At 43.1% G+C, this 144,179-nt stretch overlaps 1 protein-coding gene across 1 annotated transcript; it reads right to left on the bottom strand.

The window, feature by feature from the left end:
• Window positions 1-68,058: 68,058 nt before the first annotated feature.
• On the bottom strand, window positions 68,059-111,323 carry LOC124789212 (ice-structuring glycoprotein-like). The gene is made up of 4 exons (XM_047256506.1): window positions 111,251-111,323; window positions 105,415-106,234; window positions 75,908-76,098; window positions 68,059-68,997 (listed from the first exon to the last, which is right to left on the bottom strand). The coding sequence occupies exons 1-4, from the start codon at window positions 111,260-111,262 to the stop codon at window positions 68,134-68,136; spliced, it is 1,887 nt and encodes a 628-aa protein (XP_047112462.1). The 5' UTR covers window positions 111,263-111,323; the 3' UTR covers window positions 68,059-68,133.
• Between the last annotated feature and the right edge of the window lie 32,856 nt (window positions 111,324-144,179).

The raw sequence follows: 144,179 nt of genomic DNA on the forward strand, positions 1-144,179 counted from the left end.
TGAGAAGCTGTTTCTGACTTAAGCAACGTGTTCCTAATTTCCCATTCTGTACTTTGAGCACTGTTAGAGGATACAGTATTGAACAACATGAAAGTATAATCATTTGAAATTGCTTCCTTGGGAATATTATTCTGTGGTCTAATTGTAAAGACTTTCTTGCCTTCCACACGCTCAGTGAAACTTTTCCGAAATTTGTGATGTTTAATTTTCCGAAATTTGTTTGCCTAAAGTGTATTTGTCGAATACAGGTAGTGAGAGCGTAGAGTGCTTAGTGTCATGCCTTGTGTGACAGATGTCAATGAGAGAGACAAAAACGAGAAGGAAAAAGCAAATGCCGATGCAGAGACTGCTGTTTCCGAAATGTGTTTTGTCTGAAGTGTATTTGTCGAATATAGGCAATTAGAGCGCAGAGCGCTTAGTGTTATGTCTTGTATGACTGATGTCAATGAGAGAGAGAAAAAAGAGAAGGAAGAAGCAAATGTCGACCCAGAGACTGCTGCTCTTGATTACCAACAAGACAGTCGTCGAGTTCAAGTTCCCATATGATTGCCATGAACAAATGTCCTTACCCCATGAAACACTGCGAAGTTTGGAATTTAACCCAGGACTTCGGCGTTACGCGTGAGGATCAAGAAGTGTGCATCTGCCTCTATATCTACGTGATTGCTCTCCTATTCACAATTAAGTGCCTGGCAGAGGGTTCAATGAACCACCTACAAGCTCTCTCTCTACTGTCCAACTCTCGAAGGGCGCGCGGAAAAAACGAGCACTTAAATGTTTTTGTGCGAGTCCTGATTACTCTTATTTTATAGTCATGATAATTCCTTCCTATGTAGGTGGGTGTCAACAGAATGTTTTCGCAATCGGAGGAGAAAACTGTTTATTGAAATTTCATGAGAAGATCCCGTCGCAACGGAAACCCCTTTGTTTTAGTGATTGCCACTCCAATTCACGTATCATGTCTGTGGCACTATCTCCCCTATTTCGCGATAATACAAAATGAGCCGCCCTCCTTTTAACTTTTTCAATGTCATCCGTCAGTCCCACCTGATATGGATCCCACACCGTACAGCAATACTCCAGAATAGGGTGGACAAGTGTAGCGTAAGTAGTCTCTTTAGTAGATCTGTGGCACCTTCTAAGTGTTCTGCCAATAAATCTCATCTTTTGTTTGCTCTACCTACAACATTATCTTTGTGATCGCACCAGCTTAGGTTATTTGTAATTTTACGCTACCACCTCTAGTTCCTTGCCCATCGTGTGCTGTATATACAAAAGGCCCGCTCCATGCCAGACAGAAACGTATCATATACGATGGCGCGGACGCGCGTGCTACATTAGAAAGTACAACTACTCGGTAACTCGATTCAGTCGAGTCGACTGACGAAAGAAACGAACGAATAGCATGAGGGCTGACTGGCGGGGGCGGCGCGGGTGGCAATGGCCACCACATGTATCCCCCACTGTACTGAAGTAACATCATTCATTAGCGGAACATATAAATGCAGCCTCAGTTAGTTTTATCAAAGTCAACAAAATGGTGTGAAGATTTCAGATGACAAATGTTTCCAAGAATATATGTGTCTGAAGATCTTTTTAGAAAGTAAGCGCGGCGCGAAAGAATGGAAATCTAAACACTCCGTGGATGAAGGTTGGATTTACTGTCTTAAGAGAACCGAAAGTCCTGGACGCAAACGCCACTGCTAAAATTACGAGAATATTTGTTTTCTATTTACGCGCACAACGCCATTGTGGAAAGAGTATTTCTGCTGGTGTCGACCCAGAGGACTGATGAAAGAAATCGACTGCTGCCAGGGAGTGCGGAATCAATCTTACAGTCCCAGTTTAACTGCAAGCTGACTTGCATGGAATTGTATAAGTACGTAAAATGGAAAAGACGTTCAGGAAAAGATGGAATCTTTCGAAAAATATGGAGTACCAACTACTTCCACCGTAACAAGTTTCGTGTAATTGGGTTCTAAATAAAAATTAATTATGTTAAATAAATTTTTATTTCATTTCTACTCCCCTATCTCAGAGTGTCCTGACAGCGTTCAAGCTAGATAAGGCAACCTTGTGCGTAGCTCAAAGATAGCAACAAACGCAGAATTGTTTTCTTCTGTGTTGGGAAACAGTTTTACTGCCTTTGATATTTTATTATCGCTTCTGTGTGGTTTTTCTCCTCAGCTACAGTTGTGATGGCTCATTTGGTACGTTAAATAATGTAGGTACAGCACTCCATACAAGTTTCGTACGTTCCACGCTCACTCGTTTGTCTGGAAGTGTACCGAGCAAAACTGAACGTTGGTTTGGTAGATGTACACCATGTTTCAGAAAATTTGAGATCTTCTGCTGTTTACTTGCTATTTTTTGAATGAAAACGACATTCTTCAGAAGAATTGAAAGTAAACTGTCCTGTAATGTACCGTTTCATACGTCGCATGGTCCTTATTAAACTGAAGAAAGACAAATGTAGCGTAATTTTTTAGTTGTTGCCTGTATGAACTGCACAACATACGCTCCCTTATGCAAAAGCACTTACCCGATATCTTATTCAAAAGTGTCGCATACTGTCCGCTTGGAGCGTTGCTGTCGGGGGGCAGCAAGGCTGCGACTGTTTGTTGGCTATGGTAATAACGGAAAATCGAAGTTTTATCTTTGGTTGTACATAGATTACATCGTTGTTGCACCTTTGATTGTCAAATGTTTCTTCAAATACAAAACACGAGACCCGATAACTATGTTCTTATTCACTAGAACAAGAACATGACATGTACAAAATCTGTGCTGAAAATAGGGAGGATGCGAAATTCTGATTCAAGCTGGCATATTTAGGATGGAGATTGGATCGGAGACTGGTTGAACACGTCTAATGCACAACGTATCAGAAGATTATGGAACTGAAACGGTCGGTCGATCCACTCGTTAGACGACGTATCAGGAAATAGCTAAGGTGAGTATCTTCACCATTTAATTACTGCTTTGATTCTTGTAGACGTTTGTAGAGTAGTAGGTGTTTCAGAATTCTCCAGACGTGCAATATATGCGTAGCGTACGTATGCGTCTTGTATTAAGAAATAGCAAAGAGTATCTACCGTTTACGTCATCCGAGATACTATTTATTTTATTTGCACCTCGACCTCCATGCCGTGCAAGCACTAATACATGTGATAAGTGGATATAATTTCTGTAACCATCGTTCTTCATTATCAAAGTCAGGATGTCAGATGTACAAACCGCTGATTTGCACCATACGCACATTAATTGTGGAGACAGGAAACACGCAGGCGCAACAGGATGCTTTATAGCTCGAAATGTGGCTTTCATCCAGCAGTGTATATCAAATAACTGATGATAATAATGATGACACGTCATTGTGCTGAAAGCCTACCAGTATGATCTATCCTGTGTGGAAAGTTCGTGGCAGATTAAAATTGTCTGAAGGACCTAGAATCGAATATGGAACCTTTGCCTATCTACATCTACATGGATACACCGCATATCATATTTAAGTGAATGGCAGAGGGTTCATCGGACCACCATCACAATAATTCTCTATTAATCCAATCTCGAACAGCACGAATTAAATGGAACACCTATGTCCTTCCGTGTGAGCTCTGATTTCCATCGTTCTATTATGATGATCATTTCTACATAATCAGGTCGACGTCAACAAAATATTTCTGCGTACGTAGGAGAAAGCTGGTGATTGAAATTTCATGAGAAGATTCCGCCACAATGAGAAACGCCTTTGTTTTAACGATACCCACCCCAAATCCTGTATCATGTTAGTGACACTCTTTCTCTGATTTCTCGATAGTACAGACCGTGCTGCTGCTCTCTGAACTTTCTCGATGTACCCCGTTAATCCTATCTGGTACATATCCCACACCGCGCAGCAGTACTCCAGAAGAGGACAGAGAAGCGTAGTAGGCAGTCTCTTTAGTATATCTGTTCCATCTTCTAAGTGTTCTCCCAATAAATCGTAATCTGTGTTTCGCCTTCCCCACAACATTTTCTATGTGTTCTTTTCAGTTTAAGTTGTTCGTAACTGTAATCTGTAGGTATTTAGTCGAATTTACGGCCTTTAGATATGACTGATTTATCGTGTAACCGAAGTTTAATTAATTCCTTTTAGCACTTATGTGGATGACCTCACGCTTTTAATTATTTAGGCTCAATTGCCAATTTTCGCACCATACAGATAACTTTTCTAAATACTTTTGCAAATTGTTTTGATGTGCTGATGATTTTACTAGACGATAAACGACAGAATCATCAGCAAACAATCTAAGAAGACTGCTGAGATCGTTTCTTGAATCGTTTGTATAGATAAGAAACAGCGGAGCTCACTCCCAATCACCTAGGCTGTGGCAAAGCCGTTTCTCCACTTCATCTTTTTTCGAGGAGTTATGGTCTTGCGAGATATGCAGGAGAACTTCTGTTAAGTATGGAAGGCAGGAGAAGAGGCACTGGCAGAAGTTCAGTTGTGAGCGGGTCGTGAGTCTTGCTTTGATAGTTCAGTCGGTAGAGGGCTCGCCCGCGAAAGCAAAGCTCCTTGCACGAGTCACTGTCCGCCGCACGGCTTTAAGCCACCAGGGAGTTTCATATCAGCTCATACTACGCTGCAGAGTGAAAATTCGCTCTGGAATACGTCCTGAGTTGTCCAGAGTCCTAGAACGTCATCTAACGCTGTATGCATTGGTATCAGTGTTCTTAGACCTGTTATAGAGGGTGACTGCCGCTTCGTGTTTCGGCTACTAGTTCAGCTGTCAGATTTCCTGATACATCTTGAGAATATAATTGTTCTTATCGATACCACGTTTGGCATCTGTGGATCGGTGGCAGAGTATCACACGTAGTTGTTTATTTTACCCGCTTTCTAAGGGCGATGTTACGAGACGTGTTTTTTAAGTAAGTACCGTATTGAAATTTAAAAAAGACGTGCTAAAATACCTCAATAATTTTATTTTTACATGAAAGCTTGTATCTTAATCTACTTTTCTACATAATTTCCGTCAATATTGAGGCACTTGTCATAACGTTGTACCAATTTTTGCATACCCTCCTCACAGAAGTCTGCCGCCTGACTTGTTAACAACTGCACAGTTTTTTGGGACAGAAAAGGAGTATTGCTTGTGGAATTTCTGCCTCGTAATGAGACAATCAATGCAGCAGCTTACTGTAAGATAGTGCACAATCTGCTCCGTTCAATTCAGAACAAAAGACGTGGCAAGTTGAGCAAGGGCATCGTTTTGCTGCAAGACAATGCCTGTCCGCATGTGGTGAATCAGACCAAAGATCTCATCACATCTTTTCGATGGGAAACTCTAGATCATCCTCCGTACAGCCCCGATCTTGCGCCCAGTGACTACCATCTGTTCCTGCACTTGAAGAAACACCTGGGCAGTCAGCGTCTTCAAGACGATGTCGAAGTCAAAACAGTGGTGATGCAGTGGTTAACAAGTCAGGCGGCAGACTTCTATGAGGAGGGTATTCAAAAGCTGGTACAACGTTATGACAAGTGCCTCAGTATTGACGGAAATTATGTAGAAAAGTAGATTGAGGTACAGGCTTTCATGTAAATATAAAATTATTGAGATATCTTCGCACGTCTTTTTTTCAATTTCAAAACGGTACTTACTTAAAAAACACGCCCCGTAATCAGTGTCTCGTTTATTTCTCTTCCACTTCTGAAACGCAAGTCAGACTCTTCCCGGAAGAAAGATAACTGCCTAAATTCAGAGCTGCATCTACACTGTGTAGACTAGAGCTTTCCAAATTTTTCCTCATAGCGCCCTCGTTCAAAAACATACAATTTCACTTAATGAAAGAGATTCTATTGCTAATGAAATTTTAAATAAATTGAAATTTTAAAGAAATATTATTTTTTTTATATTTCATTTTTAAATATAGTATAGTACATTAAACACCATTTCATAGACACAATGCCAGCCGCTGTGGCCGAGCGGTTCTAGGCACTTCAGTCCGGAACCGAGCTGCTGCTATGGTCGCAGGTTCGAATCCTCCCTCGGGCATGGATGTGTGTGATGTCCTTAGGTTAGTTAGGTTTAAGTAGTTCTAAGTCTACGGGACTGATGACCTCAGATGTTAAGTCCCATAGTACTCTGAGCCATTTAAACCATTTGAACAGACACAAACCTTTTCAGTACTATTATAAATTCGATGACTTATATGGGCTTGAGGATCATTACAAATCCTTCTTATATTAGCTCGGACGTAGGACAAATTCACACACATTTTCTCATGTAACTTGCATTTTTAACTGTCTCTGTATTATTCATAATAGAAAATGCGCTTTCACAGGAATCGGTTGTAGAATGCTGGAGCAAACCGATGATTCCCCTGTTACTTAGGTGAGGATAATCTTGCCGAATGGACATCCAGAAGTTGCATAAACTTGATTCTCGTGACTTTAGTTTTAAAGAGTGGTTGTTCTTCAGTCTGCCAATTCCTCCTCTTCAACAAGCTGTAGTTCGTTAAGTGCTGGAAATAGGCAAAGGGTCTCTTGCCCTATCACACCGGTTTATATGTAGTGCTGGGAAATATCCATCAAGCCTCTCCTTCAATTGTACTAAGTGGTCGTCCATCATTGGCTGTATTCTGGAACTATTTGCACGTTTAGATGTCAGTGGGAAAATTTTAAAAGTAGCTTTCTTTTGTTTTTCTCAGTCGTACCACAACTTTTATTTCTTACTTTGTCTCTTAAGATAGCAATTTCCTCTGTGGTAAGGAGATTTGCACCCTTACCTTGTAAACTAGTATTTGTGTTATTGAGTATTTCAAATAAACGAGAAAGAAAAGTTAGCTTTGTGTCCCAGAGTTCGTGTATTACTTCATTCACAAATTTGATTTTGTTTTCTTGGTCGTATAACTGCAACATATCGTATTTAAGTTCATACACACGACTAACTATTCTCCCTATGGGTAGCCAGCGGACTCTGTCTGAAGGAAGAGGTTACAATGCTGTATTCCTAGCTCGTCACATGTTTGAGAAAAAACTCTTGATTTGAGAGGCCTGCTGTTAATGTAATTTATCATTTTAATAGTCCTGCTTCTATACACAGTAAGCAGTGCGTAATAATCAAGTTTTCTTTTCGTTGTTCCGCCCGTGTGATGAATGCTTTTATGGAACCTGTCATTGAATGGGCGCCACCTGTGCATATGAAGACACAGTTCTTCCACGACAAATCCATTGTCTCTGTGTATCTATTTATTACTTCAAAAACGTCTCTGCCTTTGCTAGTTAAGGCGATTTCCTGGCAACAATGATACTGTTCAACTACGTTCCTTTCATCAGTGAAACGAAGAAAAGGAACACACTGAGCTAGGCCACTTAAATCGCTAGATTCATCCAGTTTAATTTCAGACATGGGATTTGTTTCACAAATTCAAGTTCTAACGGAATATTCATTGTTTTCAGACATAGCCTTAATACATATTCCATCTTTATTCTAAACCAACGGAATTTTTTCATATCATGTTAAAACAATCGTGGCCAAACGTTGTTTTCACTATAACACAGCAAACAGCAAGCTGGAATGATGGCTACCTGTGCAACTAATGAGATAACGTTTTCTTTACAATAATCTCAGGTACAAGATAACTAGCTTACTGAGCTTTATCAAAGGTATTAAATTTCTTAGTAAACAAAGAACTCTGCCGATTAGTCTGTCTTAGAATTTGTTTTAAATAGTCAAAACATTTTCCTTGTAAATTTTTGCGTTTTGTTGAAATTTGGCTAAATAGTTTATTCGGTGTTGCGCTTGCATTGGAAAGTTTTTCTCCACATGTCACACGCTTCGGCGTGGGACAGCCCACACCTCTGCACTACGTTAACCCCACTGATAAGTAATCCTCATTAAATAGCGTCACTTTTGTGCTCTTGCTGCTAAGTGATATCGCGGAACAAACAGGGGTTTGAGACGCGCTAATTGATTGTTGTTCTGTATCTACTTTAGTTTCAGACACATTGCTTGACTGTAGTCTGGCGTTTCATAAACCGCCAAAGGCCCCTTTCTGATGATAAGTTTTTTAATTTATTAGCAATTTATATAGCAATTTGCGGTCCTATCTTTCTGATCAGTAATCACAATCATCTGATTACAGCATATTTCACATACCTGCACATTTTTCAGCATTACTGATTATATTACGATGTATTTTCTGTTCTGAGAAGTGCGCATTTCTGCATCCTTGTAGATGCAAGTATCCGACTTAACAGATGATATAACAATGACTGATAGCCAATTAAAATCGTTATACCGAAAGAAATTTCCATCGCTAAAATTTGCCTGGCATGGTAGGAATGATGTGGACATTCGGTCTATGCAGAGATATATCCACAGCTAAAAACGAAACTTGTACATTGGCCTACTGAGTGCTAGTAAAAGACACTGGCAGTAATGATCTAGTCGTGGTATGAGCTTGATGGTTGATGACTGTTCTGATGTCCCTAGCCACTATTAGACTTCCTGCCGGCGTTGGATTTCACCTTCTGCTTTCTCGCATATCTGTCAAGAACAGCACAAAAACGCGATAGGGGAAAGCTTTTGTTAATGTTAAGATTTATTTTACTTGTCCATTATTTCACAATGATAGTCTACTACCCTATAGAACAAAATAGGTAGTGTTATCAGCTACATCATGTTAATACATAAGTGTATGAAGGTATTTACTGCTTGTTGCCTATTGCTGCCACAATGTACTGCTTCCCGCTACTTAACATTTGCTGTTAACCCGCATCCCATTGTCATTTCCTTGTACTGTTATCACTATAATTTCTATTGCTATGATGAGTTCTACAACCGCCATCACCATTTCCAGTAGTCCACTTACAAGCGTCGTCGTTCCCCTCTAGAAATAAAATGTTAAATTTACTACATATTGCTTTTAGTCAATGGATACTACTTTAAACACACCCACTTAACCGTTAGACAGCTTCATTTCCGCATATAGAATAGTACATTTGTTGCTATGCATGAGTTTTGAAATACCAACAGTTGTTATAACACAGCTTTCCTTGGCAATGTGACCGCATGGTAGCTGAGTATTATCGGCATCAGCTTACCTTCAGTTCGCGAGTGTACACGGAGTAGGCAGACGCATGCAATCTTTGTCTAATGTTTTGTTGATAGGATGATGTAGGTTATATTAGTGTGTAATAGCTCAGTAGTAGACGGGGCGCATAGTTAGATTAATATTGGTATTTTTTGCTGGAGTAAAATTACAGTACCTCAGTAGTAAATGAGGAGCATGCTTAGACTAATATTCGTGTTTTTTAATGGTGTAAAATTACAATAAATATGAAGTACAAGTTGCGACTACGGCCTGTGATTCAGCAGTTTTGTGACTCCCGATAAAAGGAAAAAGGAAATAGGTGTGTGAGCCTCGCCCCCACAAGGAGTTGGGAGGCTTACAGTGCACAAGATGACATAGGGTATGTAGTGCTTCCATCGATGTACAGGAGCGCGAGTCAAATGGCAGGTTTATTTTTGAGGTTTTTTAATTAAGCAGGATAACTTCCCCAAAGGGATGCATCTCCGAATTCCAAGGCTTAGCAGACTTCTGTGGTTTATGGAGGCAGACAATGGCGGGCCTTTAAAAATGCTCCAACGTTACGCCATCACTCGATACGAAGTTCTGTTGTATACTACTGTCAATTGTTGTTGTGGTCTTCAGTCCTGAGACTGGTTTGATGCAGCTCTCCATGCAACTCTATCCTGTGCAAGCTTCTTCATCTCCCAGTACCTACTGCAGCCTACATCCTTCTGAATCTGCTTAGTGTATTCATCTCTTGGTCTCCCTCTACGATTTTTACCCTCCAGGTTGCCCTCCAATACTAAATTGGTGATCCATCGATGTCTCAGAACATGTCCTACCAACCGATCCCTTCTTCTAGTCGAGTTGTGCCACAAGCTCCTCTTCTCCCCAATTCTATTCAACACCTCCTCATTAGTTATGTGATCTACCCATCTAATCTTCAGCATTCTTCTGTAGCACCACATTTCGAAAGCTTCTATTCTCTTCTTGTCCAAACTGTTTATCGTCCACGTTTCACTTCCATACATGGCTACACTCCACACAGATACGTTCAGAAACGACTTCCTGACACTCAAATCTACAATCGATGTTAACAAATTTTTCTTCTTCAGAAACGCTTTCCGTGACTACTGGCAGTATAGTTATATAGTGAAAGTCGCAGATGGAAGATCATCATATTTAAATAACTACTGGCAATATAGTTATTTAAATATGACGATCTTCCATCTGCGACTTTCACATACTGAGTGACACTTCGAGATTAGACCACCATAATTCACGACGGTCAGTAATAACTGGGCCCCGCTGAAACCCCATAACTAGGACACGGGGCACGCAGTAGAGCGCATTAGTTTTTGTGATCCACAGGACTGGCTTCGCCGAACAGGTGAACTGGGCACCAGTCACGAGCGGAACTTAAGAAAATTATAACAAATTTGATTTTTTGTCCGTTAACGTTGCTCTCTGTTTTGTCGCCAGTTGGTCATAATGTAAACTGTGTCATACAGGTATCAGGGATGTACAACCCCACTCGACAATAATGAACGCTGGTCAATAATGCCGTATATGTCAGTCGTCGCATGGAATTATGCGGGTTAAGGTCATGTCACCTACGTACAAACCGGCCAACTCAAAAATGTATTATTATTGTTATTTACTGTAATATTATTATTATTGTTATTAATTTTACTGTCAACACATTACACAACAGCTACATAATAGTTGCTCCAGCAGGAACCATGCATTTATTTAACACGATACTCACTGTTAATATTGGGAATACAGCCATTTCTATGAGCCTCTTGTTTCTTTGCTTCTTATAGTTTGAAGCTATACTTCTTTTCTAAATTCACACCTTTAACAAGTTCTTTCCCGTTGTCGGATTTGACAAATGTAGCAAATTCAGCATATTTCATACCGTAACTAAAATTAACAAATAGCTCGTCTTTCTGTTTCTTTCGTTGCTCCAGATATGTAGCATCAAACTGAAAATTCACTCTACAAACGCTCTGCACCGTGGCACTGCCAGCACATATTGAACAACTTCCTGCAAATTATGTGCTTTGCATTTACTAAATAAGGTCACCCATCTGCCTGAAATGTTTGAGCCTGGTAAGTCCTTCATGAATAGCAAGACATCACTCATTACATGTATTTCAAAAAATACACACATCAAAAAAAGTTTTGCATCACCCTGGTTCCTAGAACTCCTGAAGATAGACGTTGACTGTGGATATTCTATCACAGACACAGTCCCTTTGACTGTTCAGAAATGTCACTAAACCCGCCCAAAAATGTAAACAACCATGAATGAGCAGGTGTCGTGTATTCTCCGCCCTGTTAATTTTCCGCCCTGTGAATTTTCGGCCCAGAAATCGTCGAGGAAGGGTCCACTAGTCCCTCACATGACTCCGCCCTGTGAATTTTCTGCCTGTGAAATTTCCGCCCAGAAAGGTCGAGCAAGGGCCCACTAATCACCTGGGGATGCGAGGTAGCATGCCCAAGCCGTACGGTACAAGCCATACCATATGTTACATGTAACAGTTTGAGTGATATAGTTCGTATATGTATATGTTTTTAGGTAGAGAGTTATTACTGATTAAAAGTAAAAAAATGATTCTATTAATTTATGCAGAAATTTGGTTTAGAACAAATACACAGCGACGTTGTCCGAGTGGAGCACAAAACAAGTAAATAAATAAATAAACAAGTAAATTGCGGTCAGGTTTTTGAAGGGCCATTTGTTGGCTGGTTCAACGCTGAAATTTGTTAACTTACGTCAGAGAAGCATTCGACCCAAAGGATATGAAATAAGGCGCAAAAATATTATAGTTCAAGAGTGCATTTGTAGATGATCAAAAAATTGACGAGACTAACAAAAATGAAGAACCTATTAAGGAGGTCGTTCTTGATAAAACTGAAGGACTTAGAGAAAACGTAACCGTCATGCAAAAGAAGACAGTGTGTTGGTTGTAGAAAGAGCAAATGAAGAAGAATCCAATGAAAGTAGTAGTAATATTTTCTTTTCTGGCATCTGTCAGTGACCTTTGACTGTCTTGAAAATCTAACAGTTGAATCATCAAAATAGTAAGTGACAAAAAATTAAAAAAAAACATTACTCATTCGTTCTTGTTTAACAGACAATGAGATAAAAAAAGCATTAACTAACAGTTAACGCCTGACTCCTTCTATATCAGCCACAGCGTGCGAATGTTTTTAGAACTTGGATGGCACATTCAATAAAAAATCACAGTTTCTACTATTCTTGTTGTAGCCTCTTCACCACAGCCACGAGTTCGAACAACGCATATAAATTTGTTAAAAGTTTTGAAGCGTGGAACGAGTCTAACTGTAAACAGAAATACCTTACCTAAACAGCACCTCAGACGAAAGAATGGTCCTATCGGAATTAGTAAATTAATAAATGCTTTTGTGAGGATGGTAATTGGTGAGGATGACAGAAGTCCGCGTTGGGTTCCAAAATACATAGCTAAACCACTGTGTAAATTTCAGTCTGCAGCAGAACAAAATATTCGACGGATAGGTAACAAAATAGGAAATTAATACATTTCTGTGCGATCCCGAAATTGATCACGGCAAATATCGCGAAGTCATTCAATAACTTAATATTTAAATACCTCAGGAGTCTCTCATTTGCATCATTAGTGCGCGTCTTTCTAAAGTGAATGGAAACTCACAAAAAGCAACTTTACATTCCAAAAATATGCTTAATTTTAGCTCAGTATATGATCATTCAACATTACAACCTAGAGAAAACCAATTTTGCGTTTGGTGTTTCATGTAACGTCCACAGTCGTGGTCATTAGAGATTTAGATTTCACTCGGATTGTTGGTTACGGGACAGGTGGGGGTTGGGAGATCGGAAGCTACCATGACCTCATTAAGGAACCTTCACAGCATTTGCTTAAACAATGAAAATCAAACACAGTAGACTATGGACGGCCAAATGATTGAGCCCAGGTTAGCCAATGTGCTAACCTCGCTTGATACGATAAACAACAAATAGACAGCAGCTGCAACAAAATAAGACTTCACAGAGACTTTAGAATACTTCAGTACACAAAAGAAGATTCGGTTCTTTTGCAGCACCAGACAGCAGTCACTGTCAATAGACATATTTTCATAAAAGTGCACTTATTAAATACACGGAAATATTAAGTGGCATTATGTTCAAACAAGTGTAGTGTAGCTTAATTTTAACTGTTAATTTGTAAACACTACTGAGGCATGTTACTAATGGCGCTTTTGGTTTAGATGCGTTAGAAATCACATACCTAAACTTTTAATAATAATCGGATTCCCATCGCACTTTAACCAGGCTTTGGACTGGCTAAATGGCAAAAGTAATTTCATTTTCATTTAGGCGTGTTTAAAATCAGCTTACAAGTTTCGTCAAATTTTTATTTTTATTTTTTAAGATTTCTATTTACATTTCATATATTTTTATTTATATACATATTCTGATACATTATTTAGTGTAGGTTTTGAAGGTAGGAGATAGCCTTCAAGCAAGCCCTTATGTCACCATCTTCCTCGTACTTTTTCAGTATTTTCTCCAGCCTTTCATCCCGTTTCATGTACACTGTTTTCTTTCTTTTACCTTCCATACTCAGCTCTGTTCTCATTAATGCGCACGCTGAATTTTCTGCTTCTGTTTTCATGCAAGTGATTACATCACAAATTTTAGGATTTGGTTTGGAAAGCGTATTCTTAATTTTGTTATGCCAACCATCTACGGAGTTAGTTCTTCGATGGAGCCGTTTGTAGCAGCTCCAAAGGCTGATAGGGTTTTCTTCATTTTCCAACCATCTCTCTACAAAATAGTCGAAAACGTCAGAAAGTCTAGGAACATCCGGTGCCCGATAATGTATTTCCAGCTAGTCATCATATACATCTTCCGGCCATAGAAACGCCAGCGCAGCACACATGCGAATTTGTTGTCTCACTTCTTCATTTTTTTCATATTCGCGAGTGAGTCCAAAATCCTGTACTTTCTTCCAGGGAGAATTTCTCGTGTGGAAATACCATCAATGCACTGAGGAAGTTGGTAACATATGTATAATAGCAGAAATTGCTGCTGTCTCAGAATCTACAGTCACACTTGCAGGGTTCCATTCTGGAATTTTTTTTAGCACATTTCCCAAAAATTGGATGTATGTCTCTTTCCTTTTATTTGGTAATAACTCAAATACAACTGGGTAGATATTAGTCTCATTTTTATTACTTCCAAAATCTGCATGAATTGTATATATGTGTGAAAACTGTTTGCTACAAGCCTTGAACGTACCATCCATAAAAAAGTCCCGTTTACTTCTTAGAGCCTCTGTCCCTGCTCTTCCACAGAAAACTATTACTCTGTCTCCTGATTTATCGTCGCTTAGGAGGAAACTGCTGCCATCATTCATAGTTAATAGCTCTCTTGTCTTTAGATCCCTCTCACTTCCCTGCGACTTTGCCCTTTGCTTGTATAACTTCTTCTTCGTTGTTCGCTGCTCTGGCATTTCTGTCACAAAGTCGTATCCTCGATTATGCAAGCTACCTAGCTCCTCTGAATAGATTTTGGAAATAGACGAATTTTCCTCTCGTGCCCTCTTCTTTGCCTGGTTCAGAGTTCTCTGTACTTGCAACCTTGCGTCATCCGGAGCTCCACATTCATGCTCGTGCGAAAAGAGCACTGTAGAATCCTTGGTTTTAAGCTTTCCTAGGCAATGCTTCTCTTTCTGTTTTGAACAGCGACAAATCACAGTCCCATCTCCCTTCGTTTTCTTCACTGTCTAAGAATAACCTTCATAGTGGCAACTAGGCTTACCACGAATTGTCGTTGAAACTTCCATATCACAACTACTGAGATGGTAATATCCAAGTGGCACGATGTGAAGTCTACGAAAACTAGAGCGATACTAACAGGCAGACGGGATTGTGCGGGCGGAGTTCGCCCGAGTACAGGAAACAGGTAGAGCAAGGCGTTTAAGACGGTCCGGCTGCAGGTAGGATAGGACACAATGGACGCAGGTACGAGGCGGAGAGTTCGCAGATTTCTAGGGGAGCAGAAAGTTCGCATGGCGGAGAATTCATACATTAGCATGAGCAGCGCCTATTAGACGGAGGGGGCCCCTACAGCCGATCAGTTCCAGCCATTCCACAAGCAAGGGGGTACGCAGCTCCTGTTGTCTGTAGTTCAACCATGCCTATACGGTCAGTGCCGCGGTTCGATCGCGTCCACATTGCTGCTTTGTGCCAAGGAAGGGCTCTCAACAAGGGAAGTGTCCAGGCGTCTCGGAGTGAACCAAAGCGATGTTGTTCGGACATGGAGGATATACGGAGAGACAGGAACTGTCGATGATATGCTTCGCTCAGGCCACCCAAGGGCTACTACTGCGGTGGATGACCACCATCTACGGATTGTGGCTCGGAGGAACCCTGACAGCAACGCCTCCTTGTTGAATAATGCTTTTCGTCCAGCCACAGGACGTAGTGTTACGACTCAAACTGTGCGCAATAGGCTGCATGATGCGCAACTTCACTCCCGACGTCCATGACGAGCTTCATCTTTGCAACCATGACACCATGCAGTGCGCTAGAGATGGGCCCAAGAACATGCGAATGCACCGCTCAGGATTGGCATCACGTTCTCTTCACCCTTGAGTGTCCCACATGCCTTGAACCTGACGATCGTCGAAATGAGTTTGGAGGCAACGCGGTCACGCTGAACGCCTTACAAACTGTCCAGCGAGTGCAGCACGGTGGAGGTTCCCTGCTGTTTTGGGGTGACGTTATGTGGGGCCGACGTACGCCGATGGTGGTCATGGAAGGCCCCGCTACGTCCGTACGATACGTAAATGCCATCCTCCAACCGATAGTGCAATCATATCGACAACATACTGGCGAGGCATTCGTCTTCGTTGACGCTAATTCGCGTCCCCATCGTGCACATCCTGTGAATGACTTCCTTCAGGATAACGACATCGCTCGACTAGAGTGACCAGCATGTTCTTCAGACGTGACTCCTGTCGAACATGGCTGTGGTAGATTGAAAAGGGCTGTTTATGGACGACGTCACCCACCAACCACTCTGAGGGATCTACGCCGGATCGCCGTTGAGGAGTGGGACAATCTGGACCAACAGTGCCTTGATGAACTTGTAAATAGTATGCCACGACGAATACAGGCATGCATCAATGCAAGAGGACGTGTTTCTGGTTGTTAGAGGTACCGGTGTGTACAGCAGTCTGGACCACCACCTCTGAAGGTCTCGGTGTATGGTGGTTTAACATGTAATGTGTGGTTTTCATGAGCAATAAAAAGGGCGGAAATGATGTTTACGTTGAACTCTATTCCAATTTTCTGTACAGGTTCCGCAACTCTCGGAACCGAGGTGATGCAAAACTTCTTTCGATGTGTGCAGTTCGTCACCATTTATATTTATGTTGAAATAATGCTTGAGTTTCATTATGTTCTCTATTTTAACCGGTTTTTCAAGATTTAACTGAGAGATAAGCTTGAAAATTGAATCTTCACTGAGGTTAAACCATTTTTCTACATATTCAAGATTCCTATTACAGCCTTGCTGAGCTTCTCTGACGAGTTTTGCTTGTTCATATTGTGGAGAAGTTTTCAGTTCTTGTAATACTCTGAATCCGAAGAAATTGTTTTTTTGTCTTTTAATAGCTTCTGTACCCATCTTTAGGATTACAGATGTATTTCAGTTATCTGTATATGTCACCTACCACGTGTTTTACGGTTGTGTTAAATAAATGCATAACATTGTGCACAAAATAAATGTAAATTTCTGGGAGTTGCATGGGGGCTTAATTAAATAGAATGCAAATATTTTTTAATCTTAGTCGCTGTATGTCCAGCTACGAAGTCTCGTAACCGGTTGGCCCTGACTAGTATTAGTACGCAATCTGACTGCATAAAATAACAACCAAGAATGAAAGGAAATTTCCGTTAACACAATTACTTGATTAAGTCCCCAGCAACTATAAAAGCTACGAAACAACAAGGCACAGGTGTAGCTGTTCTGTGTGTGGAAGTGTGGTTCAACGTGCACATCTGGCACGGTTCTTCCTCAATAAGACAAGATATTTTAAACACCATTTATACTGAAGTAATTAAAAGAAAACAGAAATACTATAACTGCACATAGAAACCAGAAATACAGTCTAATACAAGAACACGAGCCAGATGCTTTGTTGACTGAACCTGTGACCAAGAGGCATTATTGTTTAAGACATTTAAATAATGAGAAAAAAAAGGAATTTTTTTACCTTCATATATATTGACGAAAGGTACACTCTGATCATTACAGCATCCCCAATCCAACAACATCTGGTGTCTAGCCCATCAAAACAATACTACAACTTCTGAACACGCACTCACTACCGCAACTTCTCAACTACGACTCGCTACTGCCACATCTCAACAAGCACTGTCCACCACGACTTCTCGATAAGCACTGCCAGTGGAGGCGGCGGAATAATACTCTTTGGCGCAATCTCTGGCGCTGTGGCTCAGTGTAGCCACCTTTCATATGCCCCTACTCCACGGGCCAGAATATGATGGTATTTTTGCCAGCATTGGTGGTGAAAATACCACCAAATTCGTCCAAAGAAGAAAAAAAATTACAGACAAAAATAAAAGATAATATTAATAATTAAATATCACATAACTAGATAAAATTTTGGCTTTGCACTGACCGTTCCATATCCTAATATATAAAATACAGTAAGGAATACAAATGCTTTCATACATGTGATTTTACATAATAGTTTACACAAGTATCATGTGGTTAAACCATTCAATTAATAGCGTCAGCAATGACGAATATGTACAGGTAAGAGTCTCATAACATTTCATAAACAGTAAATACACAAAAAAATCAGTTTATACAAATATTCACATAAAATCTTGTCAATATATCAATAAACAAGTAGTTGACAATTCCATCAGTGGCACCCAGCAATGTTGAGCAGGTGCAGACACCAACAAGTGACATCACTTCAATAGAAGCAGTTCCATCAGTGGCACCCAGCAATGTTGAGCAGGTGCAGACACCAACAAGTAACATCCTTTCAGTAGAAGCAGTTCCATTAGTGACACCCAGTAATGTTAACAGGTGCAGACAGCAACAAGTGACATCTCATCACTGGTTGAGCATTTCCAACAGTGGCACCCAGCAATGTTGAACAGGTGCAGACACCAACAAGTGATATTATGTCAGTAGAAGCAGTTCCATCAGTGGCACCCAGCAATGTTGAACAGGTGCAGACAGCAACAAGTGACATCATGTCAGTAGAAGCAGTCCATCAGTGGCACCTAGCAATGTTGAACAGGTGCAGACACCAACAAGTGACATCATTTTAGTAGAAGCAGTCCATCAGTGGCACCCAGTAATGTTGAGCAGGTGCAGACACCAACAAGTGACATCATTTCAGTAGAAGCAGTTCCATCAGTGGCACCTAGCAATGTTGAGCAGATGCAGACACCAACAAGTGACATCATTTCAGTAGAAGCAGTCCATCAGTGGCACCCAGCAATGTTGAACAGGTGCAGACACCAACAAGTGACATTATGTCAGTAGAAGCAGTTTCATCAGTGGCACACAGCAATGTTGAACAGGTGCAGACAGCAACAAGTGGCATCATTTCAGTAGAAGCAGTTCCATCAGTGGCACCCAGTAATGTTGAGCAGGTGCAGACACCAACAAGTGACATTTCAGTAGAAACAGTTCCATCAGTGGCACCCAGCAATGTTGAACAGGTGCAGAGACCAATAAGTGACATTTCACTAGAAGCAGTTTAATCAGTGGCACCCAGCAATGTTGAACAGGTGCAGGTAACAGTCCGTAATATTCACTATCACTAATCAGACAGTTCATCAGAGTTCATTAGCAGAAATTAAACATTTCCATGTGGCACCCATCATGTTGAACAAGTGCAGGTAACAGTCCATAATATTCACTATCACTAATCAGACAGTTCATCAGAGTTTATCAGCAGAAATTAAACATTTCCAAGTGGCACCCATCATGTTGAACAGGTGCAAGCACGTACAACAGTTTGAAGGCACACACAATTGCTTTTACAAAATTATCATCAATGCTCTTACACTAAACATACAAATTATAATAAACACACAAATGATATCAGATAATTGTCATATTAAATATTACAAATACTCAAATATCAGTAAACCTATAATATTTATGGGTGTCAGTGCAAGCCGCAACAAACAAGTAAAATAATATTTAGGAGATAGGTCGGTACCAATTATTTGTGATTAGGAAAGGAAAACACACGAAACACACTCACTTATCTTTCATCCACATTAAGTACTACTGTGTAATTGAATAATGTTAACTGTGTAAATGCAATTCTGTCAAAGATTTGATGTTCGATGTGTGTATCAAGTAGAAGTGGCAGCAATGTATAACAGTCAATAATAGTTAGTCAACGTCACAGTCATCATGTCAAGACCAATGTTTGCCAAGCCAAATCAAAATGTACGGTTTCTGAACAACTGTCAATGTGCCAAGATATGCAAATGCTTCCTCTCTCCAAAAAAAAAAAAGTATATACTGCTTAGTGATTTAACAAAGTGTGTGTGTAGACAATCTTCCTTCCACTTGAGTGTTCTAGTCTGCCATCTTCATCCTCCTTGTTCCATATAATCAACAAAAAAAATATGCTCCTCGCTTACTTTACCTCTTATCCACCAAAACTCCAATAATCATCAGCATCACATAATCTTAATACTTCAATAATACCTCTTATGTCCAAACATATACCTCTTGTCCACCAAAACTCCAATAATCATCAACTTCACATAATCTCAATACCTCAATAATACCTCTTCAATACGTCGATACATATAAACCTTATTACCAATATAATTTCATTTCCATAACAATTCTTTCCTCTAGTCAGTCTCCTCGAACAAGTACAGACAAAATCCTAGTGCAAACTTCAATTTATCATCCCATGCAATCCGAAGACACAATGTCCACACACAACCTCTGTGTAGTCCACCTTAGCCAAATCTTCTACTCATCATGAATTATAAAATACATTTTGGTTACCTTGTCCATCATTAAATAAAAGAAATGCATACATGACCTCTAACAGCCTTTAGTTCGAAGAACTTTCAGTGAGTAAGTACGATATTGGAGTGTGAATGATCATAATATTTCACAGTGTGTACACCACTTCAAGAATCATGGCAAAACAGAAGCAAACATGTGGAGTATTTCTTGTGTCAAGTGTCACTTGCTATTTCAATTGCTCACGAAGAATGCAGTGTAATAACTGTCAATGGTCTAAACCTAGTGTTGGTATGTCATGTCGTTAGCTTCCTACCTATTAGCATAAATTTATACAGCTTCCATAAAACCTCCAGCTCATGTAACTTCAATGAAGTTTCTTGTACCAATGTCATTCGTAGAATTATAGCAGTTCATTTTCTTATCCTAAAATATACGGCACTGAGCGTAAGCAAAACATGCAATAGCGAGTAAATATACCAGTAGAGAACAGAATGTCAAGCACAATCCTTATAACGAGGCTCTGCCAAGCAAACAATCTATAATTAATACCATAGTGTGACCTAAACTTCATGTTCGTACACCGCATATCAGCATTTCTATATACCAAATTAAAGAGTAGTTATGACAACAAACAGAAATGTGTAAATATGCAATCCATACGCAAAGCAGCAAATATATATCTTACATAATAAACAGGTCATTAGCATCATATCAGCATAAGCGAATAAATGTTCATATGTAATCTTAATAAGTAAACATGATGACGCAAGCAGATAAATCACAAAGCATAACTTACATAACTAACCATATCAGCACAACTAATCAGGTGACAATTATAATTTAAATAAATAAACACAGCAGGCACATAAAAAAAATAATGTGACATCAGTGAAAAAGCATAGCACCCAAGCGATGCATAATATTCACAAGTAACAACCCTGTTCATTAATCAATCGTTGTCAAAATCAGTTAATGTACGTAAGCACGTCGCTTCACAAGTAAATTCATAGAACATGAAACTTAGCACAAAGTATGAATCACGTAATCGGGAGCAGCAAATTACGTCTAAAGTACGTACCTAAGTGGAAATATGTTACCTGAAAAATAAACTCAATTAATAGTTACCTTTTTAGTTTATTAGTTTCTTCTTCGAAATTACATTCTTCCTGAAAATTTCTCAATAGCAAGTCCTCTTAACGTGGGACACACACAGAATTTACCTGAAGGTCTTAAATATTTTATACAACCGTATCCTGAAAAATACTGAACGTTAATAACATAATTTATCAAGTCACTATAGCTTTATACTGAATTTAATCAGAGAAATTAGCCTGTGTATTTGTTTACAGCTGTCAGTGCATTCGCACTGAGCGCTCGATCAGCTGTAGGTACGCGTGACGTAGGAAGTAACTGTTTGCGGTCAACGACTGCCTTGTGCGGCGCGCAGACTTGACTGTTGCTTTGAGTATGTGCCGCCGCCGGAACACGGCGCGGTATCCTTGTACTCTCCGTGTGTTTACGTATAACTGTTAGTTTCTCTAAAGTATGTCATTCCACAAAAATTTTAACGTTCGATATATGATGTATTCCCTTAGAGCGCCGAGATTTAAGAGTTTCTACTTCGACAGTGTTACCATGAATAATTTTGCGAACTCTATATGGACCGTTATAAAGCAGAAAAAATTTGCGACACAAGCCCTTTCCTCTGTGAGACAAACGGTGAGACTTGATTAACACCTTTTGACCAACTGACAAGGTTTTTAAACGACCAGGACGTTTAGCTGATTTCTCTCTTCTAGTAGCCGCAGATACAATATTTCGTAGAGCCAGGTTGACAACTTCAGAATGCCGCAGGTTTCGTGAAGGCGGAAAAGGAACGATTTCCGAAATGCGATTTGTCGGTGCTTTAATTTTTAATATCAATAGAGGCAGTAAAGAAGTTGAATCATTAGGGAGTTCATTCAGAATGTTTTGAAAAATATGAAGATACTGATCCCAAGTTCTGTGATTTTGATGACAATAAAGTCGACACAATTTATTGATTTCCTTCATCCATCTCTCTGAAGCGTTAGATTGAGGGTGAAAAAGTGAAATGAAAATTGGTTTAATCTTACGACACCGTAGATACGAAGCCAAATTTTAGAGCGAAACTGTGATCCATTATCTGATATAACCTTATCAACATGACCCACTTCTTTAAGAAAATGTTTGATGAAAGCGTTAGATACTGAACGAGCTGTTGTTTTGCGTAAAGGTGTAAAACACACATATTTTGATGGCAATTCCACTGCTACCAAAATGTACGCAAAACCATTAGTAGAACGAACCACTGGACCGAACAAATCGACTGCAGCCATCTCCTTTAATTTCGCTGGAATGATAGGAAACATCGGTGCTCTGTGAGAAATAGTTGGCGGCTTATCCTTTTGACATAATTTGCAATTGGCAACAACAGATCGAATACGTTTTTCCATATTACTGAAGTAGCAATTTTCTCGTAATTTATGAAAGCATTTTCTGGGACCAAAGTGTGCATAACTGAAATGTTCATACCAAATCAACCCACTCATCAGGAATGCAAACTAACCAAACAGAGTTGTCGACCGATTTTCGTTTAAAAAGAATATCATTGCGAACTAAATAATATTGTCTAATCGCTACGCCTTCCTTTCTCCTCCACTTCTCCTTAATGTCCTTCCAGATTGGATCCTTATTTTGCTCCTTAGCGATGTCCTGGAGCGAAGACGAAATAAAATTTTCGAACGCAACACCTTGAATATACATCAAACAATAATTGTTTTCTTTGCAGTCCTCTTCAGCACTTTGTTTCAAACCCATAGGTGCACGTGATAAAGCATCAGCAATAATATTTGAAGAACCCTGTATGTAAACAATACTGAAATCAAATTCCTGTAGATACAGCGCCCATCGTGACAATCTTCCATGAGCTAATTTTGTTGGCATAGGAAATTCCAGAGCTCGATGATCGGTGTAAACCTTTGTATGACTGCCAAACAAAATGTCCGAAATTTTGTGAAAGCCAAATAACAGCCAAGGCTTCAAGTTCCGTAATCGAATAATTCTTTTCTGATTTAGAGAGAATACGACTTCCAAATGCAATAGTTTTCTGTACTACAACGCCGTTTTCTTCTATCTCTTGAAATAAGTGTGCACCTAGGCCTTTGTATGATGAGTCCATCGACAAACAAAAATCTTTTGATAAATCCGGATGTGAAAGAAGTGGAGCAGCAACTAAAGCATCATGAAGTTGTTCAAATTCTGACTGAGCTCCCTCATCCCAACACCAATTAGAATTCTTTCCAGATAGTTCACATAAACGAGGTGTGGCCAAATTGTCCAATCTAACAAAGCGTCTAAGAAAATTACAGACACCAAGGAAACTACGAACATCACGTTTTGTAGTAGGAACAGCACAATTACGAACAGCGTCTAGTTTCTCTGGATCGGGAAGAATACCTTCTGTAGAAATAATATGACCAAGAAATTTCACCTGAGAACGACCAAATTCAGATTTTTCCAAGTTCACTGTAATGCCAACTCTTGCAAAAATACATTATAATGAATCCAAAATTTTGTTATACTGACTCCAAGAACGTTTAGCAATAAGAATATCGTCAACATATGAAGTAATATTTTCACGAAGATAAACAGGTAAAATTTCGTTTAAACTACGAATGAATGCTGCTGAAGATACAGTAAGTCCAAACGGTAATTTCCGAAAGCACTTTTGGGTAAAATAGTCATATCCGGTTATTCTTTACTCTCTAGATAGATCGATAGTTGAAGAGTTGTTTTTGATAGATACAAAGAATAGTAGAAGAGTAGGCAGCAGTGCAGAAAGCTAAAAGGGAAATAGCACTACTACAGCTCGGGGCCCTGTGCACGCTACGGCACATATTCACTTAGTGTAGTGAATCCCCTGAGGACCTTGATTATTCGCGTCATTTCGCGGATCAATTTCTACGATTTGCACTTGTCTCTCTGAAGTTCTGTCACGTGGAGGATGCCAATTAGATCCCTCCTGCCTGTTAGATGCAAATTCTTGGTTGTGTCTGTTATTAAAATTTCTGTTTTCCTGGCTTTCTGCACGACTACTTCTTGTGTAATTTCGACTGTCACTTCTGAAATAACTGTTAGATCTACTACCCTGGTTATTTCTGTAGTAAGAATTTCTATTAATGTATGAATAATTTCTGTCTTGATGATACCGATTACCGTTTCCATATGATTGATCATTCCGGTAGGAGCTTCCGTTATTATAACTGTCTGTGTAATTTCTGTTAGAACGTCTGTTATTGTCATAAGGCTGGTATCTATTGTCCTGTCTGTTTCGTCTGTCATTCTCAAAATTACCCATATAACGTCCGTTCCGATCACTATCCCTTTTCTCTGAAAATCTGTTGTAATTACTGTTACTGAAAAAATTACAAGAAGTCCCGTCGTCGTTGTCATACTCAAGTTCTTGTAGCAAAGTCTTAAAAGTCTCAATGTCGTCTTTACATCTTCCGGCTAAAGCAATTTGTCTTATGGATTGTGGCAGCTTAGTTAAACAAATGCGAATTAATTCAGTCGGGCTATAAGGGTTGGACAGGAATTGATTCTTTCGAATCATGTCTTCAAAGTATTCTGCCGGCGTGCGGAACTCAGACTGTTTAAAATTACGCTGCATAATAAGACTATGTTTGACTCTGTCTTGCGTGTTTTCGGACCAATATGCCGATAGAAATGCATGATAAAAATCATTTAGATTATTACAATCTCTAATAAGTGCACGCATGCGCGTCGCCGGTTCGTTTTCTAAATATCCACACATAAATTCCAGTTTGTGACTTAGTGGCCAATTTGATGGAAGTGCGTACATAAATTGATCTAACCATGAACATGGATGTATGTCGTTCTTAGAATTGCGAAAGATCTTAAATTTCCGAACAGTTAAGAAGTGTTTATAGTCAAAGTTTTCTCCTCGTGGCGACAAAGACCTACCGCGTCTGTCCCAGTCCGAATGTCGATAATTGTCAAGTTCGCGCACCTGGCGATCTCTTGTTGCATCCCGTAAATGAAACAAATTATTTTCTTCAAACCCCTCTGCTGTCTGTGATTCTAAATTTCTTCTCCTGTCTTTTGCTACGATTTCGCTTTCAATTTGTTTGACTTGCTTTCGTAACGCCTCAAATTCCCTTTTAACGCGTTCATTAAATTTTCCCTGTTTTTCAACATGCTTATTTATGTTCTGGTACTCTTCGGTTTCTGCAAATGGTAATGGAGCTATATCATCCGAATCTCTGTCCCCATTTAAACTAAGACTTGTCAATTTATCTGAAATCTCGTCAACTCGTTCCGATAAGTCACCTAATTGTTCTTTCTGTTTATTTACGTCTTCCGTAAGTGTCGCGATTCGGGTTTCAGTATTGACACATTTAGTAGTTAACTGCTCATACTGTTGTGTTAGGTTATTTAATCTGTCATTTGGTACGGATTCCTCGATTCTTTTAAATATTTCTTCCTTATCGTGTGCACGTTGTAAATTTAGCTCTGAAAATTTTTGTACTATCACGCGATCTCTTTCTTCCTGTTCTCTATCCTGTTCCTTTGTCTGATTCCTATTGAAATTAATCTATTATTGTGAGCATTCAAAATCGGTTGTACTTCTTCTCTAATTTCTTTCTTTAATTCATCTTTCATGTTTTTTAAAACATGTCCCTATTCGTGAGTCTAACCGTGTTGCCAGTGTTCCCATCTCTGTTTTTAATTCAGATCTTAACTGTGTTTCCATTGTTCCCATATCAGTTTTAATTGTTCCTATCTCTGTTTTAATTGTTCCTATTTCTGAGTCTAACCGTGTTTCCATTGTTCCCATCTGTGATCCCAAATTTAATATAGCACCCATCAACTGCTCCATATTAACTGGTTCAAAATTCTTTTCGCCCCTAACATTTCCCATAAAACTAACTTCCTTCGTCATAGCCGTAAAGCTATCTGTGTTCGATACTGTTCCAGAATCTTCTGTCGTTAATCTCGTATTCTGAAAATTTTTTGATTGTGAAAAACTTTGACTTGGTTCCGGACTATTTTCCCGACTTATTAAATTGTTTTCAACTTCATTATTCATTATACTGTTCTCCTGTGTTGGCGAGTTCGCCATGTCAACAATTTCGTCATTCTGACTATCCATCATTTTTGCCTTTTTCATCGATCGCGTAATCATTTACAAAACATACAAAACTCGTCACTATACGAAAATTACACACAATGACACTTTATCTCCAACAATACCATTCACACGAAATGCTTCCCTCAAACACGATTAACGAACAATTGAAATCTTCATAATTGTACAAAATTGCCAAACCCGTATACAAGACAACAAAAATTAAATTCTGCAAAAAATACCATTATAAGAACGACAATTACCAAATCTACACATGCAATATAGACTACAATTACTAAACTACAAATTACTACAACAATCCTACCGTCTGCTATTTTTACAATCAGAAGAATTCCAAGGGACGATCCAAAGCAGCGGTCGCCACGTGCATGGGGGCTTAATTATTTAATTAATGCAAATACTTTTTTAATTTTTTAGTAGCTGTCTGTCCGATTACGAAGTCTCGTAAACGGTTGGCCCTGACTGGTATTTGTACGCAATCTGACTGCATAGAACAACAACAAAGAATGAAACGAAATTTCCGTTAACACAATTAATTAATTAAGTCCCCAGCAACTATAAAACCTAGGTAACAACAAAACACAAGTGTAGCTGTTCTGTGTGTGGAAGTGTGATTCAACGTACACATCTGGCACGGTTCTTCCTCAATAAGACCAGATATTTTAAACACCATTTATACTGAAGTAATTAAAAAAACCAGAAATACTATAATTGCACATAGAAACCAGAAATACAGTCTAATACAAGAACACGAGCCAGATGCTTTGTTGGCTGAACCTGTGACCAAGAGGCATTATTGTTTAAGATATTGAAATAATAAAAAAAAGGAATTTTTTTACCTTCATATACACTCCTGGAAATCGAAAAAAGAACACATTGACACCGGTGTGTCAGACCCACCATACTTGCTCCGGACACTGCGAGAGGGCTGTACAAGCAATGATCACACGCACGGCACAGCGGACACACCAGGAACCGCGGTGTTGGCCGTCGAATGGCGCTAGCTGCGCAGCATTTGTGCACCGCCGCCGTCAGTGTCAGCCAGTTTGCCGTGGCATACGGAGCTCCATCGCAGTCTTTAACACTGGTAGCATGCCGCGACAGCGTGGACGTGAACCATATGTGCAGTTGACGGACTTTGAGCGAGGGTGTATAGTGGGCATGCGGGAGGCCGGGTGGACGTACCGCCGAATTGCTCAACACGTGGGGAGTGAGGTCTCCACAGTACATCGATGTTGTCGCCAGTGGTTGGCGGAAGGTGCACGTGCCCGTCGACCTGGGACCGGACCGCAGCGACGCACGGATGCACGCCAAGACCGTAGGATCCTACGCAGTGCCGTAGGGGACCGCACCGCCACTTCCCAGCAAATTAGGGACACTGTTGCTCCTGGGGTATCGGCGAGGACCATTCGCATGCGTCTCCATGAAGCTGGGCTACGGTCCCGCACACCGTTAGACCGTCTTCCGCTCACGCCCCAACATCGTGCAGCCCGCCTCCAGTGGTGTCGCGACAGGCGTGAATGGAGGGACGAATGGAGACGTGTCGTCTTCAGCGATGAGAGTCGCTTCTGCCTTGGTGCCAATGATGGTCGTATGCGTGTTTGGCGCCGTGCAGGTGAGCGCCACAATCCGGACTGCATACGACCGAGGCACACAGGGCCAACACCCGGCATCATGGTGTGGGGAGCGATCTCCTACACTGGCCGTACACCACTGGTGATGGTCGAGGGGACACTGAATAGTGCACGGTACATCCAAACCGTCATCGAACCCATCGTTCTACCATTCCTAGACCGGCAAGGGAACTTGCTGTTCCAACAGGACAATGCACGTCCGCATGTATCCCGTGCCACCCAACGTGCTCTAGAAGGTGTAAGTCAACCACCCTGGCCAGCAAGATCTCCGGATCTGTCCCCCATTGAGCATGTTTGGGACTGGATGAAGCGTCGTCTCACGCGGTCTGCACGTCCAGCACGAACGCTGGTCCAACTGAGGCGCCAGGTGGAAATGGCATGGCAAGCCGTTCCACAGGACTACATCCAGCATCTCTACGATCGTCTCCATGGGAGAATAGCAGCCTGCATTGCTGCGAAAGGTGGATATACACTGTACTAGTGCCGACATTGTGCATGCTCTGTTGCCTGTGTCTATGTGCCTGTGGTTCTGTCAGTGTGATCATGTGATGTATCTGACCCCAGGAATATGTCAATAAAGTTTCCCCTTCCTAGGACAATGAATTCACGGTGTTCTTATTTCAATTTCCAGGAGTGTATATTGACGAAAAGCACACTCTGATCATTACAGCATCCCCAATCCAACAACATCTGGTGTCTAGCCCATCAAAACAATACTACAAGTTCTGAACAAGCACTCACTACCGCAACTTCTCAACTACGACTCACCACTGCTACATCTCAACAAGCACTCTCCACCACGACTTCTCGACAAGAACTGCCAGTGGAGGCGGCTGAATAAAACTCTTTGGCGCAGTCTCTGGCGCTGTGGCTCAGTGTAGCCACCTTCCAGAGTGTTACTTCATCGTTCACTTCACTGTTATTTCCATGGGCTACGAAGGTCCAGATAAGTTTAGCCGTATTGGCTTATAAAATAGGGCTTCAACAAGGGCTTCCAGTTCTGGGTCAATCTATCCACAGCAGAGAAAAGAGTCAAAAAGCATATAGGAACATGCCAGAGTAGTGTGCAGTACTCTGCAGTAATTCAGAAACGCTCTGCAGCTCACTCACTTTCTTCGCTTTCTAAGAAGACTCATTAAATACCTAAGCAACTAACTATTCAACACCGTATGACAGTAGTTTTAGTCCATATTTCGCAGTATTCTGCAGTATATGCATGTGATAATGTCCTGCAATAAGATGGGGTGCTTCAAAAACATTTTATTTCAGTTCCACAGAAACAGATTGTTTTTTTCCTGTAATTGACGGAACAGTTGTCGTACCGCAAACAACTAGTTGGGATCCTGACAGACCAGTCTTAATGATGCTCTCTTAAACTTCTTCGCTGTAGAAGTTGATGTTTCGTCAGCGTCTTCGTAAAAATCTGTAACAGCTGAAGTCGTTCCCATTTCTTAGTCAAAGTACCGGACAGAAAATGGAAATAATTTCATATTTCCTTTATTTGAAGCATAACATGCAATCGAGAATGGAGCTGCGGCAACTTTTTTCGGAATTTGTTGCAGAGAATGTGGAGCCAATATATTATCTACTCCAGCTTCAGCTTTAGTCCGTCCACAGGGGATTTTGGATGTGAGTTTCGAGTCTTGAAACAAAAAGGTGACTGTTATGATGTTTCACTCCATGATATGTTACTATTAGTTCCGTTGCTGACACTTCCTCTTCCTAATTCCCGCTGGCACGAAATACCTTTGAACAGAGGAGTTTCTTAACACATCCCGCACCTTATCAGCATGAGTGTTGTTACTGCTTTCACTAAGTTGTGTTTCACTGCAAAACATACACGGCTTGCTTTAATATATGTGGTATACTCATCTTTGTTTCGAAAGCCACTCCGAAAAGTCTGTTCTTTGTTGTCATTTGTCATCGAAAAGACGCTCACGGCGTTGTTCTTTAGCTGCTGCATTTGAGAAGCTAACTATAGTAAGTTGTTATATAGGTACACGTATCTCCCAGCTACTACAACGCCGTTCTTAAACACTTTGGTTTTAAACTAAATGCTTGCCGTGGTTCACCTAATACAGCCAAGACGAAATTCTTCACATCAATCAGCCGTGCACAACGATGGGTATACTTGGCGCGTTCATTTGTTCGACAGCGGTATTCCTTTTAAAATTGGTAGGTCTTTATTGCAAGCAACGATAATAAAATGAAAATGTGACACTGTCACGGCTTGTTTTGTTTGTTGTTTTTTACCGCAATATAATGCACTGAAGCGCCAAAGAAACTAGTATAGGCATGCGTATTCAAATACATAGATATGTAAACAGGCAGAATGAGAAATACCCTGTAAGAACAGGACCAACGTCGACTGAAGAGAATCGTTCAACGTGCAGAAGTGCACCCTTGCACAAATTGCTGCAGATTTCAATGCTAGGCCATCAACAAGTGTCAGTGTGCGAACCATTCAGCGAAAAATCATTGATATGGGCTTTCGGAGCCGAAGATCCGCTCGTGTACCCTCGATGACTCCACTACACAAAGCTTCACTCCTCGCCTGGGTCCGTCAACACCGGCATTGGACTGTTGATGACTGGAAACATGTTGCCTGGTTGCACGAGTCTCGTTCCAAATTGTATCGAGCGGATGGACGTGTACGGGTATGGAGACAATCTCATGAATCCATGGAACCTGCATGTAAGAAGAAGACAGTTGAAGCTAATGGAGGCTCTGTAACGGTGTAAGGCGTGTGCAGCTGGAGTGATATGGGGCCCTGATACGTCTAGATACGACTCTGACTGGTGACAGGTACGTAAACATCCCGTCTGATCACCTGCATCCATTTATGTCCATTGTGCATTCCGACGGACTTGGGCAATTCCAGCAGGAAAATGCGACACCTCCCGCGTCAGAATTCATACAGAGTGGCTCCAGGAACACTCTTCTGAGTTTAAACCCTTCTGCTGGCCACCAAACGCCCCTGACGTGAACTTTATTGGGCATATCCGGGATCCCTTGCAACGTGATGTTCAGAAGAGGTCTCCACCCCCTCGTACTCTTACTGATTTATGGAGAGCCCTGCAGTATTCATGGAGTCAGTTCCAGCACTACTCCAGATATCAGTCGGGTCCATGCCACGTCGTCTTGCGGCACTTCTGGGTGTTCACTGGGCCCCGTACGATATTAGGCAGGTGTGCAGTTTCTTTGGCTCTTCGGTGTATGTGCACAAGCACAAATAGACATAAACTGATACAGTAACTCTGCTTCATTGTCCATGCGAAAGTGACAGGCTGCTGTCATAAGATGGTTCAAATGGCTCTGAGCACTATGGGACTCAACATCTTAGGTCATAAGTCCCCTAGAACTTAGAACTACTTAAACCTAACTAACCTAAGGACAGCACACACACCCATGCCCGAGGCAGGATTCGAACCTGCGACCGTAGCAGTCCCGCGGTTCCGGACTGCAGCGCCAGAACCGCTAGACCACCGCGGCCGGCACTGTCATAAGAAAATACAGGCTATTATTGGCCTGTCTTTCCTACTTGATTCTTATTGGAGCGATCTCAAACGACTTGAGGACAATGGACACAGCGGTGTAATAAAAAGACAAAGCCTCTTTGACCTCTTTGACACGGCTGGTAAAGATCTTGCCAAATGATACGAACCAAAGAAAAAAGAAAGAAAGAACCAATGTTAAATGAAATTTTCACGAAAAATATTTTTTTACTTCAAACTCTGGACAAAGCGAAAGGTACTGATTTATTTGAACTGAAAAAAATGTGTAACGATCCTCAAATTTTGGAGTCTCTTGCGATACATTATAGTGAAAACAAAATAATTCCAGGATAAAGAAAAGATACCGGAGGTGATGAGTTTTCACAGATAAAGTTGCATTCTTTTGGGCCTTGCACAACTTCTAGCGATAAAGTTGTCATAAATAACCTTCGGTATCATCTGAAACATAATTGTTGTATCGTGTCAGCTACGGATGCGATTTACATACGAGAGACATGGTGCGCGGCAGCGCTCGAGTTCTTGCATGCCGCAGCCAGAATTTTTGTTCCGGCGGCCCAGCTTAACAGGACCGGGGATATTCCCTACCTCCCAAAAAAATTATATCTCCAGTTGTCACAGACTTAAGGTTACTGCACCCATCACCCATGACGTCAGCGAACACCATAAAGAAGTACCTGTCGGTACCTTCAGGCTATCATTTCCCTTCGAGCCTTCCCGAATGTCTATATCGTTTGGCGAAATAGGTGTAAAGAAAATCGAGGAGAACCAGTCCCCATAAATACCCGTGTGAGGCAAGAATCAGTAGCACCTTCGTAGTAACTGCATAAAGACTTCTGTGCCGTTCGTGCTACAATGGGACGGAAATCGGTAGATGTGCTGTACGTGTATAGACAAACGAACAGCTGATTACTGTTTCGGAAAAACTGTACGATTTATGGAAGAGAAACAGTTTCACAAAATGAGGAAGTCAGTAACGCGTTGGTCCACCTCTGGCCCATAGGCAAGCAGTTATTCGGCTTGGTATTTATTGATCGTATTATTTGATATCCTCCTGAGGGATATCGTCTTCGCTGGGCTCAGTTAGAAATGGGACTCATCACTGAACGCTATTCTACTCCATTCAATGAGAATCCGTAATGAACACTTGCTTGGAGACGCCCTGGACAGTAGTGGGTTATTAACCTGACAGTAGCCCCCCACCCCCCACCCCCCAACCCGGGCCGACTACGAGAAATGATGGTTTATAGTCCCATTTCATTTCATAGCTGAACAGCATTGGTTGTCATCAGGGACAACATTATAGCACAGCAGTACGTCAACGATATTTTGTTGTCCTATACGGTAAGTCATTCTGGGCTAACATTTCAACAAGATGATGCTCCCGCACGCGGTGAAAGTACTGCTTGTCTTTATTCTTGCCAAACCCTGCCGTGACCATTAAGCTCGCCGGATCTCCTCCCAGTTAAGAGGGTTGAACCTACACTACTGGCCAATAAAATTGCTACACCACGAAGATGACGTGCTACAGACGCAAAATTTAACGGACAGGAAGAAGATGCTGTAATATGCAAATGATTAGCTTTTCAGAGCATTCACACAAGGTTGGCGCCGGTGGCGGCACCTACAACGTGCTAACATGAGGAAAGTTTCCAACCGATTTCTCATACACAAACAGCAGTTGACCGGCATTACCTGCTGAAACGTTGTTGTGATGCCTCGTGTAAGGAGGAGAAATGCGTACCATCATGTTTCCGGCTTTGATAAAGGTCGGATTCTAGCCAATCGCGATTGCGGTTTATCGTATCGCGACATTGCTGCTCGCGTTGGTCGAGATCCAATGACTGTCAGCAGAATATGGAATCAGTGGATTCAGGAGGGTAATACGGAACGCCGTGCTGGATCCCAACGGCCTCGTATCACTAGCAGTCGAGATGACAGGCATTTTATCTGCATGGCTGTAACGGATCATGCAGCCACGTCTCGATCCTGAGTCAACAGATGGGGACGGTTGCAAGACAACAACCATCTGCACGAACAGTTCGGCGACGTTTGCAGCAGCATGTACTATCAGCTCGGAGACCATGGCTGCGGTTACCCTTGACGCTGCATCACAGAGAAGCGTCTGCAATGGTGTACTCAACGACGAAACTGGGTGCACGAATGGCGAAACGTCATTTTTTTCGGATGAATCCAGGTTTTGTTTACAGCATCATTATGGTCGCATCCGCGTTTGGCAACATCGCGGTGAACGCATATAGAAAGCCTGTTTTCGTCATCGCCACACTGGCGTATTACCAGGCGTGATGGTATGGCGTGCCATTGGTTACACGTCTCGGTCACCTCTTCTTCGTATTGACGGCACTTTGAACAGTGGACGTTACATTTCAGATGTGTTACAACCCGTGGTTCTACCCTGCATTCGATCCCTGCGAAACCCTACATTTCAGGAGAATAATACACGACCGCATGTTGCAGGTCGTGTACGGGCCTTTCTGGATACAGAAACTGTTCGACTGCTACCCTGACCAGCACATACTCCAGATCTCTCTCCAATTGAAAACGTCTGGTCAATGATGGCCGAGCAACTGGCTCGTCACAATACGCCGGTCACTATTCTTGATGAACTGTCGTATCGTGTTGAAGCTGCATGGGCAGCTGTACCTGTAGACGCCATCCAAGCTCTGTTTGAGTCAATACCCAGGCGATGCAGGCAGTTATTACGGCCAGAGGTGGTTGTTCTGGGTACTGATTTCTCAGTATCTATGCACCCAAATTTCGTGAAAAAGTAATCGCATGTCAGTTCTAGTATAATATATGTGTCCAATGAATACCCGTTTATCATCTGCATTTCTCTTGGTGTAGCAATTTTAATGGCCAGTAGTGTATATGGATAGGGTCCTTTGTACAGCCGGCCGCAGTGGCCGAGCGGTTCTAGGTGCTTCAGTATGGAACCGCGCGTCCGCTACAGTCGCAGGGTCGAATCCTGCCTCGTGCATGGATGTGTGTCATCTCCCTAGGTTAGTTAGGTTTAAGTAGTTCTAAGTTCTAAGGGACTGATGACCTCAGTTGTTAAGTCCCATAGGGCTCAGAGCCATTCGAACCATTTGACCCTCCGTACAGCTCTGGATTCTGACGATCTATTGCGCCCAATGGACAGCATTTGACACAATATCCTTCAGGAGGCCACCCAACAGTTCTATCGATCAGTGCCAAGGTGGAACAACGCGTTATTAATTCGCTGATTTTATGATGCTCTCTCTCGAATAAATAACCAAATTTTTCTAAAATCATATCAATCGATTCCGTCCCATTCGAATAGTTCTTTCGTGGTGCGTTTTTTTTCTTTGTTTTTAATTTTTTTCTTAGAGCGTATGTCGTTCTCTGGTCCTCCGTGAAGGATCCTCAAATATTGATTCGAAAGGCAAATAGAAAAGAGAGTATGAGAGGGAGAGAAACTTCTTTCTTGTCTCAAGCAACAGCGTTCCTGTCGTCAAAAAAATTAGAGTAAAACCATCTGCACCATATTCAATAATAAACCATGAAACTAATTCAGACTCCCCTTCAGTGAAATCATAGAGAGTTTGAACATTCCGATGATCTCAGACTCGTGTGGTCGTGTCGCTTATCTTCAGATAGCCCTTAATCAACGGTCATAAGGTAGGAGACGAGGTACTGGCAGAAGTAAAGCTGTGAGTACCGGGCGTGAGTCGTGCTTCGGTAGCTCAGTTGGTAGAGCACTTGCCCGCGAAAGGCAAAGGTCCCGAGTTCGAGTCTCGGTCGGGCACACAGTTTTAATCTGCCAGGAAGTTTCAACGGTCATAAACTTTGTCAGTAAACCGCCAGCCGATATTAAGTCCATCTAGGTTAGTGTAACTGGTCGAAAAGACCATGTAGGCACAGAGGATCAGGATGGACGCGGACCATCAAGAACACTCGCCGGCCAGCAGACCGCCGTAACGAAGCAATAACTTCTTTTGTTTTTTCGTAGAAGCGCCATAAGAGGAGAGGCCGCCCGGCGCATGCGGGCTAGGCTATGCTGTTAGCCCCGCCCCTATCGCGCGCGGCTCGTTATGATGACAAATGTGTCGGCGCTGGCGGTTGGCTTTGTTCGGTCGGCGGATGGCTGCTATCGCCAGGACGTCATCTCCTACCTGCGCCTTGGCTGTACCTGCTGCAGGACCACCCAAACGGATGTACGAGGCTTCAGTTCCTTTTTTCCCCTTTATTGCTTCCCAACATCCGCTCGACAATGATAGCCAGGAAGGTCGAGAATTACATCCGTGTACACAGTTCCGGCACCTGTTCACTTTAATCCTAACAATGCCAAGGCATTTTTCCATAACGCGCAATACCAAGGGAGGAGGGAGCACTTTGTGCTCAACCGAAGAAAACCAAAGGTCATTAATTGCTCTTGAATTATACAGAGGGGTCCAAAAAAATGTATCCACTGTTTAAAAGTCCATAACTTGCAAACTAATTGACGGAGGTGTCTCATTTTTGGTGAAAGTGTAGCTTAAGGTCCAACTTAAAGATATCACTGTAGGTGTTCGAAATGGTCACCATTAACACCCACACACAAACGATGCTGCCGAACTGCAGCACGAACTACTGACTGCAACGTGTTCAGTTGGATATTTGCACATGAATATACGATAGATTCTCGAAGTTCTTCCAATGTGCGTGGCTTTTGTCTATAAACGACGTCCTTTAGTGTTCCCCACAGGTAAAAGTCCAGAGGAGTTATGTCTGGGGAACGTGGTGGATACTCCACAGCACCTCTACGGCCTATCCATCTACCTGGTAGATTTTCGTCGAGATACGCCCTAATACAATTTTGGTAGTGGGCTGGGGCACCATCTTGTTGAAAGTAAACTCTTCCGTCTCCATACAAGTCTGGGATGGCAGGTGAAATGGATGTCCGAAGCTTCTGAAGGTACACCTCGCCCGTAACTGTGCCGTCAAAGGAGAATGGCCCAATCAAGCCCCGGTAAGGCGACCCACACCACACATCTACTCCTGGCAAATTCACGGCTTTGTCTGCATGGACGTTCGGATTTTCGGCGACCCAGTAGATGGAATTGTGGCGATTTACTGTACCATTGAGTTTGAACTGTGCCTCATCAGACCACACAATCATCCCTGCAAACTCTTCATCGTTGCGCACCATGTTCGTAAACCACTCGCAGTACTCCATTCTACGATCTGGGTCGTCCTCGTTCATTGCGTGTAGCAATCGTGGGATGTAGCACTTCCACTTTGCTGTCTTCAAAATTCGCCGAACACTTGAGCGACTCACTCCAGTTTCACGGGCACACTGTCTCACTGACTTCTGTGGTGAGCGAGTGAATTGTTGTAACACGCGACGGAAGTTAGCTGGACTTGTTACTGATACAGTTCGTCCAGATCGTTGTTTGTGTTCGTCTTTAACACAGCCTTCCGCTTCAAATTTGTCTCGAATGCGACGAATCGTTAAACGTGTCGGTGGCTCTGTTTGATACTCATTTCACCATTGCCGTTGAACCTCATTAATGTTTTCGTACTTAAAATTCCACTTCAAAACTGACTTCCTTTCATCGAATGTAAGCCTTGCGCCAGCCATGTTTACTCGAGTAACTAGGTGCAACTAAGAACAAAACACTGACTATCTGGCGACTGTCATCTGACAAAATAAAACAACGCAATACAACGCTTGTGTGGCGATTGCCGAAACTACAAACTATTACACTAACAAAGATGAGACAACTCCTCAATTAGTTTGTCAGTTATGGACTTTTAAAAAGTGGATACATTTTTTTGGACCCCTCTGTATTAACAAGAGTCTTTTTAAAGAGGTACTGATGTGCTAGCATGATCCAGAACTTGAAAATACTTTACATCACAATCGTGGCAATACCAACGCACTTTCAATAAAGTGTTCTACCGAGATCATTACCACCAGAAAAAATTAAAAAGTGCAAATTTCTTTCATTGTTATTAACTTTTAATCTCAACATACTCCTCAAAGATATACTTACGTGTAAGTAAGGCCCTGAATCCCGAAGTATTGAACATTACATTCATTGGGGAAACCTAAATCTGCTGCTGAGACTTGGATTTTTTGTTTCAAAAAATGGTTCAAATGGCTCTGAGCACTATGGGACTTAACTTCTGAGGTCATCAGTCCCCTAGAACTTAGAACTACTTAAATCTAACTAACCTAAGGACATCACACACATCCACGCCCGAGGCAGGATTCGTACCTGCGACCGTAGCGGTCGCGCGGTTCCAGACTGTAGCGCCTAGAACCGCTCGGCCACTCCGGCCGGCTTTTGGTTTCAGTATAACCGAGAAAATTGAAAGATATCTGGAATCTGGTAGAAGGATTCATTAGAAACAATATTTTTTCAAAGTTTTGAATTATAAAGTAACTGCCTAGATTACAATTTTTTTCAAACTGTGGTCATAAAGTGCCCCCTCGCTCCACGTGATATTGCGAGTGTTCTATGGTCACGACGAGCACCTTTCTAGCCTCTCTTGCTGGAGAGAAACACCTTAATAATAACGCCAGAGCACGGTACGGTGGATCGAGCTAAATTTTTCAAATAACTGCGGATCAGCGATGAGCGCGAGTATGTTTGTCCGTGTTTCAGCTCGAGGTATTCATTTGTAAAATGTCAGAAATATTCGAAAATTCTTTTCATCGACAGTGTCAACTTTTTAGCAATGATGGAAACAGGAAATTCAAGCATCTGTTGTAAAAAAATTGATTTGAGAAAAACAAAATGTTTAATATTTTATTTTGTGCCGGCCGTTGTGGCCGAGCGGTTCTAGGCGCTTCGGTCTGGAACAGCGCTGCTGCTACTGTCGAAGGTTCGAATCCTGCCTCGGGCATGGATGTGTGTGATGTCCTCTTGTTAGGTATAAGTAGTTCTAAGTCTAGGGGACTGATGACCTCAGATGTTAAGTCCCATAGTGCTTAGAGTCATTTGAACCATTTTATTATTTTTTTTTTCCTATTTCACCTTAGCTTTGGTCCACACTTAGCGATCTACTGCACTTGTTAGAAATCAAGCAAGCGTTCTGTAGATTACCAGAAGTTAAAACATGTGGCCTGTATGTTTTACTGGTCATAACATTTCACCGTACAGTACCACACGTCAACTATCTTCCTTGCAGTAATGTTTCTGCATTAAGGTGTATTGTCTTAACAAATTAGTGGCATTTCGGTAGCTTTAGAGTAGTTGATTTATACTCAACCTGGAGCAAATAGACATCAACAGAAAACTCGCATCTAACATAACTAGCCATGGAACCACTATTTCAGCTAAATTAATGGCTAAATTGCACTCTTTAACGTAACAGGTGTTAGCTGGAGGTAATTTGGTTTAAATTCATGCACTTTCGCTAACTTGTCACTGATTAGCCATTGTAATTGCGCAACAGTACTTTTCCGGCCTACGACGAGATGGAAAAAAATGGTGATTCGACGTCCCTCCCCCCCCCCCCCCCCCTCTCCCCTGCTTTGGCCTTATTATCAGGTTTCTTGTCTCCAGCCTGTTATTAACATGGCGTCTGCGACAGCCATCTAAAGATAGCAAGTGCAGTTGTTGCTAAAGAGACTGATTAATTTTACGTAACCTCAGGAATGTAACAGTTTTTCTGTTAATATGTACAGGATATTTCACTGAACAAATAAATGAGATAGTTCTAATCGGACTTCTCATTACTTAATATAACTCATTTTTATTTTATTTATTTTGTGGTCAAATTTATGTGTGTGGAATTTTCAACGCCACAACGTCACTTTAATCCAGTAGTAAGAATGTCAAGTACGCTATCCGTTTGTTAGTGTTTTATTTCTGTTAACTGTGCTTCGTACGTATTCAGGTGTAACTGGTGGTGTGCTGACACATCCTGACGGATTCCTATAACTTGAACATGACACTTTATTACGGTAAATATTTCTGTTAATCCAGACACCCAAACACGACTAATGGGTAGTTCCCAACTTCTATGCTACCAGTTAACTGTCCCACACTTCAGGCAAATACGAAGAGGCCCTCCTGTACGCGTTAGTACTCGTGCAATGGCTCTCCTGGGGAAAAGGTAATGGAGGGTACTGCTTTGTAACAGCCTGAAGGTTTATGAACGACATTATATTAACCACCACAGTTACTACCGAGCAAGGTGGAAGAACGGTGATACAGATACCGTTTCGACCACCCAGATTTAGATTTCGTGAATTCCCTAAAATGTTTATTCGTAATGGCAGGATGGTTGCTTTCAAAGCACACGGCCCATTTCCTTTCCCATCCTTCCACCATACAATCTCGAGTTCCGCCTCGGATGATCTCGACTTCCGCTAAACCTTACTCTTTCTTCTTCTTTTTCCGTGGCTGTTGTGTTCTTCCAATCTACAGTAAGCAGACTACCGGCTGATTCAAAAAGAAAGAACAGATTTTAGTTGTTTATTGAAGACAAACTATAAAAGATAGAAACCCATTGCGCGTGTCACGGGATAGAGGAAGGTTCAAAGTTTCGACACAGCTGCGCTATTGTTTGTTTGCAGCAACATGGCGACTACATCACAAGAGAAATCATTTTGCGTCTTGTAGTTTGCGCTTAGGTAAATGTGCATTCCACCGTCGATTCAGAGAGAAGCTGCCCCCTCGTAAGCAGATTTATGGCTGGCAAAAAAACAATGCTTGGAAGTTGTTCTCAACACAAAGGGAAGAGCATTGGTCGGCGACACACGTTTGATGAAAATGTCGAACATATCCGAGATGCGATCACACGGAGCGCTCGTAAGTTCATAAGAGGGCCATCCAGGAACTTAAACTGCCTCAAATAACTGTATGGAGTGTCTTGAAACGACGCCAGATATCAAATAGCAAACGTTGGAGTTGCCGCAGAAATTGCATCCCAGCTATCATAACGCAAGGTTTGATTTTTTTTTTCTGCCGGATGTGGGAGAGGATACTTTTTCCGAGCGACTCATCTTCTCGGATGAATCGATGTTTCATCTATCGAGTAAAATACGCCACCATAATGTAATAATTTTGGGGGCCAAAATCCTGGCGTCATCGTCGAACTTGAAAAGACTGCGGCGTTTCTGTTGACAAAGTTTAGGGGCCAATCTTTTTTCGGAGGAAACTGTGACATGAATGTCGCACATGGACATGCTACAAACTGGTTGTTTCCTCAACTTCACGAAGATTCCAATGTTTCATTTTTATGCATAACGGTGCCACGCCACACTTTCGCCTTGACTTGCGGCATGGATTGGAACGGGTGGACAAGATTTTGCTCACTACTTTTGGCCTCTCACGCCACCAGATGTCACACCATGCGATTTTTTCCTGTGGGGGACATATATAAGACAGTATTTATCCCACCTACGGCAGATAATCTTCAAGATCTGATAAATCTCATTGTTGAAGCTGTCGATTCAATAAAAAGGAATCTGTTGATTCATGTGTGGAATAATTTGGACTAATGGGTGGGGGAGGGGGTTTGGGGGAACGGAATATCGCTTAACAAAAGGAGAGCTGGAGTCTTCCAGCGACAAATTGGTAAAATTTTGCTTAAAGTAGTTTCTTGTAAATTTTTTGGAGTTCAGGGTAAAAGATGTGTATTAATAAATAATAAGTCTCCCATTTTAAGTTAAATGATATTTATTGGTTTAGATAGTAAGCTGTTAGCTGCTCTTATTCGTTTGTTAAAATGTGTTTGAAGTACATTGCAATTTATATTGCTAAATAATTATAAAAAAATGAATGAACGTTTAGGAGTAGTATATTCGATAATTTCTGAAGTCATTTTATCCGGTGTAATATGATGCTCCATTGGGGGGAAGGGGGGGGACATCTTTCATACTTTGTAATAAACAACTGAAATCTGTTCTTTCTTTTTGAATCACCCTGTTTTTATTTTCAGACTTTGCAACCTTTTGCAGTAATGAATGCAACAAAATTTATCCTTATCTTCAAGCTTCTGCTTCTACATTTATACTCTGTGAATCCCTATGACACGTGTGGGCAAGGGTACACAATGATCACTAACGCTTGGCATATACTTATAGTGACTCTATAACGCACCAAGTGGAACATGTTACAAAAACTGTTGTTTTATTCGTGTTGTAAGGCTACCGTCATGATTTACTACTTAAATACCCTTTTTATTTAAGAATAATGACCGTGAACTTAAAACGGACCCCCAACGCCGCGTTACAACGAAAATTTTATAAAGCCACATGGTAGGAATACTTTACTTTTGGGTGCACAAATTTGAACTTTTTTTCATACGATAACTGGAAGGCTGACGTAGGTATGGTCAATGTTTTATCATCTTCCAGCATTGTATTTGCATAACAACAGATGTACATATCAACAGGAAAACATTCATACACACAGATTCATACGAACAACATTATTAATGACACATGAAAATAACACTGTAATTATTGTAAAAATATGTTATGCAGGTAGTAAAACTCTGTGACTTGACTGCAACGACTTTGAATAGCAAATATTGTCAGGTAAAATTCGCAAAAAAAATAAACATTACAGCCAAGTAGTATTGCTCAAGCAAGTTTATCTTTACGTCTCGGCGGAATAACTAATTTTGCTTTATTAAGACGGGTAAAATGATGTGATTAAAAGAAAGGCAGTCTTGCTGAAGTCATTTTTAACTATTGACAGTCAAATAGTTCAAAAAAATTGAGAGCTGCGGTTTACAAATTTTTTTTGATCGACTTATGTTGTGATGAGTTTAATGGAAGACTGGCATCTCTCTCTCTGTGCCGGCCGGTGTGGCCGAGCGGTTCTAGGCGCTTCAGTCTGGAACCGCGCGACCACTACGGTCGCAGGTTCGAATCCTGCCTCGGGCATGGATGTGTGTGATGTCCTTAGGTTGGTTAGGTTTAAGTAGTTCTAAGTTCTAGGGGACTGATGACCTCAGAAGTTAAGTTCCATAGTGCTCAGAGCCACTTGAACCACTCTCTCTCTGTACTGCTCTCTCTCTCTCTCTCTCTCTCTCTCCCTCTCTCTCTCTCTCTCTCTCTCTCTCTCTCTCTCTGCTCTCTCCCTCACTATGTATCTCTGTGACGATTTTATGTTAAGTGATTCTTGACGGTAAATATTTTTCTCTGTCGTCTCAGTACGTCACCATCACACATACATCAAGCCACATGTTTTCCTCCGGTCATCAGAAACATATACAGATACATGCAAAGCCTACGTACTCACTATCAGCAACAGACTGCAACTGCTCAACTCCTTTAAGAACAAATAACGTCTTTGACCTACCCAGTGCAGTTCTCTTTGAAACGTTAACCAAATTTTTTACATGCATATATTGTTTTGTACTACAGTCTCTACGGTTTACGCATTACTTAAGTCTTTCAGAAAATATAGCATAAAAAACTTCAGAAATAAAATTACAGTTTTGCTGTGACACAATGAAAGGATTGTCGCAAATAGTTCCCCTCACCATTAACATATACCACTACTTTTTATGTTTACATTGGCACATATATTGAGGTTTTCAAACTAAGTTATTTAAAAAAACTATGTCGTAGAAAGAAAATTATTTTGTGTAATAACATCTTGAATCTGAGTGTCTTGAATGTGTCCTGCTATCTTGAATTCGTAATTTACTTACAAGTTCGCACCAATTTTTCGGATATTGGACTTCGTTTTGGTTACCGCAGTGAGTCGGATTGAATTATAAGCATAGCTGTGGTCGAAACCACAAGTTACTGAAGGTAGAAACGCACATTCTACGTTGACAGTTGGCGATCCCTGTTCCCGCTATCCCGGATGTGTTAACGGGCATACAAAAATCTATACGCTCATTAATTTCTTTCTCTATCATTCGCCTTCTCCTCCTCACTTTTGAACATAACGGATAATAAAGACTCGTCTCGATGTAAAACTTGTTGCATTCATACCACTATTCCACACATGAAGATCAGCCGACAACAGTCAAAGGCAGTTCTCAGTTTCATGGGAGAAGTCGAGGCCACAAGAAGCATGATCAGGATAAAAACCATTTTTTCTACTGAGAAATTGTCTTACAATAACATATTAGAATAATGATATTATTAATTAAGGGGAAAGTAGATGAGGCAGTTAAACCTATTGTTTGAAGTTATGCTGATGACGGCTTTATGCAGTCAGAAATTCCACTTACCTGTGACAGCTTCCCAGCACTGAGTTCGGTGAGATGATGCCAAGCAACTATCTGCCTTGATTTCGTTCTTCGCTAAATTCACGAGAAGGAAGTTTGTATTGTGTGCGCAGTCAATAATTTGTACTGACTTATGGATATAATAGCTCACAATTTCAAACATCTTCTATCTATCATGTGCTCTTATCCAACAATGTAGCTTACGCAAATGAAAATTTGAACAACTGCTACTGCGTTACCACCAGTTAATACAAATTACCTTTAAGGAAGTCTAGGAAACTACAGGGGTCGATTTATAAAATGGTAGCGCAAAAAACGGTAGCCACCTTCATTTCTAAGTCAGTTATCCACCTAATCCTTACAACGTGTGTTTTATGAGCTTAATTAGCCCACAGTTTAGGACAGAGCATCCACGATGGCAGCTGTATACGTCGTCTTCTATGGCAACAGAAACTGCGACAGTTTACGTTGCCGGACTGCGTCATTGATTTGCCGGGTATTATCGTCATCCCGCATCTCGCCCACATACAGTGGAGAATTTACGCGTTCGGCAACTTCCTGAGTACTCCTGTCACGAGGGGCCCGTTCTCTGCTACCGCCTTCAATAAATGTCCTCGTTTATCTCCATTCACCCGTGTTTACTAAGTTAATACTTTACATCCTCGCACTGTTCAGAGCAATACAAAAATTTAGTAGTTTTTCTTTATCTAAAATAAATCATTACGGTCTTGTTTAGTGATGAACCCAATAACATGCGCAGTTATGTAATATAAAATAAAGGTCTCTCTTTGAATTTACCTCTTAAGATTCTCCGCCAGCGGCAGGCTTCTTGTCGGATCGTAGTCGTGCTCGCCTCATTGTTTCTTTGTGTACTGCGTCGAAAACTCGAAGACAGCCCTCTTTGTACCCTTCGACTGTACTGTGGGATTTTTAATAATTTTTGAAAAAAATATTTTGTCAAAATACTCGTATGGGTGTATCACAATTGACGGCGTAAACGCATGCAGTTGAAAATACACGATACTAGAATCAAGAAAAGTCTCAGTAAAAATAAGTCTGCGAACGATCTGTTTGCGAGATAACTGCCAACAGTTACCAGCCAACAGTGACTTGATTCTGTGCAAACGTCATCTCAGTTAGGAAAAGGTAACAGTATTGTACAACATGAACGAGTTACAGAGAAGAGCAGGTACTCTGAATGAGCACAGCAATTACATGACTGTACTCATAATTAAAAATGTTCAGAGTGTCGTCCTTGTAACCGGATGCAGGCTTGCAACTTCCTCCACAGTAAATCCATTCAAGAACGGCTGGATCATTTCGACATTCCTGAGAAGCAGTGACATGTCTCTACTCCAATTCTTCAACCACGTTAACACTATGCCTTAAGGAGGGGCCCCAAACAGAGATAACAATGAAGTTCAGATCACGTGATCTTGGAAGCCACGGTATAGGTGCTCCTCGCCCAATCCATCTCAGGCCATAACGGCGTCTCACCATAACACTAAGATGAGGAGCCTTCGTAAACATTTTGTGGAAATATACGAATTGTATAAAACGTCTTTGGCAAATATGACAACAGACAAGAATCATACTATACAACACGCGTACCACGCAGGACCTTATTGCAGAAGACCGGCGGATAAACCTTTTCGAAATTGCTTCTATGGCAGGAGTAGGCTATGGAAGTCCTCAAGCCATCGTCACTAATGATGATTTCTTCTGCTCGACAATGCAAGACTGCGCTCTGCTACTTTAACGACGGGGAAACTGGAGGAAAGTCATTGGCTTCCTCGCATTCCAGATTCATCGCTCTGCGACTAGCACATGTTTAAACCGCTAAGGAAGAACTTGGAAGACACCAGTTTGATGACAACGATGCGACAGAGGCTACACACACGTCGCTCTTGTTTCTCCGAGGACGACATCAAAAAGTTGCCAGTTCAATGGGAAAAATATGTAACAAATTGAAGAGACTACGTAGACCAATGAGATGGGTGTATTTTTGTTTTGATTGTTTCAATAAAGATTGCAAAAAAACTGTCCCAGTTAATACTTGTTCTCCCCTCGTAAGATACTGCGCTTAAATAAGCGAAGATATCCGTCAGCGTTCGATTATGCTATTAGTGAAAACCCACAGGAAACGGAATCCACGGTAAAACATCTAGGAGTAACTAACCAGAGCTACCTGAAGTGGACTGTGTAACGTCCCCTTAGAAAAGTTTCTGAATTACTGTGCTGATAAACCTCTTACATTATTTGCTTTTCAAACAGCCGAGCAAAACTGAAAGTACTCAAACATTCACTAAAGTGACACACAATATTTTTAGCGCAACGCAATCTGACTTTGAAAAATCCCTACAAAAGAATGGCCCTGACTAACATTAACCTATACTTTTCACAAATCACTTACCTCACAAAAATCTTCGTTACTGGAACTACTGCAATACAGCGAGCGCCACTACTGCCAGCTAAATAAAAGATTCAAACTACGGAAGGCACTAACTACTGATAGGCATAGTTAGCAAATGAAAGATTTTAATAGAGAACAAACAATGTATTAACCTTAATAGTCATCAAAAGTCATAATATATATATAGGAGTTCATAACATCCAGTCTTACAAATTTCAAAACTCCGCCATTTCTCTCCCCACATTCACCACTGCTGGCGGCTCACCTCCAACTGCACAGCGCTACGCGCTGTTAACATCCAGCTGCCCAACACTACAATGGCAGACAACAATGCAAACTAGCCACAGACTGCACACTGCACAGTCAGTGATTTTCATACAGAGCGCTACGTAACGTTGCCAACAAGAAAACATAAACAGCCTACTTACAACTGACAACATAAAGATAACTGTAGAAGAAGCGAATGCCAGGAGGTTCATTGAAAGTGTCTTAAGAAAATGTAGTTGATTGTCGAAAGTTACAAAACACGTGTTCCACCGATACATGGGACTGTTTATCCGTGTAGGGTCCTTATCCAGTAGGATTAATAAAAGAGAGGAAGAAGATCCAACAGAGACGGCGTGTTTCGTGACGGAATCGTTTAGTCGACGTGAGAGCATTGCAGAGGTGCTCAACAAACTACGGTGACAGACGTTACATGACAGGCAGTGTGCATGACGGAGAGGGTTGTTGTTCCAATCCCGAGAGTGTACGTTCGAAGAAGTGTTAGCCGCGCGGGATTAGCCGAGCGGTCTTGGGCGCTGCAGTCATGGACTGTGCGGCTGGTCCCGGCGGAGGTTCGAGTCCTCCCTCGGGCATGGGTGTGTGTGTGTGTGTTCGTCCTTAGGATAATTTAGGTTAAGTAGTGTGTAAGCTTAGGGACTGATGACCTTAGCAGTTAAGTCCCATAAGATTTCACACACATTTGAACATTTTTTTTAAAGAAGGGTCGGGAAACATATTACTTAGTCCCACTTGTTTCTCGTTAGATGACTAGGACCAGAAAGTGAGAGGAATCATCTATTCAGTCGCACAGATCATAAGGTGATTTGCGGAATACACACTGATCAGCTACAACATTATGATCTACTATCAATAGACACCCGTCCAGGAGATAACAGCGTCACCTGGTGCGAAATGACTACTAGTCAGACATACGCACGGTGCATCAGTGAGAGTGCTGTCCGCGTGCAGAATGGGGAAGGTGCTCGATCTATCTGAGTTTGACCGAGGGCAGATTGTGATAGCCCGGGCACTCGGCACGGGCAGCTCGGAAACTGGATGACTTGCCGGGTGTTCGAAGAGTGCTGTGGTGAGTGTCTTCAACACGTCGCGAAACCATGGTCAAACCAAGTCCAGACGTCGTGGGGTTGGGAGGCCACCGCTCATTACAGATGTCGGACGTCATAGGCTGGGCAGAATGGTAAAACGGGACAGGCGGCGAACAAACATCAGACTTTAATACTGGGCGGAGATTAAAAGTGTGTCTAAACATCTGGTACGTGATTGAACGCATCGCCCCCCCCCCCCTCGCGCCACCCGGAATTTACGGAAAATAGGTGACTTGCTTGTGGTCTCATTTCTAACATGCCGCTACTCGTCGCCGTTGTTATACGGGCCAAAGGTGGACATACTGGCTATTAGGTAGGAGGTCATAATTTTCTGGTTGATCAGTGCAGATATAGATGCATATGTCTTGTTTCATTAATGCACGCACGCTGAAAGCAAATCGCTCCTTTCTTGCTCCCAACAAGCAGCACAGTGCCAGTCACTGTGGCATATTTCTAAGGCTAATGGCCATAGTTTTGCCCGTTGCTAGCAGGCAATGCTGTATGATACTAAGAAATAAATTTATCCACAAGAAACTCCGCAAACAGGAACTTGAAGAGACACTTTTAGACGACCTTCGCATAAAGGCTCTTGTCTAGATACCTCACAACCCCGTCCCGGTAATTGCGAGCAATTAATCAGAAACAAAGCAGTGATTAAAACTATGGTAGCTATGCATTAAGGGCTATTTTCAGGCTGTCATTCGCAGGAACCGGACGCAGCGTGCTAAGCGACGCGTAATATAGACATAATTGCGCCAATTACGCTGCTCCAGTTGGTCTGCGTCTCAACGTCTAAAGGCAGCAGAGGCGGATTCAGCCATTTATTGTTATTTTATTCAAATGATCCTTCGTGTTGTTGAGGCACAAGGTCATTGCGCCACAAATGTCAAGGAGTACACTCGCATAAAGGGGCATATTTGTAACTGTCATCAAAGTACTTTGATTATGTTCCTCTTTTCTTCTTAACTCGTTTTAATGTCTTCATTTCCGAGTATCTCCCCCATGTAATGCCACCAATAATTCGATTTACTGCTTTTCGTCTCCGTGGGCCCATCAAGTTTTCCCTACACTAGTTTTTCCAGTATCTATTTAACTATTACTGGTTACCAAACTTCATGTTCCACACTAGGCCCATTGAGCAGACATATGTTTCAGTTGACCAAGTATCACATTTAACTTAAATTGACAGATGCTACAGAACTAATCGACACTATCACTTCTTATCTCCGCCAGTATTCCTTAATTTTTTTCCTAATCTCTACTTTATTTTTACGCGCCATTTTGTAGATACCAGAATAAAAAATTATACGACTTTGGGAACATTATTACCATGTGAAGCTGTCGGGAGCAATTTTATCCGCTTTCAAAACTAATATGTGCCTACAAATCTCAACATTCAGTATACACCATTCTAAATTACGTATCAAGATGTTGTAATAAATATTTCTGTATCCGTGGCTGCCCTGTATTAAGTACATCAGTACCATTTATAATGGAACAATATCTCGTTGTTGGAAAATATGAGGTATGTGAGAAAAGTCATGAGAGTGATTTTTTATCTAGAAAATCTTTTAGTTTCTTCAAGCAACAATATTGTCCCATTCAAAATAGTTTCCTTCGTCAGCTATAAACCGGCTGAGTCGTTGTTCCCAATCTTGGTAGCAGAGCTGTAAATCTTCTACTGGTAGGCCTCTAACATTCCAGTCACATTCTTTTTTAATGTTCTCCGGAGTCCCAAAACGACGTACTATTAAGATATTTTTCAGTTCCTGGAAAAGAAAAAAGTCTGAAGGAGCCTGAGTAGGGGAGTGGGGGGGGGGGGGGGGGGCGGCAATCGAACAACAGGAATGGCTTTCGAACTAAAAAATTCCGTGATGGAGTGGCCATGTGACATGGGGCGTGGTCACGATGCAGCATCCACTCGTCTGCAGTGTCCGGCCTCAATCGATTCATCCTTTCCTAAGCCTTTGAAGAACATCATTTTGTCACCCATCATCCTTACTGTAAAACGTCGGCCTGATCTCACAAAAGCATGCACACGTTCATCGTTTTAGTCGGTTTTCGGAGTTGAAGGTCTCCATGAGCCAGAATCATCTTCAGTGTGTTCTCGGCCTTTCCGAAAATGATTTTCACCACAGAAGAAGTAGTGCTCTTTGTAAGGAATATCCCCTACACGCCTGTTTCAGTTTTTCAAAACCCACACTTGTGGATGTTCCAAGTTTAACACAAAACTCAATGGCATAACGTTGCTCTAAATTCCACTGTTCCATTTTCGTACCACACAACAAAAACACTACTTCATTGATGGTGCTCTCAAAAATCACGTGATAGCTGTGTGGAGCTGGCACTCGGACTAAGCATCTGGAAGGGTTGAGCACACCTGTTTTCGCAAGTGGAACAACACAGCGTTGCCTGATCGCTCGCAGTGTTGTCAGTGTCATTATTTGTCTCACACTCCTCGCACTTAACTTGTGGTACATAATATCATAACTTATACCGCATTCCAAAATCAGATTAATGTGAGAGATAATATAGCACACTTATCAGAAAAAGTAAATCATGTGCCTCAAGGTGTGGAAAAATCCAGCCAATTCTGCACAGGAGCAAAAATACTCAAAATGGCTCAAATGGCTCTGAGCAATATGGGACTTAACATCTATGGTCATCAGTCCCCTAGAACTTAGAACTACTTAAACCTAACTAACCTAAGGACATCACACAACACCCAGTCATCACGAGGCAGAGAAAATCCCTGACCCCGCCGGGAAGCGAACCCGCGAACCCGGGCGTGGGAAGCGAGAACGCTACCGCACGGCAAAAATACTATAGATAGGTGATAGTTAATAATAACATGGACTGTAACGTTACAGGTTTCACTGAGAACAAATACAACTGATCTCCGATTTAGAGTCGTTGGCTACAGAATGCAAAAGTTTAGCTTTTCGAGAAATAGTTGTTATTTCAAAATGGTAGTTCTTTTCTTACTTTACAACTTAAATTTATGTATATTACTGTACTGCTGTTATTATTAATAGCACTAAAAGAAAAATAGTGTTTCGTTTTCAGTGTGTAGAAGATCAAAATGTTAGTGTCTTATATTGACAACACATACTAATAAAATTTCTCACAATTCAAAGAGAAACTCCTAAGACTGTACATAATTTGTTATGTAACTAGCTTTTTTCCGCAGCTTCGACCGCGTATGCATTCGCCACATATTGAACACACCTCCTCCTCGTCCTTTCTGTATCCACCTCTCCCTCCCTCTGTCTATCCATCTCACCCTCCTACATTTGTCTGTCTGTCACCTTATTACTCACTCTGTCTCCATCACCATCTCCCCCTCTTCGTCCATTTCCTCCTCCTCCTCTCTCTTTCCATCTCCACCTTCCCACCTTCCTTTTCCACCTGCCCACTAAACCTCTATACCTTCCACCTACCCCACACATCACCCACTCATCCAATCTTTCTGTCCATTTGCTCCTTCCCTCACCCTGCCCCTTCCCTCCTCAAAGCTCATAGGCACGTGTAGCTCCTGCAAGACAATTCAATATAGGAGGCCAATACCACTCCCACAATACGTCCGTCGAGCAGAGCACGTTACAAATTAGAATCTTGCAAATCATTTATTTTCCGGTGAACCCAATTCGATTAAATGTGTGTGGTAAAATTTAACAATATTATACGAATTTATCCTTTGGAAAATATATTTAGGGGCTACAGTCTGGAACCGCGCGACCGTTACGGTCGTAGGTTCGAATCCTGCCTCGGGCATGGATATGTGTGATGCCCTTAGGTTAGTTAGGTTTAACTAGTTCTAACTTCAAGTGGACTGATGACCTCAGAAGTTAAGTCCCATAGTGCTCAGAGCCATTTGAACCATTTTAAAGGATTACTTAGGAAGAAACAATGCGCAAAGAAATGGATACGGAACTGACAAGCAATGAAGAGATACATAGATTCAGCGATAATGAAGAGCTCAGTAGCTAGTTCAGTTGAAGAGGAGTGAATATCTATAAAAAGGGCGACCACGGAAGTTGCAAAGTAAAAGGGTACAAGGAAGGTAACTTCGAAGAAATACTTAAGTTTATGGATCACAGTAGAAAGTACAAAATTGTTTAGGGACATTCAGAAGTGCAGAAATACAGGTCACTGAGCAATGATATAAACTGCGAGTGCAGGGAGGCTAAAGCGAAACGGCTGCTTGAAATATGCGAAGAAACCGAAAAACAATCAGTGAAATTAAAGGTAAAGCTGTATCATTAAGAGTCAACGGGAATTCCACTAAAATGTAGAGGAGAGAGCGGATGGATGGAAAGAGTACATTGAAGGCCTGTATGTTGGGCAGGTCATGTCTAACGAAGTGACAGAAGCAGAAACAACAGGTGATAGGGAAGAGATTGGAGATCCTGTGTTAGAATCAAAATTTAAAAGAGCTTTCGAAAACTTGGGTCCAAATAAGGCAAAAGGAATAGATAACATTTCATCAAAATTTCTTAAATCATTGGTGGATATGGCAACAAAACGACTAGTCACGTCGGTGTCTTTAATTTGACGATATACCATCAGACTTTCGGAAAAAAAACATCCACGCAATACCGAAGATAGTAAGATCTGAGAAGTGCAACAAATGTTGCACAATCACCTTAACACCTCATGCATTCAAGTTGCTCACAAGAGTAATATACAGGAGAATGGAAAAGAAAATAGAGGCGAGAGTTGTGATTCGTTGATAATGGAATCAAGACACGAAAAAATTCGAGAGACGTTCACAGGATTTGTTAACTTGGAAAAAGCGTTCGACAGTACAAAATGTTGCAAGATGTTCGACATTCTGAGAAAAGTAGGTGTAAAGTGCAGGGAAAGAAGCGAACATTACGTAAGGCTAACTACTCGCTGTCGAGAGGAATGACGTTAAACGTATTGACAAATGCATAGAGGTTGACGGACATCATTTTGAGTATTTATTGCATTAATGTGGTATTTACAGGTAATCACGCTGTAACAGGATGCGTTCTCAGAAATGGTAAGTTCACAAAGGTGCATGTATCACATTGGAACAACCGAAATAAAATGTTCAAACGTACCTACGTTTTGTATTTTAATTTTAAAAAACGTACCTGTTACCAGTTGTTCGCCTAAAATTGTGAGCCATATGTTTGTGACTATTACAGCTCCATCTAGCACAAAGCGTAAAAGTTATCCAAGTAAAACATTCATATTTCTTTACGTACTACACGAATTTGTAATAAAAAATGGGGGTTCCTATTTAAAAGAACGCAGTTGATATCCGTTTAACCTACGGCAGCGCCATCTAGCGGGCCAACCATACGCAATCTGGTTTCCCCCTTCAAGCTAGACGAGTTTCGTTCTTTGTAGTTTTTTCGTTTGACGCTTATTTCGTGAGATATTTGGCCCGGTCACAATCAATGGGCCACCCTGTAGACTGAGAATAAATCGAAGAAAGACGAAAGTAATGAGAAGAAGCACAAATGAGAACAGCCATAAACTTACATCAGGAATGGTGATCATGAAATAGAGGAAGTTAAGGAAATCTACTATCTAGGCAGCAAAAAACCCATGTAGGGCGGAACAAGGGCAACATCAATAGCAGACCAGCACTGGCAGAAAGGGCATTCCTAGCCAAAAGTATCTACTAGTATCAAACGTTAGATTTATTCTGAGGAAGAAATTTCTGACAATGTATATTTGGAGCACAGTAGTGTACAACTGTGGGGAAAAAAGAACAGAAGAGAATCGAAGCGTTGGGATGTGGTGCTACGGAAGAATGTTGAAAATAAGGTGAACTGATGACGTAAGGATTGAGGAGGTTCTCCGCAGAATCGGCGAGGAAAGGAATATATGGAAAATATTGCCAAGAAACGCTCAAAAATTCTGATGTATAAAAAGAATTGCCGGCATTGGGAAGACTACACTTAAATTGGGGGAGCTAGTCTTCAGACACGACACTATCTATTAACGAAACCATCACCGCGCAGACATTCTACGTGACAGGTTGTAACGCCGGAAATGCATATCCTCCTATTTCCATCTATTGTGCTATAGATTTTTCCTTATTTTGTCACCTGAAGATATGACATTTCTGTCTCTTTATATATTGTAGTTGTTTTACTGTTTGTATATATATATTTATGCATTTATGTTGGTTTGTTTTGTGAATATTATTTGTATTTATACGCAGGGTCTGGCCTAGGGAAAACTATGCTATCGAACGAACACATCGATAGGTCGTGTGGAGAACCAAAGTGTTTAGGATCTTTGGTAATGTTAACTCTATCGCTTGGAGCGCGAGCAGAGGGGGAGTCTGGCTGGGGTGGTGCAGTGGAGCAGGTGTGTCGTGTGACGCTCCCGCGAGTTGCCACGCTTTCGGGGTTTGGCAGCATGTAATTGCACTCGACTTGCTATGATAGTTTCTGACACGGTGTCGCGGACGGGAAGCATTAGCTGGCGCACATCAAGAGCCCGTTTCGCCTGGTGACCGTGTCGAGAAGAAGGCGCGCCAACATCCAGCTTCTGCAACAGCGACCGCCGACAATGAGTGACTGCCACCTCCTCGATCGACGGCTTCAAACCTTCAATCATCCAACAAGGAAGACTGGAAGCAAGTAAAGTTTTAGAACTGTATGGCAGACCTCAGCTTTTCAAACTGATCCATTTTCATAACTAAATTACAGCAACGTAGCATGAACCTTTGTTGCTCATTGTTCCAATTGCATTACCAAGCAGGGTCCCTTCCTTTTCCGGAATGAACCAGAGTGAGGTTGAAATTCAATATAATTAGATTTCACTGCTTTAATTTCAAAGTTCAATTAAGGTATTCGTAGCTGGCTACTATATTTAGATTACACAAGCACAAATTAAGAGTGCGAGTTTTGTTACCGTATTTTAGCTTACTTGTGACTGCAGCTCAGCTTGGTACGCACTAAATTTTACTATTGTTAATTGTTCAGAATCATTTAATTCAAGTTCAAAGTTAAATCTCTTATTTCTAAATTGCGTAGATTCAAGTAGCTTTTGAATTGATTGTTGAGGTAGTCCAAGACTAACCGTATTTTACCGAATTTCGATGTGCTTCAGAAAGAAAGCTCACTATTAACTTCAGTCACTAAATTAACTTTCAATTTTCCGGTTTTATTAATTCTTTTGCTAAATTAAGTCAGAGTGTAGCGAAATTTATTACTTCTGACAAACTTTCAGTTTTCACACTACACGTGTCAACCTTCAGTTGCTGCGCTTCTAGTGGTAATTATATGTGTAATAATCTTTCTTTTTCAGTTACTATAGTAATTGTCCTTAGGACTGGCGACCGTAATTTCCCCCAAATCTCAAATATCTAATTACCACTAGTTAATTGTTAACGTGACGGCCGCACATTTACTTTCTTTATTAACTTTACCCCTTTTCAAAATTAATTTCCACCAGTTTCATTTGCATTTTTCCTTTCATTTAGGTGTAACCCTTTCCTCCCTCTTTACCGACAAATTAACTTCGGTGACGATTGCTTTTCCCAAATTTCCATTAGGTACACGCGGTTTAATTCTTCACTGTCATTAAGGTCGATAAGTGAGGGGGAGGTTACAAGGTGGAGGAATAAAGTCTGCTAAACTGACGAGCACGTGAAAGCATTTCGGACATCTTCGCCACACCGTCAAGAAATCGATGGGGACGTGAGCAGTTGGTAAGTCTCTGACATGTCGCTCTCCTCTTTTAGGCACGTTTACCATTGAACGTATGACTGATCGTAGTGATTGTTCACAGCAGGGTGGCTCACAGAATACCTTCTGCACTCATATTCATAAATTGACCGATATCTCAGCATCACGAAAAGGATTACATTGTAACTGTACTATGAACTAAGCTGTGAGGTGTGGAGAGCGGACAACAAGATTTTCTCAATTGCAAACGTTTTTAAATTTCAGTAGAATAGTTATTCCTAGGTACAGGACCATGTTGTACCTAGGGACATGTTCTCACATTTGGAAAAACCGTGAGTTTTTCGGAGTAATTTTTGTAACTGCAGCATATAAAAAGTGAATGCCCTTATTTAAAAATGGAATCACAAATGCCGAGTGGAGTGGTCGCGCGGTTTAGGGCGCGATGTCATGGATTGCGCGGCCCCTCCCGCCGAAGGTTCGAGTCCTCCCTCTGGAATGGGTGTGTGTGTGTTGTTCTTAGCATAAGTTAGTTTAAGTAGTGCGTAAGTCTAGGGACCGATGACAGCAGTTGGCCCCTTAGGAATTCACACACATTTGTGCTTTTTTTTTCAATTACAAAATATAATAAACTATTACAGGGCACGCTAAAGGCGAAAGTCTGAAAATGTACCAAGTACAACATTCTCCTCTAAATACGTTTGCGAGCCCTGCCGTATTTAGAGGAGATGTTAACTATCCTCAAGTGTTTGGCGCATATTACAATTTCAGTAGCGGTGAATGAGAGAAAACAGTTTATGAAACAGTAATTTTTTAGAACATTTCTCGTGGAGAAATAGCGATCTGACTAAAAGTACATTAAAAAAGCGTTACCAGCTGTCTTGACAGAAAAACATTAATTTCGATGGTAACCAGTTTCGGTAGGTATTTGACCATCCTCATACCATGATGATAGGAGGTGACGGTGAATGGAGCGGGTTTTGGAACTTCACGAACGTCAAATAATGTTCGTGGAGTTACAACACCATGCCCAAAAAAAGTGGTTCAAATGGCTCTGAGCACTATGGGACTTAACTTCTGAGGTCACCAGTCGCCTAGAACTTAGAACTAATTAAACCTAACTTACCTAAGGACATCACACACATCCATGCCCGAGGCAGGATTCGAACCTGCGACTGTAACGGTCGCGCGGTTCCAGACTGTAGCGCCTAGGACCGCTCGGCCACCCTTGCCGGCCACCATCCCCGTTCACCGCCAACGCCTACCAACAATGTATGGGAGTCTGAGGATGGTCAAATACTAATCGATACCGGTTACCATCGAAATGCAGTCTTTTGCTGTCGAAACTGTTTGTAATCCACTTTCAAAACCTTATCAAACAGCGATAAATGTATTCTTTTGAAAATTATGCAGAATATACAATGATGAGCCAAAATATCCCCACCGTCACGTTGGATGCCGCCTGGTGGTGTTGCGGGTACGTGACGCGGTAAGACTGATGACCTTAGAAGTTAAGTCCCATAGTGCTCAGAGCCATTTGACGCGGTAATAACAAAAGTATGTAAGCGGTGGAGACGCGGACGACAGGGGATCACCCTAGCGAACATATGGGGTGCAAATCAGAAAAATCCATTGAGTTAAGCGACTTTGACAAAACACAGATGAAAATGAAATGAAATGATCGTATGGCATTGTTGGTCCGGAGGTCCCATTCGGGTTCGGCCGCCAATTGCAAGTCTTATTTCATTCAACGCCACATTGGGCGACTTGCGCCCCGATGATGAGGATGAAATGAAAACGCAGATTATTATTATGCAGAGCCTGTGAAAAAGTATCTCGAAAACGACGGAGCTGATTGAACGTTCACGTGCTACTGTCGTGAGCATCTAAGGAAAGAGGTAGAAGAAAGTGAAACTACCACTAGGCGCTAAATGGTTCGACGCCGACGGCTCTTCATAGATCGAGGGGTTTCGAGGCTTGTCTGCTCAGTGAAAGAGGATAAATGGTGACCTTTGGCATCTCTAGCGAAAGAGCACAATGCTGGTGCACGCACAAGTGTATCGGAGATCACTGTTCGTCGTACACTACTGGCCATTAAAATTGCTACACCAAGAAGAAATGCAGATGATAAACGGGTATTCATTGGACAGATATATTATACTAGAACCTACATATGATTACATTTATACGCAATTTGGGTGCATAGATCCTGAGAAATCAGTACCCTGAACAACTACCTCTGGCCGTAATAACGACCTTGATACGCCTGGGCATTGAGTCAAACAGAGCCTGGATTGCGTGTACAGGTACAGCTGTCCATGCAGCTTCAACACGTTACTACAGTTCATCAAGAGTAGTGACTGGCGTATTGTGACCAGCCAGTTGCTCATCCACCATTGACCAGACGTTTTGAATTGGTGAGACATCTGGAGAATGTGCTGGCCAGTGCAGCAGTCGAACATTTTCTGTATCCAGAAATGCCCGTACAGAACCTGCAACATGCTGTCGTGCATTATCCTGCTGAAATGTAGGGTTTCGCAGGGTTCGAATGAAGGGTAGAGCCACGGGTCGTAACACATCTGAAATGTAACGTCCACTGTTCAATGCGAACAAGAGGTGACCGAAACGTATAACCAATGGCACCCCATACCATCACGCCGGGTGATGCGCCAGTACGGCGATGACGAATACACGCTTCCAATGTGCGTTCACCGCGATGTCGCCAAACACGGATGCGACCATCATGATGCTGTAAACAGAACCTGGATTCATACGAAAAAATGACGTTTTGCCATTTGTGCACCCAGGTTCGTCGCTGAGTACACCATCGCAGGCGCTCCTGTCTGTGATGCAGCGTCAAGGGTAACTGCAGCCATAGTCTCCAAGCTGATAGTCCATGCTGCTGCAAATGTCGTCGAACTATTCGTGCAGATGGTTGTTGTCTTGCAAACGTCCCCATCTGTTGACTCAGGAATCGAGACGTGGCTGCAAGATCCGTTGTAGCAATGCGGATAAGATGCCTGTCTTGTCGACTGCTAGTGATACGAGGCCGTTGGGATCCAGCACGGCGTTCCGTATTACCCTGCTTAAACCACCGATTCCATATTCTGTTAACAGTCATTGGATCTCGACCAACGCGAGCAGCAATGTCGCGATACAATAATCCGCAATTGCGATAGGCTACAATCCGACCTTTATCCAAGTCGTAAACATGATGGTACGCATTTCTCCTCCTTACACGAGGCATCGCAACAACGTTTCACCAGGCAACGCCGGTCAACTGCTGTTTGTGTATGAGAAATCGGTTGGAAAGTTCCCTCATGTCAGCACGTTGTAGGTGTCGCCACCGGCGCCATCCTTGTGTGAATACTCTGAAAAGCTAATCATTTGCATATCACAGCATCTTCTTCCTGTCGGTTAAATTTCGCGTCTGTAGCACGTCATCTTCATGGTGTAGCAATTTTAATGGCCAGTGCTGTACGTTCCGAACGGGGAGCTCCGTAGCAGACCTCCGCCACGTGTTCACATGTTGACCCAACGACATCGTCAATTACGACTGCGGTGGGCACGGGACCATCGGGATTCGACCGTCGATCAATTGAAACGTGTCGCGTCTTCGGATGAATCACATTTTTGCTACACTAGGTCGATTATCGCGTCCACAAACGCCAGCATAGAGGTGAACGGTGACTCGAAACGTGCAGCATGCCACAGACGCAGACTGATGGGAACCTGCATCATTTCATGCTTGATGTCTTCCCCGAAGGCGATGTCATCTTTCAGCAGCATAGTTGTCCGTGTCTCGGAGCCGTGCTACAGTGGTTTGAGGATCAATATAGTGAACTGACATTGATGTCTCGGCGACCAAATTCGCCTGATATATATCCTACAGAACGCATCTGTGTCGCTGTCGGACGCCATCATCGCGTACGCAAATCAGTCGCCCATTACTTACGCGAATTACGTGACCTGCACATGGGCATCTAATGCCACATACCTCCAAAAATCTACCAAGAAACTGTCGAATCCCTGATATGCAAATCAGTGACGCACAAACAAGCTATTAAGCAAGTGGTCATAACGTTTTGGCTCATCGGAGTACGGAGCAGCACCCTATCCATGATGGAAGTATATTAGGCTCTGTTTGAGGGTGTTCATGTAGAGGCAGAGTGTGGGAATTGTGATTACCATACAGTCGTGACAACAATGGGCACAAAGGTGTAAAGGACTAAGAGAGTATGTAAAGAAGTCTACACGTTGAGTAAAATGGATAAGGAAGGGGTTTTTCTAATCTGACAGCCAGTAGCTAGATGTAGTTGATCCATTCAGTGAACGTGGAGTCGGACCCTGCCTCATGTTCAAACGGATAATACACCAAGCACTAGGAAAATACGTACCTAGCGCAAAAACTCGTTCTTGATCTCACTAGTGAAACACACAATATCAGGAAACTCTCTACGAAACAGAGGTACGAAATAAATCAAAACAGATTAGCAAATTCTACATGACAAGTATTTCTTGGGGGGCCAGAATTTGGCATTTTTTCGAATCGTTTAACAGTTTTTACTAACATCTTGACATTCTCATCTTCTTTGGGGACAATTATAATGGTCTTTAGCCAAAAAGTATACATTTCAAATACATTTGTAATAGCTTGAACAATTTTTCGTACTGATGTCAATAGTAGATCGTAGTCATACATTCGCGGTTATCTCGAAAAAAGGACGTTCCCGGAAACTCGTTTGCTGGAAAGGTTTTTCCTCTGTTATCGTTTATTTTCATCCGTGTCAGTTGGCTTTATTAACTAGCTGTTCCCGATCATGCGTCGCTGTCGCTTAGTAAGGTTAAATGGAAAAGAAAGGAAAGTACAGGTGTGTAATACACTATGTGATCAAAAATATCCGGACACCTGGCTGAAAATGACTTAAAAGTTCGTGGCGCCCTCCATCGGTAATGCTGGAATTCGATATGGTGTTTCCCCACCCTTAGCCTTGATGACAGCCTCCACCCATATATGTAATCGTGCTGGAATATTTCTTGGGGAATGGCAGCCCATTCTTCACGGAGTGCTGCACTCAGGAGAGGTATCGATGTCTGTCGGTGAGGCCTGGCACGAAGTCGGCGTTCCAAAACATCCCAAAGGTGTTGTATAGCATTCAGGTCAGCACTCTGTGCAGGCAGCGCATTACAGGGATGTTATTGTCGTGTAACAAACTCCAATACTAGCCGTGCATTATGAACAGGTGTTCGAACGTGCTGAAAGGTGCAATCGCTATGCCCGAATTGCTCTTCAACAGTGGGAAGCAAGAAGGTGCTTAAAACATCAATGTAGACCTGTGCTGTGATAGTGCCACGGAAAACAACAAGGGATGCAAACCCCATTCATGAAAGCACGACCACACCATAACACCACCGGCTACTATTGGCACTACACACGCTGGCAGATAACGTTCACTGGGAATCCGCCATACCCACATAATGCCATCGGATCGCCTCATTTTGTACCATGATTCGTCACTCCACAACGTTTTTCCACTGTTCAATCGTCCAATGTTTACTCTCTTTACACCCAAGCGAGGAGTCGTTTGGCAAGATGTGTGGCTTATGAACAGCCTCTCGACCATGATCCAACTTTTCTCAGCTCCCGCCGGACTGTCATAGTACTTGCAGTGGACCCTGATGCAGTTCGGAATTCTTGTGTGATGGTCTGGATAGATGTCTGCCTATTACACATTACGACCCTCTTCAACTGTCGGCGGTCTCTGTCAGACGAGGTCGGCCTGTACGCTTTTGTGCTGTACGTGTCCCTTCACGTTTCCATTTCACTATCGCATTGGAAACAGTGGACCTAGGAATGTTTAGGAGAGTGGAAATCTGGAGTATAGGCTTATGACACATGCGACACCCAATCACCTGATCACGTACGAAGTCTGTGAGTTTCGCGGAGCACCCCATTCTGCTCTCTCACGATGTCTAATGAGTACTGAGGTCGCCGATTGGAGTTCCTGGCAGTAGATGGCACCACAATGCACTTCATATGAAAAACGTGTGTTTTTCGGGGTGTCTGGAAACTTTTGATCACACAGTGTATGTATGGGAATTGGATATGCGTCCATAATCTTCTTCTCCCCCCTGTCTCTAGCCCTCTCCTCCTCCTTCCCACCGAGCGAGGTGGCGCAGTGGTTAGCACACTGGACTCGCATTCGGAAGGACGACGGTTCAATCCCGCGTCCGGCCATCCTGGTTTAGGTTTTCCGTGATTTCCCTATATTTCAGGCAAATGCCAGGATGGTTCCTTTGAAAGGGCACGGCCGATTTCCTTCCTCATCCTTCCATAACCCGAGCTTGTGCTCCGTCTCTAATGGCCTCGTTGCCGATGGGACGTTAAACACTAATCTCCTCCACCTCCTCCTCCTCCTCCTCCTTCCCCCTACCCATGCCCATCCCATCACCTGGTCTCCCCTCTCTCCGTCCATCTCCGCCTTCCCCCACTCCACCTCATACTGCCCCCTATTTCCCCTGCTCTCTCTGCCCGTCACTCCTCCTCCCTTTCTGTCTCCATATTCTCCTGCCCCTCTCTCCATCTACTCCTGCCCCTCCCCCCCCCCCCCATCCTGTCTGTCCATCTTCTCATTTCCGCCTTCTATCCTTCTATGTCCATTTCATAGCACCTCTCTGTCGTTCTCCCATTTCCCCTCTCTTTGACCTTGAGCCTTGTTTACTGTTATTGTAAATTCAGATTATGTAGTAGTATTCTAATTGTAGTCAGATAAGCCATAATTGCAAGATTGCTGTTTGTTAACAAAGTTCCACCCTATATGTGTCCACACTTTTGTTACAGTAGCATTTGAAAATTTGAAGTAAATCAGCTGAGTCCTTTTTTAATTTTTTCGGCACCAACGCTTCCCTTTCGTGTAGTAAGTATGTATTCCTAATTTATATATGTTAAGAATGTTTAGCCTTTGTCTGTCTGTACGTTATTAAAGTGTTGTGTAAAAATATGAAGTATTTTGGTCAAGAATTTGTAGAAATTTTTGGTCATAATATGTCCTATTTATACATTACATATTCATTTATATATTACATATATTACTAAAAGGTATATAAAAATGCGTGTTTCCGAATGCACTGTGAAACATTCCCTTAGAAAATATTTATAAATGACAATGCTGGTAAACCTCTTACGTTATTTGATTTTCAAACAGCTGAGCAAAACTGAACGTACTCAGACGTTTCTCTCTTTACTTATTCTGATTATCACAAAACTGACACACAATATTTTTCTAGCGCAACGCTATATCACTTTCAATAATCCCTACAAAAGAATGGCCCTGACTAACAATAACGTATACCTTTCATGAATCACTTACCTCACAAAAATCTTCGTTACTCAACCTATTGCAACACAGCGAGCGCCAGTACTTCCAGCTAAATAAAAGATTCTAACTACTGAAGGCACTAACTACTGATAGGCATAGCCGGCAAATGAAAGATTTTGATAGAGAACAAACAATGTATTTACCTTAATAATGTTCAAAAGTCATCATTTATATATCAGTTCATGATATCCAGTATTACAAATTTACTCTTTCTGATGGACACACGTCCAGATCGTCCGCTCTCAAAATTCTGCCATCTCTCACCTCCAACTGCGCAACGCTATGCGCTGTTCACATCCAACTGCCCAACATACAATAGCAAATATTCCAACAATGCAAACCAGCCACAGACTGCACACAGCACAGTCAGTGATTTTCGTACAGAGCGCTACGTGGCGATACCAACATAAAAGCCTAAACAGCCTACTTGAAACTGCTGTGTGAAAATTTCGAGACAATTGGTAAAGAACTGTCGGAGATTTTAGATTTTGATCGAATGAACTTTCACATTTTATGCAGATTTCCGCTATAATTGTTACATATAAATGTATATATTACATGTGGGGCCTCACTAGGTACGTGAAAACATGCTGATATTTACATGAAACGTTGTATCAAAATCTGAAAGAAACCGATGAAGAATTTCTGACGATATACGATTTTGAACAAACGAACATCTACATTTTTATTTATTAGATTACGATGCATTCTGCTTATCGCAGCGTGACTGGGGGCGGGGGGACGGCACACTGGCTGTTGTGTTCCGTCTCGGAGCTAAACTGCACTCGATTATCGGTCGGGTCCGGCTGCCTCAGGCGGCAAGAATGTATACTGGCCAGGTTCTCTCAACGGCGGTCTCACGATACGCGGGGCGCTCCCGTACCGACGCGTATGACGTAATGCGGGAGTGGAAGCGGCGTCTGCGGGGGCGGGGGCTGTCTGCCGCCACTCCCCCCACCCGCCATCTAAATGTCAAGGCGTGTGGCGTCCAGTGACGAAGCCGGAAACACGCCCACAACATGGGGGCTTTCCGCCACAGCTCACCACACTCTCGTCCAACATACTAGAATACTATACAACCGCCCTTCCAGAACAGTCGTTAACGAGGTCGAGTGTAAAATCTTCATTCCAGACACAGCAATACCGCAGGGAGCAATTTCCTCCCCTCTATTACACAGGTCATGCGCGTCAGACATCACAATATCCCAGAAGGTGGAACATAAGACTCTAACGCTGTACGTCTACGACAGAGCTTATTGGTGCCACACGCTTACGATAACAGTGACCAGTGAAGCAAATGAGAATTGAAACTTCCTGGCAGATTAAAACTGTGTGCCCGACCGAGACTCGAACTCGGGACCTTTGCCTTTCGCGGGCAAGTGCTCTACCATCTGAGCTACCGAAGCACGACTCACGCCCGGTACTCACAGCTTTACTTCTGCCACTATCTCGTCTCCTACCTTCCAAACTTTACAGAGTTTGGGCGTGACGGGAAGTGGCGGTGCGGTCCCCTACGGCACTGCGTAGGATCCTACGGTCTTGGCGTGCATCCGTGCGTCGCTGCGGTCCGGTCCCAGGTCGACGGGCACGTGCACCTTCCGCCGACCACTGGCGACAACATCGATGTACTGTGGAGACCTCACGCCCCACGTGTTGAGCAATTCGGCGGTACGTCCACCCGGCCTCCCGCATGCCCACTATACGCCCTCGCTCAAAGTCCGTCAACTGCACATACGGTTCACGTCCACGCTGTCGCGGCATGCTACCAGTGTTAAAGACTGCGATGGAGCTCCGTATGCCACGGCAAACTGGCTGACACTGACGGCGGCGGTGCACAAATGCTGCGCAGCTAGCGCCATTCGACGGCCAACACCGCGGTTCCTGGTGTGTCCGCTGTGCCGTGCGTGTGATCACTGCTTGTACAGCCCTCTCGCAGTGTCCGGAGCAAGTATGGTGGGTCTGACACACCGGTGTCAATGTGTTCTTTTTTCCATTTCCAGGAGTGTATTTTCACATGAAGTGAAGAACCTTGTAAAACGACTACAAAGTTGCGAGTGTATTGTCTAACAGAATAGAGGTAACTTCTAGAGAATACTGCATAAACATTTACTCAGTCGTCTGTACGAATATTTTGTGATATTCTTCGATATGCGTGGCACGTCGCTAAATTGTATGATGACCGGGAACCGTTTAAAATATAAACCAAGATTGCTTTGCATTACATGCATTGAAACATGGTGCATATGCAAAAATTCAGCATTCATCACACGTGCTATATGTCTCAATAATTACTGTTTTCCATGTCTCTACAATAAGTATCATCCTGATTCATGCAGTGCTTCAGATGTTACATATTATACTTGTCACAATACAGTAATATAAATTAAAAGACTATGCTGATTTGATTGAAAGCTCTCGTGTCTCCTATTTTATTTCCAATCTCCTAACGAAAAAACCCCATTTAAGGGTAAGCATTATAGGAATAATAAACTAATCACTAAATTCTGTTAATTGTTGCACTCATAATAAACGTGTTATTAAAATTACGTGGGAATGAAAAAAGTACCAGCAACAAGATTCGATTGACAGACTCGCACTTATGAAACTCCGTTCTTACTCTCTCGCCTGTGGATTGCTTGAGTATTTGCGGCCATACAAAGTATAAAGAACGCCTCAAATTTTCAAACACGATCCTCTAAGAAACGGTTGAGAGTTAAGTCTTCCTGTTTACATGTGTTGATGTCCTGTTCGTGCTGTACATACCCTGCCGATATGAATCAAATCCGTGGGGGAAGTTCGTACAGTTCCGTTGTTATCAAAAGATACTGCGAAGTATCTGGGCATCATCTACAGTACTGGCAATGAGTATACAGGCGAAGTTCCTATGAAACTAAGTACAACGTCTGAAACACAAGTATGTCTAATTGATTATGAAAGCAATAGATAAATACACTGATGAGCCAAAACATTACGAGCACATACCAGAAAGCGTGGAACGCAATTCAGCAGTGGTCCTGCGCGCAATGGTTTCGACAAATACTCGACAGGTTTACAGGGGTTTGTGGCACCAGATGCCTACGCTTAGGTCACACACTTGCCATAACTGTGGGCGGTTGGTTTGTGGGCACGGCTCTGGTGCCCGATAGCTTCCCAGTTGGGTCTCGCCGGATTCAGATAAGCCGAATTTCATGACAAAGACATAAACTGAGTTCACTGTCAAGCTCCTCAAACCACTGCAGCACGATTTTGGCCCTGTGACATGGACAGTTATCCTGCTGGAAGATGCCATGCCATCGCTGTTGGGGATGACATCAAGCATAAGGGGTTACAGAGGGTCCCCAATAGTCCACAGCTGTCATGGTGCCTTCGATTACTACCGGAGGTCCCATGCAAGGCCAGGTGAATGTCTCCCACAACATAATACTGCTCCCATAGGCCTGCGTCCGTGGCGCGCTGCATGTCTCGGTCAACTGTACTTCTAGATGACAGAGTACTTGGACACGACCAAAAACCTGGTTTCAAAACAAACAGGAATCATCCGAACAGGCAACACAATCTCACTTATCCGCCGTCCAACCTCGATGACCCCTTGCCCACTGTAATTATAATTGACGATGTTGTTGGATCAACATGGGAACACGTAGGAATCCTTTGCTGTGGAACACCATATTCAACACTGTGCCCTGAACGGCGTGCTCCAAAACACCTGTGCCTGCGCCAGCACTGTACTCCGTCGTCATATCGGCCACAGATCGCCGCCTACTTTGCTTTAGAGAGCGGGTAAGCCTCCAATCCGTACGTTCTGTGATGAAGTATGCACGTCCAACTTCTTATCGCCTACTCGTGGTTTCAGCACTCTTCAACAACTGTCCAAGGACGCTCACGACAGTAGCACGCGAACAGGCGACCAGCTTCGCCTTTTCGCTCTGAGGCACTGGGCCACAACAATCTGGCTTTTGTCAAAATCGCTTAAGTCGGCGGATTTCTGCATGTGCGCCGCTTGATCGTCGCTAGAATGGTTCCCCATTCGCCTCTGCTCCGCTCATATACTTCTCCAATTCGTCACGTGCCCTCTGCGCCTCCAGGCACCATACAACCTTGCAGTGAGCAGTGGTCATAATATTTTGGTATATCAGTGTGTTGTGTTGTTGTCTTCAGTCCAGAGACTGGTTTGATGCAGCTCTCCATGCTACTCTATCCTGTGCAAGATATTTCATCTCCCAGTACCTAGTGCAACCTACATCCTTCTGAATCTGCTTAGTGTATTCATCTCTTGATCTCCCTGTACGATTTTTACCCTCCACGCTGCACTCCAATACCAAATTGGTGATCCGTTGATGCCTCAGAACATGTCCTACCAACCGATCCCTTCTTCTAATCAAACTGGTAACATAACGTTTCCGAGTTTGATAAAGCTCGGATTGTAGCCTGTCCCGTTTGCTGTTTATCGTATCGCGACATTGCTGCTCGCGTTGGTCGAGATCCAATGACTGTTAGCAGAATATGGAATCTGTGGGTTCAGGAGGGTAATACGGAACGCGGTGCTGGATCCCAACGGCCTCGTATCACTAGCAGTCGAGATGACAGGCATCTTATCCGCATGGCTGTAAAAGATCGTGTAGCCACGTCTCGATCTCTGAGTCAACAGATGGGGACATTTACAAGACAACAACCATGTGCACGAACAGTTCGATGACGTTTGCAGCAGCATGGAGTATCAGCTCGGAGACCTTGGCTGCGGTTAGCCTTGACGCTGCATCACAGACAGGAACGCCTGCGATGGTGTACTCAACTACGATCCCTGCGAAACCCTACATTTCAGCAGTATAATGCACGACCGCATGTTGCAGGTCCTGTGCGGGCCTTTCTGGATACAGAAAATCTTCGACTGCTGCCCTGGCCAGCACATTCTCCAGATCTCTCACCAATTGAAAACGTCTGGCCAATGGTGGCCGAGCAACTGGCTGGTCACAATACGCCAGTCACTACTCTTGATGAACTGTGGTATCGTGTTGAAGCTGCATGGGCAGCTGTACCTGTACACGCCATCCAAGCTCTGACTCAATGCCCAGGCGTATCAAGGCCGTTATTACGGCCAGAGGTGGTTGTTCTTGGTACTGATTTCTCAGGATCTATGCACCCAAATTGCGTGAAAATGTAATCATATGTCAGTTCTAGTACAATATATTTGTGCAATGAATACCCATTTATCATCTGCATTTCTTCTTCGTGTAGCAATTTTCATGGCCAGTAGTGTAGTTTATAAAAAAAAATTACGCCGTCGGTGCTGAATAATTTCCCTCTAAAATCACTAAAATACAGTTTCATGCTGTTGGAACGCTTTCGCGCACTGAATAGTGTGACCACATGTACGATGTTTATTACGTTGACTAGCCTTCGTTGGCTTCGATTTGTCGACATCGTCACAATTCCTTACGTCAGTATAATTCCGTATTTTCGGACTCTTGTTGCTATTTGCCCTTGCTATTCTCCCTACATGAAGAATTTCTAAAATTTCGGTGATTATTTTTTAAGTTGCCTTTACAGTGGAGAGGAAACATGTAATTTAATGTAAATAATAGGAAACCTTTTAAGATGCCATCAATAGTTTATTGAAGATTTATGTACAGGTGAGGAGGGGTGTGAAGCTGCCTTAGAAAGCTTCAGCCCAGAAGGGCAGCCTTGGCCCTGAGGTGAGCGATGGCTTCGGCAGGCAGCGCCTCACTGGCCAGCACCACGGGCGAGCGGGCAGCGTACGTCAGAGGCTCGGCGGCCACCGTGTGGTAGGCGAAGGACCTGGCGGGCGACACCGACACCACGGCGGGGGCGGAGTAGGCGACGGCGGGGGCGGAGTAGGCGACGGCGGGCGCGGAGTATGCGATGGCGGGGGCAGCCACGGCGTAGGAAGCGGGGGCGGACACGGCGACGGCGGCCGGCTCGGGCACCTCGGGGGCGGCGGCGGCGCGGGCGGCGGCCTCAGCCACGGCGGTGGCGTGGGCGGCCTTGGCCTCGGCGACCTCGGGGGTGTCTTCGACGGGCTTGGGGGCCTCGAGGGCGGGGGCCTCGGGGGCGGCGGGGGCCACGGGCAGGTTGGTGGCGGACACGCGGAAGCCGTTCACGGCGTCGGCCGTGTAGCGCGCGCTCTGGACGACGCCGTTGCCGTCGACGTAGGAGTAGCCGCCGGCGACGGAGCCGTCGATGCCGCGCACCTCAGACTTGGCGGAGATGCCGTCGTGGTAGCCGTAGTTGTACTGGCCGAGCTCGTCCTGGGCGTGGTACTGCGACGAGATGGAGACGGGCGCGACGACGGCGGCGGGGGCGGCGGCGGTGTAGGAGATGGCAGCGGGGGCGGCTGCGGTGTAGGAGATGGCTGCGGGGGCAGCGGCGGCGTAGGAGATGGCTGCGGGGGCGGCGGCGCTGTAGGAGATGGCTGCGGGGGCGGCGGAGATGTGCGTCACGCCAGCCAGCCCTCCGTGCAGGTAGCCGGGCCTGGCAGCGGCTGTCGCCAGAAGGGCGCCGATGACAACCTGCAGGCGGGAGAAACACGTTCATAACAGTGCTAGCAACTCATGACGGTATTAATAAGATTCTGAGTCCAGAATGGGATTTTCACTCTGCAGCGGAGTGTGCGCTGATATGAAACTTCCTGGCAGATTAAAACTGTGTGCCGGACCGACACTTGAACTCGGGACCTTTGCCTTTCGCGGGCTAGTGCTCTGCCAACTGAGCTACCGAAGCACGACTTACGCCCCCTCCTCACAGTTTTACTTCTAGCAGTACCTCGTCTCCTACCTTCCAAACTTTACAGAAGCTCTCCTGCGAACCTACCGGCAGAAGTAAAGCTGTGAGGACGGAGCGTGAGTCGTGCTTGGGCAGCTCAGTTGGCAGAGCACTTGCCGGCGAAAGGCAAAGTTCTCGAGTTCGAGTCTCGGTCCGGCACACAGTTTTAATCAGCCAAGAAATTTCAAGATTTTGAGTGTTTCTCCATCACTACGTGCTAAGAATTGAAGTGTAAACTCGTTTCCAATGAAAGTTTCCTATACAAGATTTAACAATAGCGCGTTTTACTTGCTTGGTATTAAAATCCAACTACTACGTGAATTTAAATTTTGACGACACCTTGTACATCTATACTTGCCCATTTCCTGGATGAGAAACGCAGTTTAGAAACGTACATATTGAAAACATTTAGATACTGAAAGAAATTGCGCCTAGAATTACGAGAAATTTAAGCGCTTTAATTCTAGATGTAATAAAAAAACTGTCGAGGCACCGAATGAACAGGGGGTGAAATACCATATAGTAACTCAGTGGCAAAATTTGGAACCGATAGCTGATAAAACAAATCTAGAATGGATGACAGAATGGTGTTCAGGAGATTGTAGTAGCAACTCAGAAGATTGGGGGGCCAACAGAAGAGAGAGAATGCTGGGAACAGGTGCGATGAAATGTGCATGGTGCGCTTTTAGAACGTACGTTAAGTAAGATCATAAAAGGGAAAATATCAAGACTGACGATCATATCATACACAGGTCAGAATGAAGTACAGTGTTTCCAAACTGTCCACTAGAAGAAAATTTTTAAAAAATAGGAAGAATGTGATTACCAAGAACTGTTTATGGGCAACCATTTAAAGATACTGAAGGAGGGATATACACATTACAGACTGTCATTGGTGCATTTTGCAGATAATAAAGCTAAATAAAAAATACAGAGTTTTACAATACTGCAATAGTGTTTTAAGCATTCAGACTTCTTCCATTTTTAAAGTACTGTAAAACCGCCACACTTGCGTATTCGCTACGGTCGAAGGTTCGAATCCTGCCTCGGGCATGGATGTGTGTGATGTCCTTAGGTTAGTTAGGTTTAAGTAGTTGTAAGTTCTAGGGGACTGATGACCTCAGCAGTTCAGCCTCATAGTGCTCAGAGCCATTTGAACCATTTGAACACTTGCGTATTGTTTGATTAATTACTACTCCGTCCAACGCTAGGTGTGAAACAATGATGTAAAATACAGAAATTAACCTCTTAACCAGCACACCGTGCCACGCCCAATCTGGCCGCCGCCTCGCAGCCGACGCTTGCCTCATCTTACGTTGCAGCTACCGTCCTTGGGCCTAAGGCGTCGCGCAACCTCAAATTGACCACCGGGTCGCTACGCATTAATCTGAGGTCGGCAGCTTCTCGAGAACTGGTCCACATACTTGCGTATTCCACATACATTGTGGCCTTATAAACATAAACATAAAGGTGAAGGTAACAACCTGAGTTTTACACGCCAGACATACTATTTGGTGGGTACTTCGTCTCAGAGTGCCTTCTATTTTTTTAATTGAAATAGGGCTCAAAATGTGCAAGTGGTTAGGTGAAGAGGATACGTGCCGTGCGAAAGAGTATTACTCACATCTGACTTTAGTCAGTATTTATGCAGGCGCCGGTACGCTCGTGTGAGTATTTCAAGTGACTGCTTGTTTAGCAAAGTTACAATTAGTTGCAACGGCCAGATCGTAAGAGATTAAATCCTACCTTGTTGGCCATGAACTAGACACTGTCTCAGGGCCGGCCGCGGTGGCCGTGCGGTTCTAGGCGCTTCAGTCCGGAACCGCGTGACTGCTACGGTCGCAGGTTCGAAACCTGCCTCGGGCATGGATGTGTGTGATGTGCTTAGGTTAGTTAGGTTTAAGTAGTTCTAAGTTCTAGGGGACTGATGACCTAAGATGTTAAGTCCCATAGTGCTCAGAGCCATTTGAACCATTTGAACTGTCTCAGGTACAAGTACCAGCTGTTAAAGGTAGAATCAAAATTATATGCAATTATCCGTGACATAAATCCCTGAAATAATTAATGCTATCCACCATAGGCGATAAACAAATGGTATGGATGGATACTGTAAATTACATAAAATTCTCGGTGTGACTCACCAGAAACAGCACTCCTTTTTTAATTTCACAATGAGTCAGACATTATGATTTTTACCAAACTTTATATACTTTTCGAAATCCTTGGAAAAAAGAAAAAAAAGAAAATCGTTTTACAATCTTTATCTAGAAGACACACTGAGCACCGACTGTTGAAACGCCAGTAACCCTGATTGTTTTCATCAAATAGCTTCCAATATCTGTCTACATGAAAGTCTGAGCGAATCTCCTATGTTAGTTTCCCATAAATTTCTGTAGACTGAAAGCTTGATGGAATTACAGCTGATTATTTACGCGAATTTCGCATGAAATTACGGTTGATGCAAGGTTACTTCTCACGGGAACTGTTCATAGGAGCTACAAATCTTTCAATCAATCCGTTCTTGGAAGTAGCTCGCCTAGTGAGATCCTCGCCAAACCCGTATGACTGAAGACTCCGAAAAGTTGGACAGGGCTGTTTCATCGCTTTGAGACAATTGCAGATGCTAGAATGTTCTACTGGAAAGAAACACAGGAAAGTTACGGTTCGCCATAGGTGACATCTACATCTATGACTGCATTTTAGAGGACCTGAATCTATTTCCGACAGTACTGGAGACTTTTCCTTTACCTTTGGGTCCATGCAGTGCGCTGAAGACAACTAAAGATCTAAATGAAGAAAAGCAGCGGTTCCGATTTTGAAATAGGATATTATCAGCTAGAGGAAGCGTGTGCTGATCGCATGCTCGTCATGCTTTTTGACGCCTTATGCAGACTATCAAGCAATGGTTGGTCGTTAAAAATAGTGTGAACGTAACATATACATCTACCTACATAATGTGTAAACCACTTAGAAATGGATAATACCAATGGCACCCCATATTAAAATCTCACCCGTTAGCGTACGGAGTGCGGTAGAATGACTGATTACATGCCTCTGTGTAGCTGTAAGTAGTCTAACCTTGTCGTCGCGTTCGCTACGGGAGCGACACATAGGAGGATGTGGCGATATATCCATAGACTCCTCTCTTAATACTAGTTTTTGAAATGTAGCAACTAGGCTTTTATCTGAGTAGGTTAGATTTTCCAGCATTTCTGTGACCACTCTGTGGATCAAATATTCGTGCAACCCTTTTTTGTAAGTACTCAATATTTCCTGTTGCGTCTATTTGATATGGGTTCCACACACTTTAGCGCAATTCCACGATAGGTTCCACGAGTTTAACAGAAGCAGTCTTCTCTGTAGTCTCGTTTCATCCAACACAAGTCATTACCCCCTTCCCTATGACGGAGCCCATATGATTCAATTTCATGTCCGTAAAAACTTTTACGCCACCATATTTATATGAGTTGCAGATTCCAATTGTACTTTTTTTTTTTTTTGCAGTCATAGGATATTCTTTTATGCATTTTGAGCAGTTGTCAGTTTTGAATTTCTGAAAATTAAATGTAAGTTGTGAATCTATCTACCACTTTCATACCATATCAGGATCTGAGGGAATATCTGTGGAACCTTTTTGCATACAGTAATTCAAGACAGATAGTGTATCACCCGCTTAATTTGGGGATTACTTTTAAATATACCAATCAGGATATCAATACGCAACTTGAAGAGTAAGGGTCCCAATAATTACCCTGGGGCACTCCAGAATTTACTTCTACGTTTGTTGATAACGTGCTCTCCAAGAAAACATTGTCATCCACACTATCAAGAAATCCTGAACGCGGTTACAAATTACGATGGGCACCCAGTACAATAGCACTATTTCCTATAAGCATTGGTGCCGTACTAAGTCAAATACTCTTCGGAAGTCAAAAGATACCACCTCTACCTGTCTTTATCCATGCTCCTATGAATGTCAGGTGACAGAATCACGAGTTGGGTTCCGCATGACCGATATTTTCGGAATCGTTGCTGGTTGGCGCAGATCAGGATCGCAGAGTCACTATAACATGCCACTTGTTACGATCCATGTGACAGACGTGTAAGACTTGTATTTGAATCACATACATAACAAGAAGCCACCGTACGGTGCATGGCGGTACCATGTACCATACTAGTCTCTCCTTTTATGTTCCACTCGCAAATGGAGCGAGGGAAAAGCGATTATTTGCACGCATCCGTACGAGAACTAATTTCTTTCATCTTGCCTTCGCGGTCCTTCTTACGGCCGGGAGAGCGGTGTAATGACCACATGCCCCTCCGTATCCGCATCCAGTGTCGCCTATGGGCTGAGGACGACACGGCGGCCGGTCGATACCGTTGGGCCTTCGTGGCCTGTTCGGGAGGAGTTATCGCGGTCTTTAAGCGTAACGTACACCGGCGGACGTCGAATCGTTCTGCAGTCAACTGCAAATATTGATTCTCCAAATTTCGGGAAAATAGCTTGTCTCCACTCCGTGGATTCCCACTTGAGCTCTCGAAGCGTGTGAATGATATTCGTGTGTTCATCGAACCCACCGGTAAGATATCTAGTAGCATGTCTCTAAATTTCTTCGATGTGTTCCTTTCATTCGACATGGTGGATATTCAAAACACGTAAGCACTAATCAAGAATACATCGCACTAGTCTTTTGTAAACAGTCTTCTTTATATATGAACTGCACTTTTCCAAAACCACCCCAACAAACCGAAATGGAACATTCGCCTTCCCTGCCACATCCCTCACGTGCTCATTCCATTTCATATCGCATTGCAACGTTACTTCTAATATTTAATCGCTGTGACTATACTAAGCAGCACAGTAATAAAACGACATTCGAATATTACAGAACTGTTTTTGCTACTACTCGCATGAACTTACGTTTGCCGGCCGAAGTGGCCGTGCGGTTAAAGGCGCTGCAGTCTGGAACCGCAAGACCGCTACGGTCGCAGGTTCAAATCCTGCCTCGGGCATGGATGTTTGCGATGTCCTTAGGTTAGTTAGGTTTAACTAGTTCTAAGTTCTAGGGGACTAATGAACTCAGCAGTTGAGTCCCATAGTGCTCAGAGCCATTTGAACCATTTTAACTTACGTTTATAAGGGTGAGGACAAGCTGCCGTTATTATGTTGTTGTTGTTGTTGTTGTGGTCTTCAGTCCTGAGACTGGTTTGATGCAGCTCTCCATGCTACTCTATCCTGAGCAAGCTTCTTCATCTCCCAGTACCTACTGCAGCCTACATTCTTCTGAATTCGATTAGTGTATTCATCTCTTGGTCTCCTCCTACGATTTTTACCCTCCACGCTGCCCTACAGTACTAAACTGATGATCCCTTGATGCCTCAGAACGTGTCCTACCAACCGATCCCTTTTTCTAGTCAAGTTGTGCCACAAACTCCTCTTCTCCCCAATTCTATTCAATACCTCCTCATTAGTTATGTGATCTACCCATTTAATCTTCAGCATTCTTCTGTAGCACCACATTTCGAAAGCTTCTATTCTCTTCTTGCCTAAACTATTTATCGTCCATGTTTCACTTCCATACATGGCTACGCTCCATACAAATACTTTCAGAAATGACTCCCTGACACTTGGATCAATACTCTTCTTCAGAAAAGGTTTCCTTGCCATTGCTAGTCTACATTTCATATCCTCTCTTCTTCAACCATCATCAGTTATTTTGCTCCCTAATTAGGAAAATTCCTTTACTACTTTAAGTGTCTCATTTCCTAATCTAATTCCCTCTGCATCACCCGACTTAATTCGACTACATTCCATTATCCTCGTTTTGCTTTTGTTGATGTTCATCTTATACCCTCCTTTCAAGACACTGTCCATTCCGTTCAACTGCTCTTCCAAGTCCTTTGCTGTCTCTGACAGAATTACAATGTCATCGGCGAACTTCAAGTTTTTATTTCTTCTCCATGGATTTTAATACCTACTCCGAACTTTTCTTTTGTTTCCTTTACTGCTTGCTCAATATACAGACTGAATAGCATCTGGGAAAGGCTACAACCCTGTCTCACTCCCTTCCCAACCACTGCTTCCCTTTCATGTCCCTCAATTCTTATAACTGCCGTCTGGTTTCTGTAAAAATTGTAAATAGCCTTTCGCTCCCTGTATTTTTCCCCTGCCACCTTCAGAATTTGAAATAGAGTATTCCAGTCAAGCCATTCATTATACCAAATAGAAATTCTACGTAAGATATCCTGTACCCTTCTACAGTTACTTTCCCGTATACTGCCGCAGATTGCTGCTCATCCTATCCATCATATCCTTTAAATGTAGAGAGAATGAAAGCGGTCCTATCAGACTCCTGACGATATCTTTATCTGTAGTGAATACTCGCCGTGGAGGGCAACGTACTGGGTTCTATTACTTAAGAAGCGTCCGAGCCAGTCATGTATTCCGTGTGCTCGGACGTTCGTTAGCGGCCTGCAGTGGGACGACGTGTCAAACAGTTTTCGGAAATTTAACAGTATGGAATTTGCCTGTTGCCCTTCATTCGTAGTTCGCAGTATATCACATGACAAAAATTCCGTGCTCCGGGTGTGGTAAGGACCAAAGTATGGTCCACGAGAGGAGTCCCTGGACTAAGCGAGATAGAGGCTGGTACTTACGAGGAACCTCATGACTGGATGCGCTGCTGGTGGTGTGTGGCCGGCACTCGCAGAAGACCTGTGGCTTGCAGATGCGCGCCGCGCCCTTATATACGGACGCGCCTCTGCCGGCGGCCTTGCCACGCCCAGGCGGCCCGGCCGGCTCTGGCCCGGTCCAACTCGTCCTCTGGTGGCCTCGCGGTCCCCCCGGAGACATCATCCCGAGAGTCGCGACGCTGCAGAGGACGAGGCGCTGCCCCCGAGCGCCGCAGTCGGGTCCTGGCGGGCAGACCAGCCGGTACGGTTCCGTACGTACAAGCCAGCACCTTATTCCATTCACTCATCATATAGAGCAAGCCTCAAACAGTAATACGTCTTAGCCTCTTGATGTTTTTTGTGATCTTTCCAAAGCTTTTGACAGTGTAAATAATGTTGCTCCCTTAGAAAAACTTTAGTTTTATGGAAGTTCTAACAATACCACCACTTGCAAAGTAGGTTAGGAATCAGATTAATAATGTTGCTCACGCAGTATATGTTCGCTTTATCGGGCAACAACAAAGTTATTGACTGTGGATGGTGTCGTCAGAATGGAAATAATGAAGCCACTGTAAAAAAAGTCATTAATTTTAGCACTTATCTTGAATGGATTCCCACGTAGATTTCGTCGAAGTCGTTATGGCTCATCTTGTTGATTCTAGGGTGATTCCACTTTGACTGCTAGAAGGTCCAGATCTGTATTTTAGCAATATTTGAAGACCTTACAAATGCGTTTTTCAGGAAATTCTTAATGATCAAACAATCCCAGATCAGAACAATGGTATGGTAGAAATAATTTTTGACTTGGTGTTCACGATCTACATTTTCAATGAATTTCTTGTAAATTCACATATACTTCTTCTCAAATGTCACATCATCAAGAAAACAGTTTGTATCAATCTTCATATATTTAATTTCCACTTGAACCAAACACAAGACTTGACTGTTCTTTTACAAAGCGAAAATAACAACTTAACTTCTGCATAGTGAAACAAAGACTACTCTGTGCACATTCGCGCCAAAACGGTTACAAGTAAGTCAAAGATTATGACAGTCTCACAGAAATGTAATATATAGATACATCGGAGTACCTATACATTAATAAGACCAAATGTGAATATTTTCACAAAAATATGTCTTTTACTTCGTAGAAAAGTAGTACGATATTACTGGTATCGAGAACAGGGGTTGGAGTGCCGTAACGGTCACGTAAATAAAGAACCATTACAAAGTGATGGCTTTATGCACAGTCAGTTTGAAACATACTTAACAAACAGGTTGTGCTGAATAATTCAGAGAATATCGAGAAGGTAGACAATTTTAGGTACCGCAAAAAGAATAAAAAAAGGAGAAAGAAAAAATTATCGCAAAGAGAGTACCACAAGGATCAGTTTTGGGTCCACCCCTATTCCTTACATATGTGAGTGACCTAGCACTCAACATTGAACGAGCAAAATTGGTACTTTTTGCAGACAATACTAGTGTTACAGTGAATCTCATTGAAGACAAAGCATCTGAATAGTTGGTAAATGATATATTACAAACAACTATTAAATAGGTCTCTCAACATGAACTTTAAATTTTGAAGAAACACACTACATTCAGTTCTGTACAACACGCAGAGTCATACTAACAACTGATGTAGCACATGAGTGGGAGTCAGTATATGTGGTAGAATGCTCAAGATTTTTGGGTGTGCATGTTGATGAGAACTTAAACTGGAAGAAGCATACTTCTGAGCTTCTCCAGCAAGTTCAGCTGCTTCTGCTCTTTGTATAATTGGTAATCTTGGAAACAAATGTATCAATCTCCTGCTGTATTTTTCATATTTCCACCAAATAACGTCCTACAGAATAATTTTCTGGGGTAAATAATATGTGGTGTTCTCCCACGGACGTCATGTAGGTAGTTCATCAAGGAGCTAGGCATTTTGACTGCGCCGTCACAATACGTACAATCGTTAATGAAATTCGTCATAAATAATCCAGCACAATTTGAGAAGAGCAGTGTGGTCCATACCTGCAACACTAGAGAGAAAAATGACCTGTATTACCTATTGTTAAGGATGTCAGTGGGTCAAAAAGGAGTTCAACATGCAGTAACAAAACTTTTCTGTCGTTTTCCCAATAACAAAAAATGTCTGACAGGTAGCGAAGCAAGTTTTAAATCTAATTGAAAATCATTTCTCCAGGTAAATGCCTATTTCAGTGACGAATTTCTTCTTAAAAACTGGTAACCATTAAAAACATTTAATTGTAGTTGTGTAAGTAGGACAAAAAATAATAATGTGTCCATTAATGTTAACACCAACCATGTATACATATCCTGTAAACTGACTCGTTCTAGATAATTTCGATAGAAGAATTGTCAAATGATTTAAGTAACATGTAAGTAACTAACTGCCCATATTCTTCTTCATGGTTGCACAGTCCTGCTGACCTTCGGCACGTAGTGTGTCTCAGACGTACTCTCGTGAGCCAAAACATTATGACCACTGCTCACAGCGAGATTGAATGCTGCCTGTTGATACTGCGGGCAGTTCAAATGGTTCAAATGGCTCTGAGCACTATGGGACTCAACATCTGAGGTCATCAGTCCCCTAGAACTTAGAACTGCTTAAACCTAACTAACCTAAGGACATCACACACATCCATGCCCGAGGCAGTATTCCAACCTGCGACCGTAGCAGTCGCGCGGTTATACTGTGGGCAGTGACACAGTAAGGACAGTACAAGCGGAGGAAAGACGAATAGGTAATCATTCTGGCGATATTATCGGACACAACTGGGGAAGTTCATTGACACAAACGACTTTGGCCAAAGGAAGATTGTTACGGCCCAGCAACCGGGAATAAGCAACTCGCGAACGACGAAGCTGGTCGGGTGTTTGAGTGTTAATGCGGTGGCCATATAAGTGGTTAAATGACTGAGCAACCACCAGTAGTGGACAAGGGGTTCGACGTCCACGCCTCATCACAGACCGTGCTCTGTCAAGCAGGATAGGCAGCTATTTGTTGCAGGTATGTCGGCAGAATATAGTGCTGCTGGAAGCACAAGTGTTTCGGAGTACACTGTTCAGCAGACTTTGTCGAACTTGTGGCTCGTCAGTGGATGATTCAAATGGTTCAAATGGCTCTGAGCACTATGGGACTCAACTGCTGTGGTCATTAGTCCCCTAGAACTTAGAACTACTTAAACCTAACTAACCTAAGGACATCACACACATCCATGCCCGAGGCAGGATTCGAACCTGCGACCGTAGCAGTCGCACGGTTCCGGACTGTCAGTGGATGACCCAACTACGTAGTTAATTATGACTGAAGTGCGTACGGTGTCATGAAGATTATTTCAGTGGTAGCGTGTCGCCCGGTCGGATGAAACACGTGTCGCCTGGTCGGATGAAAAACGTATCTTGTTACAGCATGTTGATGATCGTGTCCGGATGCACCAACATCCATGAAAATGGCTGCTTCAAGTATGCACCGAGTCACGGACGCACGCCGGTGGTCGCATTAATGCGAAGTGTGACAAGAACACGGCGAATAATTTTATTCGAAAAAAAGTAATAAGTTTATATAGAATTTGATTCTACCTCCTTCAAAATATTGTCCTAAGCTAGTTATGCTTTTATTCCAACGTTGACTCCACGACTGGAAGCATTTATGGAAGGCTTATTTTGCAAGGGCGTGCAGCTGCTCTGTCGTGGCTCTCTTCGGCGTCAGAAATGGTGTGAAACGGTTTTCCTTTAAGCGTGGTTTTAATTTCTGGATGCAGCCGGAACTCACATGGGATTAAATCTGATGAGTAAGGCGGATGTTTGCAGACGGGAACACTTTTTACGGCCAAAAAGTCGCGAATCAAAAGCGAGGTGTGGCACGGCGCGTTTTCGTGACGAAGAAGGAAGCCATTGGCCCATTTTTCTCTCTCTTTCTTCGTGCACCGTTTCGCAAACGTTTCAGTACACCCTTGTAAAATTCTCCGTTTACAGTTGCTCCCTTGGAACTAACTTTGATCACACTATGCCCTTCATATCGAAAGTGAGCATGACTTTGATATTCGATTTTGAATGAGGTGCATCTTTAGGACGAGGAGATTCACTGGGAACTCTGAATTTTCGTCTCAGTTTCATACCCATAGACCTAAGTTACGTCTCTTGTTACAATTTTGGACATGAAATCCGGATCTGAATGAAGACGATCCTTCAATTCCGTGCAAACTGACACACGATTTTCCTTCTACTCGTCACTCGAAAGTGTGGGAATACATTTTGCACTCATTCGTCTCATTTGCAAATTATCGGTTAAAATGCTTTGCAAGGACCCGTACGAGATGCTACGTTCTTTGGCACGCTCTTGAATAGATATCCGCCTGTTTCAGTGAACAGTTTTTGCCACGATTTGTACCTTTTCCTCTGTTTTTGAGATTAATGAACGTCCAGAACATTGCTCGTCTTCCACCCATTCATTTCCGCTCTTAAATCGCTCTTACCACTTCTAAACATCGGAGTTACAGCAATACGCCAATTTCAACGTTTCGTGAGTTTCTTTGTCACTTTTTTACAGCTTGAAACAGAACTTAATGTTCACGCTTTGTTCAAAATCCATGATGCGCTACAGAAGCGATTTTAATTTAATCGTACGGCTAGGGCCCCCCGTCGGGCAGACTGTTCTCCGGGTGCCGGCGAATTTGACGCCACTTCGGCGACCTGCAGTCGATGAGGATGATAGGATGATGATGAGGACCGCACAACACCCAGTCGCTGGGCGAAGAAAATTCCCCGACCCAGCCGGGAAACGAACCCGGTCCCAGAGGATTGACATTCCGTCACGCTGACCATTCAGCAACCACTCTAGCGCCTCTGGACACTGACTGACAAGTCATAAGATCATCATCATCATCATCATTTAAGACTGATTATGCCTTTCAGCGTTCAATCTGGAGTCCCCCTTATAAAATTCCTCCATGATCCCCTATTCAGTGCTAACATTGGTGCCTCTTCTGATGTTAAGCCTATTACTTGAAAATCGTTCTCAACCGAATCCAGGTATCTCCTCCTTGGTCTACCCCGACTCCTCCTACCCTCTACTGTTGAACCCATGAGTCTCTTGGGTAACCTTGCTTCTTCCATGCGTGTAACATGGTTCCACCATCTAAGCCTGATCGCCCCGACTGCTACATCTATAGAGTTCATTCCCAGTTTTTCTTTGATTTCCTCATTGTGGACACCCTCCTGCCATTGTTCCCATCTACTAGTACCTGCAATCATCCTAGCTACTTTCATATCCGTAACCTCAACCTTATTGATAAGGTAACCTGAAGCCACCCAGCTTTCGCTCCCATACAACAAAGTTGGTCGAAAGATTGAACGGTGCACATATAACTTAGTCTTGGTACTGACTTCCTTCTTGCAGAAGAGAGTAGATCGTAGCTGAACGCTCACTGCATTACCTTTGCTACACCTCGCTTCCAGTTCTTTCACTATGTTGCCATCCTGTGAGAATATGCATCCTAAGTACTTGAAACCGTCCACGTGTTCTTTGTTCCTCCTATTTGGCACTCAATCCATTTATATCTCTTTCCCACTGACATTACGTTCGTTTGGGAGATGCTAATCTTCATACCATAGTCCTTACATTTCTGATCTAGCTCTGAAATATTACTTTGCAAACTTTCAATCGAATCTGCCATCACAACTAAGTCATCTGCATATGCGAGACTGCTTATTTTGTGTTCACATATCTTAATCTGACCCAGCCAGTCTATTGTTTTCAACATATGATCCATAAATAATATGAACAACAGTGGAGACAGGTTGCAGCCTTGTCTTAACCCTGAAACTACTCTGAACCATGAACTCAGTTTACCATCAACTCTAACTGCTGCCTGACTATCTATGTAAAGACCTTTAACTGCTTGCAAAAGTTTGCCTCCTATTCCATAATCTCGTAGAACAGACAATAACTTCCTCCTAGGAACCCGGTCATATGCCTTTTCTAGATCTATAAAGCATAGATACATTTCCCTGTTCCACTCATAACACTCCTCCATTATTTGCCGTAAGCTAAAGATCTGGTCCTGACAACCTCTATGAGGCCTAAACCCACACTGATTTTCATCCAATTTGTCCTCAACTAATACTCGCACTTTCAACAATACCTGAGAAGATTTTACCCACAACGCTGATTAAAGAGATACCTCTGTAGTTGTTACAATCTTTTCTGTTTCCATGTTTAAAGATTGGTGTGATTACTGCTTTCGTCCAGTCTGATGGAACCTGTACCGATTCCCAGCCATTTCAATTATCCTGTGTAGCCACTCTTCAAAATCTTCTCTCCATCTGCCCAGGGCATCAACAGGATTCACCAGCAGTTTTCCTGACCTGTCCAAAATACTTGTCATTTGCTTCTTACCTCCCTTTCGAAGACTGCTAATTACACTCCAGAATGGTTTTCCAGCAGCTTGACCCGAAGTCTCCAACCTGTTTTCAAAGTCTTCCCAAGATTTCTTCTTGGATGCTGCATTTATCTGTTTGGCTTTGTTTCTTTCTTCAACATAACTTTCTCTGTCTACCTGAGTTCTAGTATGTAGCCATGTTTGATACGCGTTCTTTTTCCTTTTACAGGCTGCCTTCACTGCGTCATTCCACCAAGCTGTTTGCTTCATCCTACCTTTACACACTACTGTTCCAAGACATTCTTTAGCCACTTCTAGTACTGTGTCCCTGTACCTTGTCCATTCCTTTTCCCATGACTGTAATTGACTACATTCAACTAACTGGTACCTTTCTGAGATCACTGTTATGTACTTGTGCCTGATTTCCTTATCCTGAAGTTTCCCCACTCTTATCTTCCTACACATGGACCTGACCTCCTGCACTTTCGGTCTCATAATCCCAATTTCACTGCAGATTAAATAGTGATCAGTGTCATCAAAGAATCCCCTGAATACACGTGTGTCCCTCACAGCCTTCCTGAATTCCTGATCTGTTTTTATATAGTCAATGACAGGTCTGGTTCCCCTGCCTTCCCAAGTATACCGGTGAATGTTCTTATGTTTAAAAAAGGAGTTTGTGATTACTAAGCCCATACTGACACAGAAATACAAGAGTTGTTTCCCGTTCCTGTTGGCTTCCATATCCTCTCCATATTTACCCATAACCTTTTCATACCCTTCTGTTCGATTTCCAATCCTGGCATTAAAATCACCCATGAGCAGAACACTGTCCATGTCCTTTACTCTAACAACTACATCACTGAGTGCGCCATAAAAACTATCCATCTTATCTTGATCTGTCCCTTCACAATGCGAATATACTGACACAATCCTAATTTTCTTGCTAGACACTGTCAGATCTATCCACATCAGTCGTTCGCTTTGCTCTAATTTAACGCTGGCCTCTCAGCCCATGACTATGGGACAAATTACATCAAATTGTCGTAGCTTCGACAATTGCTACTAAAATAATTCGCTCACCGCATTTTTTTATCACACTTCTTATGCTTTGTGGGACGTTTACCTGGACTTCCATGGTAACCACGGTAGTAATTAAAGATACCATACAACAGTGGGCCTCGTGAACTTTATTCCAGACCATTGGCATCCCTTAATGCTTTTGTCTTCCACGACGGCCTTGGCATGTCCTAGCAGGATAACTGCCCGTGTCACAACGCCAAAATCTTTCTTAGTGGTTTGAGGAACATGATCGTGAACCTACGTTGACGTCTCGGCTTACACATACCACTGCTCTGAACTCGATGGGACGCATGTAAAACGCTATCTAGAGTGTCAGCTCTATGCCCAGAGACCACCAGCCCGAAATTTACGGAAATTGAAAGACCAGTGCGTAAACATGTGGTGCTACATACCTCCAGAAACTAATGACTTGTCGAACCCATGCCACTACCGTTGGTCATCGTGGAGGGCGTTACCACTTGCCCACGTGTTGTTGGCCAACCGTGCACAGGCAGGGTGACGACTCTAGCGAGCGACCAAATGGTCTAAATTTCCCTGAATATGACCCCATCGCGGGTTGAAACCAGTTGGCGGCAAAATAAATAATGCGATTGTGACTGTCATTTTGAATAAATGACATGCTGTACCGCATTCCCAATGTGGACCAAAATGCTGTTTAAGCAGACTGTCAAATTTTTTTGGTTCATCAGTGCTCATGCCATATTACTAATCGTACTGCAGTCTCGGTGACATTAATTGCAGATGAATGTTTTCATTTGTTCAAACATATTGTCACAGAATAGTTACAGGTTAGTCCTCCCACTCGCGTGCCTTTTGCGTACGACTAGGTAATCGATCTAACAGCATGTTTTGCTGTCGATGCTGTTCTTGCGGTCTTCAGTCATAGTTTCTTGCTGATCTCCATGTAGTCTATCCTGTTTAAATATCCATTTTTGAGTAACTACTGTGATCTACATCCATTTGAACTCTGTTTACTGTAGCCGATACTTGGTTCCCTTCGAGAATGTTTATTCCCACGTTTCTCTCCATTACCAGGTTAGATATTACTTGCCGTCTTAGGAAGTGTTCTAACGATATGTGCTTTCTTTTGTGTGGTAGACGACTTTCTTTCCCGACTCGATTCAGTACTACTTTATTCGTTATCCGATTTGCCAGTCTAATCTTCAGTGTTCTTCTTCAGCTTTAATTTTTCTAATTCTATTGGTACAAAAATATTTTTTGTAAATAATGGAGATAATTCTTTCCGTGATAGTAAGATCATACTTAAGCTTCTTACTTCCTCTTACGGAGTATGTGTCCTCAAAGTGTTTCTCTTGGAATATTAGTCCATAGGCTTTGACTGCTAGTCTGATAGTAGTGGCTCGTCAGGAGCGAACGTTAATTCAGTTCTTTGTTCTTTTTTACTCATACACTTCGTTAACCGATTGCCAAAGTTCAGGGGAGACTGTTTTAAATCTAATCGGAAACTCAAGCTCTGACTTTTCAGCCAGAGCTCAGACAAATTAATTAAAGAAATAAATTCTCTATCAAGCTCTGACTTTTCAGCCATAGCTCAGACTAATTAATTAAGGAAATAAATTCTCTAAATGAGTCTACGATCGTTGTGGTTTTTTGCCAACAGAGCAGAATAGATAGTTTAATAATTTTCATTCATTATACTGTTTCACCTTAGTGTTATTACAACTGACAGTGAAATTTATTTTACGACTTCTAGGTATTGATCTGATGATGGCAGTAGCTGAATCGACATAACAAATAAAAATCTATTAAGTGACGTAGACGGTTTTGTTCGCAAAAGGGTCTTAAAGGACTTATAGTGGGCCAGGGAGATAGTTGCGAATACTGGATCGGGATATTCAGTTATGGATCTGCCTAATTAGAAAGGAAAACCTCTCGAAAACCTTCGTCATACCGGGGGGGATAGGAATTATTTTAATTTGTAACGATACAGAACAAATTCAAAAACGGATTCAGCTGTTGGGTATGCGTGCGTCGTATATTAAAGAGAGTAAACACCGAAGACTTGAATCCATAAGCAATGAAGTGTATCTGCTTGACATCCACCGATGTCTAGACTTCTTTTTATATTGCTCATTCCTTGCCCTGAAGAGCAGGGCGAACTGTTTCAGGTCTGGACCGTCGTCGGGATCGCATCTTTTCATCCAAATCCCAGAGACAGTTAAGTACGGGAAGTGGCTCACAACTTGGGAATAACTGGGAGGAGATTACGTTCCAAGATTGACCGTACGCGGGAAATCTCCCCAAAACTTTGGTCAGACTATTACTAATTCGTTTCTGGGGCAATACAGAGATCTACTACGTGTATGTACACTGAAGTGCCAAAGAAACTGGTACACCTGCCTAATATCGTGTAGGGCCCCGCGAACACGCAGAAGTGCCGCAACACGACGTAGCATGACTGAAATAGTGTTGGAGGGTATTGACACCATGAATCCTGGAGGGCTGTCCACAAATCCGCAAGAGTACGAAGGGGTGGAGCCCTCTTCTGAAGATCAGGTATCAGGCAGGAGTCCCATGTCACTCCAACTGCATCATTACAGAGCCTCCACCAGTTTGAACAGTCCCCTGCTGACATGCATGGTCCATGGATTCATGAGGTTGTCTCCATCCCCGCATACTTCCGCCCGCTAGATAGAATTTTAAACGAGACTCGACCGACCAGGCCACATGTTTCCAGTAATCAACAGACCATTGTTGATGGGCACAGGTGAGGCTAAAACTTTGTGTCGTGCAGTCATCAAGGGTACATGAGTGGGCCTTTGGATCCGAAAGCCAATATTGATGATGTTTCGTTGAATAGTTGGCACGCTTCCTTCATGTTGAACGATTCTCTTCAGTTGTTGTTGGTTCCGTTCTTGCAGGATCTTTTCCCGGCCGCAGCGATGTCGGACATTTGATGTTTTAACGGATTCCTGATGTTCAAGGCACACTCGCGAAATAGTTGTACGCGAAAATCCCCACCTCATCGCTACCTCGGAGATGCTGTGTCTCATCGCTCGTGCAATGACTAAAACACCACTGTCAAACTCACTTAAATCTTGGTGACGTGCCATTGTAGCTGCAGTAACCATCTAACGACTACGCCAGACACTTGTTGTCTTACATAGGCGTTGCCGACCGTGGCGTCGTTTTCTGCCTGTTTAAAAATCTTTATATTTCAATACGCATGCCTATGCCAAGTTATTTGGAAAATGAGTCGATCTTTTTGCTGGCAGTTTCCCACGGCTCCTATAACCGGGTAGCAGCATCCATCGTTCCAGCGTCACACCACGTTGTAGCGTCGTGCGTCAGCTACTATATATACGCTCAACTGAGGTGTGATACAAGAGAATATAGATTTGGGTCGAAGACCCAATAATGTTACAGTGTTATGTACCAAATTCGCAGTGTGGCACCATCCATGTTTTTTCCTGTACAAGAGTTCCTCGCTACACTTTAGAGGCTTTTTCTGTGTCGTGTTACTTACTTGTATATTCTAGCACAAATATTACCTTCTATTTTTTGTAGTAGTCGTAAATTATATATGTAGTGACTAGATTCGTGATTAATTGCCTTCCACTAAGACTGTTCCATACAACTCGAGAAGGAACGAAAATATTCTCATTCTAACTAAAGCCTAGCTTTCTTATCCACACTCTAACTCAAACTAAGGTGATAATATAGTGACAGGACGACCATCCGACAACAGAAATGGACGTAGTTGCTCCACAATGAGCAAATATTCTCTCCACTCGTGATCTCTACAAACCGAACACCACTATACAAAACATAAATAAATTTCGTTGTTAGTAGAGCCCCGTTTCTATGTAGCAGCAAATTAAGAAATGCGCACATAAATATGTAACCAAAATTGGTGAAATACGCAAATAATACGTAATGATGCAATTATACGTTAAATCCAAAATTATTTTATTGCTTGAAAACGTAAGTTCATAGGCAGGCTAGCCAAACATCACAGTTAGTTGGAGCTCCTATTCAAGCAAAATCGCTCTGAGCACTATGGGACTTAAAATCGGAGGTCATCAGTCCGCTAGAACTTACAACTACTTAAACCTAACTAACCTAAGGACATCACACACATCCATGCCCGAGACAGGATTCGAACCTGAGACCGTAGCGGTCGCGCGGTTCCAGACTGTAGCGCCTAGAACCGCTCGTCCACTCTGGCCGGCTCTATTCAAGCATCTGGGTCGCACTGGAACAGGATGCTTCATTGATTATAACACTCGTTTCTAAATGTTCTTTTGCCTTGCACAGTCTTCTGTCTGACAATGTTTTGATAAATGCGGAAAGACCGCACAACATCGCAAAAAGTCAACGGTGCGTATTTATGCAGAGTAATTGTCCTAAAAATAATATTCTCAGGGGATTCTACAATTTCACCATTAAATAAGCGGAACAAAAAACAGGATATGAGTGTTGTGACTTGGCAAGACAGCCAAGTCACAATGAGAGGAAGCCGAAAGGCACGCGCTTAAGCTCACGCAGGCTGGCGTGAGGTCTGGAACAGTTAAGGGAATTTTAGTAGCAAATAAAGTACGTAGTTGATGTAATACTTAACTTTAATCCACAATTGTAGAACATCTCTCTTGACGGTACATGTTATAACCACAATATAAAATAACATCAAATGCTATAGCGCCTAGCTAGGTCGTAGCAAATGACGTAGCTGAAGGCTATGCTAACTATCGTCTCGGCAAATGAGAGCGTAGTTGTCAGTGATCCATCTCTGGCTAAGTCGGCTGTACAACTGGGGCGAGTGCTAGTAAGTCTCTTTAGACCTGCCGTGTGGTGGCGCTCGGTCTGCTATCACTGACAGTGGCGACACGCGGGTCCGACGTATACTAATGGACCGCGGCCGATTTAAAGGCTACCACCTAGCAAGTGTGGTGTCTGGCTGTGACACCACAATGAGTATGCAAGCTTTATATTCAGCGTAGAGTGCAGTTTCTTGGAAACTTCACCACCCACTTCACCTACAACAACACTGACCTTCCCAACCGTATCATCCATTATTCTCATGGATTCTTGCACAGGCATACTTGAAGCCTTCAGTTTCTTAGTGGAGTAGGAAAGCCAGCTGAAGTGACTTGCGGCGTATGAAACTGAACTGACCACTTTACAGCTGTTAAATGCTGACAAGGATTCACTCGCACGCACTGTAGGATCGGAAGAAAAGTCTTGCATCACAGACTTCACAGCGCTTACTGTAGAATATCACAGCTTCAGTCCATGTTGCCCATTTTGTTACCACTGGCTCTCGAAGCAGAGGTTGGTCGCATAGCCTCAGCTTGTAGTATTGTACACGTTAAGGGCAATTCAAGAAAATCTTTTTCGTTGCAGGTATCAGTGTACTTATTTCTGGGAACCGATGTCTGTCTCTGGCACTCGCTGCGGTCCATGAGCTGTACGTGTAACAAGCACTAATTGGACGAAATACCATAAGCAATTTCGCCACTTTTAACATGTGTAGAGCTCCACCTGTGTATTAATACATCAATAGGATCCTCTCTTCTTGTGCGCCATCTGGCTATAGTATCTTAAATCTATCATTAATGAATCAAGCTGTTCTTTCTGACATGTTTGAAAGAACAGACACCATGTTTTGATCCAGCAGCCGTTTTGAAATACAACACAAGGGAATTATAGACATTGACTGCGAGCGGACATTAATTTTGAAAAGTTGAAAATTTGTGCTGGACTGTCCGAAAGAACAGACACCACATGTATATAATTACGGCGATGACGGCCAATGAATCCCTCAGTGCAGATTCACACCAACTCTTACGGGAACTGGCGAGATGCCGCAAGTAATGAGAATGATGGGCAAGGGGCACTATGTTAGCTGTGTGTGGCTAAGTTGCAAATTTAGGCCTGACGGGAGGCGTACTAGGATAGTCCACGTAATCGTAATGACTATTGTGGCCGCATGGCTTAGCCATTGGAAACCGGAAGCGACGACGATACATTACGGCCCCCTAACTCTGCTTAACGCGGACTATGAAATGTTTGCACGACTCCTGGCGACATGTTGCAGCAAGACTCTCCATTGCAGTCTGTCCCCAGAACAGATATCTCCGGGTGGGTCAGTTAATATACAAATGATCACATAGGTATGTCGCGATTTCGTCGCACTGGCAGCGGTTTGCAGACTCCATACTGCGACGGTTGCTATTGATTTTGGCAACGCATTCGATAAAGTGGGGCATTACTTTCTACTCTCCATAACACACTGAGTGGGTTTTCCCCCCTCCCCCCCCCCCCCACTTTATTGCTGTCATCCGGCGCCCGGCAGGTCAATGGCCATGTGGCGGGACCAGTGACCACACGCCGCACCACAAGGCGAAGTTGCCCACTTTCAACACTTCTTTATGCCATAAACCTGGAGCCACTCGACGAGAGCTTGACGGCCCACCTTTCTGGTCTCACTTTGCGGCAGCACACTTTTCGTTGTCATGGGAATGCGAACGACCTCCTCCTCTTTGTCCGGTCGCGCACCGAACACAGATTGTAGTCGATTTGGTATCGACGTATGGAACTGCAGCGGACAGTACCAAGAATGTGGCTAAATCTTCGGCGATGTCCATTGGACTCGGCTTCTCTTCCTTGCGTACAGAATTTGGAGTATCTTGGTATCATTTTCACCTCCACCGTGCGTCACTCCGCTGCCATCAATTTTCGGCGTACTCTCCAAATTATCCGCACTGCAGTGCGACAAAATCTCCTTCGGCGACAGCGTATCGAATACCTCCATCAGCATGTGGCCTCCAAGATGGTCCACACTTCATAGGTACTCCCAATGCCAACACCTATTGCGCTCAGCTTCCAGAGCGTGATCCGATATTTTCTTACGGTTGGTATGCTCTTTAAACACTCACTCACCCCCTGTAAGTGGGGAGGCCTAGGCGGGCCATATCAATGTGCGATTCTGAGGGGCGTCTTTGTACATGACCACCATGCACAGGCCGGCCACTGTGGCCGAGCGGTTCTAGGCGCTTCAGTCTGGAAACCCGCGGCGCTACGGTCGCAGGATCGAATCCTGCCTCAGGCATGGATGTGTGTGATGTCCTTTGGTTAGTTAGGTTTAAGTAGTTCTAAGTTCTAGGGGACTGATGACCTCAGATGTTAAGTCCCATAGTGCTCAGAGCCATTTGAACCAACCATTTCTTGTGACCGTAGCGGTCGCGCGGTTCCAGACTGTAGCACCTAGAACCGCTCGGCCACCGCGGCCGGCAGGGACTGATGACCCCAGAAGTTAAGTCCCATAGTGCTCAGAGCCATTTGAACCATTTTTTGACGCAGTCGTATTGTCCGACCCTGTAGGTCAAGCGATGGACGATCACTTGCCTGTATACTGGTGGCGATAAATCACACTTGGCTTCCGGCAGTACCTACAAACCGCCCACAGTGAAAACGAGCACCGACCGCGCTATCAAACCTTCTTCGCCAATTATCATCGCGCTATCTTTACATCAACCCCGCAGCCTTACCTTGCTGACGTCTGAGACTCCCCGCGCTACATTTATATATAAAACAGTGGTCAGAGCATCTGCCTAATAAGCATGATGCCCGGATTCCAATCCAGGTCCGCCACAAATGTTCAACTTCCCCACAAATCTGCATCAACGTCCACTTGCAGCTAATGTCTGTAATTCCCTTGTGTCTTAATCTAGATTGTTGAACTGTTTCGAGTCTCCAGAGGTTTACATTAACTTAACTAGGAGTTAGACACACCCTTAGAGGCCAACTGGCCCGCACTTAGATTAGGGATGAAACAGCACACAGCATCCGTCTCATCTGTAGAAATCCATATAGATGATTCGCCAACGTCAGCCCTGATTTTTCTTAATATGTCAACACAGAAGAACCACGTCATTCTTTTTGAGAATTGGCTCGTCGGGAATGTTGCAGGTGCAGTTTTTATATAAGAAATGTTTAATTTCAGGTGCGTGAAGTTTGTTCTATGCTGCGTTTCCTGCAACCAATGCAAAACACAGTTCTTGATAAAATTCACTACTAGATGATGTAGGCAGTGTGGTCGAGAACTATTTTACCAATAGCACTCAAAGCACTTGCAATAGAAATACATTCTTTCAGATTTGAAGACAATGAAGACGCAATCGGAGCAGTGACTGACTTAAATGCAACTGACTGTTACACATTGTGAAGCGTTTGAGAACAAGAAAGGAAAGCGTTTAATACCAGTCTTTGTTGTTCACACTGAACATGTACAGATTAGCTTTAAGTCTAACGTGACTGACGACAGTATGAGGCGCACAATGTTGTTGTTGTTGTTGTTGTTGTGGTCTTCAGTCCTGAGACTGGTTTGATGCAGCTCTCCATGCTACTCTATCCTGTGCAAGCTTCTTCATCTCCCAGTACCTACTGCAACCTACATCCTTCTGAATCTGCTTAGTGTATTCATCTCTTGGTCTCCCTCACGATTTTTACACTCCACGCTGCCCTCCAATGCTAAATTTGTGATTCCTTGATGCCTCAAAACATGTTCTACCAACCGATCCCTTCTTCTAGTCAAGTTGTGCCACAAACTTCTCTTGTCCCCAATCCTATTCAATACCTCCTCATTAGTTACGTGATCTACCCACCTTATCTTCAGCATTCTTCTGTAGCACCACATTTCGAAAGCTTCTATTCTCTTCTTGTCAAAACTATTTATCGTCAATTTTTCACTTCCATACATGGCTACACTCCATACTAATACTTTCAGAAACGACTTCCTGACACTTAAATCTATACTCGATGTTAACAAATTTCTCTTCTTCAGAAACGATTTCCTTGCCATTGCCAGTCTACATTTTATATCCTCTCTACTTCGACCATCATCAGTTATTCTACTCCATAAATAGCAAAACTCCTTTACTACTTTAAGTGTCTCATTTCCTAATCTAATCCCCTCAGCATCACCCAATTTAATTTGACTACATTCCATTATCCTCGTTTTGCTTTTGTTGATGTTCATCTTATATCCTCCTTTCAAGACACTGTCCATTCCGTTCAACTGCTCTTCCAAGTCCTTTGCTGTCTCTGACAGAATTTCAATGTCATCGGCGAACCTCAAAGTTTTTACTTCTTCTCCATGAATTTTAATACCTACTCCGAAATTTTCTTTTGTTTCCTTTACTGCTTGCTCAATATTCAGATTGAATAGCATCGGGGAGAGGCTACAACCCTGTCTCACTCCTTTCCGAACCACTGCTTCCCTTTCTTGCCCCTCGACTGTTATAACTGCCATCTGGTTTCGGTACAAATTGTAAATAGCCTTTCGCTCCTTGTATTTTACCCCTGCCACCTTCAGAATTTGAAAGAGAGTATTCCAGTTAACGTTGTCAAAAGCTTTCTCTAAGTCTACAAATGCTAGAAACGTAGGTTTGCCTTTTCTTAATCTTTCTTCTAAGATAAGTCGTAAGGTTAGTATTGCCTCACGTGTTCCAACATATCTACGGAATCCAAACTGATCTTCCCCGAGGTCCGCTTCTACCAGTTTTTCCATTCGTCTGTAAAGAATTCGCGTTAGTATTTTGCAGCTGTGACTTATTAAACTGATAGTTCGGTAATTTTCACATCTGTCAACACCTGCTTTCTTTGGGATTGGAATTATCATATTCTTCTTGAAGTCTGTGGGTATTTCGCCTGTCTCATACATCTTGCTCACCAGATGGTAGAGTTTTGTCATGACTGGCTCTCCCAAGTCCATCAGTAGTTCTAATGGAATGTTGTCTACTCCCGGGGCCTTGTTTCGATTCAGGTCTTTCAGTGCTCTGTCATACTCTTCACGCAGTATCTTATCTCCCATTTCATCTTCATCTACATCCTCTTCCATTTCCATAATATTGTCCTCAAGTACATCGCCCTTGTGTAAACCCTCTAAATACTCCTTCCACCTTTTTGCCTTCCCTTCTTTGCTTAGAACTGGGTTGCCATCTGAGCTCTTGATATTCATACAAGTCGTTCTCTTCTCTCCAAAGGTCTCTTTAATTTTCCTGTAGGCAGTATCTATCTTACCCCTAGTGAGACAAGCCTCTACATTCTTACATTTGTCCTCTAGCCATCCCTGCTTAGCCATTTTGCACTTCCTGTCGATCTCATTTTTGAGACGTTTGTATTCCTTTTTGCCTGCTTCATTTACTGCATTTTTATATTTTCTCCTTTCATCAATTAAATTCAATATTTCTTCTGTTACCCAAGGATTTCTATTAGCCCTCATCTTTTTACCTACTTGATCCTCTGCTGCCTTCAGTACTTCATCCCTCAGAGCTACCCATTCTTCTTCTACTGTATTTCTTTCCCCCATTCCTGTCAATTGTTCCCTTATGCTGTCCCTGAAACTCTCTACAACCTCTGGTTCTTTCAGTTTATCCAGGTCCCATCTCCTTAAATTCCCACCTTTTTGCAGTTTCTTCAGTTTCAATCTGCAGTTCATAACCAATAGATTGTGGTCAGAATCCACATCTGCCCCTGGAAATGTCTTAAAATTTAAAACCTGGTTCCTAAATCTCTGTCTTACCATTATATAATCTATCTGATACCTTTTAGTATCTCCAGGATTCTTCCATCTATACAACCTTCTTTTATGATTCTTGAACCAAGTGTTAGCTATGATTAAGTTATGCTCTGTGCAAAATTCTACCAGGCGGCTTCCTCTTTCATTTCTTCCCCCCAATCCATATTCACGTACTATGTTTCCTTCTCTCCCTTTTCCCACTGACGAATTCCAGTCACCCATGACTATTAAATTTTCGTCTCTCTTCACTACCTGAATAATTTCTTTTATCTCGTCATAGATTTCATCATTTTTTCATCATCTGCACAGCTAGTTGGCATATAAACTTGTACTACTGTAGTAGGCATGGGCTTTGTGTCTATCTTGGCCACAATAATGCGTTCACTATGCTGTTTGTAGTAGCTAACCCGCACTCAAATTTTTTTATTCATTATTAAACCTACTGCTGCATTACCCCTATTTGATTTTGTGTTTATAACCCTGTATTCACCTGACCAAAAGTCTTGCTCCTCCTGCCACCGAACTTCACTAATTCCCACTATTATCTAACATTAACCTATCCATTTCCCTTTTTAAATTTTCTAACCTATCTGCCCGATTAAGGGATCTGACATTCCACGCTCCGATCCGTAGAATGCCAGTTTTCTTTCTCCTGATACCGACGTCCTCTTGAGTAGTCCCCGCCCGGAGATCCGAATGGGGGACTATTTTACCTCCGGAATATTTTACCCAAGAGGACGACATCATCATTTAATCATACAGTAAAGCTGCACAATGAGAAAACTTAATTTTTCCTTTTTCGCTATGCAACTAAAATGTATGGATATAAGAAACCCTATAATATTTCCACAATAATATTAAATATGTAAAATGATGTAATCCGTATAGTGTGAAATGTGTACGAGGTCTGTTCAGAAAATTCCGTAACTTCCTCCACAAAATTTTTCAACGCTAACCTTTTACTTATTGTGTATGGTTTCCTTGGAAATACTCTGCTTCACACTTGTTACACTGTTTCCAAGGCCGTTTCCACTCCTGGAAGCAATCTTGATACGCCTCTCGCTGGATCGTGCGAAGCGCCGTCTACGAATTTTCGTTTATCTCGTCTATCGTTGAAAGTTCTCATTTCTCAACGGAGTTTGCAACTTTGGAAATAAAAGTCCGCAAGGACCAAGTCAAGTATGGAGAGTGCGGAGGATGAGGCCGCACAGTGATTTCGCTTTTTGTGCAACAGTCACGCAGCAACAGGGATGAATGTGTAGGTGCGTTATCGTGATGCAAGAGGCATGTAATTGTTTCGCCAAATTTCAGGTCGTTTCCTTCTCACATTTTCTCGCAGACGACGCAACAAGTCCCGATAGTACCATCGATTAACAGTTTGTCTCCGTGGCATGAATTTATCATGAACTAATTCTTCAAAGTCAAAGAAAAATATCAGAATGTCTTTGACATTTAACCTGACCTGACGAGCTTTTTTCGTCTTGGAGAATGTTTCCCTACCCTTTGTGGAAACTGAACCTTGGTCATAACATCATAACCGTAGATCCACGTTATGATTCTTTTAAGGAACATCTCGCTCTCATTTGTGTGGTCCAAATCTCATCACGGACTGCGAGGTGAGGGTCTTTTTGGTCTTGACTCATGAGCTGTGGGACGAATTTGGCGCCATCATGATGCATTCCAAGATGCTGTGTCAGGATTTCGTGACACGATCCATCTGAAATGTTGCATTCTTCTGCAGTCTCTCGGGCAGTCAACCTTCGATTGGCGCGCGTGTTCCTGATATGAGCGTCGACAGTAAACGTCGAAGGGCGAGGTTCAACTTTAACTTCCGTCCGGCCATTTTTAAACCATGTCAACCACTTGTAACACCGATTACGGCTTAAGCACACATCACCGTAGGCTTCCTGCATCATTTGATATGTCTCTGTAAAGCTTTTCTTGAATTTTACGCAAAATTTTATGCCTACGCGTTGATCCTCTAACTCGGCCATCTCGAAATTCGCAAATTGTGTCTCAAGGTTCTACTCTGTACAGTACTGAACAATAAGTAACAGACATACAGCAATGAAACTTCCGTCAGTTAGACACTAAGCACAGGCGTGTGCAGGGATAACAACTGCATTTCGCTCCAACACACCATTGGCGCGAAATAACGAATGTTACGCAATTTTTTGAACAGACCTCGTACACTACTGCCCATTAAAATTGCTACACCACGAAGATGACGTGTTACAAACGCGAAATTTAACCGACAGGAAGAAAATGCGGTGATATGTAAATGATTAGCCTTTCAGAGCATTCACATACGGTTGGCGCCGGTGGTGACACCTACAACGTGCTGACATGAGGAAAGTTTCCAACCCATTTCTCATACACAAACAGCAGTTGCCTGGCGTGCCTGATGAAACGTTGTTGTGATGCCTCGTGTAAGGAGGAGAAATGCGAACCATCACGTTTCCGACTTTGATAAAGGTCGGATTCTGTCCTATCGCGATTGTGGTTTATCGTATCGCGACATTGCTGGTCGCGTTGGTCGAGATCCAATGACTGTTAGAAGAATATGGAATCGGTGGGTTCAGGAGGGTAATATGGAACGCCGTACTTGATCCCAAAGGCCTCGTATCACTAGCAGTCGAGATGACAGGCATTTTATACGCATGGCTGTAACGGATCGTGCAGCCACGTCTCGAGTCAACAGATTGGGACGTTTGCAAGACAACAACCATCTGCATGAACAGTTCGACGACGTTTGCAGCAGCATGGACTATCAGTTCGGAGACCATGGCTGCGGTTACCCTTGACGCTGCATCACAGACAAGAACGCCTCCGACGGTGTACTCAACGACGAACCTGGGTGCACGAATGGCAAAACGTCATTTTTTCGGATGAATCCAGGTTCTGTTTACAGCATCATGATGGTCGCATCCGTGTTTGGCGACATCGCGGTGAACGCACATTGGTAGTGTGAATTGGTTATCGCCATACTGGCGTATCACCTGGCGTGATGGTATGGGGTACCATTGGTTACACGTCTCGGTCACCTGTTGTTCGCATTGACGGCTCTTTGCACAGTGGACGTTACATTTCAGATGTGTTACGCCCGTGGCTCTACCCTTCATTCGAGCCCTGCGAAACTTTACATTTTAGCAGAATAATACACGACCGCATGTTGCAGGTCGTTACGGGCCTTTCTGGATACAGAAACTGTTCGACTGCTACCCTGACCAGCACATTCTCCAGATCTCTCTCCAATTGAAAACGTCTGGTCAACGGTGGCCGAGGAACTGGCTCTTCACAATACGCCAGTCACTACTCTTGATGAACTGTGGTATCGTGTTGATGCAGCATGGGCAGCTGTACTTGTGCACGCCATCCAAGCTCTGACTCAATGCCCGGGCGTATCAAGGCCGTTATTACGGCCAGAGGTGGTTGTTCTGGGTACTGATTTCTCAGGATCTATGCATCCAAATTGCGTGAAAATGTAATCACATGTCTGTTCTGGTATAATATATTTGTCCAATGAATGCCCGTTTATCATCTGCATTTCTTCTTGGTGTAGCAATTTTAATGTCCAGTAGTGTATTATGCCCCGAAATATGTAATAACATGTAATTAACAAGTGTCCTTTCAGTGTAATTCGCCGACATCTTAGTTTTTCTTGTTACTACGTGTAAAGGAACAGAATGCGTCATTACTTAAAATCCGGGCTCTAGTTATAATGTTGGGATGTAGGTAGAAAAGACATTTATGAGCGTGGAGGTTGGTGCTCTGTGAGTTCGCGCTTCCTCGAGCTGAAGTACGTGCGACTACTGCCGTGAACGGCCTGGCTGTGGGTGGGGTCACCAGGTGAGAGGAAGAGCAACAGCCGTGACCGTGGCCTCCACGCGGCCGCATGCTGGCTCTCCAGGCGAGGATGCGCCTCTGAGTCACCGCTGAACCCGCTCTGCTGGCTGACTTACGAGAACGCGACAGGTAAGGTGCCCAGCCGTCTGCCGACCTTACACTGTTCTGAAGGTCGCGGCAGCAAGGCCAAACAGATGCCTCTATGCAGGTGCAGGAGAGCAGGGGTGAGGTGGCAAGGTAAATTTCAAATCTAATCCGTAAGTAATTCATTTGCACAGCTCATCGTCTCATATGGATGAATTACGAAATAAAAAATAGCAGCAAATGTGGAGCAGAATACGAGCTCTAGGTTTTTTGAGAGCGGATTGTCATTCAAATTCAACAAAGTATAGTGCATTCACTTCCTGGCACAGAACTATCGCAAAAGCGAAATTTAGTGTTACGTCATTATACCCTTTCGTTGTTAGATTTAAGAGTGTGTGTAACATGAACAGGGCTTAATGTTCACTCTTCTTCAGTAATTTAAATATGTTTCACAAATAACACAAGTAAGGTCAAAGACATCTTCATTTCTGGTATTATATTTAGTATTCTGTTCAAATGGTTCAAATGGCTCTGAGCGCTATGGGACTTAACACCTGAGATCATCAGTCCCCTAGACTTAGAACTAGTTAAACCTAACTAACCTAAGGACATCACACACATCCATGCCCGAGGCAGGATTCGAACCTGCGACCGTAGCAGCAGCGCGGTTCCGGACTGAAGTGCCTGGAGCGGCTCGGCCACAGCGGCTGGTAATGGGTAGCACACCGGACTTGTATTCGGAAGGACTACGGTTTTAATCCACGTCCGACACCCACATTTAGGTTTTCCGTGACTTCCCTAAATCGTCCCAGGCACATTACATGTTGGTTCCTTTCAAACGGCACTACCAGTTTTCTGTCCTATTTGTGATAACAATTCGAGCTTGTGGTCCGTCTGTAATGATCTCGATGTCGAAGCGATGTTAAACCCTAATCTTCTTGTTACTTTCTTTGTCTATGGATAAGTACATCCTCGATGACGTATAGGGCCCTTCTTAAGAGGTTCTGAATCCGTCCTGGGATTCCCATTAGTCACCTCACATGAAAAATGCCGAAGTTGTTCTTTTGCAAAGGCACGATCGGTTTTCATCGATACAAGACTGCATTGCCTCTCAAATCACTTCGTAGATTGGACGTTAAACCCTAATTTGCCTTCATTCTTCCCACTTCTGTGTGACTGGAACCGTATTTTATTTCGTGTCTTGCGGTCTGAAAAGGTTCTACAATTCTATAAATGGCTGGATGTATCCTGACGATTCAAAAACAAATCATGTGTGGGTACTCTGTAAAGTGACTCGACATAACTTCGATAGAAATCGTGAAAAATGGTGTACGGGATATAGATTTAACTAACTTAAAAATATGTTGCATCACAAACTTTGTGTCTTTCTCAGATTTTAGTATTACTTTTTATCGGAATTATGTGAGTTATGTAGTATTTCGTTCGATTAGCGAATATTTTGGTTCTTGTGCTACCTGTGAACCTGAGATACTTAACTAACTGGTAAACGAAACTTGGGTGACATTTGATGTCATTCCAACACAAAAAATATTTGAACAGCTCTTGATTCTCGTGACGCAAGTGGCGCTTTATAAGTGGTATTACTTTTGTATACGTCATCGACTCGTGAGATGCAGCATTTCTTGATTTATTTTGCACGTATAACATGGAGGTCAGGTGGCCTCGATCGTAAATGTCAAGTGGTATCAAGCGGATTACGTCAACAAATCGAGTTGTTAAGAAATGGAACGCTCTGCAAAAAAGCACGTAGTAAACAGCAAGTGTGTTGCAAGAGTGTCATGCAGAGCATGCAGCATAAGCACGACCGTTCCATATCTTCAGTTGGCACTGTTTTACTGTTGCGTTGCAACGATTGTGCATATAGAAAATTGTTGTAGACCTGACTATGAATAAATATTTTTGTTGTATTACTCCATCAGAGGTGCCATGCTTTGAAGTTACTCACCTTTCAGTATTTTACACGCCAAGGACTTGAAATATATCCACACAACTAAATTAACGTTTACACGCATTTTCCATCTACCTGGTTTTCGTAAAGAGCATAGCACGAATACTATGCTAACTGAGGTAACACATTATCTAAAATACTCCACAGGTAACACTACAGCCACGATCTTTTTATTGCTAGAGATTCCAGAAAAGTATTTGTTACAGTCAAATTTGACAATAAAATGAATGGAAATATAAAATCTCCCTAGAAGCGAGTTCTCGTAAGAATTCCTTAGTGTTCAATCTTAGAACTGCTAATTTTCTCAAGTCTCGATGAAGTCTCTTGGCTTTGTTCTCCTCCATGTACCATTTCTTTATCGATGACCTCCAGTTTAAATTACATGCCAATGCTGAGGATACCGATCGCACGTGTAAGTAAGGGCCAAAGTTCCCTGGATAGATAAATCCAGATCCCGAGCGTAAAGCTAAATATGAAGAAGTCTGACGTAATTTCAACCTCTGACGGTAACGCTTACTTTCTTATTGACAGCACCTCAGATCTGTATTAAAAACAAAGCGACAAATCTGGGTACAACTCAGGGCGAGCACCTCAGGTTTTTAGGAAACGATGCTGCAACGAGCAAGAAGACTTTCGATTGTTGATATGCCTTGGTAAAATTCCCATGTACATTACCACCAGGTTTGAAACCTTGTGTAGCCATCACCGTTATTGTAGGGTACACCAACAAGGCATTCGAACTGAAAACTCTAGAAGGTTAGAACTATTAATACTGGACTGCGTTACGTCTGGCAGATTCAACTGTTTGATCTCTTCAGTGTCTCATACGCTCACTAACGATTTTTTACAATCAGACTAGTTGCTTGATTACTACAAAATATGTGTAATTCACCAACTACATATTGTGCATGCCCCCAGTACCTCGCTAGATGTATCGAACACGTTTCATTTAGTTCTAATAAAAGACATGGCCCAGTTAGCATCCCATCTGTACACATCCACAAACAAAAAAACTTTGGAAAATCCTTAATTGCTGCTGTCCGCCCTTGCAATAAGGTACCCTGCAGTCTACGCAAAATCTAAGAGAATATTTCATTTAAGGAAAAAGTAATCCATGTGATTCCTCTCTCAAAAAATAAGGCTACGACCATTCCATTTTGTCCAAAAGGTAAGTAAATTCTCATTCCTTCTTGCAGCAGTTTCATTTCCTTTTGCAATCTCTCGGTCTATCACATTTTTGCTCCTATATTCAATACTTGCAGCCACCTTGTTGATCCATCAATTCCTCTTCCGACCCATGAAACTGAAATTGCAGTAGTTGAGTTTATGATGAAACAGTTTTTACAGTCAAAGGCGACCACGATGTCATTTAAAGAATTTACCTGAGTGTGCGCCACAGCCACAAAAGATTAACCTCTTGTATCTGTTCCCGTTATTTTCATTCCCACCATGACCCTAGGTATAAAACTATCAACGTAAGCAATGTTTCGGTAGTTTTCTTCGTCTCAGTTGAACGTAGGGTTTACTTACTGATGTTGAATTTCCTGCAGCTGTAAATTCTTGCGTTATTACTGTTTTTGAACGTAATATGTGAGACAAAATAAAAACTCCATTGTAAATAGAAGGAGTTTTAGGACTCAACGTACTATCGCAAATCAGGGCATTATAGGTACAAGCTCGGATTATCGGAGAATGAGAAATGACATCGGCCATGCCCTTTTACAAGAAACTGTAGAGCACTTCTTTAGGTAATTAAAGAAACCATCAAAAATTTACATCTGGATGGAGTATAAACTGCTGTCCTGAAAGCACGTGGAGTTTCTTACAACAGTGCCACTTCAGCCAGATTTGCACTGGACGGTAAGTAGCATATTAACGTACTGATGTACTGAGTATCTGGTTGCATGTGGTCTTAATCTTGTCATGATAATGGAATAAAAGTACGGGTTACTGACAAGTACGAGTACCTCTCGGATTTCAGAAGACACCTGCACGAAAACTACGAGTCATATCACTGGATAGAGCATCTCTACAAACTTTTAACTCACATTAGAGGTGCTCAATGTGAACAGCGTTTGTGTTGCGGCAAACATCAATACGGGCGGGAAAGCAGATGCGTTCAGTTCGTTGCAGTCGTCGCTGGTATAACGACAGCATACCACTTTGGAAATCTGTTCACCTATCTTCGTCCAAGAACTATGATAATGCGCCGGCCGGTGTGGCCGTGCGGTTAAAGGCGCTTCAGTCTGGAACCGCGTGACCGCTACGGTCGCAGGATCGAATCCTGCCTCGGGCATGGATGTGTGTGATGTCCTTAGGTTAGTTAGGTTTAATTAGTTCTAAGTTCTAGGCGACTGATGACCTCAAAAGTTGAGTCGCATAGTGCTCAGAGCCATTTGAACCATTTGAACTATGATAATGCGATTGTATAGATTGGGTGATTTGTCTGCACGTTTTGACTCGCCCGCCCCCAAGTGGAACTACGCCATGACGTATACTACGGATCGAAATTTGGAGAGATGTTCTGTCCACTGGTATGATTCATTTTTATGGCTTGTAGTTATCGCGCAGTTGTCCTCTGACATCTACATGTACATGTATACTTTGCAAATCACATTTAAGTGCCTGCCAGAGGGTTCATCGAACAACCTTCACAGTTCGCTATTATTCCAATCTCGCATAGCGCGAGGAAAGAATGAACACCTCTATCTTTCCGTACGAGCTCTGATTTCCCATATTTTATCGTGGTGATCGTTCCTCCCTATGTAGGTCGGTGTCAACAACATATTTTCGCATTTGGAGGAGAAAGTTGGTGATTGGAATTTCGTGAGAAGATTCTTTCGCAACGAAAAACGCCTTTCTTTTAACGATTTCCAGCCCAAATCCTGTATAATTTCTGTGACACTCTCTCCCATATTTCGCGTTAATATTAAACGTGCTGCCTTTCTTTGAACTTTTCCGATGTACTCGTTAGTCCCATCTGGTAAGGATCCCACACCGCGCAGCAGTAATCTAAAAGAGGACGGACAAGCGTTGTGTAGGCAGTCTCTTTAGTAGGTCTGTAACATTTTCTAAGTAGTGGTAGTAGTAGTAGAAGGTTTTTTGGGCACACGACAGCAAGGTCTTCAGCGCCCGCTCAGTAACATAGTGAGACGGCTGTCAAGAAAGGACTCAGAACAGTAAGAGAAAACAGAAAATAAAACACAGGTAACAAGCTTTGAAAAATGTATGCCTACCCACACCGAAGCGTGGGATGAAGCACGTCGTTAGCAGGAAAACATGGACAACACAGGAAGAAAGTGATAGAGGGAGTTAAAACAATTTAGCAGATGGAAGTGGCTGGCTGACCGCATGGAAAAGTCAGCCACTCTGCAGTACACTAAAACCTCCAGCCTTAAAGTTTAGGCCAGAGTCCAGACACATCAGAAAACTTTAAAATCCTAGACACACACGTCTCATCGTTTGCTAAAACACAAGGCAGATACCCATCAACTTGTGCTTCTGCCCTTGCATCACAGTATAAAATGCAGTCTGTTAAAATGTTCCGGACAAAGATGTACACACCACAAGCATCACAAAACAGAGGATCCTCCCGCCGTAATAAAAAGCTATGTGACAGTGCCCGATCCGAAGACGGAGGGTCACTTCTTCCTGCTTGAGCAACCGGCAGGAGGAACGCCACGGCCGAGTTGTTGACTTGACCAACCGCAATTTATTGGCCGTCACCGCCAGCCATTCGTCCTCCCACAACTCCATGCACTTCCTGTGGAGTTGCAGAGATGACAGACTGCTAGGGGATAGGACACTGGACCACATCCTGCTCTCTGCAGGCCTCCTTGGCAGCCCGATCGGCCTGTTCATTGCCCCGTATTCCGACATGACCAGGCACCCAGCAGAAGGACACCTCCTTACCCCGCCGTTGGAGCAAGTACAGTTGGTCATATAGGGTGTTACAAAAAGGTACGGCAAAACTTTCAGGAAACATTCCTCACACACAAAGAAAGAAACTATGTCATGTGGACATGTGTCCGGAAACGCTTACTTTCCATGTTAGAGCTCATTTTATTGCTTCTCTTCAAATCACATTAATCATGGAATGGAAACACACAGCAACAGAGCGTACCAGCGTGACTTCAAACACTTTGTTACAGGAAATGTTCAAAATGTCCTCTGTTAGCGAGGATACATGCATCCACCCTCCGTCGCATGGAATCCCTGATGCGCTGATGCAGCCCTGGAGAATGGCGTATTGTATCACAGCCGTCCACAATACGAGCACCAAGAGTCTCTACATTTGGTACCGGGGTTGCGTAGACAAGAGCTTTCAAATGCCCCCATAAATGAAAGTCAAGAGGGTTGAGGTCAGGAGAGCGTGGAGGCCATCGAATTGGTCCGCCTCAACCAATCCATCGGACACCGAATCTGTTGTTGAGAAGCGTACGAACACTTCGACTGAAATGTGCAGGAGCTTCATAGTGCATGCACTGTAGAGCAATGAGTCGCATGTCAACACAAGCACCGAAGTCAACATTATCTACCTTCAATTGGGCCAACTGGCAGTGAATCGAAGAAGTACAGTTGAAACATCCCCTTAGAACAATTGTATATGACTGTGCTTAAACTGACACACAATATTTTTAGCGCAACGGAATCTGACTTTCAATAATCCCTACAAAAGAATGGCCCTGACTAACATTAACCTATACCTTTCACAAAGCACTTACCTCACAAAAATCTTCGTTACTCGAACTACTGCAATTCAGCGAGCGCCACTACTGCCAGCTAAATGAAAGATTCAAACTACGGAAGGCACTAACTACTGATAGGCATGGTTAGCAAATGAAAGATTTTCATAGAGAACAAACAATGTATTTACCTTAATAGTCACAATATATATAGCAGTTCATGACATCCAGTCTTACAAATTTCAAAACTCCACCATTTCTCTCCCCACATCCACCACTGCTGGCGGCTCACCTCCAACAGCGCAACTCTACGCGCTGTTCACATCCAGCTGCCCAACACTACAAGGGCAGACAACAATGCAAACTAGCCACAGACTGCAAATAGCACAGCCAGTGATTTTCATACAGAGCGCTACGTAACGTTGCCAATAAGAAAACATAAACAGCCTACTTACACAGTACATAGTGACGAAACTAAAATGAGCTCTAACATGGAAATTGTGCGTTTCCGGACACATGTCCACATAAAATCTTTTCTTTATTTGTGTGTGAGGAATGTTTCCTGAAAGTTTGGCAGTACCTTTTTGTAACACCCCGTATATCACCTGGACCACCTCTTCAGTTGGATACAAATTCTACAGTGATTGTAAGGCACTAAGAGAATCGGAGCAGAGAAGAAATCCATTGCCCCGAACTTGATTCGTCCTGCCAATAAAACGCAATGAAAACATCCTTATGAACAATCTCGTATAGGACATGGGAAGTATAAAATGTAATGTGCAATAAAACTATATTTAAGATGCCATCATTTTTATTAAAAAAGTGTATGTACAAGATAGGACAGGTGAGTTGCTAGTGATGGTTTCCCATCCTTGGGGCTGAACCAGTTCAGCCCAGGAGAGCGGCCTTGGCTCGGAGGTGTGCGATGGCTTCGGCGGACAGGCCCTCTGAGGCCAGCACGACTGGGGCGTGAGCAGCGTACGTCAGCGGGGCGGCAGCCACCGTGTGGTAGGCGAACGACCTGGCGGGAGACACGGCCACCACGGCGGGGGCGGAGTAGGCCACGGCCGCGGGGGCGGAGTAGGCGATGGCGGGGGCAGCCACAGCGACGGCGGGGGCGGGGGCAGCCACGGCGACGGCTGCGGGTGCGGGGGCGGGCTCGGGCTCCTCGGGGGCGGCGGCGGCGCGGGCGGCGGCCTCTGCGACGGCGGCGGCGTGGGCGGCCTTAGCCTCGGCGACCTCGGGGGTGTCTTCGACGGGCTTGGGGGCCTCGACGGCGGGGGCCTCGGGGGCGGCGGGGGCCACGGGCAGGTTGGTGGCGGCGACGCGGAAGCCGTTGACGGGGTCGGCGACGTAGTGGGCGCTCTGCACGACGCCGTTGGCGTCCACGTAGGAGTAGCCGCCGGCGACGGAGCCGTCGAAGGCGCGAGCCTCAGACTTGGCGGACAGGGCGCCGCTGTAGCCGTAGCTGTACTGGCCCAGCTCGTCCTGGGCGTGGTACTGCGACGACACGGAGACGGGCGCGACGACGGCGGCGGGGGCGGCGGCGTACGAGATGTGCGCGGGGGCTGCTGCCGTGTAGGTGACTGCCGCGGGGGCGGCGGCGGCGTAGGAGATGGCGGGGGCGGCGGCGACGTGCGTCACGCCGTTCAGACCGCCGTGCAGGAAGCCCGGGCGGGCAGCGGCCGTAGCCAGGAGGGCGCTCACGACAACCTGCGGTGGAAAAATTCACGTCACAGCAAACGATAGGTCCACAGTTCCCGTCCCGACAATGAGCTGCCCTACTGCACCTCTGCATAGCCTTTTGTAACGCGGTTTCTCTTCTTCAGCAGTTATCATTTCAGTTCGTACTGTTGCGAGCCGGCTTTGGTGGCCGAGCGGTTCTACGCGCAACAGTCTGGAACCGCGCGACCGCTACATTCGCAGGTTCGAATCCTGCCTCGGGCATGGATGTCTGTGATGTCATTAGGTAGTTAGGTTTAAGTAGTTCTAAGTTCTAGGGGACTGATGACCTTAGAAGTTAAGTCCCATAGTGCTCAGAGCCATTTGAACCATTTGAACTGTTGTGAGTTTACGCAGAGGAACAGTGTTCATGCATCTGAAATGTATAAGATCCTGAGGAACACCCAGCTACTGAATGAAAAAAAATTCTAAGCTAAGAAGATTTTATTTGGAGAGATTCCTCTATTCATTATGGTACAGGCTGCTACCAATTATTAACAATACGCCCTTTCTTCGAATTAATCTCAAAGTCTATGATAAATGTGGGACTGCTCACGGTGACACTGTTGTCTATAGTAAAATATCGTCGTTCGATGATCGTGAAGGATTTCAGGGTGCTATGAATCGTAAGTCCGTTTAAATGTGGATAAATTCAAGATCATGCGTACCAAAAACGAAAGAGCACCCCATATTATGAGATTATATAATTAGTAGGAAACATATTCAGCGATTTAAATCGTATAAGTATTTGTGAGTAACGCTAAGAAGCAATATGAGATGGGAAGATCAAATAAAATAAGTATTAGAGAATGCGAGTAGAACGCAAATTTGTTGGAACGTTTCTGCGTAAACTTAATGAATCTGTAAAGGAAATCGTATGGAAGACACTATTGGGAACAATCCTATTGTTCCAATGTTGGGAGTCCCTATCAAGTAGGCTTGACAATAGGCATCGAACGCATTCTCCCCCCCCCCCCCCCACTCCGTCCCCAGTCACCGGCGTAAAGCTCATCTGTTACTTGCGGACGGAGCTGATAAGTGTTTGTGCAATTTGTGTGGTTTTGGAAAATTATGCAAATCAAACCAAGAAAGATGGAGTCAACACATACCCTAGTCCCATTATCGATCATGGGCGACAAAGGAAGCATCAGATTTAACCGTCATCGTCTTTTCTGCATTTGACAGTGAACTTTTCTTACACAAGCAGCAGTCGAAGAAGCTGCCTCCTGATCCACCGTTCCACACTAGTACGGAGGCAAGATGTTTTAGACGGAAACATGGTATCGTTTACTAAACGACGTCGATATGCTGCTGACAAAGCGCAACAGTTACTGTAAGGAGATTTCAGGTAACCAGGCATGAAGGTGGCGCATACTGGCTGGTGTTAATCAGACGACGATAGTGTCGTTATTAACCACTTTAAGGCGAAATCTCATAATGTATGTTCACATTGATGGGGTAGCGCTTACACTGCGAGAAGTACGGAGGTGAACATACCTAGACAACTTGATGCTGACGATTTGTATGCAGCCTCCTCTCCTCCCCATGCCCAATAAGTACTGAGATACTGGGGATTTTAGCGCGAGATTTTAAAGTCCTATTGTAGGCTGCGAATCCCTCGGATGGACGAACGTCGCGGTTCACCCATGCTACGACAATCATTCAGATCGATTGAAATCGATACGATGTAATTACGGGATATGCGTGTGTGTTAAGCTTCTCTGTGTTATGTCTGCATTCCTTGATTGTCATCGTATGAGTGAAACAGATGGAAATATACACTCAAATGAGATGGCTGTGGACTAGCCGGCAGCGTTCGCCAAGGACGCACCACTGGGTCTCAAGTGTCAACCACAACGCCCGGCGTCTGAGCGCCGTCCTTGACTCGTTGTCGCCCGAGCCAAGAGCCTTTTGGACTGACGTCTCGCTGCTGAAACTAGCACGTCACCATCGCAGTAATGCATTCAGAGACCTGATCTCCAGGGACTGCCTGACAAACTCTGGCTTCCGGTAAGGCGGTTTCTGACTTGCAGACGCTTTCCGCTCCGTTTCTCATTATTGAAGTAAGAACAGAACGGGAAACAGTTCACGAAGTTGATGAGCAGTAGCTGCAGTGAGCCTCTTTCACACACAGTCGTATGAAACTTAACAGCGACAAAGAACAACCACCGCGGAATTAGCTCCGCAAGAACACAATGCCACGCCGAGCGCCTTACAGACAATCGCCAGTGTCGGAGTGACATTTACAATTTTATCACAACAGATATAATTTAACATTCTCTTGCAAAGTTCTTCTATCAACTCAAACCGTAGTATGAACTCGATTTATCTCTTCATTTAGAAATTCTGTACTGCATGACAGTATTTGAACTCATTCCCAGCCAAAAATTAGCTCTGAAGCTTGGAGACATGTACACGAAACTATTGACGTATGGCCTGTGATGCACCCAGGGTGTATTCATCGCACGAGACTTACTGAGTAGATGCTCCCTCTCATAATAAAGGAGAGATAAGATTAGATCCAGTTCACTGCAAGGTGTACCATACCTGAGAAGAGCAGTCTCACAAAACTTTCCGTCTTACTCACTCCTGAATGTAGATGACCTATCCGGTCTGACAGAGAAAGGATACAAATCGATACGAAGAGCCGCGGTAGACTCACTGCTGAGAGTTCAGGCAACCCGAAAAAAGGACATTCAATAATGTTAGCTACGTGTATTTATGAAGTTATTTTCGTTTAAATATGGCGATATAATTCTGCAACGAAATCATATTTAGAGAAAAGGTGATGTTACTCTCGTGAAATCTTCTTCGGTAAATGTAAAGAACGGTCCCCAACTAAAACTGTCCGATGAAAAAGTTGGCATACAAAATATTATTGAGATGAGAGAAGGGCAGAGCACTTAGAGATACGTCGTTGCTACCTCGAACAATACGTTTAGATGTACATGCTCTGATGTGTAAAAGTGAAATTTGCAGTGGAGAGTAAAAATTCAGAGTAACATCGCTAAAGTCATCAGAAAAATGAGGATTGACTGGTGAAATGGTTAGCGCAGGAGAGATGGAATTGGAAGGCGGATCTAAATTTGTCCCAAACCAAATAAGAAGAACGCAGTGTCAAAAGTAATTCATAATTCTCACGTGTGATTGCCTCAGTATTAACAGAGGAGGAAAGAGACAGTAGGAAAAATTAGTGATAGTCATTAGTGTAATATCGAGACCATAGGATCAACAGGAAAAATAAGAATTGAAGACGAAGACTATGTGCTCTGTTTAGTAAGGATACGAAACACGGATGTAGCTTTCGCCCCTATTTTGCAATCCACACTTCCATGAAGCAATGATGGAAATAAAAGAAATTTCAGAACTGGGATTTAATTTGAGAGAGAAAGGATACTATTGATAAGATTCGCTGATGACATTGCTATCCTCGGTGAAAGAGATCAAGAATTGTATGGTCTGCCGAATGGAAAAAGGAGGCAAAGGCGCAAGTGCTATGGATTGAGAGTAAATTGAAGAAAGACGAAAGTAATGAGTAGTAGAAATTGCATTAGCGGTAATCTTAACATCAATAATTGGTGACCACGAAGTAGAAGAAGTTTAGGATGTCTGCTATCTTGGAAGCAAAGCTACACAACGGGCGCAACAAGGGAGATATAAAAAGCAGGCTATAGACTGGCTCAGGTAAAGAGGGTATCCCTGGCCAGAAGGAGTCGCCTAATATCAAACATGGGCTTTAATTTGAGAAAGAAATTTCTGAGAATGTACGTTACTGGCACAGCATTGTAAGGCGGTGAATGATGGACAGTGGGAAAATCTAAAAGAAGTGAATCGAAACGCTTGAGGTATGGTGCTTTTTAAGTATGCTGAAAATTAGATGGACTGATAACATAAGAAACGAAGATATTCCCCCAGAATGTTCAAGGAGTGGAACGACGACAAGAGGGAAGATGAGAATGATAGGATACGTGTTAAGGGGGATAGGACGTCAAACGGGCCGTCTTGGAGCAGGAGAGGCACCACAGAACATTTTAATTTCCACTATAGTTTGACGAATAAATCCATAAAGCTTTGTCAGCACCACCAGGAAGGATTCACGATTCACAGCCATAGCTGTGGAAGTTCAAAAAAATAACAAAATAATTTTTTACATGTGAAAATTCATCATTTTTTCACTTCTGTTGGCTGCGTTTATTGCTATAGGTACAGGTTTCTTCATAAGTAAGAGAGATTCTTAGATGAATTTTGCACAGCATACAAACCATACTTACAGGTGTACGAAAAATCTAGAAATTATTTAATTTATCAAAAAATGAATGTGATCTTACATTTTAAACTTCGTCTTTAGAAAAAACTCAAATTTTATTGTTAATTTTCTCAATTTTTACAACAGTTTCTAATAGATTTGGAAAATTCTAGAGTTTCATACACCAATAAGTATGGTTTAAATTCAAATATAAAAAAATAAATTATTTTCATATATTTTCGAACTTACACCACTATAAGTGTAAATCTTGAATTCTTTCTGGCCATTCTGACAAAGTTTAATGAATTTATTTTTAAAAGTATAGGCAGTGGAAATTAAAAATTCCTGTGGTGTCTCTCCTGGCTCAAGTCGTCCCGTTTGACGTCCTACCCCCCCACCCCCCCACCCCCCACCCCCCGCCCCCCCTTAAGACGTCGAATGTTAGATTTCGTGGTACTTGAGAGAGCTGTAGAGGTAAAAAATGCGATAAAAGACAGAGACTGGAATATAGCCAAGAAATAATTAAGGTCATTGAGGGCAAGTGCTATGCTGAGAAGGCTGGCACAGGAGAGAAATTCGTGACGCGCCGCATCACATCGGACAGAAGACTGACGACCCAAGAAAACAACAGAGTTATTTTAGTTGTAAGGAGCGATTCTCAGTAACAGATACTTGTCAAGTGGTGCTGTACTCGCTAGTAAGGCACGTGCCGACCGCTAAGAGCACAGTAGGATGACGAGGAGGTGTGAGGCGGTACTTACGAAGATCTTCATGGCTGTTTGCTGGGTGGTGCTGTGCGCTGCTGGTGCGGTCTGCTGAGCACTCGCAGAGGACCTGTGGCCCGGGATGCGCGCGCGCCGTATATATAGGGCGGCGGCGGCCTTGCCACGCCCGGGCTCTGCGACTCCTCCTCCGGTGGCGGCGACCTCGCGGGACATCCCAGTGGCTCCTGGGCGTGGGGCGACGCCGCACTCGGGCGCAGTTCGGCCCGGTGGCCCGGTCGGTAGCCACGTCCACGCCCGGCAGCCGCAACGCCGCTCCGCGCCCAGCCCGGCTATTCGCTTTCGTCCGGTCCCAAATCCGCTTCGCGTATTTCGCTATGCGTCCGCGTTCGTATCTCTCGATGCCGTAGCGCAGCTAAAGCCTCCTGTAAAACTGCCTGCTCTTCCACCACGCACCGGTAAGAGCATAATTTTGTCGTTACATGTACAGTCTACATTCCATTTGCTTTCCCAGAAACCCTGAACTCCGCTCACGTGCAGAACACTGTCCGGTCATAACAATCGAGTCTTGTAGAGCGCTGTGATGTACGGGACAGACAGAAAAATGGTTCAAATGGCTCTGAGCACTATGGGAATTAACATCTGAGGTCATCAGTCCCCCAGAACTTAGAACTACTTAAACCTAACTAACCTAAGGACATCACAGACATCCAAGCCCGAGGCAGGATTCGAACCTGCGACCGTAGCAGTCGCGCGGTTCCGGACTCAAGCGCCTAGAACCGCTCGGTCACCGCGGCCGGTTAGGGGGGGTGGGGGGGACAGACAGAGCTTTACGTTTTCATAATAATTCACTCGAGTTTTAATTGCTTCAGATAGCCATAGCCCTGTTGATACTATGAGGAAAGATGGTAGGAGTATTGACTGCAGCAGCGTTAGAGTCTTCATCTCGTAAACAATTTTAGTCTACCAATATTCGCAAAGTATTCGCGAACAACGCCAAACTCAGTCAAGTCACCTCTCACTCTCGTCATCAACGTTCGCTTATTTAAAGCTGTGTCTATGATATTATGAATAAGAATTCAGATTTTAGACTGATCACGTACTTCCATAGACACACATAAAAACATCTCTCACAACTATCGCCAAAGGACTCTGTTAACTCCCTTGTACATAATCTCTGTTTCTGACTAAGCTTGCTTCTTCTCAATACGTAAATCACTTAATTAAATGAATAATTTCAAATATAATAATGCAGATTTCCAGAATGAGATTTACGCTCTTCAGCGGAGTGTGCGCTGATATGAAACTTCCTGGCAGATTAAAACTGTGTGCCGGACCGAGACTCGAACACGGCACCTTTGCCTTTCGCGGGCAAGTGCTCGCGAAAGGCAAAGGTCCCGAGTTCGAGTCTCGGTCCGGCACACAGTACTAAACTGCCACGAAGTTTCAATGCAGATTTTCCTGTCGCCAACTCCATTGAGAAAAGACATTAGACGAGTAGCAGGGATGACGAAAATGATTAATTGCTTCAATTTAAATCAACCGCCGTTGAGGACAAGGAGATTCTATATGTATTTACAAAAAACAGTAAACAAAATTCCCTTCCTCACATAAATGTAGCCGGCCGCGGTGGCCGAGCGGGTCTAGGCACGTCACTCCGGAACCGCACGACTGCTACGGTCGCAGGTTCGAATCCTGCCTCGGGCATGGATATGTATGATGTCCTTAGGTTTAAGTAGTTCTAAGATCTAAGGGACTGATGACCTCAGATCCTAAGTCCTGTAGTACTTAGAACCATTTGAACCTTTTGAACATAAATGTGTATTTAGATTCTTCAACAGAACGTCACTCTCTGTTTAAAATATCCTGTATTTACTTCTCTTGATTTCCTTGCTTTGTAAAAATAAAATATATTATTCGATGAAAAATAGTCTACGTACTCCCAATAACTCATTTCACTATTATCGGATAAGAATATTCAGCTTCTCACAAAAATAATATCTTCGACTTCCCTCAACAATAAACTCTTACTAATACGAATGTATCTTGCACACAGAAATTAACGACACTGGCAATGAATCTCAACATGGCTCAATTTTTGAATCCAACAAACAGAGCAAAAAATTATTTTTATAGTCGTTTCCATAATTGTTATTCTGTTGCTGTGACATTGATAGGAGATTACAGGAGCAATACGCGAGCTCTTCTCTGAGGAGCGATGGCCTTCGTCGCATTGCAGATCGTGACCAGACACTCGACAGCACTGTTCGGTCCTCGCAGGCGTCAAAGTTCCTCACGAAAATCAGCCGTTGCATGAAAATTTTAAAAAGGTTCTGTAGATACGTAACAGACATGTATTTAAATACGTAATAAAGCTTGTCAAGTGCTTAGTATGTGCCCTTGGTCGACTGCTGCAAATAGTGAGTATTAAAGATAGGTACGTCACGCCGTATCTGTCTGACGTCCCCTTTGTTCTCGGGGCCGCGCTACTTGCTTGTAAACTGGAGAGCACGGTTTCGGTCCTACATGGAAAATAAGGGTCCCTTTTGAATGTGCCGTTGCTGACTGTGGGCAAAATACTAAAATCTGTTGTAATAAACAATTACACATTATATCTGTGTTGAGTAATTTCGAGACAATCCGACTCCAATACTTATGTGATTGCTGTAAGCCTTCCAGATCTGAAAGTCGTATTGTAGAAAAATAAAGCACCGGAACGAGTGAACAAGTCTGCTTGTGGAGGTGAGCATCTCAACCTATCGCTTATGCTATGGATTCATATACCACATCTTTCTGCTACAAGCTCTCAGTATGTTGGCTATTGGAAGCTTCACCAAAATATCAATCTTATGATTGTAAAATACATTTTCCTTTCAACTTATTTTTCTTATGTCAACCCTCGTCTTTGCCTCCGGATTCTGAACCGATAGAGTTCTTTACATGCGTCAAGAAATGCAAACCTTTAAAATCAAACTATACCGTAGCAGCCATAGTATGACAGTCAAAATACTGTGCGTTTGACTCTTTTACTGTAATGCAGACAAAGTAAAGCTGTGTAATGAACCAGTACGATACCGTGAACTCTTGCCCTTCTGCCTCGTTCACGTTTTCCTCGTACATCTACTTTTGTCCTCTCAGTGCACGACACTTCTCCAGCTTCAGTTAAAAAAAAAAAAAAAAAAAAAAAAAAAAGGTAAGATATCTGCTCTTCAACTCAGTAAGTTCTGAGGTCAACAAAAAATGTTCGCTGAAACCATGTAAAATTGTACTCACAATAAAAAAATAAAAAATGTTTCGAGCACTTATAGAATTATCTGACACATTAGTTCAGTCAAATTAAACACATTTTAGAAAAAAATTCATGATAGTTTGATGTATCTACCACCTATTATAAAATACCAGAGTGGTTTTCTCGCGGATCCTGAGCACATGAATCGATCATTAGTTCGGTATCTGCAGTACTCGGCTTGTCAGCTCCAGTAAGAGCAACTGTTAAAAACGACATCTACCCTCAGTTTTTAATAAAAGTCTGTAACAAAACAAAATTGTGATGGAAGGGCTCTAAGAAATGGAAATAACACCAGTTCGTTTTGGAAGATGTTTATGCTAGATGCCATACGGTACGAATGCAAAATGAGCATTACGTTATAAACACCTCAATCGATTCTCCATTCTGCTTGACTTTGTTAATATTTTCATTTGAATCAGTAGAGTCCCTAATTAACCATGCATTCCTGGTATTGTTCTAGCTTACTTGCCTTTTATTCGATGAATTAATATCCTTTAATGTATTGTGTATCTAATATGAGGACGTCTCTTCCCTCTTCCGTTTAATATAAGATCACTGTCTAACTAAATTATCTTCCACGACTGTGGTCTAAAAAAGTCTGTGTACAATTTACGTTTTAATAGTGTGTGCAGTCTGCTGCTTCTGACGTAAAACGGCTAACATCTCTTGTATGTGGTAACCATTTCCAAAGGTGACACATCAGACATTGTGAAACTATTACAGTAATTTAACTGACGTTTCAATCTGAATGTAGAAAACAAGACAGTTCATAAGTGACAATATCTGATGTAATGCGAAATTGGCAGACAGTATCACGTAACAGTCGACATTATTATCAACATGAATACCATAGGATATCATACAACAAACAGTTCCAAACGCCCTGGAACTTGTTCGGAGGTCTCTGCGACATTCTTTCTAGACCAAGGAAAGAAAAAGAAACGATCCTTTGATATATGATAAAATCTATAATAAATGCAACTTTCTGGGACAAAACTGTTCCTTACACGATGTGAGAACCAGTAACATTCGAAAGAATGCTAGAGGGAATAGGAAACACTTGTATATACGTTAACTATGATTTAGTTTCCGTTATGTTCTCACTGCGGTCCTAAGGAGATAAGTGCGGAAATCGATGGGCCGGGTCATACCATCCAACAGTCTCTTGCGAAAATATATTTTCTGAATGTTGATGGTAACCAACAGACATACTAGCTACTGGCATTTTCGGTGGATAGAAAGTGTGATTATGACTACACAGTCCTCCCCATGATCCACGCAGTCTTTATAAAATTCGCCATAGACTGTTTAGTAATCCAACATCGCCGTCACCGCGTCACCAGTTTCTCATAAACGACTTCTTTCATAGGTAAACAAATATCGTAATGAGACAGCCTTGCCTTTATTTGTAAGCGACTGTTGTAGTGGCTACACATTCTATAACTTCTAGGTATTTAGGCGATCACAGTTACAAGTAAAGAGTCTGCGGTGTTTTGCTCGAAACATTTTGGGAATTTTCGGTTTACGCAGATAGTATTACAGTCAGCTTGTCAGTTCGGTATTGTAATCGTTATGTTGGATGTTCGAAAGATTTTCAAGAAATAAAAAATTAGTTGTTAATTAAACTCATATTTTGGAGTACATGTCCGAATTCACGTCAAAACAGTAATGTGTGTATCAATAACGCTGCATTTATATTACTCAACCGAGAAGGTAGCATCAATAGGATGAGTAAACCTTGGAAAGTAATAAAGGAAAATAAAGATCCAGCCACATGAGCTACACTTCAATACACGATGCCATTGAATATGAACCTATCTCGTTGTCGAGATGTGTATGTACTTTCAGCGAACATTCCCGGTGCTATTGACTTCTGCTACACCACGTACGACCTGGCCGGATAACCGTGCACGCTAACGCGCCATATTTGGGACACGAGAAGACTAGCCGATCCCGAATGGAATCTGCTACACTCAATAACGACGAGGACTGTAGTCAAGTCAGCGTAAATTGATCCCTGAATAATATTCATAGAGTAACCAGCGGGTAAATGCTACTGTCGGTACACAAAAAAGGCGAATATACTCCTGTTTAAAAGACTCTGACTGAAAAGTAGGGTACTGCTGCCTCAGTCTGCCTTTCTCGGCACCCTTAGAAATGTTTCCAAAAATTTTGGCATGTGAACATATTTACACTTCTTTTACCATGCAAATCGCTTCTCACTCCCACAATCTCTCCTAATTGTAATTCGCTTACACCGACTTGTTCATCGCTGTAAGTCACTCATACCCATCCACTGGCACTTGTCCATTCTCATTCACTCCTTCAGTCCAACTCATTGTCATTATCTCTTTGTGTCTCTCTGTCACTGTTTCCTGAGCCACAGCCAAGTCTCCTTCGTTCTGTCCTGCTGCTACTGTCTCCACTCACTGTCACTCTCTCACTGCTGCTATCTCACTCTTTCCTTGTTCCTGCTGCTATTTCTTCTCAGTGTCACTAACTTTCTCTTCCACGTTGTCATTACCTTAGAATCTGTCTGTCGTTACCACTGGCTCTCACTCACTTTCACTTTCTGCTTCTCTGTATTCCTCTCGCAATGCCAATGTCTCCTTCACTGTTTTCCTAGCACTGTTCTGTCATTGCCAACTATGTTCCTCCGTCACTGCGTCCCTCTCTTTCTCTCACACTGCCATTGTCTCCTTTGATCTTCCAATGCCACAACCACTGTTTGCAGCCGTCTGATATTTATTACTTTTCTGCCTCTTTCCCGCCGCCACTACTACCTCATTCTCTCTTATCATAGCCGGCCGGAGTCGCCGAGCGTTTCTAGGCGCTACAGTCTGGAACTGCGCGACCGGTACGGTCGTAGGTTCGAATCCTACCTCGGGCATGGATGTATATGATGTCCTTAGGTTAATTAGGTTTAAGTAGTTCTAAATTCTAGGGACTGATGACCTCAGAAATTAAGTCCCATAGTGCTCAGAGCCATTTGAACCATTTAATTTTTCTCTTATCATAAAAAAATTGAACATGTTCGCAAACAAAAATTTTGGGGAAAATTTTAAAGGTACTGAGGAAGGTACAATGAAGTAACTGGTACTCCGCTTTTTAGCCAGAGTCGCTTAACGGTAGCATATTCGCCGTTTTGTGCTCCGATAGGAGCATTTCTCCGTTGGTTGCTTTCTTTTCCCTGGCACAACAGGGCATGTCACTTATATGATAAGAACTTTATGGGTCAGTTAAGTTTTGGTAATTTGCTTTTGTGAAACTGATGCAACTCAAAACAATTTTACACATCAGATCGGATTTTACGCGCACAAAATTTTTGCATGTGCCTTAGCACTACAAAACGGGGTCCCCAGAACTCTCCTGATAATAACGGAGACGCTTTACAGCATATTTCTGCGTGCTATGTTGCATTATGAAGTATGCAAATTCTCACACTGTAATTTACAGGCTTATTTTACGTGTACAAGTAGGGCAATTTTAAAACTCTGTATCTCGTAAACGGATAAAGACATTAAGTAAATTTTGAAGGCTGTTCGAGATTGGCATCTTAGGAACATATCACAAAAATTACACCCGTCTGCCGTCAGTACCTGAAATCTGCCGCTCGGTTTTGGTATCCAAAAATCGCGGTTTTTACAGTGTTCCTCCATAACGGATAAAGATTTTCTCTTTAGATTTCGCCTCACAACAGAACTTTCGTGCGTATTTTGCGTCTACGTCTAAGGTAACTTTCAACCTCTGTATCTCGGAAAAAGAAATGATATGAAGAAGATTCTGAACATTGTTCGAGATCGGAATCTTAGGAATATATTGTAAAAATTTCAGCGATTTGTTGGGAATAACCGTCTTGGTATCCGCGGATCGGGTTTAGTACGAAAAAAATGATAAAAATGAACTTTTTTGCTATTTTCTATGGAATTTCCCATGAAGTAATATTGAACTAAACATGAACTAAAATTTGAGCAATTTACTGCAGTTATTTATTATTTAGATTTCACCTCACATCGGATTTCACTTGCGTGTTTTACATGTAGAAGTAGGGCAAATTTTGAGCCTCTGTATGAAGATATCAAGAAAGTTGGTTTGAGATCTGTGTCTTAATAAAATATCTTAAAAAATTCAGCCAATTGCTGCTCATAGCCGTCTTGGAATCCGCGGCTCGATTTTGTTACGAAAAGATATTAAAAATCCTTAGGGTTCTAAGATGTCGCCCTTGAACTAATGGTACCTCCGTAAGTCCCTTATGGCCCACCATAGACCACATCAAATACCAAAGAAACGAACCGATTTGCACCATGTGCCCAAGTTCGAGGAATTGTCTAATATTCATACTTCTATCTTGCACTGTAGGATAGTTACACTAAGACGATCCTTCTGTTGGGTATACAAATGGTGGCTCGCCTGAGGACTATCCAAAACACCCTACCTTGCTATCGCCTGTAGCACCTGAGGCACGGATCCCGGAAGAAACCCATTTCTGTGAGCGACGTTTGGTAACATATTAGGTAGCGCATGCTGTCGCATTTGACCGAATGTGTAATGGTGTTTCTGTCTATTGATGTGCAATTCGTTATATGTGTTCATACTGATGGTCAGCTACCGATCCCTGCACCAAGCGTCGATCCTTTGTAGGTCTTCCTACATTTTGCTACAGTTTTCTGTCGATGCGACTTCTCATGCAACAGTATCATCCACGAATATTCTCATTAGTGACGATGACCCATCGAAGAAACAAGTAAAAATTTACACTTGCATTGCATCCAGTTTTCGATTGTGACTTCCTAAGACTGTATTTTTAAACAGTCTCACATACATTTTGGAAAAGGCTTATTGGAAATCGAACAACAGATCGTTTTGCTAGCTTCGGGGTCTAGTGACTGAAAAGGGAAAGCTCGTGTTTCATGATTCAGTCTTACTGGCGAGGTGTTCTTTCGGCAGAAGAAAAGTCTAGTTTCAAAGAAGCGCAATAATATAAAACGCCACTAAATATCCACAACAAAACATGACATCATAAATTTAAGACTGTAGTAATTTATTAGTGCCAATTCTGTGTGATTCGAAACAGCAAGTGAATTGTTCGGTCTCTCTGTTTCGTAAGGGTTTCACGTACCATTTGTTACTATTTCGTTTTATCGCTACAGTTTCTAGAAGACCACATTCAAAGCTTTTTAACGTGACTTAGTCTTCACACAAGCATTTACACCAGTTTTCGACGTTTGTTGACTGCAGACAGCAGTGTGTGATGAATATTCATAACGGAAACCCGTTAAAAACTTGCAAATGCCTCCATTAGATTTTATAGACTTGCACTTGTACGATAATCCGCTACATCATAAATACTATATTTAGTAACTAGATGAGAAGTCAAAGATTAGAGTACCAATTATTAATTTTACTTTGAGTATACATTCGCAGAGATAACACAAATTCCACCCTACATTAGGTTCGTGATTAGTTTACAGATTAAAAAACAAAGACCTTGGCCGGGACGTAAGACTGGATATGCGTCTTTTCTGAACAGCGGTTTACCATTTGAGCTATCTGTAGACCAAAGCTGTCTCTACAGCGACTCATAAATTTCCTCTGGAAAAGCGCGTTTTGGCAGCTTCAAATAAAAGAAGCACCGCTGCACAAACTAATACGCAAACTGAGAAAAGGCTTTATGTCTGGTTATTACGTCATCGTTTAATTGTTGCTGTTATGGCCTCCTGCCCGAAGACTGGTTTGGTGCAGCTCTCTATGCTACTCTGTCCTTTGCATCTCTTATCTGCAAATAATTGCTGCAGTCTGCATCCACTTGAATCTACTGTGTTCATCTCTTTGTCTCCCTTTACAGTTTTGATCCTCCACACTTTACTCCATCACCAAACAGAATATTCCTTCAAGCCTCATAATATGTGGTTTCAATCGAGTCCTTCTTTTAGCCAAGTTGTCCCATATTTTTTCCTCAATTCGATTCAGTGCTAACTCATTAGTCGTTCGACCCACCCATGTAGTCTCCAGCATTCTTCTGTGGAACTACATTCGGAAAGCTTCCGTTCTCTTCTTGTCAGAAGTGCATGTCGCCCATGTTTCACTCTTGTACAAGACCACACTGCAGACAAAGGGCCGGCCGGGGTGGCCGAGCGGTTCTAGATGCTACAGTCTGGAACCGCGCGACATCTACGGTAGCAGGTTCGAATCCTGCCTTGGGCTTGGATGTGTGTGATGTCCTTAGGTTAGTTAGGTTTAAGTAGTTCTAAGTTGCAGGGGACTGATGACCTCAGAAGTTAAGGCCCATAGCGCTCAGAGGCAGCAGACAAAGAATTCCAGGAAAGAGCTCCTAACATTTAAATTTGTGTTATATGTCAACAAGTTTTGTCTTCTATGCATTTCTTGCTAAAACCAGTCTGCATGTAATGGTCTCTCTGCTTCGGCCATTATCAGCTACTTTGCTGCCTAAACAGCAAAACGCATCTACTAATTTCCGTGCCCTATTTCCTAACACGATTTCTTCAACATGGCCTGATTTAATTCGGCTACATTCCATTGCCCTTCTTATAGTTTTTTTTGTGTTCATCTTATAGCTTCTCTTCAAGACACTATGCATTCTACTCAACCGCTCTTCTCAGATCTTTGCTGCCTGTGTCGGAATTACAGTGTCAACGACAAATCTCGAAGTTTTTATTTCCTCATGTTGAACCTTAATTCCTCTTCCAAAACTGCCATTCTTTTCCTTTACTGGGTGTCCAATGTACCAGATTACATAAGGCCATGGAGAGGCCACAATCCTGTCTCACTCCCTCGTCAAACACTGCTTCCGTTTCATGTCCTTCGATTCTTTCAATTGCAGTCTTGTTTCTGTATAACTTGTATATAAGCTTCCGCTTCCTGTATTTTATCTATATTATTTCTAGGATTTCAAATAGTGTAATTTTGTCAGTATTCTGAAAAGGCTTTCTAAATATCCAAATGCTATAAACGTAGCTTTTCTTTCTCTTACCCGTATTTGAAGATAAGTCATAGGGTCAATATTGCCTTGTGTGTGCCTGCATTTCCCCGAAAGCAAATCTTATACAAGGACTGCTTCTGCCAAGTTTTACATTCTTCTGTGTAGTAACGGTGAACAGAAAATAGTACTCTGCGCCTAGCACTGCACACTATTGTCTCAGAAAACCGCAGAGCTAATGAGATGCAGATAGAGTCAGGACTGAATTATCTTCTTAAATAACTTCTTACTGCATTTACAGACCGACACTAGCTGCATACTCTGAAAGTCACTGACCTGATAGACGCCTGCAAATCACTTATCACCCCCACTGACGCCTTCACGAGATCCAGATGGATTTCCAATCGTGTTACGTGGAGCAGCTACGACTGAAAGTGATTCATATTATTCACTTAGTCACCTTTCACACTGTATTCAGCCAATAGCCAGCGCGTGTGATTAAGAATTACGCCTAAGCATTATGTGGACCTTTCAGGAGTTCGAGTATCTCCTAAGGTACCAGTGTTCTTTCCTAAACTGGACCCCCCTTTTCGTAATACTAATGGTTAGCCGGCCGTGGTGGCCGTGCGGTTCTAGGCGCTACAGTCTGGAACCGCCCTGCTGCTACGGTCGCAGGTTCGAATCCTGCCTCGGGCATGGATGTGTGTGATGTCCTTAGGTTAGTTAGGTTTAAGTAGTTCTAAGTTCTAGGGGACTGATCACCTTAGAAGTTAAGTCCCATAGTGCTCAGAGCCATTTGAACCATTTGAACTAATGGTTATGTGAAAATTTATCAGGAGATTTTCCTTGGACAGTCTGTCATTCGGTATGGGCATTACCGAATATCTGTGGTCAGCAGACTCTCTGCTCGAAATCAAGTAATACTCATAAAGAAAATTGGTGTGGAATTCCTCTGTGTGTTGTACTGTTCGGTGAGGGGCATGAAGGATCCATCCAACTGAGTGTTAGACGCCGCTTAAAGTCATTCATAACGCAATCAATATTTTGGGGGAATGTTTTCAGCTCTCACCGCCTAATAGGAAGCCACGACTTCTTGCTAAGCCAGTTACTGCTGTCAGTATTTCCACATGTTAGTGTCACTGAAAAAGAAAAGAGTTAGCGACTGTAAAATGAAAACTGCTGAAGGGATCATAATTCCATTGCCTACAGAAGGTGTGGTCTCTATGTAAGCGATGAGGCCCCAAACTTGCCGCTACAGGTACGTCGGCGCACACCCATGTGGCGACAGAACGAGAACGTGTACGAGTCAGCCGTCCACCCCACTCAGTCATGCTGAAAATAGAGAAATGGAGGCTTCGAAAGAAGAGAAAACGAATGTATTGCGTTTCCTTGCCGAGGAAGGAGTGTGGGGAACGGAAATTCATCGAAGAATGGCGCAAATGTACGAAGAGCACACTGCATGTCCGGTGCAAGGGCCAAGGCGTGGTAGATGTGATTCAGTGAAGGGTCGATGTCGTTGACCGATTATGCGCGATCTGGAATGCCACACCGCATTACAGATAATATTTTCCAGCACTCATTATTGAAGACCATCGAGTTACGATGGCGGTTCCTCCAGAGGTCGAACTGAGTGTCAGAAGTGCAACGGACATGCTGTACTCTCCACACACTAGTTGCATTCTTCGATGAATTTCCGTTCCCCGCGTTACTTGCGCTGTTAGAAACGGCACTACACACGTCTGCTCTTCTTTTGAAGCCTCCAACAAGATTAACTTTCACATCAGTCTTTTAATTTACGAGGGTTGCGCAGAAAGTAATGCACCGCATTTGTTTTCTCAGCTGAAAAAAATGCTACGAATGCGAAATGTTACGTATGTATTATTTAAAGTCTCCGGAGTGAGCGCGCCAAGTTTCCGTCACCTACGACAGACATGGTAACTGCAGGACAGTTTCAAAATGGCGTCTGTAGGTGACATACGTTACAAGCAACGTGCCGCCACTGAATTTCTCACTGAAGTCAAAGAAACTGTGGGGAGTATTCACAAACGGTTGCGCAAAGTCTATGGAGCGTCTGGTGTCGACAGAAGTACAGTTAGTCACTGGGCACGGAGGGTAAGGTCATCAGAAGGTGGTTCGGCAGAGCTCCACGGTTTGCAGCGATGGGGGAGCCATCCGCGGCTGTCACACCTGACATGCTGCAGCTAGCTGATGTTGTCATTCGCGAGGACAGACGCATTAAGATTCGGCAGTTGGCGCTGCATCTGTCAATCAGCAGAGGAAGTGTGGATGCAATTATCACACTCTTGGACATTCAAAAGTCGGTGCAAGATGGGTGTCTAGCGGAGGATCGCAAATCGCACAAAAAAGACCTTTGTCTTGATTAGTTGCAACGTTTTGAAGCTGAGGGGGAGGCCTTCTTGTCCCGTATAGTGGCAGGTGATGAAATCTGGGTTCACCGTTTTGAGACCGAAAAAAAACGACAGTCGATGGAATGGTGCCATTCCCACTCCTCAAAAAAAAAAAAAAAAAAAAAAAAAAAAAAAAAAAAAAAAAAAAAAAAGAAGCCATAGCAACTGCTTCCGCCGGCGAGGTCATGATCACCGTGCTCTGGGACTGTGAAGGTGTGATTCTCATTGATGTGGTGCCAAGAGGCAGTACCATTAATTCAGAAGAGTATGTCAACACATTAACGAAACTCAAGACGAGCTTCGGGCGACTTCGACGCTACAGCAACCCAGGAGATGTTTTGCTGCAACACGATAACGCTTGGCCCCGCACAAGTCTGAGGACTGCTGAACTAACCGCAAAACAGGGTTGGACAGTGTTACTGCATCCACCGTACAGTCCTGACCTACTCCCCTCAGACTTCCACTTGACTGGGCCATTAAAGGATGCCATTCACGGAAGACATTTTGAGAACGACGAGGCGGTGATTAACACAGTGAAGCACTGGCTCCGCCTCCAAGACAAGGACTGGTACCGACAGGGCATACACGCCCTTGTTTCGCCCTGGAGGAAGACCTTAGAACGGAATGGAGATTACGGATGCAGATTACGTGAAAAAATAGAGCGTGTAGATACAACACCATTCTTTCGTGTGTGTAATTCTCATTATGTTCAATAAAGAATAGTTGAAGAAAAAATTGCGGTGCGTTACGCTCTGGGCAATCCTCATACTAGCTTTATTGATGTTTTAAGCTCTCCTGAATACTAAGCTCATCGGAATCGGAGCACTCTTCGATTGCATGTTTTGTAGTAAAAATAATTAATCCTTAGGCATATTCAAGAGATGGAGTTGCAGAATTACTGCAGACAATCTGAAGTCCTAATGGCACAAAGATTGTCATGGATGTCTTCCCAATGCCGGTCCTGGCTCTATTTTACTGTCAGCCGAAGCCGATACGCTACCTGCCACACAGTCTAAACAACATGCCGAAGCGTATACGCGGTGCTGGGAACCTGCGTACGGCGGCAGTGGTTCCCGTGCAACGTCTGACGCGGCGTTCGCGTCGCACGTGGAACGCCCTGCATTACAGTTCCCACCAGAATCCGAGCCGAGGAACTAAGCCGGCATTTTGCTTGCAGAGGTAAATATAATCACGTCCGAGATACGGTACTAGCCTTGAAGTATACAACTATAATGACTTTTCGTCACGATGCCAGCAGTTTATTTTCGTTGAATGGATAAAAGTAGCCCAAAATAGTTGGGAGGCACTACTGTTCTCCAAGAAATCATCATCAATAATTTTGCTAAATCTTAAAGGTCGTCAAACTGTCCTAATAAGCATAAACAAAGACTAAAAGATTATGAAAGAGACTGAAAATACTCAAATTATCTGGTGGAGTTATAGTGAAAAGAGGGACGTCTTTAGAAAGACGATCTCTTGTTCTCTTCGTACACGTCATAATGTGGTATTTTTTATATCCTTGTCCGTACAGCGCATATCGGTTCGTGACTTTTGTTGTTGACACAAATTTTGTGATGAAACCCATGTATTTCGAGTCTTGTTGTTACATGTCTCTGCATCCTACATCCTTAGGAGAATGGACGCGGGTCGTTCAGTCAGTCGTCGTCAATGCATTTGTACTAATACATTGATGTACGTTGTACTCACACGAACCTTTAACTGAAGATGGTTGACTGAATGACGGGCGTGCATTTTTCTTGCGTTTTCATTTGTTTACTGTCAAATCCAGCAAGTGGACGAGTTACGTTAGCCCGGATTCCTCCACTGAATGCCAGTTAGGGGAGTCAAAGTCAGTTTTGTGTCACGTATTCATTAATGTGATGTATACGTGAGAGATAAGCCGGAATTCCTTTATGGGACAGGTCCCGAGAAGAGGAAGCGGTTTACTAAACAAAAAATACGGGGTGCCGTTTAAAAAGACGTACTGTTGTCGATGTATTCGTAACGATCAGAATTATTAGAATGAGTATCACGCTATAAATAGGAAGTGCAGGGAAGCTAAGACGAAATGGCTGCAGGAAAAATATGAAGACATCGAAAAAGATATGATTTTCGGAAGGACAGACTCAGCATACAGGGAAGTCAAAACAACCTTTGGTGACATTAAAAGCAACGGTGGTAACATTAAGAGTGCAACTGGAGTTCCACTGTTAAATGCAGAGGAGAGAGCAGATAGGTGGAAAGAATACATTGAAAGCCTCTATGGGGGTGAAGATTTGTCTGATGTGATAGAAGAAGAAACAGCAGTCGATTTAGAAGAGATAGGGGATCCAGTATTAGAATCGGAATTTAAAAGAGCTTTGGAGGACTTACGGTCAAATAAGGCAGAAGGGATAGATAACATTCCTTCAGAATTTCTAAAATCATTGGGTGAAGTGGCAACAAAACGACTATTCACGTTAGTGTGTAGCATATATGAGTCTGGCGACATACCATCTGACTTTCGGAAAAGCATCATCCACACAATTCCGAAGACGGCAAGAGCTGACAAGTGCGAGAATTATCGCTCAATCAGCTTAACAGCTCATACATCGAAGCTGCTTACAAGAATAATATACAGAAGAATGGAAAAGAAAACTGGGAATGCGCTAGGTGACGATCAGTTTGGCTTTAGGAAAAGTAAAGGGACGAGAGAGGCAATCCTGACGTTACGGCTAGTAATGGAAGCAAGGCTAAAGAAAAATCAAGACACTTTCATAGGATTTGTCGACCTGGAAAAAGCGCTCGACAATATAAAATGGTGCAAGCTGTTCGAGATTCTGAAAAAAGTAGGGGTAAGCTATAGGGAGAGACGGGTCACATACAATATGTACAACAACCAAGAGGGAATAATAAGAGTGGACGATCAAGAACGAAGTGCTCGTATTAAGAAGGGTGTAACACAAGGCTGTAGCCTTTCGCCCCTACTCTTCAATCTGTACATCGAGGAAGCAATGATGGAAATAAAAGAAAGGTTCAGGAGTGGAATTAAAATACAAGGTGAAAGGATATCAATGATACGATTCGCTGATGACATTGCTATCCTGAGTGAAAGTGAAGAAGAATTAAATGATCTGCTGAACGGAATGAACAGTCTAATGAGTACACAGTATGGTTTGAGAGTAAATCGGAGAAAGACGAAGGTAATGAGAAGCAGTAGAAATGAGAACAGCGAGAAACTTAACATCAGGATTGATGGTCACGAAGTCGATGAAGTTAAGAAATTCTGCTACCTAGGCAGTAAAATAACCGATGACGGACGGAACAAGGAGGACATCAAAAGCAGACTCGCTATGGCAAAAAAGGCATTTCTGGCCAAGAGAAGTCTACTAATATCAAATACCGGCCTTAATTTGAGGAAGAAATTTCTGAGGATGTACGTCTGGAGTACAGAATTGTATGGTAGTGAAACATGGACTGTGGAAAAACTGGAACAGAAGAGAATCGAAGCATTTGAGATGTGGTGTTATAGACGAATGTTGAAAATTAGGTGGACTGATAAGGTAAGGAATAAGGAGGTTCTATGCAGAATCGGAGAGGAAAGGAATATGTGGAAAACATTGATAAGGAGAAGGGACAGGATGATAGCACATCTCCTAAGACATGAGGGAATGACTTCCATGGTACTAGAGGGAGCTGTAGAGGGCAAAAACTGTAGAGGAAGATAGAGATTGGAATACGTCAACCAAATAATTGAGGACGTAGGTTGCAAGTGCTACTCTGAGATGAAGAGGTTAGCACAGGAACGGAATTCGTGGCGGGCCGCATCAAACCAGTCAGTAGACTGATGACCAAAAAAAAAAAAAAAAAAAATCAGGCTAGTTAATGTCACCCTCATAGCTAAACTGCATATGCCCAACACTTTCTTTTATTTGGTTTTGTGGGTACGTTATTTGGAATGGTCGAGACAAGTGGGCCACCCTTCATTGTTGCTGCTGCTCGATAGGTAATTCAAAGGGCAAGTCACTTTATTCTCATAAACATCTCTGAGCGTTGGGGAAAACACGAGAGTTTTCTATTAATGTATTGGCTAAGTCCTACTGGAAGTGGTTTTCCATTGCTCAAGTGTATATTTGTTTCATGCGGGTAAGTGTAGTGAGTATCTGCGCACCGCACTTGCTGTGTTTATATTGTTACGGAGGTGTGTGCAAAGAAAAGGAAGTTCATAAAAAGTTGCGCTAGCATATCGTCTTCTCGTCTCAAGCAAGACTTACTGGGAGCTCTGACCGAAATTGGACTGCTATCAACAATGCGATATGCCCTCTATCTATGGCACACTGCAGAGTACATGCAAATTTCTTTCACCAACCATCTACCATTGTGTCGGGCACCATAAACCCAGTACGCGATTGAGCCGTTAGCGTTATAACCGAGCGGTTCTAGGCGCTTCAGTCTGGAACCGCGCAACTGCTACGGTCGCAGGTTCGAATCCTGCCTCGGGCATGGATGTGTGTGATGTCCTCAGGTTAGTTAGGTTTAATTAGTTCTAAGTTCTAGGCGACTGATGACCTCAGAAGTTAAGTCGCATAGTGCTCAGAGCCATTTGAACCATTTTGAACCTCAGATGTTAAGTCCCATAGTTCTCAGAGCCACTTGAACCATTTTTTGGACCGTTAGCTGCAAAGGCGAGTGGAAGCTGTGACAGGTGCGCGGAACAGTGACTTTGTCTCACGACCAATGAGGGTGGTATCAGCAGCAAAATTTTCTAAGCGAGAGCGACCGTAACATTGCGGTGTTCTATCGGCGCTGGAGTTTGGCCGTGTTGTGTCCATAAGTAGTCGTGAAACGAGTACCTTTGTATTCCTATTCGTGTACTGATCTGAATTTGGGTTGATGTCCTTGAAGTACGAAATTGATTTTTCCGTTGTTGTTGATCTATTTGTGGAAGAGTAGCCAGTTCGCAACATACACTGTGCTGTGGTGACAAGCTGTACCTATCTATGACCAGCACTAAGCGAAAGTTATTTTCTGTTTACTGGGATTTACAGTTCTGCATTATTTTGAAAGTTGAGTTGTCAAATGTCGCACCTGGTGGACTACGTCCTTTTATACAGATGATTTAAATGTCTCTGAGCACTATGGGACTTAACATCTGAGGTCATCAGTCCCCGAGAACTTAGAACTACTTAAACCTAACTAACCTAAGGACATCACACACACCCATGCCCGAGAAAGGATTCGAACCTGCTAACGTAGCGGTCGCGCGGTTCCAGACTGAAGCACCTAGAACCGCTCGGCCACACAGGCCGGCTATACAGATGATGTAGGGATATGTAAACATGGTTGACACCAAGGCAGTGTTATCCTAAGAGGAACGCGATACGTTGAAGCACTTCTTACAGAGCTGTCACTTGAGATGGTAGATTAGGACGAAATGGCGATCGCGAATAAATACATTTAACAAGGATCTAGGCGAAAAAGTTTGTGCTTTCTATTATATATCTAAACCTTTTTTGGTGCAGTGGGGCCGGAGATCGCTTCTGCCTGGTTTGATAAAGTGCGCTACGATTTCTTCTTTCGTACCAGTCTCTTCATTTCAGAGTAGCACGTACTGGCAGGCGTTATGTGTTCTTGGTGATAGATAATGTAACTACCATCACTTTGACGAGGTCGGGTTTGGTGGTCTAGTAACATAGAGCGAGCCTGAAAACCTAGTAACATAGGCGAGCCTAAAACTTTTTAGTCACCCTTTACGCCAGTCTTCGTGTATCAGTGACCTGAAGATATCCCTGAACGTGGTCTGGACTGCATGTTAAACTTTAGCTCCCCTTTCGCCAGTGGGATTGCTGTTGTAGGTCAAGGACACTCACATCGCCGAAGTGGCGTCCATCTGCAAGCCGCAGCATGCAGACGACTGAACATCCCTCTTGAGGGACTCCCAGTCGGACGTGCCATACGCACTACTAACAGCTTTATCCAAAATTTTTGAGAAAGTAATGTATTCAAGAGTAGCTTCACATATCTGTAAAAATGATGTACTAACAAAATGTCAGTTTGGTTTCCAGAAAGGTTTTTCAACAGAAAATGCCATATATGCTTTCACCAGTCAAATTTTGAATGATCTGAATAACCGAACACCACGCATTGGGATTTTTTGTGATCTCTCAAAGGCTTTTGATTGTGTAAATCATGAAATTCTGCTAGACAAGCTCAAGTATTGTGGCATGAGTGGGACAGTGCACAAATGGTTTAATTCGTACCTAACTGGAAGAGTGCAGAAAGTTGAAATAAGTAGTTCTCGTAACATGCAAAGATCAGCACATTCCTCAAACTGGGGAACTATCAAGAATGGGGTTCCACAAGGGTCAGTCTTGGGTCCTTTGTTGTTCTTATTATATATTAATGACTTGCCATTCTATGTTCATGAAGAGGCAAAGTTAGTTCTCTTTGCTGATGATACAAGTATAGTAATCACACCTGACAAACAAGAATTAACTGATGAAATTGTCAATACTGTCTTTCAGAAAATTACTAAGTGGTTCCTTGTAAACGGACTCTCACTGAATTTTGATAAGACACAGTACATACAGTTCCGTACAGGGAATGGTATGACGCCATTAATAAATATAGACCTTAATCAGAAGCATATAGCTAAGGTAGAATATTCCAAATTTTTAGGTATGTCCATTGATGAGAGATTAAATTGGAAGAAACACATTGATGATCTGCTGAAACGTTTGAGTTCAGCTATTTATGCAATAAGGGTCATTGCAAATTTTGGTGATAAACATCTTAGTAAATTAGCTTACTACGCCTATTTTCACTCATTGCTTTCATATGGCATCATATTTTGGGGGAATTCATCACTGAGGAATAAAGTATTTATTGCACAAAAGCGTGTAATTAGAATAATAGCTGGAGTCCACCCAAGATCATCCTGCAGATATTTATTTAAGGATCTAGGGATATTCACAGTAGCTTCTCAGTATATATACTCTCTTATGAAATTTGTTATTAACAACCAAACCCAATTCAAAAGTAATAGCAGTGTGCATAACTACAATACTAGGAGAAAGGACGATCTTCACTATTCAAGATTAAATCTAACTTTGGCACAGAAAGGGGTGAATTATACTGGCACTAAAGTCTTTGGTCACTTACCAAATAGTATCAAAAGTCTGACAGATAACCAACAAGTATTTAAGAAGAAATTAAAAGAATTTCTGAATGACAACTCCTTCTACTCCATAGAGGAATTTTTAGATATAAATAAAGAAAAAAAGAAAAAATACAAAACAAAAATATTAAAAATATAAAAAAAATAAAAATAAAAAATAAAGAAAAACAAAAAAATAAAGTTGTTATATTAACTTTAGTATGTTGTTAAATTAACCTAATTATGCCATGTATTGGAAAATTCGACCCGTTCCACATCATTACGAAATAATGTATTCATGATCCATGGAACTAGTATTAATCTAATCTAATCTAATCTAATCTTACTTTCATCCCGTGACGATTCTGATTAATCGTTTGTTTATTGACAGTGAATTTTTAGGAATTTTGATGACACAATTGAGTTTTTATTTATTTATGGGCCTCCCGTGAAACTGCCATACGAAAATATTCTACTACTGCATTTAGATGCGAATGAAATGTAATCAAAACATCGGAATCAAAATTGCATAAAGCAACAATGACGTCATAGAACTATTTTACGAGTTCATGTAATCAGGGCAGTTGAAGACAATTGTAGCTGTTCAGTGAGAATTAGACCTTGATTAACATAAAAATTTCTAGTTATTTTCGAATATAAAGCCTACAACCATTCGGCTTTTTATGGGGGACAGTAAGTTTCTTGAACAGCTTCGGCTTTTCCCTTGTATTAGCAAATAATCCGCTAAGGATGAATTACGCAGATTATTACCCTTCCTTCCTAATGAATACACTGTTTACCGGTCTGTCCTCTCTAATTAACTAAACAAGTGTCAGAGGTGATTTTAAAAATGAATGATGCGAAGGGGTACACGAAGACTTCAAACTGTGAATCAGAGTTTTCCGCAAAATATTTTTAGCGAAAAAGACAACTTTGCAGCCATACCTTTTTTCCAGCAGATGGCGAATTCTGTTGGAAATGGTCCTTGAGAGCGGTTTCATTTTAAGCCCTTCAATGCTAACTGTAACAGATAGATGGCGCGTGCAACTACTGTTTCATTTTACAACATTTTCCAGTATATTTCCATTTGTTGCCTATCTTTGTGCTCTTGTTATTGACCTAGGCCTTTCGCCACTATTTTCATTTTTAACGTAACTGTTTTCTTGTTTGTGCCTCTCTAAGCCATTTGCATCCCAAAGTGGCTCGCACTGTGCTGTTCCGACGTAGCTGCGAAATCAGCTGACAAACCTTTCAGTCCCAGTAGTTTGCCATATTCGAGGTTTTAATGTTGGCTTTACAAGATAACTTTAACTTATTTGACCTGAGCACTTAGGTCACATGTTTTTATTATCTGTCCGTAAAATGTGAATCTATGTAAGTAATACTTCTTCGGTTTCCAAAACGTGTAGTGCTAGTTAAGGTCTTTGGTGTAATTGTTGTTCCTGTATGTTGATCAAAAATTATTTTATACGTAACTGTGAGTTACTCTGATGAAGATGCCCTTATGGTATCGAAACCACGTCAGTGCAACAACATTTGTGCAGCTGTTGATTATTTTTATCCTGCATTTAAAAAATAAAATGAAGTAAAACAGTAGGGCTTAGCGAATATACGTGTAACAGAAATAAGCACTGAAAGATTGTCAAAGAAGCAGATTGCGGCAGCTGAAGACAAGGCCCCCTTAGAAAGTGTTTTACAGATACATGAACTGGAGCCCCTTACTTTGATCGAAACGTAGTTTAACATCACGTAATTGCAATAAATATTTCGGCACTGTGGACTGCCCGGTTGGTTTTGATTCTACTTGCCAGTTAATCGTAAACATCTCAAACACACACATACATCAACATCTACATACATACTCTGCTAGGCCAGCCACCAAGCTGTGTGTGGTGGAGGGCACTATTTGTGCCAAAATCATATTTCCCCCTCTCTGTTCCACTCGCAGATGGCGCGAGGGAGAAACGACTGTCTGAATGCCCCAGTACGAGCTATAATTTCACCTATCTTTGAATGGTGATCATTCCGCAGTATGAAAGTTCGAGGTAATAATATATGCTCTACATCCCCAGCGAAGATCGGATTTTGGAATTTAGTGAGCAGCCCCTTTCGTTTAGCGTGTCGTGTATCTCCAAGAGTGTCCCACTTCAAACTTTTTATGTGATTTGTAACACTCTCCCGATGGCTAAATGTGCCAGTCACGAATCTTGCCCCTATTCTTTGGACCTTCTCAATCTTTTGAATCAGACCCAACTGGTAAGGGTCCCATACAGACGAACAATACCATAAGACTGGACGAACTAAAGTATTGTAAGCAATTTACTTCGTTGAACGATTGCATCGCTTCAGGATTCTACCAATAAACCGCAATCTAGATTTCACCTTACCCGTTACTTGTGTAATCTGATCGTTCCATTTGAGATCATTTGTAATAGTCACACCCAGATACTTGACGGATGTTACCGCTTCCAAAGACTGAGCATTTATTTTGTACTCGTACATTAATGGGGATTTTCGCCTCGTTAATACTAATACTAATATTCAGAGATAACTGCCAGACATTACACCAAGCATTTATTTTCTGCAAATCCTCATTGATTTGTTCACAACTTTCGTGTGATACTACTTTCGTGTAGACTACAGCATCATCGGCAAAAAGTCTAATGCCGCTGTCAATACCATCAACCAGATCGTTTATGTAAATCGTAAAAATCAGCGGACATATTACGCTGCCCTTTGGCACACTTGATGTTATGTTTGTTTCTGTTGAAGTCTCCCCATTCAGGACGACATACTGCTCTCTGTCTGTTAGAAAACTTTCAATCCAGCCGCATATGTCATCGGATAGACCGTAAGCGCGCTCTTTTTGGAGCAAGCGACAGTGCGGAACTGAGTCGAACGCCTTTCGAAAGTCGAGAAATGTGGCATCAACCTGGGAGCCGCTATCAAGAGCCTATTGTATATCATGCACAAGGAGGGCCACATCTCGCATGACCACTGTTTCCTAAAGCCGTGCTGGTTTCTGCAGATGAGCTACTCAGAGTCTAGAAAGGTCATTATGTCTGAACACAAAATGTGTCCATGATTCTACAGCAAATCGATGTCAGTGAAATTGGCCGGTAATTATGTGCATCCGATTTTCTACCCTTTTTATAGATTGCTATGACCTGGGCCTACTTCCAGTCCCGTGAAACTTTCCGCTGTTCCAATGATCTCCAATAGAGGATGAATAAGAATAGTGCTATATTTGTAGCATAGTCAACATAAAATCGTACGGGGATAGCGTCTGGGCCTTCCTGGCGTCTAAGGATCTTAACTGTTATACAATCTCAGATACACTAAACACTATGTCAGCCATCCTTGCGTTTGTTCGATAGTTGAAAGGGGGAATGATGCTGCAGTCCTCTACCGTAAATGAGTTTTTGAAAGCTAGGTTTAGAATTTCGGCCTTCTGTTTATCATCATCCGTTACATTACCCGTACTGTCAGCAGGAGTAGGCAGTCTATCAAATTAGGTGTTTTTCCCTGTAGCTGACAAAATAATAAGCGAAGGCTGCTATTGAAAACAATGTTCCGTCAGCGGTGGTACAGTGGCACTTCGCCAGCGGTGGAGGTAGTCAACCACTGAGCGAGACGGAGGCATTGTGACGCGATGGCTTCGCCAGAGGAGGCGCCGCCGGGATGTGCTTTCCCGCTCCTCCGTGAAAAAGGAGCTCAGGGTCCTCTGCCATCCCTGAGCTTGAATTCCCTTTGGAAACTGCTCTTGCTTTCCTTCACACCTTGCTCGAAGCAGAAAAATTGTAACCTATTAGAAAAATTGTAAGTCGTTGCTGTAACTCTTTGGAAAGTAATTAAATGGACTACGAGGGTAATCGCAAAAGTAGGGACTCCTATTTTTTTATAGGTACAGAACTCTGTCTGTGTGGCAGTTGGTCACACTGTTACGAAGAGTGCTTCACGGGCTAGGAGTAAACATGCGCACGCCGCCCTGAGGCGCTCAGCCTTGGCTTGGCAGCCGTTGAGAATGGAGCTCCCGTTGGAAGTGCGAATTGCACGCTGTTATTCGGTTTTTGAGCGCAAAGGGCACTGCACCGACTGAAATCCATCGCCAATTGATGGAAGTGTATGGTGAATCGTCCATGGATGTCAAAAATGTTCGTAAGTGGTGTAGAGAGTTTGCAGCTGGTGGGACCGAAATTCACGACGAACAAAGGCGCGGGAGAGTGTCAATTTCTGTGCAGACAGTGCTGAAGGTTGAGCAAAGCATGCCTGAAAATAGGCGGATCACCCTGGATGATCTCTGCAAGTTGGTTCATGAGGTTTCTTGAAGCACCGCTCACAGAATTTTAACGGAAACATTGAAATACCGGACGCTGTGCGCAAGATGGGTGCCACCATGCTGACTGAGGACCACATGCGGCAACGAGTTGATGCTTCCCGCGCATTTCTTCACCGCCTTGCAGCCGAACAGGACAACTTTCTGGACTCAATTGTCACGGGTGACGAAACCTGGGCATACCACTTTACACCTACGATTAAGCAGCAATCACGCCAGTTCATAAGTTTCTGAACAGCATGGCGGCGAGCTGGTATGACACGGGCATAGAAAAACTGCCACAACGTCTACAAAAATGCATGGACAGAGATGGTGATTATGTCGAAAAATAGCGAAATGTTCAAGCTGTAAGCTGATGTAAGCCATTGCAGAAATACGAGGTGCATTCAAGTTCTAAGGCCTCCGATTTTTTTTCTAATTAACTACTCACCCGAAATCGATGAAACTGGCGTTACTTCTCGACGTAATCGCCCTGCAGACGTACACATTTTTCACAACGCTGACGCCATGATTCCATGGCAGCGGCGAAGGCTTCTTTAGGAGCCTGTTTTGACCACTGGAAAATCGCTGAGGCAATAGCAGCACGGCTGGTGAATGTGCGGCCACAGAGAGTGTCTTTCATTGTTGGAATAAGCGAAAAGTCACTAGGGGCCAGGTCAGGTGAGTAGGGAGCATGAGGAATCAATTCAAAGTTGTTGTCACGAAGAAACTGTTGCGTAACGTTAGCTCGATGTGCGGGTGCGTTGTCTTGGTGAAACAGCCGACGAAAAGAAAGTCCCATTCATGTTGTCGTTGCGCGTCAACATCGCTTGGCAACATGCCACACGGGTAGCCATGTGGTCGTCCGTCAGCATTCGTGGCACCCACCTGGATGACACTTTTCGCATTTTGAGGTCGTCATGCAGGATTCTGTACACAGAACCCACAGAAATGCTAACTCTGGAGGCGATCTGTTCAACAGTCATTCGGCGATCCCCCAAAACAATTCTCTCCACTTTCTCGATCATGTCGTCAGACCAGCTTGTGCGAGCCCGAGGTTGTTTCGGTTTGTTGTCACACGATGTTCTGCCTTCATTAAACTGTCGCACCCACGAACGCACTTTCGACACATCCATAACTCGATCACCCCATGTCTCCTTCAACTGTCGATGAATTTCAATTGGTTTCACACCACGCAAATTCAGAAAACGAATGATTGCACGCTGTTCAAGTAAGAAAAACGTCGCCATTTTAAGTATTTAAAACAGTTCTCATTCTCGCCGCTGGCGGTAAAATTCCATCTGCCGTACGGTGCTGCCATCTCTGGGACGTATTGACAATGAACGCGGCCTCATTTTAAAACAATGCGCATGTTTCTATCTCTTTCCAGTCCGGAGAAAAAAATCGGAGGCCTTAGAACTTGAATGCACCTCGTAAACAGGACTATGTACTATAATATAGGAGACCTTACTTTTGGGAGTACCCTCGTATACTCGTAACTTGGCTGAAACAGTATCGTTCCGTACGTACAGCTGTCCAAATAAATATTCCTGTCATTATTTTGTAATTTGCAGAGAAGGACACCTTCCCTGAAACAAGTTAAACTGATGAGTGCTTGTGTGTGTAGACTCGTGTGGCTGATGCACTGGGCTGCTAAATGAGACAAACAGACAGGAGGCGGCGTGTTGAGTGGCAGGGAACAGCGAGCTGACGTGTTGTGACGCGCGGCTAATGACTTCCGAGAGACGCTACGCGAGGTGGGCGTCCGCCCTGACTGACGGCCGTGTGTCGCGCACGGCATTAGCATAACCTGAACTGCTCGCCGAACGTCTCCGCCGACTCGACTCGTCTGCTGCCAGGGGAGGTCAGATTGCCTGCACGGCGACATGTGCTCCTCGCAGGGCGTCACTCGCTCCAACTCTGACGACGTCCCTACCCGACTATCGAGAAATACTCTTGTTTTCCGAGTTTTTGATAGATACGACACAGTTCTAGAGTTCTCTCTGTGAAATTTGAACAGTTCTGCAGAATTTCGCGAAGAAAACGATAGTACTCGTACCATTTTTCATACTCCGCGGGATCTAGTAACGCTCTCTTATCACAACAACTCTGACAGAACGATGACTCTACCTGACAATCTGTATTTTCTTGGAATATTTGCCGATTAGTGCAGTTATTCCGAACAATGAGGAAAAGCAGCGCTTCAAATGGCTCTGAGCACTATGGGACTTAACATCTGAGGTCATCAGTCCCCTAGAACTTAGAACTACTTAAACTTAACTAACCTAAGGACACCATACACATCCATGCCCGAGGCAGGATTCGAACCTGCGACCGTAGCAGCAGCGCGGTTCCGGATTGAAGCGCCTAGAACCGCTCGGGCCGGCAAGCCGCGCTTCTTCCATGATCCATCGCCTGAGACTGATAAATGCGTTCGTTCCTGACCAGCCCTTCCGTTTAGTTCAACTTCTTCAGATACTGCTCTCGTTCGAACAACCTCAAATACAGCCTTCGTAGCAACGTACACATTTTCCAGGCAACTGAAATACAGAGTAGTAGAGAAGCCAACTGACACATCCATGAGTTCACAAAATAAGTTCACGCCGCGCATACTTTGTAACGTACGCATAACGAACGTAAGGCGACGGTTAACTTCACACGACTGGTTCACCGTCGGAGATGATTTCACATGACTTACGGGACACTTACATCGTTTAGTCAGCTTGAAACCAAGGCCTCGTTCATTGGTCCGGGTGAATTTGACGTCACCGTTGCAGGTCTTCCACTTTAATATTGTTGATAAAAAGTTGAAGACTGCCAAAAAGCCCAGCATCACGTAGGAAAATCCAGGATCAATCTCGATGTCATCGTAGTCAGTGAATTTTAGCTTTTTCGCGGATCTGCTCGCGAACGTAATCTCGTGCTTAGCCATGTGCTGGTTCCCTTTGAATTTCCTCGGCCTCTCAATCGAGCGACGGTCTCTCTCGGGTTTTCGCGGCATTTTCGTCGCACTTGTCACACGTGGGCTTGTTTACCGCCGGGAACACAGACTAAACTGATCCAAGAAGAGAATCTTATGTTGGAATCTATATCGCGATATTTACCGACGCTCGGTAAATTTAGACACGCAGGGACATCTAACGATCGCTCGAGTCAGTTTTAGTCATGGGCAAGCAATAGAATAATTTCACGCGGCTACAAATTCTAAATTCCCGAAAAAAAAGGCCGATTTCAGGCAGGTACATTTTTTTGTTCAACCGCGAATAACAAACATTTCCGTTGCATATTCGGAAAAAACGTTTCAGGGGTGGATTCTAAATACTTTTATGGATCCAAAAATACTATTTAAAAAAATCGATTTTTTTAACCAAAAGATAGTAAATCTCTCCTTAACGAACTGGTGGAAATCAGCAGAAAAAAATCTCTGCATATAAAAGCCAACGTCCTGACTGACTAACTGGCTGGCTGACTCATCATCGCCCAGCCCTAATCGCTAAGGATAGAAACTTGAAATCCGGAGAAGGTGTGGATCTTATACTGTAGTTATCGTTTAAGAAGGGATTGTCCGACATTACAACCTAAGGGGGTGAAATAGGGATGAAGGTTTTTTTTTTAATGTCGCTATTAGACCTACGAAAATTGGTGTCTTGTTTCTCTGTCGGGAATAAAGAAATACGTGTTACAGCATTCCTGAAAACTTAACCCCATGGGTGTGAAATAGTGAGTGAAAGCTTTATTTGAAAATGTATCATTGTTATAGAGCTACTGAAGTATTTTTAAAGCTATATCGACAAACATTTGTATTTGACTTCTCGGTTACTAATAAAAAAATACGTGTTTCAGTGTGTTTGGAAATTTAACCCCTAAGGGGGTGAAATAGAGAATGAGATTTTTTATGCAAATATTTCATCATTAAAACATTTTTAAAGCCAAATCTGTGAAAATTTAAATCTCGATTCTCAGCTAGAAATAAAAAAAAAAAAAAACATGTGATTCTTCAATTTCTCCAGGCGTATTTCTTGCTCGAGCAGTCCACGGGTGTACTGCCGGTCCATAGTGTCCAATGAGCACAATATTTCGGCGATCAGACATGTCGCCATCGTCAGGTGCGCTGACGAACTGAGCTCCTGAGCCTTATATTGGACAAACAGTGCGCACCATCGATGATCGTTGCCGAGAGCATCAGAGGCACACTCGACTTAGGTATCCCAACAAGTCGGAGAATTTCGACAGCCTCTCTAACGACGCTGTCCCTGTATTTAGATTGTGCCAGGACCCTGGTATGTTGGTAGCCCATTTCGTGATTTTCGGACAAACTGTGCTCTGCGACCGCCGACTTCCTGGGGTACCCAAGTCGAGTGTGCCTCTGTTGTTCTAGGTAACGATCTTCGATGGTGCGCACTGTCTATCCAATATAAATCTTCCCACATTGCCACATTGACACGGAATCTGGTATATGCCGGCCTTCCGAAAACCGAGATCGTCTTTGACACTTCCCAATAATGCTCACGTTTATTTGGTGGACAAAAGACAGTTCCTACTCGGGGTTTCCTCAATATTCGCCCTATTTTCCCCGATAGAGCGCCAGTGTACGGTACATGCGCAGTGGCTTTCTCCGTGACTTCTTCCGTCTGCACACACTGTACTGTGGAGGTGGGGCGCAGAGCGCGTCTGATCTGCCATTCCGAGTACTCGTTTTTCCGGAATATAGTTTTGAAGTGTTCCAGCTCTTTGGACAGACTCTCTGCAACAGACTCTCTGCGTCTGAGATGGTGCGCGCCCTGTGCACCAGTGTTTTTAGCACCCCATTCATCTACGCAGCGTGGCGGCAGCTATCCGCTTGCGAGTACAGGTCGGTGAGCGTTTTCTTCCTGTATACCCCGTGGCCCAGGGTGCCATCCGCTCTTCTTTTGACCATGACGTCCAGGAATGGTGATCTTACTTCTGCTTCGGTCTCCACAGTGAATTTGATGTTCGAATGTATGGAGTTCAGGTGTGTAAGGAAGTCTAGGAGCTTGTCCTTTCCATGGGGCCAGATCACGAAAGTGTCGTCCACATAACGTAGAAGACAAGTAGGTTTCCATTTGGATGACGCCAATGCTTCCTCCTCGAAGTACTCCATATAGAAATTCGCGACCACAGGCGAGGGTGGGCTCCCCATTGCGACTCCTTCTTTTTGTTATAGTATTCTCCATTAAAGAGAAAATACGTGGAGGTCAGAATGTACTCGAAAAGATCGGTCGTCTTCTCGTCAAAGTTCTGTGCAATAAGCTCAACTGACTCTCGAAGAATAATGAAACAACGCCAAAACTCACCAGGATATCTGAGTGTTTTAGCTTGAAGTTGTCGAGAGGTTTTACGAAATCCACAGAATTACGAACGTGATGAGGGCATTTACCCACATAAGGGCTTAGTAATTCTGCCAGGCATTTGGCCAGCAAATATGTAGGTGCCCTAATGTTGCTGACAATTGGGCATAGCGGCATCCCTTCTTTGAGGACTTTTGGGAGTCCGTAAAGTCTTGGCGGTACAGGTCCTTGAGGTGTCAATTTCTTGGCGACACCCTCTGCTAAATCTGCGTCCTTGAGAAAAGCTCTAGTCTTGTTCTCCACCTTCGTTGTGGGGTCAGCGTTGATCTTCCTCTAAGATTCGTTATTTAGCAAGCTGTGCATCTTCTCAATGAGGTCCTTATGGGAAAGAACAACCGCAGCATTGAATTTGCCAGCTGGTAAGACAACAATCTCAGGGCTCTGTCTCAGGTCTCGAATGGCTGCCCTCTCTCTGCTGGTAATATTCGACTTGATCGGTTTAGTTCTCGTCAGAGCACGGCAGATTTCCCAGCGTACTTCTTCAGCTGCTTCAGGTGGTAGTCGGGCAGCAACCTGTTCAACTGCACTGACAATGTCCGCTACCGGTGTGAACCTAGGTGTGGGAGTAAAATTAAGTGCCTTCTTCAGAACAGAAACAGAATCCCCAGCTGGCTCAATGTCCGTGAGAGTGATGATCGTCTTGCGTGGAGCCTCCAGCGATGGTTTGTCAGAGAGACGAGAGAATTTAAATATCTGACGTCCCGAGGTCTTCTTATGTGCAGATTCGGCGGTCACCCAGGTAACAACATCAATTCAGTCACAGGTCCCGGAATTAAAATGATTGGCTAGTTGTAGCTGTAGTTTAAGTAGTTCCTTGGAGTTGTACTCAAGGCTGCATCTGCGTACCCTCTCACAAACCAAGGCGAGCCTAACACGCTTCATAATTCTCTTAGCTGGTGCAGAATCGATGTGATGCGTGACCTTAGCAAAGTTTGGCACAATCTGATCGGCACGACATCTCTTCAGAAAAGCAAACGGCTCCTTCGTTGGCGCAGCTTGTCGAATTTCTTCAAGCTGCGATACATATCCCCTTGTCCGAAAATCACGAAATGGACTACCAACATACCACGTTCCTGGCACACACATCTGAATACAGTGACAGCGTCGTTAGAGAGGCTGTCGTAATTCGTACCAGGGACGGGCTCGTCAACCGAGATTGTGGCTACAACCTCAGCAGGGTATGGGAACCAGCATTGAGTCTAATTAAAAAGACGCTCAGCAAAGGAAACGAAGGGGCGGCTAGGGCGTACGAGGCAATTACACCGACGCCACCACAGACGCCGACGCCAACGTCTCACCGACAGCTGACTTGCGGGCGCGGACCGCGGAGAGAACGTCTCGCGAGGGGAGGGGATTTAAATCGGCCGCCCGCCCTCAGGACCTCAGTTCGTCAGCGCACCTGACGATGGCGACATGTCTGATCGCCGATATATTGTGCCCGTTGGACACTATGGACCGGCAGTACACCCATGGACTGTTCGAGTAAAAAATAAGTGTTTCAGTATTTTTGGAAATTGAGGATGACACGGAGGCCGGACGGTACCGTTGGGCCTTCCAAGGCCTGTACGGAGGGAGTTAAGTTTAGTTTTTAGTCTGAATAGTGCAAATTGTCAGTATGATTTTTCTTTCTTGATTCGGGTCTTTTACTCTGGTTGTCGAAGCGAGATGAAGCAAAATTACGTGCTTACATTCGCTGGACTCAAAATTATAGGTTCACCAGTCCTTTACCATGTCATTACCGAGTTACAAGACAGAGTTATATTTTTTTGTTATTGTAAGAATTGAATTTTGTAAAGATTGCCGTAATAATGGAAAGTCAATTTCATAATACAGTTTTTTAAATGTTGTCTCTTCTGCATCATCTAGCAGGTGCAATTTCTTTCGCCTTCCGCTTACTAAAGTTTTGTTTTGCACTTAGCTGAAGACAGTTACTTAAAGCTTAAAATATGATATGTTTAGCATAGTTGCATTGTATTTGGCCAGTGTTTAGTTTAGCTGGTTTGTTGCTGCGCTGATTTCTACCATTCACCATTTCGAATAGTACCGAGTTCCCGTTGTTGTAGTTGTTGTTGTGGTCTTCAGTCCTGAGACTGGTTTGATGCAGCTCTCCATGCTATTATACCCTGTGCAAGGTTCTTCATCTCCCAGTACCTACTGCAGCCTACATCCTTCTGAATCTGTTTAGTGAATTCATCACTTGGTCTCCCTCTGCGACTTTTACCCTCCACGCTGCCCGCCAATACTAAATTGGTGATCCCTTGATGCCTCACAATATGCCCTACCAACCGATCCCTTCTTCTTGTCAAGTTGTGCCACAAATTTCTCTTTTCTCCAATTCTGTTCAATACCTCCTCATTACTTATGTGACCTACCCATCTAATCTTCAGCATTCTTCTGTAGCACCACATTTCGAAAGTTTCTATTATCTTCTTGTCTAAACTATTTATCGTCCATGTTTCACTTCCATACATAGCTACACTCCATTCAAATACTTTCAGAAATGTCTTCCTGACACTTAAAATCTATACTCGATGTAAACAAATTTCTCTTCTTCAGAAATGCTTTCCTTGCCATTGCCAGTCTACATTTTATATCCTCTCTACTTCGGCCATCATCAGTTATTTTGCTCCACAAATAGCAATACTCATTTACTACTTTAAGTGTCTCATTTCCTAATCTAATTCCCTCAGCATCATCCGATTTAATTCGACTACATTCCATTATTCTCGTTTCGCTTTTGTTGATGTTCATCTTATATCCTCCTTTCAAGACCATGTCCATTCCGTTCAGCTGCTCTTCCAGGTCCTTTGCTGTCTCTGACAGAATTACAATGTCATCGGCAAACCTCAAAGTTTTTTATTTCTTCTCCCTGGATTTTAATTCCTACTCCAAATTTTTCTTTTGTTTCCTTTACTGCTTGCTCAATATACAGATTGAATAAAATCGGAGACAGGCTACAACCCTGTCTCACTTCCTTCCCAACCACTGCTTCCCTTTCATGTCCCTCGACTCTTATAACTGCCATCTGGTTTCTGCACAAATCGTAAATAGCCTTTCGCTACCTGTATTTTACCCCTGCCACCTTCACAATTTGAAACAGGGTATTCCATTCAACACTGTCAAAAGCTTTCTCTAAGTCTACAAATGCTAGAAACCTAGGTTTGCCTTTCCTTAATCTAGCTTCTAAGATAAGTAGTAGGGTCAGTATTGCCTCACGTGTTCCAACATTTCTATGGAATCCAAACTGATCTTCCCCTAGGTCGGCTTCTACCACTTTTTCCATTCGTCTGTAAAGAATTTGCGTTAGTATTTTGCATCCGTGACTTATTAAACTGATTGTTCGGTGATTTTCACATCTGTCAGTACCCGCTTTCTTTGGGATTGGAATTATTATATTCTTCTTGAAGTCTGAGGGTATTTCGCCTGTCTCATACATCTTGCTCACCAAATGGTAGAGTTTTGTCAGGACTGTCTCTCCCAAGGCCGTCAGTAGTTCCAATGGAATGTTGTCAACT

The sequence above is a fragment of the Schistocerca piceifrons genome, chromosome 3, assembly GCF_021461385.2.
Source record: "Schistocerca piceifrons isolate TAMUIC-IGC-003096 chromosome 3, iqSchPice1.1, whole genome shotgun sequence".
Lineage (NCBI taxonomy): Eukaryota > Metazoa > Arthropoda > Insecta > Orthoptera > Acrididae > Schistocerca > Schistocerca piceifrons.

Coding starts and splice junctions, on each gene's coding strand:
- LOC124789212 (XM_047256506.1), bottom strand. Junction 76,099..105,414: donor AGCCAAGGCCGCTCTCCTGG/GCTGAACTGGTT, acceptor CGGGATGATGTC/TCCGGGGGGACCGCGAGGCC. Junction 68,998..75,907: donor ATCCAGTCATGAGGTTCCTC/GTAAGTACCAGC, acceptor TCCCGCCTGCAG/GTTGTCATCGGCGCCCTTCT.